The 144179-nt window shown below is 36.7% G+C and overlaps 4 protein-coding genes and 1 long non-coding RNA gene across 16 annotated transcripts; 3 read left to right on the forward strand and 2 right to left on the reverse strand.

The window, feature by feature from the left end:
- The first annotated feature begins 30547 nt into the window (after positions 1-30547).
- Positions 30548-33089, forward strand: LOC101896733 (putative nuclease HARBI1). 4 transcript variants are annotated; one of them, XM_059131737.1, is made up of 6 exons: positions 30549-30785; positions 30868-30925; positions 30988-31110; positions 31651-31866; positions 31919-32302; positions 32993-33089. In XM_059131737.1, exons 3-6 carry the CDS (start codon positions 30999-31001, stop codon positions 32998-33000), a joined length of 720 nt encoding a protein of 239 aa, XP_058987720.1. In that variant the 5' UTR covers positions 30549-30785; positions 30868-30925; positions 30988-30998; the 3' UTR covers positions 33001-33089. The 4 variants fall into 4 exon arrangements, with proteins under 4 accessions (XP_019892244.1, XP_058987720.1, XP_058987719.1 ...); XM_059131736.1 differs by having other exon boundaries at positions 30549-30925; XM_020036685.2 differs by having other exon boundaries at positions 30548-31110; positions 31943-32302.
- Positions 33090-33264: 175 nt separating this feature from the next.
- On the reverse strand, positions 33265-88184 carry LOC101896433 (uncharacterized). Of its 4 annotated transcripts, XM_059131542.1 has the most exons (9): positions 87625-88162; positions 87389-87572; positions 35256-35541; positions 35011-35197; positions 34357-34476; positions 34086-34207; positions 33612-33647; positions 33518-33553; positions 33265-33444 (listed from the first exon to the last, which is right to left on the reverse strand). In XM_059131542.1, the coding sequence occupies exons 3-9, from the start codon at positions 35269-35271 to the stop codon at positions 33359-33361; spliced, it is 603 nt and encodes a 200-aa protein (XP_058987525.1). In that variant the 5' UTR covers positions 35272-35541; positions 87389-87572; positions 87625-88162; the 3' UTR covers positions 33265-33358. The 4 variants fall into 4 exon arrangements, with proteins under 4 accessions (XP_058987525.1, XP_058987526.1, XP_058987523.1 ...); XM_059131540.1 differs by having other exon boundaries at positions 33296-33553; positions 87625-88166; XM_059131543.1 differs by lacking the exon at positions 35256-35541 and having other exon boundaries at positions 33294-33553; positions 87625-88184.
- On the reverse strand, positions 71283-77389 carry LOC131806818 (uncharacterized). 2 transcript variants are annotated; one of them, XM_059131537.1, is made up of 3 exons: positions 75430-77389; positions 71453-75237; positions 71283-71359 (listed from the first exon to the last, which is right to left on the reverse strand). In XM_059131537.1, the coding sequence occupies exons 1-2, from the start codon at positions 77387-77389 to the stop codon at positions 71636-71638; spliced, it is 5562 nt and encodes a 1853-aa protein (XP_058987520.1). In that variant the 3' UTR covers positions 71283-71359; positions 71453-71635. The 2 variants fall into 2 exon arrangements, with proteins under 2 accessions (XP_058987520.1, XP_058987519.1); XM_059131536.1 differs by having other exon boundaries at positions 71453-77389.
- LOC131806819 (uncharacterized) lies at positions 76747-77708 on the forward strand. The gene is made up of 3 exons (XR_009344186.1): positions 76747-76884; positions 77116-77416; positions 77603-77708. It is a non-coding gene; the product is annotated as an uncharacterized LOC131806819 (long non-coding RNA).
- Positions 88185-92378: 4194 nt separating the features above from the next.
- On the forward strand, positions 92379-115562 carry LOC101901223 (uncharacterized). 5 transcript variants are annotated; one of them, XR_009344185.1, is made up of 8 exons: positions 92379-92788; positions 92840-93107; positions 113777-114318; positions 114380-114587; positions 114642-114749; positions 114820-114916; positions 115023-115036; positions 115171-115278. XR_009344185.1 is itself a non-coding variant. In XM_011297657.3 (7 exons), the coding sequence occupies exons 1-7, from the start codon at positions 92550-92552 to the stop codon at positions 115492-115494; spliced, it is 1542 nt and encodes a 513-aa protein (XP_011295959.1). In that variant the 5' UTR covers positions 92379-92549; the 3' UTR covers positions 115495-115562. The 5 variants fall into 5 exon arrangements, 4 of the variants coding, with proteins under 4 accessions (XP_011295959.1, XP_019895256.1, XP_058987521.1 ...); XM_011297657.3 differs by lacking the exons at positions 114820-114916; positions 115023-115036 and adding an exon at positions 115453-115562 and having other exon boundaries at positions 115264-115398; XM_011297656.3 differs by lacking the exons at positions 114820-114916; positions 115023-115036 and adding an exon at positions 115453-115562 and having other exon boundaries at positions 92381-92788; positions 115219-115398.
- The last annotated feature ends 28617 nt before the right edge of the window (positions 115563-144179 follow it).

Genomic DNA, 144179 nt, shown 5'->3' on the forward strand with positions numbered 1-144179 from the left:
ATATATATATATATATATATATATATATATATATATATATATATATATATATATATTACAAAGAGAATGACATACTACATATATAATGACATATATATATATATGTACTTTGTGGGGTGGGTAAAATTTATATTTTGAGGTGTTACAAAGGTAATGACAAACTTAATATACCCTCCATACTATGGTATATAAGTTAAGTATTTTGGGTATTTGTATGGTGTTGTTACACCTTCTTTATTCCAGTTCTCTTATCAAACTAAACTTATTAAGATACTTAAAGCTATGAATAAACTTATAATTATTGTTTTCTACTGCTGACTCTGCGCCTTTTTGTGGAGTATTATATTGCAATACGTTGAATAAATGCTCGTATGTTTGGTGTTGGCTAAGCAATGATGATGAATATAATTGCTGACACTGTGCCTCGTGTGGAGTGTTGCATTGCAATATGTTGAACGAACAATTATTATAGTTCGCCATCGTTTGACCGAAGTATTAGGGTGGAACAATGGAGATTGTGTTAACTCCTCCCCTACTTAAGTAAGGGCCGTCCTCGGGTCTTTTGTACCTATCAATGACGGCTTCAATAACATCGCGTTTATTGTTGTTTATTGTTACGGTTCCTTCTGGGTTTTTTATAGTGGCTCTGTTGTCGTTTATTATCATGACGCCATCATCGACAATCTCCAATGGTTCAAGATGACTTGGTCTTGTGCTGCAGTGTGCTATAGTACCCGAATGAAGCTGTTGAGCACAAGTTGGTTGAGAATATTCTTGACAAAATTATGAAGTTAGCGTTGAGGTACAGTTTCCTATTGCAATTATACGATTTCCCCAATTAGCGACGCTGTTGGTTTCAGCAAGATGTAGTATTGTGCCATTATGTTGGACGGGGTGCATAATTATTTTCGTACATACTAATTTCGGCTTGGGATATTTAATAAGAAAATTCAACATTTCATTATACAGTAGGACGTTAATTAGTGATACTTCTAGCAAGTTTGTTACAGTTGTATTTGTTGAACTTATTTGTAATAATTCATTTACATCATCGGAATCTAATAGCGTAGGATAAATTACATCTGCTTTTACAAGAGTGATTGATAGTATTAATGTTTCGATTTCCGCAATTGTAATTCTGTTTCGAGCAAGTAGTATTTCGTATAAATACCCTGTATTAATTTGTTCAGGTTTAGCATTTCCAATAATTTTGTTGACAATATCTGTTAACTTATTTATCTGATCCTGTGTTTTAGAGTTGATTGAAACCAGTTTGTTAATTGAATTTAAAAATTCCTTCTGTCGGAATTTCTGTTCCTCAAAGTCGTCAAAATCGGGAGTCCCCGCTATTATTTTTAGTGCTGTTCCCAAGATGTTAATACTTCGTGTGTCTGTGGTGAACATACAATGATTGTAGGAGGGGCGTATTCGCTTAATATCACACTCGAGTATTTTCACCATATGCGAGGAGGGGAAATGTTCCATAAGTTTTTCGGTTTCGTCCGCAATTTCCAAATATATTGTCAGATTTGATGTATGTCGTAAGTAGTCAAAGTCCTGCCAAATTATAACATCCCCATCTTCAATCGGTTTGTAGTCGGAGCCAGAATAGTCAATTAATTTTGTGGTAAGGGGTCTGATAAGCAACATCATCGAAGTCCTAAAATTTGTTTAAAAGAGTTGTTAATTATAATTGGATTATACAAATTTTGAATTATCTTATGTTGTCCTTGTGGACCACCCTCCCTCTAATAAGTACCGTAGTTCCTAGATCGGCTTCTATTGTTTCTTCGGAGTATAACGGGGTCAATTTGTTTCCTAGCCTTTTGTTGTTTTTCACTAGTACGGACTCACCAACTTCAAATGTTCTATTTTGCCTGGAGGCATTGTTTCTATTTAGTACGGTCTGTTGAGCTTTTGAAATTTTTTCTTTAATTTCCTCCCTTAATTCGGATGAGGAGAATTGGAAAATATCTATCGGTCGTTTGTTGGTTATTGAGTGAATAGTCCGATTATATTTTATGGTTGCTAGTAAAATAAGGTCAACTGTGCTTACCATTTTCTTTTCTAATTTGAGGCATCTAGCTATTTCAGAAAGTGTGCTATGAAAGCGCTCGACTTGTCCATTTGATGTGCTATGAAGGGGAGCAGCGTTTTCCACTTTAGCATTTACAGGGACATAATAGTCTCAGATTTTAGTGAAGGTTCGTTTTCATAGTAAATATTTTCCGTGTGTGGAAAAAGATTCATTAGTTGTATAATCGGGCCTTTTAAATCTATTATTGTACGAGATGGAATATGTTGAACAACCGCAAACTTTGAAAATTTATCGATGCATGTTAGAAAAAATTTTTTATCCGTTGAAAATACATCGATATGAAGCATTTCGCCTACGTAAGATGGTGTTGGGGTTACCCCAAGCTCATGTTTCGTATTTAGCCCTTGAACAGATTTTACAATTTGCAGCAATTTCATTTGCCAACTTTGGCACTTTTGGAAAATAATAATCAGAAAGTATCTGCTTAACATTTCCCTGAGCTGCCCTATGGGCACGGTTATGTTCGATGGCAATAATTTCCCTCTGTTCATTTTTATAAAAAAATGTCCTGGACAAAATTTTTGCAGTGCCAAAATTTAGTAGGGGGAAAGTATCTAACTAATTCATGCTGAATACAGGCTAAAGTTGGCAGATCGCAGTGTATTGCATTTACGACATTTGGATTGATCACTGATTTTACTTCGTTTAGCAATGTTTCCCTGCTTGTGAAGTCAATCATATGTCGAGTCTTCTCAGTAAAGACAATAAAATTTCTTTTAGGCAGGAAATTTGCCTCCCGGAGGACAATTTGGTTCCTAAAGCAATTGACCGGTTTTTCTGTAGACTCAATGGTATAGGTCAAAGATATTTCGCTGTGTACCGTTGCGACATCTGAGTGATTATCCTCTTCCAAAGTATTCAAAGATTGAGGCTCGAAATGTTTCTCGGTGCGCATAGATTCTACATTCAGAGTATGGATGTTCTGTCGTGAAAGGGCGTCCGCCACATAATTCTCCTTTCCAGGTTTATAAATAATTTTGGCATTATGTTCGTCAACAAATGCTGCCCACCGTTTTATCTTAGCATTCGGGTTTCTATCAGAGACTGAAAATGTAAGTGGTTGGTGGTCTGTGTAAATATTTAAATATCTTACTCCATATAAAAAGTTCCTCAATTTTTGAAGAGCCCAAACAATAGCCAAGAGCTCTCGCTCATTAGTGGCATAGTTTTGCTCTCTATCTTTAAGGGTTCTGGAAATCATGGTGATTGGCCTCCCCCCTTGTGAGAGAACTGATCCCAGACCTAATGAAGAGGCGTCTGTTGTAAGATCAAAAGGTTTTTTGAAGTCAGGATAAAGAAGCATAACTTCTTCAGAAGCAAGGATTTCCTTTAATTTTCTAAAGGTCTGCATTTGCTCTTCATTAAAATCTATTTTCACCCTTTTTGATTGAGAAGCACTAATTTTGCCGTTTTCGCCCTTTAGAATATCTGTTAGCGGCTTGGCGATAGATGCGAAATCTTTAATAAAGCATCTGTAATAACTTGCCAATCCTAGAAACGACCTTACGTTGAAGAGTGTAGAAGGTGTTTCATAATTAAGGATGGCCTTCACTTTTTCCGGGCTCGTTCTGATGCCATTTCTGGACACAAAAAAACCGAGGTAGTCGACACTTTCCCGAAAGAAATGTGATTTTTCCCGAGAAATTCTCATATTGGCCCCGTATAATCTGTCCAGTACCCACTCAATATGTTTCACATGGTCTTCTTCGGTTTCAGAGAAAATAATGACGTCGTCGACGTAAACATAGCATGACTTTCCAATTTGCTGTCTCAGGACATCGTCGATGGCCCTTTGGAAAATGCTGGGGGCATTCTTCAGACCAAAAGGAAGACGGCAAAATTCATATTTTCCATTTCCAACTGAGAATGCAGTTTTTTCACGATCTTGTTCAGATAGTGTTATTTGATGGAAACCTGATTTAAGGTCAAGTGTCGTAAAAAATCTTGCTTTGCCAAGATTTGAGAGAATGACGGGTATTTGGGGTATTGGGTATTTGTCATCGATCGTAATGCTGTTCAGTTTCCTGAAGTCTATAACTAATCGTTTTTTGGAATTACCGTATTCATCCTTGCCCTTTTTATCAACAACCCAAACGGGATTATTGTAGGGTGATCTGGAAGGCCGTATTATGCCGTTATGCAGAAGTTCTTTTACTTCATTGTTAACAAAATCTGCTACACCCATGGGATATGGGTATAGTTTTGTATAAACGGGATCACTAGAATTAGTTCTAATGGTAGCTACAATATTCGTATTATATGGAAGTGATTCTTTGGGGTTTGCAAAAACACCCGAAAATTTTTTTTATTACTTCCTTAAATTTTTCCGCAACGATTTGAGGTATTTTCATGTCCTCAACTTGTGTAAAATTTACATTTACGCATTTTAAAAATTGGATCTTTTCGATCCCAATAGTAATTTTAAGTTCCCTACTTTCAAAATTCAACGTTGCACCTGTCAGTGTTAATAGATCCAGGCCAATTATACCATCAAACGTTGATAGTGATGGTAAGATAAAAAAATTACTATTGGTTTGAAAAATATTTATGGTACATTTTTCCTTAATTGCTGTGAAACCATGAATAGATTTCACTATGAACGGGTTGGCTACGGGAATAATACCTTTTAAACCTTTTATAGGTTTGATATAATTCTTCGAAGCCCCCGTATCAATAAGCAATTTTATGATTTTCCCTGCCACTTTCCTTTCTATAAACGGTAGCAGGGAGTTGTGCCTAAAAAATTAATCTGGTCAAATTCATCCCCAGCATCGATTACAATATCGTCTGCTTCGGTTTCTGCCATTTGATGGTAGTATTGACCACATCCGGTCTCATCTTGAGAAATGTGATTAATTCTCTGATGTTTTAGCCCAGTGTATTTTGCCGTACCACTGTTGGGTCTTTTCACGGCCTGCCAATTTGGTCGATTTTGGAACGGCTGTGGTAGGTTCTGATTTTGATCGTATTGATTCTGAGGTAAGACCTGTGTAGATGGCTTGAATTTAGTTGATTGTCTGAATCGCATAGATTCATCGACCTCCATGGGTTCTATTTGATTATTTTCGTTCTTGTTTGAACGATTTGAATTTCTTTTAAAAAGGTATGGATTTTTACTTTGAACATTTCCGTGTGCGAAATGTGTTTCATACTTATACTTATCTCTGTCCTCGCGTGATTTAGCGAAGTTTGACGCGAATTGGTATCTTTCCCGATTTGACTCAACCTCTTGGGCCAATGCCAATGCTGATGGTAAGTCGGATGGACGAGCGGAAAATAATACATTACTCAAATCTTTTTTGTGCCAGAAATGAAAACGCGTAACGCATCCATTCTGTATTTTTCGTTCATACAATTTGCGACAACACTTTTATATGACATAGTGGTTTTGTTGGTAAGTAATGTCAGTTTCTTTTCTACAATGATGATGAATATAATTGCTGACACTGTGCCTCGTGTGGAGTGTTGCATTGCAATATGTTGAACGAACAATTATTATAGTTCGCCATCGTTTGACCGAAGTATTAGGGTGGAACAATGGAGATTGTGTTAACTCCTCCCCTACTTAAGTAAGGGCCGTCCTCGGGTCTTTTGTACCTATCAATGACGGCTTCAATAACATCGCGTTTATTGTTGTTTATTGTTACGGTTCCTTCTGGGTTTTTTATAGTGGCTCTGTTGTCGTTTATTATCATGACGCCATCATCGACAATCTCCAATGGTTCAAGATGACTTGGTCTTGTGCTGCAGTGTGCTATAGTACCCGAATGAAGCTGTTGAGCACAAGTTGGTTGAGAATATTCTTGACAAAATTATGAAGTTAGCGTTGAGGTACAGTTTCCTATTGCAATTATACGAATTCCACAATTAGCGACGCTGTTGGTTTCAGCAAGATGTAGTATTGTGCCATTATGTTGGACGGGGTGCATAATTATTTTCGTACATACTAATTTCGGCTTGGGATATTTAATAAGAAAATTCAACATTTCATTATACAGTAGGACGTTAATTAGTGATACTTCTAGCAAGTTTGTTACAGTTGTATTTGTTGAACTTATTTGTAATAATTCATTTACATCATCGGAATCTAATAGCGTAGGATAAATTACATCTGCTTTTACAAGAGTGATTGATAGCATTAATGTTTCGATTTCCGCAATTGTAATTCTGTTTCGAGCAAGTAGTATTTCGTATAAATACCCTGTATTAATTTGTTCAGGTTTAGCATTTCCAATAATTTTGTTGACAATATCTGTTAACTTATTTATCTGATCCTGTGTTTTAGAGTTGATTGAAACCAGTTTGTTAATTGAATTTAAAAATTCCTTCTGTCGGAATTTCTGTTCCTCAAAGTCGTCAAAATCGGGAGTCCCCGCTATTATTTTTAGTGCTGTTCCCAAGATGTTAATACTTCGTGTGTCTGTGGTGAACATACAATGATTGTAGGAGGGGCGTATTCGCTTAATATCACACTCGAGTATTTTCACCATATGCGAGGAGGGGAAATGTTCCATAAGTTTTTCGGTTTCGTCCGCAATTTCCAAATATATTGTCAGATTTGATGTATGTCGTAAGTAGTCAAAGTCCTGCCAAATTATAACATCCCCATCTTCAATCGGTATGTAGTCGGAGCCAGAATAGTCAATTAATTTTGTGGTAAGGGGTCTGATAAGCAACATCATCGAAGTCCTAAAATTTGTTTAAAAGAGTTGTTAATTATAATTGGATTATACAAATTTTGAATTATCTTATGTTGTCCTTGTGGACCACCCTCCCTCTAATAAGTACCGTAGTTCCTAGATCGGCTTCTATTGTTTCTTCAGAGTATAACGGGGTCAATTTGTTTCCTAGCCTTTTGTTGTTTTTCATTAGTACGGACTCACCAACTTCAAATGTTCTATTTTGCCTGGAGGCATTGTTTCTATTTAGTACGGTCTGTTGAGCTTTTGAAATTTTTTCTTTAATTTCCTCCCTTAATTCGGATGAGGAGAATTGGAAAATATCTATCGGTCGTTTGTTGGTTATTGAGTGAATAGTCCGATTATATTTTATGGTTGCTAGTAAAATAAGGTCAACTGTGCTTTCCATTTTCTTTTCTAATTTGAGGCATCTAGCTATTTCAGAAAGTGTGCTATGAAAGCGCTCGACTTGTCCATTTGATGTGCTATGAAGGGGAGCAGCGTTTTCCACTTTAGCATTAACAGGGACATAATAGTCTCAGATTTTAGTGAAGGTTCGTTTTCATAGTAAATATTTTCCGTGTGTGGAAAAAGATTCATTAGTTGTATAATCGGGCCTTTTAAATCTATTATTGTACGAGATGGAATATGTTGAACAACCGCAAACTTTGAAAATTTATCGATGCATGTTAGAAAAAATTTTTTATCCGTTGAAAATACATCGATATGAAGCATTTCGCCTACGTAAGATGGTGTTGGGGTTACCCCAAGCTCATGTTTCGTATTTAGCCCTTGAACAGATTTTACAATTTGCAGCAATTTCATTTGCCAACTTTGCCACTTTTGGAAAATAATAATCAGAAAGTATCTGCTTAACATTTCCCTGAGCTGCCCTATGGGCACGGTTATGTTCGATGGCAATAATTTCCCTCTGTTCATTTTTATAAAAAAATGTCCTGGACAAAATTTTTGCAGTGCCAAAATTTAGTAGGGGGAAAGTATCTAACTAATTCATGCTGAATACAGGCTAAAGTTGGCAGATCGCAATGTATTGCATTTACGACATTTGGATTGATCACTGATTTTACTTCGTTTAGCAATGTTTCCCTGCTTGTGAAGTCAATCATATGTCGAGTCTTCTCAGTAAAGACAATAAAATTTCTTTTAGGCAGGAAATTTGCCTCCCGGAGGACAATTTGGTTCCTAAAGCAATTGACCGGTTTTTCTGTAGACTCAATGGTATAGGTCAAAGATATTTCGCTGTGTACCGTTGCGACATCTGAGTGATTATCCTCTTCCAAAGTATTCAAAGATTGAGGCTCGAAATGTTTCTCGGTGCGCATAGATTCTACATTCAGAGTATGGATGTTCTGTCGTGAAAGGGCGTCCGCCACATAATTCTCCTTTCCAGGTTTATAAATAATTTTGGCATTATGTTCGTCAAGAAATGCTGCCCACCGTTTTATCTTAGCATTCGGGTTTCTATCAGAGACTGAAAATGTAAGTGGTTGGGGGTCTGTGTAAATATTTAAATATCTTACTCCATATAAAAAGTTCCTCAATTTTTGAAGAGCCCAAACAATAGCCAAGAGCTCTCGCTCATTAGTGGCATAGTTTTGCTCTCTATCTTTAAGGGTTCTGGAAATCATGGTGATTGGCCTCCCCCCTTGTGAGAGAACTGATCCCAGACCTAATGAAGAGGCGTCTATTGTAAGATCAAAAGGTTTTTTGAAGTCAGGATAAAGAAGCATAACTTCTTCAGAAGCAAGGATTTCCTTTAATTTTCTAATGGTCTGCATTTGCTCTTCATTAAAATCTATTTTCACCCTTTTTGATTGAGAAGCACTAATTTTGCCGTTTTCGCCCTTTAGAATATCTGTTAGCGGCTTGGCGATAGATGCGAAATCTTTAATAAAGCATCTGTAATAACTTGCCAATCCTAGAAACGACCTTACGTTGAAGAGTGTAGAAGGTGTTTCATAATTAAGGATGGCCTTCACTTTTTCCGGGCTCGTTCTGATGCCATTTCTGGACACAAAAAAACCGAGGTAGTCGACACTTTCCCGAAAGAAATGTGATTTTTCCCGAGAAATTCTCATATTGGCCCCGTATAATCTGTCCAGTACCCACTCAATATGTTTCACATGGTCTTCTTCGGTTTCAGAGAAAATAATGACGTCGTCGACGTAAACATAGCATGACTTTCCAATTTGCTGTCTCAGGACATCGTCGATGGCCCTTTGGAAAATGCTGGGGGCATTCTTCAGACCAAAAGGAAGACGGCAAAATTCATATTTTCCATTTCCAACTGAGAATGCAGTTTTTTCACGATCTTGTTCAGATAGTGTTATTTGATGGAAACCTGATTTAAGGTCAAGTGTCGTAAAAAATCTTGCTTTGCCAAGATTTGAGAGAATGACGGGTATTTGGGGTATTGGGTATTTGTCATCGATCGTAATGCTGTTCAGTTTCCTGAAGTCTATAACTAATCGTTTTTTGGAATTACCGTATTCATCCTTGCCCTTTTTATCAACAACCCAAACGGGATTATTGTAGGGTGATCTGGAAGGCCGTATTATGCCGTTATGCAGAAGTTCTTTTACTTCATTGTTAACAAAATCTGCTACACCCATGGGATATGGGTATAGTTTTGTATAAACCGGATCACTAGAATTAGTTCTAATGGTAGCTACAATATTCGTATTATATGGAAGTGATTCTTTGGGGTTTGCAAAAACACCCGAAAATTTTTTTATTACTTCCTTAAATTTTTCCGCAACGATTTGAGGTATTTTCATGTCCTCAACTTGTGTAAAATTTACATTTACGCATTTTAAAAATTGGATCTTTTCGATCCCAATAGTAATTTTAAGTTCCCTACTTTCAAAATTCAACGTTGCACCTGTCAGTGTTAATAGATCCAGGCCAATTATACCATCAAACGTTGATAGTGATGGTAAGATAAAAAAATTACTATTGGTTTGAAAAATATTTATGGTACATTTTTCCTTAATTGCTGTGAAACCATGAATAGATTTCACTATGAACGGGTTGGCTACGGGAATAATACCTTTTAAACCTTTTATAGGTTTGATATAATTCTTCGAAGCCCCCGTATCAATAAGCAATTTTATGATTTTCCCTGCCACTTTCCTTTCTATAAACGGTAGCAGGGAGTTGTGCCTAAAAAATTAATCTGGTCAAATTCATCCCCAGCATCGATTACAATATCGTCTGCTTCGGTTTCTGCCATTTGATGGTAGTCTTGACCACATTCGGTCTCATCTTGAGAAATGTGATTAATTCTCTGATGTTTTAGCCCAGTGTATTTTGCCGTACCACTGTTGGGTCTTTTCACGGCCTGCCAATTTGGTCGATTTTGGAACGGCTGTGGTAGGTTCTGATTTTGATCGTATTGATTCTGAGGTAAGACCTGTGTAGATGGCTTGAATTTAGTTGATTGTCTGAATCGCATAGATTCATCGACCTCCATGGGTTCTAATTGATTATTTTCGTTCTTGTTTGAACGATTTGAATTTCTTTTAAAAAGGTATGGATTTTTACTTTGAACATTTCCGTGTGCGAAATGTGTTTCATACTTATACTTATCTCTGTCCTAGCGTGATTTAGCGAAGTTTGACGCGAATTGGTATCTTTCCCGATTTGACTCAACCTCTTGGGCCAATGCCAATGCTGATGGTAAGTCGGATGGACGAGCGGAAAATAATACATTACTCAAATCTTTTTTTGTGCCAGAAATGAAAACGCGTAACGCATCCATTCTGTATTTTTCGTTCATACAATTTGCGACAACACTTTTATATGACATAGTGGTTTTGTTGGTAAGTAATGTCAGTTTCTTTTCTACTTCATCATGGAATTCTAGTAACTTCATATTACCCTGACGAAGAGTGGACAACTCTTGCTCAATTAGGTAAATTGGACGCTTATCCGAATAAGTAAAGTCCAGTCGGGCAATAATAGCCTTAAAATTTAACACTGTATTGAATGAGGATAACACCATATCGGCTTGACCCTTTATTTTAACACTGTATTGAATGAGGATAACACCATATCGGCTTGACCCTTTATTTTAACACTGTATTGAATGAGGATAACACCATATCGGCTTGACCCTTTATTTTATTTCGAATTATTGCTACTGCCTGATAGTGTTTAGAACTTCCATCGTAAGGCTCGAACAACTTATAAGCTGTATGAGCAGCCTGGCGCCATGAAACGTACGTTTCATGCTTGCCTTCAAAGTCTGGTAAGGATTTTACAACCTCTAAGGACTCATCACACCGGATTTCTTTGTTAATTTCAACATCCTTAAGGCACAACTTCAGGAGTCGATAAAGAGAATTTTTCAAGTTTATTATCAATATCGGAAATTTGTTTTTCAAATTGCTGTCTTTGAACTTTCAAAGCCGCCGAAATGGCAGAGTCAACAAGCACACGTATGCTTTCTGCATACGTAGTTGCCATTATATTATTATTGTAAGATCTTTTGTCTACAGGAATTTGATTGAAGGAAGCTATTATAAATTCTACTTCTTGGTCAAGATCGCGATTATTCATTAATATCAGAAAAAAACGAACAGACTTTTTTTTAAAAATTTCACGAATTTCGAAAAAAAAACAAGCGGAATTAATTTTAAATATTATTGAAACCAATTTTTGCTAGCAGCCACTCACTTCTTATTAAGATCTTTATGATTCACGATATAATATTTATCATACACATTTTTCCAAACACTCGATTTCTGCTATTTAATATTAATTTTAATAATAAATGTATTATTCAATATTTACTATCTTACAATTGTATAAATAGAGACTCCATTTTATGTTGTGGGTGTCCTCTCCGCTGATGATGTTGTCGCCGTTGTTGTCCTCTTGTGTTTCTTATTTCTACGCAGCCCAGACTGATTTCGAAGCCTGGTGACGCACCTTCTTTCCAAGTTTTCACTTAATGTTTTAAGTTTTTTATAAACTTATTTTATATTTATTTTTTAACCCTGTTGGGCGCCAGTTAAGTATTTTGGGTATTTGCATGGTGTTGTTACACCATCTTTATTCCAGTCCTCTAATCAAACTAAACTTATTAAGATACTTAAAGCTATGAATAAACTTATAATTATTGTTTTCTACTGCTGAATCTGCGCCTTTTTGTGGAGTATTATATTGCAATACGTTGAATAAATGCTCGTATGTTTGGTGTTGGCTAAGCAATGATGATGAATATAATTGCTGACACTGTGCCTCGTGTGGAGTGTTGCACTGCAATATGTTGGACGAACAATTATTATAGTTCGCCATCGTTTGACCAAAGTATTAGGGTGGGACAATGGAGATTGTGTTAACTTATATATATATATATATTCTTGATCAGCATAAAATTCTATGTTGATGTCCATCCCTCTGTCCGTCCGTCTGTAAAAATCACTCAAGCTTCCGAATGAAATGAAGTAAGTTGATGAAATTTTACTCAGTGTATATAATGTCTGCAGGACTTTGGAATTGAAAATTGGCCATTTTCGTATGGCCCCATATAACGGTATCTCCCAATATTCGGTATTTGCATGATTTTAGCAACATAATTCACCAGAATTGTTTAGAATTGGCATTTGAAATTCGAAATGGTTACTACTACCTATAAAGAAAATTACTTATAGTATATTTTTTTTAATTTTTGGCAAAAATGGTGGAGGGAATTAAAAGTTCGGCGAGGCCAAACTTATCTGCTGTTTTACTCATTTTTAAATGTTCTTATAACATGATTTTTTCGTAAAAACACTTTAATAGGAACCATACGGAATATCGAAAGAGAGGCAGAACGAAGTACTGAGGAGAATGACAGAAGCTGTTTCTGAACCCATGATTCCAGGGAAAAAAAGTCTGTGTATTTTTCAAAAAGGTATCATGAAGACAAATAATGCTCTATGAATATCTTCATGAAAAATTCAGCGTGAGATATATGTTAACAAACCAATTAAATCAGGATGTCTTTGAGAACTTTTTCGGAGCGCTAAGGAGTAAAGGGGGACTAAACGACCACCCTACTCCCAAGGATTTTAAATACAGAATGAGAAAATATTTGTGTTAATGTACATGTTTAGCAGAATATTAAGTATCACTTACCATTCTTATCTTATTTATCTAGCTAGAAACACGGAATCAATGGATAACACAGGAAATGTAAATAATGATCCTACGCCATGGATACCTTCCTTACATACGCCTATAGCAACTGAAGAATTCCCCTTCGAACAAAATAATGAAAACCAAGTAAACGAATATGTAGAAGAAATATAAAAAAAAGATTTTCCGGATATCGGAACCGTAAAAGATGATGCGCTGGAGTATATAGCGGGATATATGATCCGAAAGCTAAACCTCCCAGAGCACCTATGCGAAGAAAAACCCTTTACTTGGATGGACCAAGTATCAAAAGGTTTTCCTAAAAAGCCCTCCAGTGATTTTTTGCTGAAAATACTTCAACTGGAATCAATTTTTCACAGTTTAAACCAGCCATGGGCAGCCTCGAACGAAAAAGTATAAACAAACCAACACGAACTCGCAATGAGAATAAGAATCAGTCGTCGATGAGACACCGACGAATGAAGACGTGTGTGACTCTACGCATTGCTACCGTTGATGCACTTAGCGAAACAATCGTTTCATTTACATTCTTTCATTTCAGCGTATCTACATGCTAGAATGCTACAACCATATTTTATGGTAAAAAATGCTTTTGGAAATATTCAATGCATTTTATGTGGCAAAACATTTCTGAATAAAAGGTATGACGTATTAAGACGTCATTTTAACAATTTTCATTCCGAAATGAATAAATATGAGGATGAAGAAAAACAGCGCATTTTTGTACAAAAAAAGAATATTTTTTAAATAAGTTAATGGAATGGTTGGATGAGGAAGATGAAAGGAGTCAGGTCGATAAAGCATTAAAGAAACACGTTTCTGAGATAATAAGCCTAGATATTGTACGTCAAGGGAGGCCTTTTTCGGATGGTCCATACATCAAGAATATTATTTATAAAACTATGGTTGAAATTAAGCATGGTATTAGTTTTGCTGAATCTCTGCCCCTATCTCGGCATACTGTTGCCCGGAATTGCGTTCAAATAGGGTCATTAGTTCAAGCGGCTATAATTCAAAGATTAAATAGCTGTGAATTTTTTTCTTTTGCACTAGATGAGAGCACAGACATAAATGACGTCTGTCAGCTAGCTATTTGCATTAGATGCGTAGATGCCGAATATAACATATTTGAAACAATAGTTACCATAGAGCCTATGCATGGCAATGTAAAAGGGAAGGCAGTTTATGATATTGTTGCTGAAAAACTTTTGTCTCTTGTAAACTCTGTTAAATTAGCTGGTATTTGTACAGACCGAGCAAAAGTCATGTGTGGTAAAATTGATGGGTTCATTGGACAACTTTTAAAAAATGAATATGACTTCAATACTTTTCATTGCCTCATTCACCAATTCGCACTTGCTACCAAATTTATATCGGAACACCCCTCAATGAAGCTAGCCGAAAAAATTATAAATAAAATCCGTGGAGGGCATAACTCATTAAACCATAGAAAATTCGTTAGTTTCTTAAAACAAAAGGGAGCCGCACATACAGATCTGAAACTTTTCACAGAAGTGAGATGGCTTAGTCGCGGACAGTGTCTTAACCGTTTATTTGAACTCAGGACATATGTGCAAGAATTTTTAGAACTGGAAAGTCTTGAAGAATGCCTAATATTGAAAGATCAAGGGTTTTTATTGGATCTGGCATTCTTAACAGATATTTCAACCATATTGAATAATTTGAATGTGGAACTTCAGGGCAAAGGAAAGAATGTTTGTCAGTTATGGGAAACCATTGTGGAATTTAAAACAAAATTATTTCTTATAGCAGAGGAGTTGAAGTCCAGTAATTTCTCAAATTTTCCCAAAATAGAAATAATTTATATGGTAGATGATGACAAATTTAAAATATGCGAGTATGTTTTAATGATAGAAGACATTTTGCATAACATGGAACAAAGGTTTCAAGATTTTGTACGTATAAAACCATTACTGGACATCTACCAAAATCCATTTAAATGTGATATCACGCAATATGAATTTGACATACAGTCTGAATTAATCATTCTTCGTAGTGAAATGGAATGTCCGGTAGAAGTGCAACCCACTAGATTTTGGAAAAACATAAAGACATCGGAATACCCTCATATTAAAGAGGTTTCTTATAAATGCCTTTCCTTCTTCGGAACAACATATTTTTGTGAACAAATATTTTCAGATTTAAAATATCTCTGCTCAAAACAACGGAATAGGTTGAGCTCGTCACAACTACGCAGCATTATGCTGATACGAAATTGCAGCAAGAGTATATTAATTGAGGACCTTATAAAATAATGATATGAATTTTTTTCTTTCAAAATTTAGTGGGTTATGATATATTCAGTAATGGTAGTATTTGATAAAAATCCTTCTCATTGATACATAATGCAAAATGTTTTGAATTTATTGTTTATTTTTAAAGAAAATATTACTCAGTATTTATTTACCTACTTTTATGATTTTTGTTTGTTTTAGCCTTTGAGGCATGAATTGTTGACATCGAAGTCTATCTTATGTTTAAACATTGAAGAAAAAATATATAAAAAAAAAGTATGTGCTAACAATTAATTTTTTAAATGTAAATAAAACTACTTTTATATCAATTATTTTTATATTAACCAGTGAATTGATTTTTTTTTACATTTAATTTAATTTTTTATTTATGTTTTTAGTTGAATTAAAATTAAATTTATATATTTGTATTTATACAAAACATTTCCCCCTATAATATGCTAGTACACTGTAATAATAATATCATTATGCATTAGTTGGAGCCAACAACTCATGAAATTTCTTTGAGTGGACGTTCACTCTCTCGCACCAATACACATTCATTTTTTGTTTTGAGCATCCCTGGTTTAAACGGCGACAGAATTGATCACAGAGATAAATTGCACAGCCGAATGTGTGAAATGAGCGAAAATGTGGACATTGATTACAAAGTAAAGCAAATGTCGTATTTATTTTCGCATTAAGCATTTGAATGTGGTGTTAAAAATACAAAAGGCCAAGCAGCGAACTTCGGGACAAAAAAAGCTATTAAAAATTCAAATTTAACTGCAAATATATGTAATTGATTATCTGTTAAATACTCTAGAGAATAGATACTATAACAGTTAATGTTATAATAGACTAAAATTTAATTAACAATGTCAACACGTATGTAATTAGATAAAACGAGTTGGACAGTTATATATCTCTAATTTTTTGTTCTTTGAAATAAATCTAAGAAAAACCAAATGTATGCATAATTTAATATAAATATGGGTGATTATTAGTTTAATGGGTAATAGATACTGATATGTGCCAAATTTGACCCCTTTGTGGGGGAGGTAACAGAAGGAGTGGATCGATATCTGACATCTTCACGCAGGATCCTGTGCTGGTATAAATGTTGGGATATGAGAAAATTCAAGAGAATTGGATGCTTATTTGGTATATTATTAAAATTATAAATATTCAAAATGTTGACCATTTGTTGGGGCCGATATTGCATATTTTCACCCCTGGTATAACATTGACTCTAATATTGCCTCTCCAAAGTAGTTTGACAATAATTTTACGATGTACTAACTTTGGGTCGAAACGGATACTCCCTTCAAGAGTTATCGCGCGCACGAGCCAGACAGACCGACGAGCAGCCTAAATATGGACAGATTCATCTTGAAACAGTCATCTTGATATAACACAAGTGTGCCCTTCTTTTCCACGTATCACATATTTTGTGGTCTTTGAATGCCTGTTAGATCACGTTCTTGGGAAATTTACCAGAATTCGTAAACAAATAATTCAATACGAGTGGGGCTGGTCAAAAACAAAAATTTTCCTTCCTATTAAAAAAAACACAACGCTCTTGAATTTACCATAACGCTTTATTTAACTTCACAAAACAATTAATTTTAAAAATATCGCGTTTTCATGAATGAATATCTTCCGTTAAATATCTTTCATTAAAATATCTTTCATTAAAAATAACAATAACAAAACTAAAAATACTTTTCATAACAAGTTTTGTGTCTATGGCTACTGACGTTTGTCATCGTGTGACATTATTAGCCGTACGTAGAGAGTTGTATTTTCTTTGAATTTTTAACTTTGCCCTACCTCGATATCATTGTACCATGGAAGATAATATGTTTATGATTTATGTGTTTGTTTCTCTATCGAGACGAGCTTAATGATCTGAAATTTGCAGTGTAAAGGAAAGCCAGATAGACACTATCACACACTCACCACTGGTGTGGATGATGGATTACAAGGGCAGTGCTCTGGAAAGTAGTATATATTTCGAACTTATTGCGAATTAGCATATGAGAATTAAACACTAGAAACTCTCCAAGTTCGACTCAAGTTCTATTAGCAAATCTTTTCACAGCAAAGTTTTCACTGCAAATTTCAGATCATTAAGCTCGTCTCGAAAGAGAAACAAACACATAAATTTACTTTCGTTTGAATGTACATACGCCATTCAACATTGTAGTTTTCATTCATAATTTTCAGTCTTCCCAAAATTTTTTTTTAAAATTTCATTAAATTTGGCAATTTCTAAATGTCATAATTTATTTTTTCGATAAATGCTTTCATTTATTAGGGATGGCACACATTCAATCTAAGTTCTGAGAGTGATTTGAATGGAACGAAGAACAAAAATCTCTGTTAGCTCAGCAAATTTTGTATTGGGAATTAAGTAGATATTTCTTAATTAATGGTCGAACAAGGAATAGATAGCGAATAACGTTCCATGTGAACTTAGCATGAGTGAGCTACAGTAACGATGAATGCGCATTGAAGAAGCCCTCCTCATGAAGTCCCATGTAAATAACATTTTTTAATTAAATTTAATTTATCCCTCAGCCATTGATCGGATAAAAATGGTAAGACCAAAAAACAATTTTTTGTAATATTCTTAAATTTAACAAAGCAAACGAAATTGTATAATTGACGAGATTGTACCACTCACAAATTCCAAGGCGCAGAAAATGGTGACGAAGCAGATGGTACAAAAGTCCGTCTCGTGCACTTCAGTGGCGGCAAGAAGAATAGTGAGAAACACTCTAATGGGAAGGAGATAGCCGTTCCTGTCGGCAATGCTTCGCGGAAACTTGTTAGAACAACGAAGCAAGATGATCAATTCGCTCAACGGATGGTACCGGGGGACCTTAAAGTAGCGGTTATTTATCGGCCTATCAGTGAGAACCATTGGCTGCTAATCGAAGGGAAGATCCGGTTTATTTACCTGTCGGATGAGGTCGAAGAGCGGAATAAAGAATCGGTAGATTTCGTAATTTTAGCAGTTAATGGCCGGAAATCCCTTTGTGAAGCCAGCTAGGTTGCCGCCGTGCTGTCTCAAAGATCCGATGCGGAATGGTGGCTTCAGGGTAGCTTGTTGAGTAGCAGAACACTTTTCTAATCTAATAGCTAATCCTCTCGGGGTCTAATTGCCTTGGTCCAGGAGCCCTATCTATTCATCAATAGGGCCTCCAGGATAGATGGCACGAATTATGCGGTTTTCGTCTCCACAAATTGGGACAAAGTAAATATATGCGTAGTTGCGAAAATAAATATAAATCTTATAGTTCTTAATAAAATCCACTACAGATCCTCTCAATCTACCACACAGAGATGTCCTGCAACTGTTAAAGAAAATGGGCAGTACATGCGACTCATCTTTGGATGTGACACAAACGCCCACCATTTTTTACGGGGGAAGCAGCGACGCGAAAGTCAGACGTTTTATTCTCAACAATTATCTTAGAATATGTAATATGGGTAAAGCTCCGAGATTTCAAAATAGTGTATGAAGGGAAGACATTGACATCACCCTCTCCAATATGATCGACTCTCCTATTAGCTATTGGAAGGTTTTTGAAAAGAGCTTCTTCTCACACCGCAAGATGGTATATTTCTAGATGAGAGAGTTTAATTAGAAAAACTGTTGACTTAGGGACATCGGCGGGAGGTGTTCTCTCACTCCTGATTTGGCTTCTGATGATTAACGAAATACTTGTGAGATTCGACAAGCTTCGAATAAAAGTGGTCGCATATGCCCATAACGAACTGGACAATGGTCTGTGGTAACGCAGCAAAGACTGAAGTTGTACTACTAACAAAGAAACGCGACATAGACCACGCCAGTGCTGGACGGGGTTACACTGATCTCTCCTCGTGCGCCAAGTACCCCGATACTATCCAGGAACAAGACTGGGGCCTCTTTGCTCTTTATTAATACAGAACCTCAAAGGAAACAGCTGGGGTCTTAGACCACAAGTCGTCACTGGATGTATGCCACAGAGGTCTGACATATAGGCTCCTCGTTTAATATTAAATCCAGTGCACTCATGTACAAATTAGCGACAGTGAAGAGAGCCTCTCAAAAGCACTCCCCAATCTGCATTGGATGTACCGCTAAACTTCCGACCAATGAATATTTTGACTCAATTCCTAGTTGGGAGCAGTGCGCTGGGACTACGAGAAGCTGGAGGAGAGCATACTTCACGTTTTGGTCATGCACAACTCCTGGACATATTAATTAGAATAAAATAGCACTTGGAAACCGGTTGCAAGTAGAAGAACAAGCTCCCTTCTATCACCTAGTAGGTCTGATCTTACAATCGTGGTGCATTGACCAGTCACAGCATTATCAGATATCTGACCTTAAGATGGAACAACAGTGTTCCTATCTACTGTAGACTATGCGAAGATAAGGAAGAGGTAGAGACGATTGAACATCAACTTTGCATATGTCCCATGTTATCCAAGAAGAGACATAGGCTATTTGGCATATGGGAGACAGAAACGCTAACGTTCTTCTAGGACATGGATCCCATCATCAATTTGCCATGGCCATTCTCTGGATAAGCAGACCACCCTCCTAACTACACTTCTCTCTATAAAAACTTTTGTTCTCCTTCTCATTTCTGTATCTCTCCTATCCCTATTTGGCATATGGGAGATAGAAACTCGAACGTTCTTCTCAGACATGGATCCCATCAGCATTAACAAATTTGCCGTAGCCAATCCACGTCTTACAAATTAATCTGCTGATTCATTGCCAGATATATTGCAATGGCCTGGAACCTGACAAAGCTTTAAGAACGACTTAACCTTTTCCAGTGCATTCTTACAATCTAAAACTGCCATAGATTTAATGGTACACAAGTAGACTATCGACGTATATAACCACAGTTCCGTTCAGATCAATGTTTCTGTTTGCCAATAGATTTATAACTTTTTTGATAGCAACGATAGCAAAATATAGTTTGCAGATATTTACCTACAATCAACAGAGCAACGTCGTCAGCGTAAACCACGACTTTAATTCCGGTTTGTGGTGTACCTTTTCCTTCCTTTCTAGTGATTTTAGTGCAAGGGATTTTCGTTTGTATTTCTTGGCCTCACTATAGCACTTGTTGAAGGCAGCATTATAGGGTGTTAAGTAAAATGTATAATCGTATATAATCGTTTGCTTACTTTCCTAAGATTACTCAAATATTTGGTCCACCAAACTGGTTGGCATTTCTTGCCAGGGAAGGTAAATGGACATGATTCCTTGTACCAGTCAGGTATGACTCTTGCTATGAAATTTACAGGTTTATCTAGGTTTGAGGTGATCTTAGTCTCGATATAACAGACTCTGCAAATTCATTTCAATGAGCCTTCTTGGGTTTCTGTTTTTTTTTTATAAATACCCTGTACAGAGATCTGCAATATTGTTTCCGATATACCGAAAAAGAACACTCGAGGGAGACCTTCCAGTTAAATATGTGCGATTCATCCATGTTAGTAAGGGTGAGATTAATAACTCTGACACTACCATTACTCACAATAACAATTTTTTAGGTAATTTCTGTGGTATTTGTTACCGTTTTTCTTTTAACTTCTAATACTTTTACCACGTTTTGTTTTACCATGTTTTGTTTATTGCAAAAAAATGATGCCCTGTTCAAGAACCTGCCATGATAAGATTAGGAAAATTTCAACTCGTGGAGAAAATGCGCACCTCGGATGAGAGAGAAAACAAAATTTACTTTTTTTTGAGTTTTGCCTTGTTAAGGCGAAGATCATGTTTATGATTTATGTGTTTGTTTCTCCTTCGAGACGAGCTTAATGATCTGAAATTTGCAGTGTAAAGGAAAGCCAGATAGACACTATCACACACTCACCACTGGTGTGGATGATGGCTTACAAGGGCAGTGCTCTGGAAAGTAGTATATATTTCGAACTTATTGCGAATTAGCATATGAGAATTAAACACTAGAAACTCTCCAAGTTCGACTCAAGTTCTATTAGCAAATCTTTTCACAGCAAAGTTTTCACTGCAAATTTCAGATCATTAAGCTCGTCTCGAAAGAGAAACAAACACATAAATTTACTTTCGTTTGAATGTACATACGCCATTCAACATTGTAGTTTTCATTCATAATTTTCAGTCTTCCCAAAATTTTTTTTTAAAATTTCATTAAATTTGGCAATTTCTAAATGTCATAATTTATTTTTTCGATAAATGCTTTCATTTATTAGGGATGGCACACATTCAATCTAAGTTCTGAGAGTGATTTGAATGGAACGAAGAACAAAAATCTCTGTTAGCTCAGCAAATTTTGTATTGGGAATTAAGTAGATATTTCTTAATTAATGGTCGAACAAGGAATAGATAGCGAATAACGTTCCATGTGAACTTAGCATGAGTGAGCTACAGTAACGATGAATGCGCATTGAAGAAGCCCTCCTCATGAAGTCCCATGTAAATAACATTTTTTAATTAAATTTAATTTATCCCTCAGCCATTGATCGGATAAAAATGGTAAGACCAAAAAACAATTTTTTGTAATATTCTTAAATTTAACAAAGCAAACGAAATTGTATAATTGACGAGATTGTACCACTCACAAATTCCAAGGCGCAGAAAATGGTGACGAAGCAGATGGTACAAAAGTCCGTCTCGTGCACTTCAGTGGCGGCAAGAAGAATAGTGAGAAACACTCTAATGGGAAGGAGATAGCCGTTCCTGTCGGCAATGCTTCGCGGAAACTTGTTAGAACAACGAAGCAAGATGATCAATTCGCTCAACGGATGGTACCGGGGGACCTTAAAGTAGCGGTTATTTATCGGCTTATCAGTGAGAACCATTGGCTGCTAATCGAAGGGAAGATCCGGTTTATTTACCTGTCGGATGAGGTCGAAGAGCGGAATAAAGAATCGGTAGATTTCGTAATTTTAGCAGTTAATGGCCGGAAATCCCTTTGTGAAGCCAGCTAGGTTGCCGCCGTGCTGTCTCAAAGATCCGATGCGGAATGGTGGCTTCAGGGTAACTTGTTGAGTAGCAGAACACTTTTCTAATCTAATAGCTAATCCTCTCGGGGTCTAATTGCCTTGGTCCAGGAGCCCTATCTATTCATCAATAGGGCCTCCAGGATAGATGGCACGAATTATGCGGTTTTCGTCTCCACAAATTGGGACAAAGTAAATATATGCGTAGTTGCGAAAATAAATATAAATCTTATAGTTCTTAATAAAATCCACTACAGATCCTCTCAATCTACCACACAGAGATGTCCTGCAACTGTTAAAGAAAATGGGCAGTACATGCGACTCATCTTTGGATGTGACACAAACGCCCACCATTTTTTACGGGGGAAGCAGCGACGCGAAAGTCAGACGTTTTATTCTCAACAATTATCTTAGAATATGTAATATGGGTAAATCTCCGAGATTTCAAAATAGTGTATGAAGGGAAGACATTGACATCACCCTCTCCAATATGATCGACTCTCCTATTAGCTATTGGAAGGTTTTTGAAAAGAGCTTCTTCTCACACCGCAAGATGGTATATTTCTAGATGAGAGAGTTTAATTAGAAAAACTGTTGACTTAGGGACATCGGCGGGAGGTGTTCTCTCACTCCTGATTTGGCTTCTGATGATTAACGAAATACTTGTGAGATTCGACAAGCTTCGAATAAAAGTGGTCGCATATGCCCATAACGAACTGGACAATGGTCTGTGGTAACGCAGCAAAGACTGAAGTTGTACTACTAACAAAGAAACGCGACATAGACCACGCCAGTGCTGGACGGGGTTACACTGATCTCTCCTCGTGCGCCAAGTACCCCGATACTATCCAGGAACAAGACTGGGGCCTCTTTGCTCTTTATTAATACAGAACCTCAAAGGAAACAGCTGGGGTCTTAGACCACAAGTCGTCACTGGATGTATGCCACAGAGGTCTGACATATAGGCTCCTCGTTTAATATTAAATCCAGTGCACTCATGTACAAATTAGCGACAGTGAAGAGAGCCTCTCAAAAGCACTCCCCAATCTGCATTGGATGTACCGCTAAACTTCCGACCAATGAATATTTTGACTCAATTCCTAGTTGGGAGCAGTGCGCTGGGACTACGAGAAGCTGGAGGAGAGCATACTTCACGTTTTGGTCATGCACAACTCCTGGACATATTAATTAGAATAAAATAGCACTTGGAAACCGGTTGCAAGTAGAAGAACAAGCTCCCTTCTATCACCTAGTAGGTCTGATCTTACAATCGTGGTGCATTGACCAGTCACAGCATTATCAGATATCTGACCTTAAGATGGAACAACAGTGTTCCTATCTACTGTAGACTATGCGAAGATAAGGAAGAGGTAGAGACGATTGAACATCAACTTTGCATATGTCCCATGTTATCCAAGAAGAGACATAGGCTATTTGGCATATGGGAGACAGAAACGCTAACGTTCTTCTAGGACATGGATCCCATCATCAATTTGCCATGGCCATTCTCTGGATAAGCAGACCACCCTCCTAACTACACTTCTCTCTATAAAAACTTTTGTTCTCCTTCTCATTTCTGTATCTCTCCTATCCCTATTTGGCATATGGGAGATAGAAACTCGAACGTTCTTCTCAGACATGGATCCCATCAGCATTAACAAATTTGCCGTAGCCAATCCACGTCTTACAAATTAATCTGCTGATTCATTGCCAGATATATTGCAATGGCCTGGAACCTGACAAAGCTTTAAGAACGACTTAACCTTTTCCAGTGCATTCTTACAATCTAAAACTGCCATAGATTTAATGGTACACAAGTAGACTATCGACGTATATAACCACAGTTCCGTTCAGATCAATGTTTCTGTTTGCCAATAGATTTATAACTTTTTTGATAGCAACGATAGCAAAATATAGTTTGCAGATATTTACCTACAATCAACAGAGCAACGTCGTCAGCGTAAACCACGACTTTAATTCCGGTTTGTGGTGTACCTTTTCCTTCCTTTCTAGTGATTTTAGTGCAAGGGATTTTCGTTTGTATTTCTTGGCCTCACTATAGCACTTGTTGAAGGCAGCATTATAGGGTGTTAAGTAAAATGTATAATCGTATATAATCGTTTGCTTACTTTCCTAAGATTACTCAAATATTTGGTCCACCAAACTGGTTGGCATTTCTTGCCAGGGAAGGTAAATGGACATGATTCCTTGTACCAGTCAGGTATGACTCTTGCTATGAAATTTACAGGTTTATCTAGGTTTGAGGTGATCTTAGTCTCGATATAACAGACTCTGCAAATTCATTTCAATGAGCCTTCTTGGGTTTCTGTTTTTTTTTTTATAAATACCCTGTACAGAGATCTGCAATATTGTTTCCGATATACCGAAAAAGAACACTCGAGGGAGACCTTCCAGTTAAATATGTGCGATTCATCCATGTTAGTAAGGGTGAGATTAATAACTCTGACACTACCATTACTCACAATAACAATTTTTTAGGTAATTTCTGTGGTATTTGTTACCGTTTTTCTTTTAACTTCTAATACTTTTACCACGTTTTGTTTTACCATGTTTTGTTTATTGCAAAAAAATGATGCCCTGTTCAAGAACCTGCCATGATAAGATTAGGAAAATTTCAACTCGTGGAGAAAATGCGCACCTCGGATGAGAGAGAAAACAAAATTTACTTTTTTTTGAGTTTTGCCTTGTTAAGGCGAAGATCATGTTTATGATTTATGTGTTTGTTTCTCCTTCGAGACGAGCTTAATGATTTGAAATTTGCAGTGAAAAGGAAAGCCAGATAGACACTATCAAACACTCACCACGATGCGACGCGTTTCGCCGTTGGTTAAGCGGCTCATCAGGCATATTTGGTGTGGATGATGGCTTACAAGGGCCGTTCTCTGGAAAGTAGTACATATTTCGAACTTATTGTGAATTAGCATATGCGAATTAAACACTAGAAACTCTTCAAGTTCGACTCAAGTTCTATTAGCAGATCTTCACAGCAAAGTTTGTTTTGTAGTGATGGATTTTTTGTCCACAACAACTACATTGCTTCCAATGCATACACATGTTTTAGTGCTGCTTTATGAAGACGGGCTAATGGCTCTGAACGTAGAGACGGCAACTTCTAATTGGCTGCACACCGAGGTCCGCGGTTCAAATCCCACAGCCAGGCTCGGCTGAATTTTAATTTTTGAGTTTTGCATTGTTAAGGCGAAGATCATATGTTTATGATTTATGTGTTTGTTTCTCTATCGAGACGAGCTTAATGATCTGAAATTTGCAGTGTAAAGGAAAGCCAGATAGACACTATCACACACTCACCACTGGTGTGGATGATGGCTTACAAGGGCAGTTTTCTGGAAAGTAGTATATATTTCGAACTTTTTGCGAATTAGCATATGCGAATTAAACACTAGAAACTCCCCAAGTTCGACTCAAGCTCTATTAGCAAATCTTTTCACAGCAAAGTTTTCACTGCAAATTTCAGATCATTGAGCTCGTCTCGAAAGAGAAACAAACACATAAATTTACTTTCGTTTGAATGTACATACGCCATTCAACATTGTAGTTTTCATTCATAATTTTCAGTCTTCCCAAAAATTTTTTTAAAATTTCATTAAATTTGGCAATTTTTAAATGTCATAATTTATTTTTTCGATAAATGCTTTTATTTATTAGGGATGGCACACATTCAATCTAAGTTCTAAGAGTGATTTGAATGGAACGAAGAACAAAAATCTTTGTTAGCTCAGCAAATGTTGTATTGGGAATTAAGTAGATATTTCTTAATTAATGGTCGAACAAGGAATAGATAGAATAACGTTCCATGTGAACTTAGCATGAGTGAGCTACAGTAACGATGAATGTGCATTGAAGAAGCCCTCCTCATGAAGTCCCATGTAAATAACATTTTAAATTAAATTTAATGTATCCCCCAGCCATTGATTGGATACAAATGGCAAGACCAAAAAACAATTTTTTGTAATATTCTTAAATTTAACAAAGCAAACGAAATTGTATAATTGACGAGATTGTACCACTCATAAATTCCAAGGCGCAGAAAATGGTGACGAAGCAGATGGTACAAAAGTCCGTCTTGGGCACTTCAGTGGCGGCAAGAAGAATGGTGAGAAACACTCTAATGGGAAGGAGATAGCCGTTCCTGTCGACAATGCTTGTTAGAAAAACGAAGCAAGATGATCAATTCGCTCAACGGATGGTACCGGGGGACCTTAAAGTAGCGGTTATTTATGGGCTCATCAGTGAGGACCATTGGCTGCTAATCGAAGGGAAGATCCGGTTTATTTACCGTTCGGATGAGGTCGTTTTACCGTTCGGATGCATGACAGTCATTACATGCGAAAATAAAGAATCGGTAGATTTCGTAATTTTAGCAGTTAATGGCCGGAAATCCCTTTGTGAAGCCAGCTAGGTTACCGCCGTGCTGTCTCAAAGATCCGATGCGGAATGGTGGCTTCAGGGTAGCTTGTTGAGAAGCAGAATACTGTTCTTATCACAGGAATCACTACAAGGTCGCGGCTGCCAAACTTTAGCTAATCCTCTCGGGGTCTAATTGCCTTGGTCCAGGAGCCCTATCTATTCATCAATGGGGCCTCCAGGATAGACAAATTGGGACAAAGTAGGTATATGCATAGTTGCGAAAATAAATATAAATCTTATAATTCTTAATAAAATCCACTACAGATCCTCTCAATCTACCACACAGAGATGTCCTGCAACTATTAAAGAAAATGGGCAGTACATGCGACTCATCTTTGGATGTGACACAAACGCCCACCATTTTTTACGGGGGAAGCAGCGACGCGAAAGTCAGACGTTTTATTCCCAACAATTATCTTAGAATATGTAATATGGGTAAATCTTCGAGATTTCAAAATAGTGTATGAAGGGAAGTCATTGACATCACCCTCTCCAATATGATCGACTCTCCTATTAGCTATTGGAAGGTTTTTGAAAAGAGCTTCTTCTCACACCGCAAGATGATATATTTCTAGATGAGAGATTTTCATTAGAAAAACTGTTGACTTAGGGACATCGGCGGGAGGTGTTCTCTCACTCCTGATTTGGCTTCTGATGATTAACGAAATACTTGCGAGTTTCGACAAGCTTCGAATAAAAGTGGTCGCATATGCTCATAACGAACTAGACAATGGTCTGTGGTAACGCAGCAAAGACTGAAGTTGTACTACTAACAAAGAAACGCGACATAGACCACGCCAGTGCTGGACGGGGTTACACTGATCTCTCCTCGTGCGCCAAGTACTTCGATACTATCCAGGAACAAGACTGGGGCCTCTTTGCTCTTTATTAATGCAGAACCTCAAAGGAAACAGCTGGGGTCTTAGACCACAAGTCGTACACTGGATGTATGACACAGAGGTCTGACATATAGGATCCTCGTTTGAGATTAAATCCAGTGTACTCATGTACAAATTAGCGACAGTGAAGAGAGCCTCTCAAAAGCACTCCCCAATCTGCATTGGATGTACCGCTAAACTTCCAACCAATGAATATTTTGACTCAATTCCTAGTTGGAAGCAGTGCGCTGGGACTACGAGAAGCTGGAGGGGAGCATACTTCACGTTTTGGTCTTGCACAAATCCTGGACATATTAATTAGAATAAAATAGCACTTGGAAACCGGTTGCAAGTAGAAGAACAAGCTCCCTTCTATCACCTAGTAGGTCTGATCTTACAATCGTGGTGCATTGACCAGTCACAGCATTATCAGATATCTGACCTTAAGATGGGACAAAAGTGTTCCTATCTACTGTAGACTATGCGAAGATAAGGAAGAGGTGGAGACGATTGAACATCAACTTTGCATATGTCCCATGTTATCCAAGAAGAGACATAGGCTACTTGGCATATGGGAGACAGAAACGCTAACGTTCTTCTAGGACATGGATCCCATCATCAATTTGCCATGGCCATTCTCTGGATAAGCAGACCACCCTCTTAACTACACTTCTCTCTATAAAACTTTTGTTCTCCTTCTCATTTCTGTATCTCTCCTATCCCTATTTGGCATATGGGAGATGGAAACTCGAACGTTCTTCTCAGACATGGATCCCATCAGCATTAACAAATTTGCCATAGCCATTCCCTGGCTAGGCTGACCACCCTCCTTACTACACTTCTCTCTATAAAACTGTTGACTTGAAATTCCTAATCTTATCATGGCAGGTTCTTGAACAGGGTATAAGTTTTTTGCAATAAACAGAACATGGTAAAACAAAACGTGGTAAAATTATTAGAAGTTAAAAGAAAAACTATAACAAATACCACAGAAATTACATAAAAAATTGTTATTGTTCGTAATGGTAGTGTCAGAGTTATTGATCTCACCCTTACTAACATGGATGAATCGCACATATTGAACTGGAAGGTCTCCTTCGAGTTTTCTTTTTCGGAATATCGGAAAACAAAATTGCAGATATCTGTACTGGGTATTTATAAAAAAAAAACAGAAACCCAAGGAAGGCTCATTGAAATGAATTTGCAGAGTCTATTATATCGAGACTAAGATCACCTCAAACCTAGATAAACCTGTAAATTTCATAGAAAGAGACATACTTGACTGATACAAGGAATCATGTCCGTTTACCTTCCCTGGCAAGAAATGCCAACCAGTTTGGTGGACCAAATATTTGAGTAATCTTAGGAAAGTAAGCAAACGATTATACGATTATACATTTTACTTAACACCCTATAATGCTGCCTTCAACAAGTACTATAGTGAGGTCAAGAAATACAAACGAAAATCCCTTGCACTAAAATCACTAGAAAGGAAGGAAAAGGTACACCACAAACCGGAATTAAAGTCGTGGTTTACGATGACGACGTTGCTCTGTTGATTCTAGGTAAATATCTGCAAACTATATTTTGCTATCGTTGCTATCAAAAAAGTTATACATCTTTTGGCCATCAGAAACATTGAACTGAACGAAACGGAACGGTGGTTATATACGTCGATAGTCTACTTGTGTACCATTAAATCTATGGCAGTTTTAGATTGTAAGAATGCACTGGAAAAGGTTAAGTCGTTCTTAAAGCTTTGTCAGATTCCAGGCCATTGCAATATATCTGGCAATGAATCAGCAGATTAATTTGTAAGACGTGGATTCGAGTCAATCGACCTGGAGATCGAGCCATCGTTTTTCCATATCTTCCGAATAATAGAAGGTCCTCTTATAGGACTATTTTAAGTATTTTGCAGTGTTCCTGCAAAATACTTAATACTATGGTGGTTTTTGTTCGGGTTGGTTTAAGCTACATGCGCAACTACACGAATTCAATATTTCACTCGGAGACTTTTGGCCAATTTTGTTCATTCTAGAAAGAAGTGAACCTTTTGGGATAGGAGAGATACAGAACCGGAAGGAGACCAACAGTTTTATAGAGAGAAGTGTAGTAAGGAGGGTGGTCAGCCTAGCCAGGGAATGGCTACGGCAAATTTGTTAATGCTGATGGGATCCATGTCTGAGAAGAACGTTCGAGTTTCTATCTCCCATATGCCAAATAGGGATAGGAGAGATACAGAAATGAGAAGGAGAACAAAAGTTTTATAGAGAGAAGTGTAGTTAGGTGGGTGGTGTGCTTATCCAGAGAATGGCCATGGCAAATTGATGATGGGATCCATGTCCTAGAAGAACGTTAGCGTTTCTGTCTCCCATATGCCAAGTAGCCTATGTCTCTTCTTGGATAACATGGGACATATGCAAAGTTGATGTTCAATCGTCTCTACCTCTTCCTTATCTTCGCATAGTCTACAGTAGATAGGAACACTGTTGTCCCATCTTAAGGTCAGATATCTGATAATGCTGTGACTGGTCAATGCACCACGATTGTAAGATCAGACCTACTAGGTGATAGAAGGGAGCTTGTTCTTCTACTTGCAACCGGTTTCCAAGTGCTATTTTATTCTAATTAATATGTCCAGGATTTGTGCAAGACCAAAACGTGAAGTATGCTCCCCTCCAGCTTCTCGTAGTCCCAGCGCACTGCTTCCAACTAGGAATTGAGTCAAAATATTCATTGGTTGGAAGTTTAGCGGTACATCCAATGCAGATTGGGGAGTGCTTTTGAGAGGCTCTCTTCACTGTCGCTAATTTGTACATGAGTACACTTAATCTCAGATCTCGTCACCATTTTCTGCGCCTTGGAATTTATGAGTGGTACAATCTCGTCAATTATACAATTTCGTTTGCTTTGTTAAATTTAAGAATATTACAAAAAATTGGTTTTTGGTCTTGCCATTTTTATCCGATCAGTGGCTGAGGGGTACATTAAATTTAATTTAAAAATGTTATTTACATGGGACTTCATGTAGCTCACTCATGCTAAGTTCACATGGAACGTTATTCGCTATCTATTCCTTGTTCGACCATTAATTAAGAAATATCTACTTAATTCCCAATACAACATTTGCTGAGCTAACAAAAGTTGTGTTCCAGAACCAACAAATTAGTACTAATTAGTGCTAATTCTGCTACAACGCGTTCCCGTACTCCAAAAACTAGCAAAACTTGCAGCTCTTTCGAGAACAAAATGGCGCTGAGAGGTGCACATTTCTGCTTGTTTTAGCTACATGAATTTGGCCGAGCAGAAATGTGCAACTTGTAAATTTGACATTTAATTGGCAGGGCTAACAAGGTTGAAAAATGTATTTATACATTTCAATGTTCGCGCTTCACAACAAATGTAAAGAAAAACGATCATTTAAAAACTAAAGGAAAAACTAATATCTGTCGTGCAAATAACAGAAAGAGAAAACATGGAGCAACTGATGTATTCACTTTTGGATGATTCCAGCAGTGAAGAGGACTGGCTGAATGAGGAATCAGGCGAAGAAAACGTATTGGAAAACATTGCAAAATTAGTGAAAGGTAAATTGAAAAATTAAGCTTAAAACCGAAAGTAGGATTGTTTTCAGCAGTTCTCCTGCTGGCCCCAAGATTCTATTGAGACGATTGAGTTATGTTGTTCCCAACTGTTGGCCACTTATGGGGCGTGTTCCGAAGGAGTGCGCAAATATTGTTCAATTCGTGTCACAACGAGCCTATATAGAGTATTTTGTGGTTTGCGGGTCATGAAGCCTGTAGCTATAGAGATCTTTCCGATAGATTTAATGTAACCATATCTTCTGTAAGTCGTATTATAAAGCGAGTGACTTACTTTTTAAGTACACTAAGTCCACAGGTGATAAAGTGGCCTTCAGCAGAAGAACGACAAGTTTCGAGTGAATACTTTAAACTGAAATGTGGATTTTCCGGAGCTATTGGTAAGTGAAAATTGAGCTCTTTTTTTGTTCCAAACAAAGAGTAGATTAAGTAAAGATTGCTGCGATTTTATAGATTTGTACAATTGACAAATACCAATATAATCTAAATTTAAGAAAATTTTTAACAATTTTTATTATTTTCTAGGTTGCATTGATGGGACCCATGTTATCATTGATCCGCCAAAGGATGGACGAAATGATTATGTCGACCGCAAAGGACATTTTTCATTAAAAGTCCAAGGAGTGTGCAATGAAAAACGTAAATTTATTAATGTGTTTATCGGATACCCGGGGTCTGCACATGATAGTTGGGTTTACCAAAATTCGCCATTATCTCAAAATTTAGATAGCAAATGTGGAGGTAAGAATTTGTGTGTTATTTGCCTCAATCAGTCAGTAATATATTTTGTTAGACTACTTTCTTCTTGGTGACTCAGCATATCCATGTAGCAGGTATCTTGTCACACCCTACAGGGATAATGGCCATCTGACTGCCCCGAAAAAACTTTTCAACAAAAAGTTAAGCTCAGGACGGGTAAAAATAGAGCACACTTTCGGTATGGTAAAGCAAAGATTTCGGCAGCTGTACTATTGCAAGCTTAGAGGTGTGAAAAAGCTCTGCCATTTTATAAGGGCGTGTTGCGTTCTGCACAACCTTGCAAATGAGAACGATTTCGATTTTGATGAAATTAGTGAAGAAGAACCTGAAGTAGATGTATCTTCTGGTCATCAAGACATGTCAGCCAACAATGCACGCCGAGATATTTTGTGCCTTGAAATTCGAAAAAATATAACAGGTGTGTATTATGAACAAGTTAAAAAGTATCCATCGGTTTGCCGACAGATTGATACCCCCGCCTTTATCCGTTTGTTAAAATATATTTCGACATGCAATATTGTCCATTTCGCTTATGGCGATATGTTCACGCTTTTTTAAGGAGGTAGCAGAAAGTGTGGACCGATATATCCTATTTTCACACTAGATGTTGGCTTGATAGAAATATTGGAATGTAAGAAGTTTAAAAATAATTTACTTCTCACTTTATGAACGTTTTGGTTATTCAAAATTTTGACCCTTTGTGTGGGAGGTACCAGAAGGTGTGAACATTAAATATATTCCAAATTTGGGCACTTTTTGGGGTAGGTACTAGAAGGAGTCCGATCTGGTCCATATTCGTTCCCGGCCTTGTGGTTTGGAATACCAACTTTGGATCAACCACACTCTTCCAACAAGCAGAATTTTCTTCAAAAATTGTGTATCTCAATACTCCAATCGACAATAGATCTAATGTATTTACACGTCATCCAAACCTATCAAATCAGACATAGATTATAAGCGAAGTGGACAATATTGTCCTATCCTTTAGACAGTTCCGATATAAAGGCACAAAATTTTGAATAATAATAAAGTATGTCTAAATGTCGGCTAAACCGACAGATACTTTGAAGCTTGTTATTGGATAAATCTCTTATTTTTCTCTTTTCAGACCTATAGACACACCCACTTCAAATAATTTCATAATTACATTATGTTATATATATATATGTTATATATATATATATATATATATATATATATATATATATATATTTATACATATATATATATATATATATATATATATATATATATATATATATATATATATATATATATATATATATATACAACAAACCACTTCCTATTTTATCCATCAAAATATACAAAAAGTTGAACAATGACTTATGTGTACAATTTTAAAATAATAAATATTTGTTTATTGTATTAATATAATTAGTTCCTTTTGGAAATGGAGTTATTAGTGGTGTAGGATATCATGAAATTTATTAACAGGTATAGATATACCACACAATTAATCTCTTGTGTTGCAGATATGTGCAGCAATTTTTTCCAATAAATCCAATAGTTTAATAGTTCGTTGCTTTGGATTTGCATTTTCTGCATATGAAATGAAAATAGTTTAACACAATTTGCCTATGATAACGTTGTTTTAATATTTCGTTTATGATACCTTTTTTTAAACTGGGCTTGGTACATAAGGGAACATCTAAAATATAAAAAAACTTATATTTGCAATTGCTATTTCCACTTTTGGTTTTTAATACCTTTTTCCAAAGCCGCATTTGAACACGAAGGAATGTCTGAAATAAAAAAGGTGGAAATTTAGATTATGATAATGTAATTTTGTATCATTCTAGAGGATAAGGTTTGTGGTTGTAGGAGGTGTAATACTTGAATTTTATAATTGGTTACGAGATATAATGTTCATGGGAAACTGCAACATTGTTTACATTTTTTTATCGATCTAAAGTCTTTAAAGTAGTAGGGATATTTTCTACGATTATCAAACTAAATATGATGGAAAATGTTCCTTATTACCGAAAGCTTAATGGCAAATAGTACTTTCGAAGGCGGATTTCAGATAAGGTGTTTATGTAGGAGTTTTTAAAAAAATTAAGCAACATTTGTGGTCATCTAATGTGTGTCAATAAATAAGTATGTTGGTTAAATAATCAAATCAGCAATGTATGTGGAGGAAGGAGACACAAATCATCCAAAGTAAAATTGTTACTTCTCACCAATATCACCAGAATCTTCATTTATGTTGAGGTTATTGCAATCCTTTCCATCAGCATTCTCGCTATCAAGGACATAATCTGGGTTTAGCGATTTCCTTTCACTCAATATACTTTCTAATTCTCTATATCAAAATGTATAAGAACACAAAATTCGAAAGCCTCAATTTTAAACCTATGCCACAACATGCATTGTAGTGGATAGTTCCTTATACTACGTAGTGATAACAATTCATAAAAAATTGGGAAAAAATCTCAAAAACTAAATACTTACAGCTCAAAAGGGCATGTTACTTTATTCCTGCCTGTTAAAGAGATGTTGAGCTTCATTTTTTTAAACCGCCTTTCCAACGATCGAAATTTTGTGTGGACTTGATCAGGTGTAAAACAGTATCTAAAATTGGATAAGAAATGAGTAGAAGTAATACCATTATGGAGTTCTTGGCGATACAAATATGGACCGCCTAAAAAAGTGAAAAAGTAAATAAATGCATTCACAAGAGTATCAAAAACATTTGGGAACTTTGGGAATACTTTACTTTAGTAAAAACTCTTCGATATTTTCAAAATGATCTCTAGAGCTAGATTCCGATAAAGTGTGTTTTTCTTGGAGAACGGACGCGGTACTCTCCGTTTTAATTCCAAAATGCTACAATATGTACTTTTATCTTTCCTGGGTCCAGGGGTCCTTGAACCTGCACCATTTGGCCACTTGTTGGATAGGTATTTTCATAGGATTTCCAATGTTGTCTATGTCGGGTTTATGGATTAGGAACTAAACCGGAAGTTGGTCCTGGACTTTTAGGTCAGAAATCCGGGGTACCGGGTGCGCTCCAAGAAAATCGTTCTTTACCGGAATCAGTATAAAAATCTCTATCTCTGGAAAAAATTGTCCTTATTTTACGATTGAAAACATATGTCTACTTACCCAGTCTGGTTAAGATGTTCGCTTATTACTGCGAACATTTTCTTTTTATTTTTTAGGTTGGCTGTCTTCCCAACTTGTGGCATTAAGTCTTCTAGAAGACTTAACATTAATTTTACCGGCGCCTCCAACCATGTTAGCTTCTCTGGGGTTTGAGAAAACTCCACCTCTAAATACTCTTCAACGCATTCTGAAAACAAAGCTTTCTAGATAAACAGCATTCAAAAATAATTATAATTTTAACTTACCGTCTTCAATACTCATTTTTTTAAAATTTGGCGTCCTTTTCAATAAGGTTTCACAAGTCCGATTTAGACTGCTTTCATTTTGAATTTTGAATGTTGACACTTTATCCCATTTCTGCTAATTTTCCGTTCCCTTATTTTTTGAGCACATCTAAATGAGAATGACATTTCGCACTGTTCTCTCTTCTGCTAGTTTTACTACTAAAAAAGTACTGGAACACAACTAAAGATTTTTGTTCTTCGTTCCATTCAAATCACTCTCAGAACTTAGATTGAATGTGTGCCATCCCTAATAAATGAAAGCATTTATCGAAAAAATAAATTATGACATTTAAAAATTGACAAATTTAATGAAATTTTAAAAAAAAATTGGGAAGACTGAAAATTATGAATGAAAACTGCAATGTTGAATGGTGTATGTACATTCAAACGAAAGTAAATTTATGTGTTTGTTTCTCTTTCGAGACGAGCTTAATGATCTGAAATTTGCAGTGAAAACTTTGCTGTGAAAAGATTTGCTAATAGAGCTTGAGTCGAACTTGGGGAGTTTCTAGTGTTTAATTCGCATATGCTAATTCGCAATAAGTTCGAAATATATACTACATTCCAGAGAACGGCCCTTGTAAGCCATCATCCACACCAAATATGCCTGATGAGCAGCTTAACCAACGGCGAAACGCGTCACATAGTGGTGAATGTGTGATAGTGTCTATCTGGCTTTCCTTTTCACTGCAAATTTAAAATCATTAAGCTCGTCTCGAAAGAGAAACAAACACATAAATCATAAACATATGATCTTCGCCTTAACAAGGCGAAACTCAAAAAAAAAGTAAATTTTGTTTTCTCTTTCATCCGAGGTGCGCATTTTCTCCACGAGTTGAAATTTCCACAGAAAACAGTAAACAAAAGATGCAATATTTTCAAAATGTTTGTATCGGCAGAAAAAAATGTTTGACAAGTGTCTCTCCAGCAGAATTTAAAAATAGAAAAATACTAAAATATGTCCAAAATGTGAACATTTACACAAGAAGTTGAAAACATGAATGAAAATTGTAAAATTAATGACATAATAAATCTTTGGGAGAAAAACATCAATTTCTTCTTTTCATATTAATGAGAATTTCATGTATTTTCGTATAAATTCCCATTAAAATCAACAAACAAAATTTTTGAAAAAAGGAATTATTTAACTATGAATTTAGAATCGTGCCGTGAACGGATTGATTCGATTGATGAAAACATAGCATCACGATTCATAAGCTAACGATTACAGCTGAGAAAACAATAGTTCTTATCAATCAATATTTTGGTTTAAATGTTTGTTGCTCTTAAATTCGATGTTATGATATGATGCATGAGAAAGTTGTTACCTGTACAAAGGCACATCCCTCTTTTTACTCTTCAAGACCAAAAACATTTTGCAATAAAAATATCAGAGCGCATGTTGAAGTATCTGCTAGTTATCTGAATATTCAATGTTGCAGTTAGTTATACTTCAGTCGACTTTCAAATAATCGATTAATATTCTTTAAGTGTTGAAAAGTGTAAACACAACTGGTGATACAATCATTATTTAAATTCGAGCTTTTTGAAGAGAAATTATTCAAATTAGTTAAAATTGTGAAAATAGACATATTATAACATTTAAATGGAAAATATTAAAAAAGCATTTTTTTTGCAGATTTTTTTCGATTTTTGGCATCACAATCTTTATGCATCTGCCTACATTTTTTTTGCCATGGGCGAACTCAACACCTGCCTATTTCAAAACTCACCAAGTCGATTTAGAGGTCACATATATTTGACAGTTCTTGCATTTTTATAGAATGCGAATAACATGCCCCAATTAACGTGCTTTTAGTTTTGATTTTGTAATAACTTTCACCTAAAAATCACACAACTGATCTTATAATTTGCTGAAATCGACATTCTAAACAAATCCCTGCACTAAGCTGCTATCAGACGATAATGGTGTTACATGTGTGCTTTTACTTGTATTATCCGTGTGTATGTTACATGTGTGCTGTCACTTTTATTGTCCATGTGTATTTCCGTGTGTATGTTACTATGGCCAAGGGAACATCATAAACCCCACTTGGCTCATCAGCCTTCAACAGTCGACTGACCACGAACAACATGTTTCAAGTTTATGATTTCATCTATCTCTAAACATAGTCATTCAATAACTTATTATCTAACACTAGTTCTCAAGTGTATGGCTTAAATTTACTTAGTATAATTCTTATTTTTCTAAGTTTATCTAATTAATACAACAAGGGGGTCACATAGTTAATGTTACCTAACATTAATTCAATAAAACAATAAACTTATATGTAAAGTAAATTTACATTTATAAATTCCCCTAAAAAAGATGAATAAAAAAAGGACTCTAAAATTTTTTTATACTTTTGTTTCTTACATACTATATTAAAACTAAACTTAAACCTATTTATACTACTTAAACTAATTTACATACTACTATTTACAATACATACAGAAAACGGGCGTTACACCAGTTACTGGGCTGTTTGGTAGACAGTGTCGTCAATGTCTAGCGAGCTGAACCTGCGATGATAGAAGAGTGTGTCCTCTCTATATAGAAGACCTTCTTCATCTAGTGTAACTAAGCTACTCGGCGGCCTATAATTGGCCCGAGTTAGCCTTTGCACATCAGTGTCGTGCAACAGGCTTTCCCTAACTATACTATTATCTAACGTAGCTGCCCGGTCTAGGAATTTGAGGGCGCTAGTCATTAGAAACTTATCTATGCGGGTGAAGTCCGTGGAACTATATATTACCCTGTTGAGCGGTAAAACTAAACTTAAACCTATTTATACTACTTAAACTAATTTACATACTACTATTTACAATATATACAGGAAAAGGGCGTTACACCAGTTACTGGGCTGTTTGGTAGACAGTGTTGTCAATGTCTAGCGAGCGAACCTGCGATGATAGAAGAGTGTGTCCTCTCTATATAGAAGACCTTCTTCATCTAGTGTAACTAAGCTACTCGGCGGCCTATAATTGGCCCGAGTTAGCCTTTGCACATTAGTGTCGTGCAACAGGCTTTCCCTAACTAGACTATTATCTAACGTAGCTGCCCGGTCTAGGAATTGGGGGCGCTAGTCATTAGAAACTTATCTATGCGGGTGAAGTCTGTGGTACTATATACTACCCTGTTGGGCGGTAATCGCCATATCCCATCTTCACCCTTCGTTGGCCTTAAGTCCAAGCAGGACCTAAGAATCCGTCTTTCCCATATGCGAAGCCTTTAAATTTGGTGGGAAGAGATCCCAAACTAAATAGGAAAGGCGTATGCATTTAGTGGTCTAATAGTCTGTTAATTGATAATTAACCTAACTTCTACAGTCAGTCCTTCTCTTCTGCCGATGGCACTTTGAAAATATGAATTTGACTTTGACTTGGTCTGAATTTCTAATAGCTTCCCCTCCAATTGCAAGTTAAGGTTCGTACTGTCTGGCGCTACGGTACAGGTATTTCTTCTTGTCTTTGAAGGTTATAGCCTCATACTTGTCGACATTTAAATACATTTTCCAACTTTGGAAGTATTCAGAGAGTTGCTCTAAACATGCATTCAGTCTGTTATTAGTATTCCCAGCGTAGGTTCCTGTACCAGTGACTAATATATCATCCACATATATCAGGCGTAAATGCCCATCAGGCGCTAAATATGTTGAAGAGAACGGGTCCAAGGAGTGAACCTTGTGGTACCCCGGCAGTCACTGCTCTTTCTTACGAAAGGTCATCCTGAACTTTAACTTTATAACTTCTTTTTGCTAAGAAGCTAGTTACCATCCTACATATATTAAACCCGAAGCCTAGTCTTCGCATTTTTATATTATGGCATTTTGCCATACGTTGTCGAACGCTCTGGCAAAATCTAAACTAACAGCAATAGATATGTGTCTGTTATTTAGAGCTTAATCACATAGTCCCCTAAGGCCATCAGGGCATGTAAAGTTGAATGACCCTGCCTGAAGTCAAATTGACTATTCGATAGGATTGCTCCTTCTTCTAACTTTTCTCTTATATCAGAGAGTAAAAATTGCTCAAAAAGCTTCCCGAACGTTGAGAGTAAGCTAAATGGCCTATAACTACTGCATAATGTCGGATCCTTGCCAGGTTTCAGGATGGGTATTGTAATTGCCCTTTTTCATGAAACCGGGAAATAGCCCAGATTTATACAGTGATTGAAGATAATCGCTATGTGTTTCCAGGCAGCGTCATCGGTCCTCCTTAACACGATGTCAGGGACTCCATCTGGTCCTGCGGATTTGCGATTAGGTCTTCTTTTCAACCTTGCTCCGATATTGGGAGCTTTTAGGAATTTATTACTACGCCATGTATTTTGTTCACTTATTATGGAACCATCTGCAGTTAAATTATCTGCAAATGTCACCAGTGGTGAGTTATCATTATAAATTGATACATCACTTCTAAAAGCATTGCTGAAAGAAGCGGTGTTGTCGGCATCAGGTTGTCCTTGAACAACATCCGCTAACATGTTAGCCTTTTGGCTAGACATGACTGCCGTGGTCCCATCACTGCCGATGAGTTTTGGCATGGCAGCTAATACCCGCTGAAGCCTAAACTTTATCGTACATACGCTCATTCACCTGGATTCCGTTGAGGAATTGAACCCACTGAACTGTATGGTATTCCGCAATTGCTCCTTGGATAATTATATCCGCATTGCGAATTTCCGCCTTGATAGTTATGTACCTCTCAGGGTTTAGTGTACGGGGTCCTCTATTCCTAGAATATGTACTAGGAATGGTGAACTACATGGCATTTCGAAAACCCCGCTCGTGGCATCGATGCAAGCATCGATTTTCGAATGAGTGACATTCCGATCTATAGGAAGTTGCCAGTTGGGAAGCTCTCATGCCAATATACTGTTGAATTGTCGTTTGTCCATTCTTCTTTAGTTGAAGAAAGTCCGTCTAGGTTTACGTTCCAGTTCGTCCCCGTAAACCGTCATTTTTAGCGCTCTATGGTCGGAATTACAGCCTACTGTTGTAGAAAATTGTAGAACCTGCATGGCAGATGTCAAGAAATCTTTACCAAAGATTTCATTACAGAGTTCGTCAAAAAGCGTGAGGCCACTGACTACTATGTCAGGATGGGTATTGTAATTGCCCTTTTCCATGAAACCGGGAAATAGCCCAGATTTATACAGTGATTGAAGATAATCGCTATGTGTTTCCAGGCAGCGTCATCGGTCCTCCTTAACACGATGTCAGGGACTCCATCTGGTCCTGCGGATTTGCGATTAGGTCTTCTTTTCAACCTTGCTCCGATATTGGGAGCTTTTAGGAATTTATTACTACGCCATGTATTTTGTTCACTTATTATGGAACCATCTGCAGTTAAATTATCTGCAAATGTCACCAGTGGTGAGTTATCATTATAAATTGATACATCACTTCTAAAAGCATTGCTGAAAGAAGCGGTGTTGTCGGCATCAGGTTGTCCTTGAACAACATCCGCTAACATGTTAGCCTTTTGGCTAGACATGACTGCCGTGGTCCCATCACTGCCGATGAGTTTTGGCATGGCAGCTAATACCCGCTGAAGCCTAAACTTTATCGTACATACGCTCATTCACCTGGATTCCATTGAGGAATTGAACCCACTGAACTGTATGGTATTCCGCAATTGCTCCTTGGATAATTATATCCGCATTGCGAATTTCCGCCTTGATAGTTATGTACCTCTCAGGGTTTAGTGTACGGGGTCCTCTATTCCCAGAATATGTACTAGGAATGGTGAACTACATGGCATTTCGAAAACCCCGCTCGTGGCATCGATGCAAGCATCGATTTTCGAATGAGTGACATTCCGATCTATAGGAAGTTGCCAGTTGGGAAGCTCTCATGCCAATATACTGTTGAATTGTCGTTTGTCCATTCTTCTTTAGTTGAAGAAAGTCCGTCTAGGTTTACGTTCCAGTTCGTCCCCGTAAACCGTCATTTTTAGCGCTCTATGGTCGGAATTACAGCCTACTGTTGTAGAAAATTGTAGAACCTGCATGACAGATGTCAAGAAATCTTTACCAAAGATTTCATTACAGAGTTCGTCAAAAAGCGTGAGGCCACTGACTACTATGTCAGGATGGGTATTGTAATTGCCCTTTTCCATGAAACCGGGAAATAGCCCAGATTTATACAGTGATTGAAGATAATCGCTATGTGTTTCCAGGCAGCGTCATCGGTCCTCCTTAACACGATGTCAGGGACTCCATCTGGTCCTGCGGATTTGCGATTAGGTCTTCTTTTCAACCTTGCTCCGATATTGGGAGCTTTTAGGAATTTATTACTACGCCATGTATTTTGTTCACTTATTATGGAACCATCTGCAGTTAAATTATCTGCAAATGTCACCAGTGGTGAGTTATCATTATAAATTGATACATCACTTCTAAAAGCATTGCTGAAAGAAGCGGTGTTGTCGGCATCAGGTTGTCCTTGAACAACATCCGCTAACATGTTAGCCTTTTGGCTAGACATGACTGCCGTGGTCCCATCACTGCCGATGAGTTTTGGCATGGCAGCTAATACCCGCTGAAGCCTAAACTTTATCGTACATACGCTCATTCACCTGGATTCCATTGAGGAATTGAACCCACTGAACTGTATGGTATTCCGCAATTGCTCCTTGGATAATTATATCCGCATTGCGAATTTCCGCCTTGATAGTTATGTACCTCTCAGGGTTTAGTGTACGGGGTCCTCTATTCCCAGAATATGTACTAGGAATGGTGAACTACATGGCATTTCGAAAACCCCGCTCGTGGCATCGATGCAAGCATCGATTTTCGAATGAGTGACATTCCGATCTATAGGAAGTTGCCAGTTGGGAAGCTCTCATGCCAATATACTGTTGAATTGTCGTTTGTCCATTCTTCATTTCATTCATTTTTAGCGATCTATGGTCGGAATTACAGCCTACTGTTGTAGAAAATTGTAGAACCTGCATGACAGATGTCAAGAAATCTTTACCAAAGATTTCATTACAGAGTTCGTCAAAAAGCGTGAGGCCACTGACTACTATGTCTAGCGATTGCTCGCCCAGAGCCATGTTGGCTTTGGGTAGACCCAAAGTTGTGTTAGCTTTGGGTTGGGTTGTAACCACATTGGCTTTTGGCTGCTGGCGCAAAGTCAGATTAGCATTAGGACCAGTCTTAGCCGATGTAGCAGAAGCAAATGATACTTTAGACTGTATCATGCCAATGTCTTTAGGGAAACTGGGCTTGGGCACAGCCTCCACTACCTTAGCAACCTTGCCTTCAGCAAATTTTGCCAAAAGCTTCAGGCGCGTTGGACAGTCGCGAGCGTTCGCAGCGTGTCCAGTGGGTTGCAGTTTACGAATTTGAATACGTAATCTGGCCGCATTGTTACCTTAACTGTAACTGGGTCAGTTACAGATATCATTGTAGACTTATTACGGACTTGGGGATTTTGCACTTACTAGGACCATGGTCTCATGCGCACTTAACGCAGCAATAAGGCATACCACAATTAGTTGACACATGGAAATGCCGTTGGCAGTTATGGCACAGTGTTTACCCCTTCTTTTTGTCTTTACGAACGACAATGCCGTTCGTGAAAAGACGTTTTACTTTATAGAGTCCGTTGATGTCCGAATCCTTGTCCAGGTGTACTAACCACTTGCTACCACTACACGTTTAACTACACGTTTTTCCTCAAAGTGTATAGGTATAGCTTTAAGTCCTGCTTCTACGTCCTTTACGTCGTAAGAGTCAGGCAACTTTTCAATGACAACCGAATACATCGATTGTCTTTTTGGTGTAATGGTATAAAAGTTTATACCTTGTTCCACCAATAGTTCGCGGACGAACTGATGTTCTACCAATGTCAGGACTATGAAGTTGGAAAATTTTCTGTTTACTAATGAAATAGTGAACTTTTCATGACCTAGTTTGGAAATTACTAGGTCATTTAGTGCCTTAAAATTGGCGTTGTAAACCGAATTATGTGGCGGAAGTTTCGACTTACCTGCCCCTTTAGGTGTAACGCCCTTTTGTTGACAGGAACCAGGATTATTTGCTACTTTGCTGACTTTTCCATTAGCAGTTGCTGCTGGTTTTGTAGGAACTGCGGCAAACTCCTTCCTTCCTCCAGGTAGTATGGTCTTCTTGCCTATCTGTGATGGCGCACGGCATGCTACCATCGATACATGTGCCACTGGCGGTGTGGTGACGGACTGCTCTACTAGCAGCGTAGAAGCAGTATCCACCTCCATGCCAAATTGGCATCACTGATTTTTAAGGAGTTTTTCCTCTCCAATGGTGCAACTTCTCGTTTATAAGAAGTTTCACGCATTAGCATCGCATGAAATTCTCGTGAATTGTCTTCCTGTCTGTATTTAAAGGCATTAAATTTAGTCGACAGGGCCGTATATTTCTTCTCTACGTTGGATAAAGCCTTTTGGAGTTCCGCATTTGCAGCTTCCAATTTAATAATTTCGTATACGGAGTCCTCTTGGCCGCATTTACACTTTCGCTTTTTCCCTTTTTTTTTCTTGTACGATATTGACATCACTACTTGGCCATAGGAATTGTTGCCAAATCCATTGCCTGCCCTGAAGGTGTTGGTCGTTTGTCACCATCCAACAACAACTCTACGGCACCTCCTTTTATACTCTGCCGTGTCTTACGCAGCCGCATGTTTTTTTTTATTGTCCGTGTAATTTAGTTCGACTATCCGCCGCTAGGTGCATTCGCACGAAATTTGTATGCAGTGATGTTACTAACAACTACGGGGTGACCATTCCGTTAAATTCAAGGTTTGTATCCAGAAACAAATGTAACGACTTTTGGTCATTAAAATGTCGTTCTGACAATGGCGTTTGCGATTCTGCTTCATTCATTCTGCTATAAACCTACTGTTTTAATTTTATGGATAGTCAACATATTTTGAATATTGAAATTTTTACGAACTTCTTTAAAAAAATTGTCATTTACATAAAATTGCCATTTTACAAATGACTCATTATTCTTGGTATCACACACTTGCATATTTTTTTTATTTCCTTTAGTTACATTGTGAAATATCGTCCATGTGTCACACGATGAGTGCAACTTCTACATATAGAACATTTGACACTACGTAAGTAAAAAATATATTTTTGATAATGCATTTATTATACATCTCCACAGCAATATAATTTTCGTTCAACATGTTTCGTCTAGACCATGGTCCAATTATAAGGTCGACAAGTAAGACCAGCTGATACCTACATTTTCTGTCAACATAATTTAAAATCGCCTGACAACTTTAAAAAGTGTCAATAAAACTAGTCCGTTTTTTGTCAAGCAATTTTAATTTGAAACAAAAAAAGAACAATAGGGAATAAGTGCTTTTTGTTTTTACTTCATAAAAAGCTGAATATCGCAGTTACAAAAAGCAAAAAATCTAAACACAACGTTATTTTAATTAACGATTTCAATATTTGTATAGGCAGAAAACCACCATTTGATGTATGTTCTGAAGACACGAATGAATCTAACACCAAAGGATTCAAGGGAAAAGTGCAAAGCCCCCCATACCTCCCAAGTTTACAAACTTCTAGTGGTCACATGTGGGGCACATTTCTAGAGCTCTAAGATGGCTATATGCTCGATTAAAAATACCACACTTTTTTTTGGGATGTGAATCTGAAAAAACGACTACCGCTAACTCAGGACAAACGAAAACTCCCAAAGCGTAAAACAATGTGTCCCTGTAACAATTGAAGGTTTTAATTTTCATTAGAATCTTTGCAATTTAAAAAGAAAGATAAGCTTGGTTGTGTTTTTTTCAATTGCAATTCAATTCGCTGCCAAAATTGACAAAGCGGAAATTCGCTGCACTGTTATTTTGTCGGGGCGAAATACTTTCTTTTTCGCTGTAATTACACATTTTGACAATATATGAAGGTGAAGAGCTGCATTTAATTGGGAATTCGCTTTCTGGTCGACCTTATAATAGAACCATGGTCTGGACGTTGATTTTACATATGAATATTAGTAAGTTAATTTAACATTAAAATAATGGCGACAGAATTTGTTATTTTTTATGTATATATAGAGTCTTAAGTTTTATTTTGCATTAAACACCTCTATTGTTTTGGATGACATTAAGAAGGAACTAATTTCTTGCATGGTTGAAGTAGGGAGGCGAGTTCGGTGAATGTTCTATTTCACGTTGGGGACCAGCCAATTAGCCGCTTGGATCCTGAAATTTAACGCCTTCACACTATTTTTAAGGAGATATTAAAGCTCATGTATGTCCGGTTTAATTGACGCATTAGAAGACAACATTGAAACATTTATTCCAATTTAACCAAAAATAGCCCATTTGAACTGCATTCAAATTAGTTTCAATTTCTTTTTTACCGTTAAGTAATATAAAAAATATTTAATATCGAGATATTTTATTTATATTTAGAACCAATTATGACCCACAAATACCAATTTTTAGACATATTCGTGGGAAAATGTGGCAAAAATCATCAAACTACCGAATATAGGGAGGTACCGTTATATAGGGATATACAAAAACGTGGACCTATACATACAATGTTTCGCCAACATAGCTAGAACCTATTATGACCAACTAATTCCAATTTTTAGACAAGTCCGTGAAAAAATGTGACAAAAAACATCAAAATACCGAATATCGGGAGATACCGTTATATGGGGCTATACCAAAGCGTGGACCTATACATACAATGTCTCACCACACGAACTAGGACCCATTATGACCGACAAATACCAATTTTTAGAGAAATCCGTGAAAAAAAAATGTGGCAAAAATCGTCAAAATAACGAATATCGGGAGGTACCGTTATATGGGGACAATACCAAAACGTGGACCTATACATGCAATGTTTCGCAATCGGAGATAGAACCCATTATGACCAAAAAATACAAAATTTTTGAAAAATCCATGAAAAAATGGGGCGAAAATCATCAAAATACCGAATATCGGGAGGTACCGTTATATGGGGCTATACCAAAGCGTGGACCTATACATACAATGCTTCGCCACACGAACTAGTACAAATACCAATTTTCAGACAAATCCGTGAAAAAGTGTGGCAAAAATCATCAAAATACCGAATATCGGGAGGTACCGTTATGTGGGACTATACCAAAACGTGAACCGATATATCTCATTTTCAATACCAAACATCCTAGACACAATACAAATTATTCTACTAAATTTCTACGTCAAATAATATGGCATGTATCGTGATTTCAACAGACAGACGGACATCGTTAAATCGACGAATATTTAGTCATGTTACAAGCGGAACGACAAAGTTATATAATAATAAGAAATAATATTAGTACACTAGATATTAACAATCAATAAAAAATCTTCTTTAACTATATATTAGAAATAATTAGTTGACTTAATGTTAAACCTACTAAAAATACAAAAGTTTGGTATATTTCTTTGGACAAAATTAAAAGTTTCATTTGATTTGCAAAATGTTCCATTTCGTTTGCAAAGGTTCAATTTCAAATGTAAAAGGTTTCATTTAATTTGAAAATACTTTAAAATATTTTCATGTTAAATATTCTTAAGAATTACCATTAATATACGAAATTGAAGCAAATTATGACCATGGTAAAATGAAGAAGGTAAAATCATTTTAAATAAGCATTCCCATAAACAATCATGGCTTAATAAGAAAGGTGGCTGAACTTCAAAGAAACTAGAAAAATGCAATTATGTAAGTAGCCAATAGTGTCAAATAGACATTTAAATATGCAACAGTTGGTTTTGTTAATTTTTAATTTTTTAACAAATTATTTTTACATTGGAAAAAACCCGCGAAATTGGAATGGAATTTTGGGGTCAATCCACAAGATTGAATATAAAATAGTAGGCCAACACAGTTTTGTCTCAAAATTGTACAATGTTTCCCAATAACGTCGAAAGTATGCATATGTTGTATTTTTTATTCAAAACAATACACACATACACAAAATGTGTATGTGTTTTGACAGAATAAGGGCACCAAAAGAAAAAAATTGTATTTAGGGGGTAGCTTTGTTCAACCTTCTGTAATTATGCTATGGTTGATATAATATTAAAACTACCAAAAATAAACATTTTTGTATGTTCCTTTCTATAAATCTATAAGTTGCATTTGAATTGCAAAAGTTTTATTTCGGTTGACAGAATAAGGGCACCAAAAGAAAAAAATGTATTTAGGGGGTAGCTTTGTTCAATCTTCTGTAATTATGCCATGGTTGATATAATATTAAAACTACCAAATACATTTTTGTATGTTCCTTTCTATAAATTTATCAGTTGCATTTGAATTGCAAAAGTTTCATTTCGATTGCAAAAGATTTCATTTCAAATGCAAAAGGTTTCATTTCAATTGCAAAAGGTTTCATTTCTGCTGCAAAGGGTTTCATTTCCACTGCAAAAGGACAAAAAATATACACAATTTGTATATGTATGCATGGCACAATTACACAAGGTAGAACAATTCCAAATACATAGTTTTGGTGCCTATATTCTGTCTAAACATAAAAAATAAAATCATTTAAAATTATTTCAAAAAAATTCCAGCAGAAGTGAAAATTTTCTACGTTAATGGGCAACAATTTGCACAATTCCAAAATTGTATTGTATTAATATCTTAGATTCAATTTTGTGGTTTCTTGAAGTTGAGCAACCTTTCTGGTTGAGACATGTATGCATGTATATTTTGTATTAAAGGGCAATAGATTTGGGGTTAAAATAATGTTGTCAATAACACTGAATATGTTACCGCGTATATGTTAAAATTGCCATTTTACATGTGACTCATAATTCTTGCTATCACACACTATTATACGTATAAATTGTATTTTCTATAAAATTATAATACTTCATTGATGACATTTTACGGCATGTTTAATTTTTTTCTATAAATCTACTAGCTGCCCCGGTCCGCGTTGCCGGCCCGTAATTTTAGTCTTTAATGCTTATTATATCCTCCACCTTGGAAAGGAGGGTATACAAACTTCTTCATTCCATTTGTAACATCCATAAATGTTCGCCATAGACCGCATAGAATATACATATGTATATTCATAATCAGCACAAAATTCTAAGTCGATTTGTCCGTCTATATGTCTGCTTGTTTAAATTACGATACAGCCTACATTATTTGACGTAGAGCATCAAAATTTAGCAGAACAATTTTTATTGTGTATAGGATGGTTAGTATTGAAAATGATCTATCGGTCCACGTTTTGGTATAGTTCCCATATAACGGTATCTCTCGATAACGATATTGGGTATGTTGATAATCCTAGTCATATTTACGCACATAATTGTTTCAAATTTGGTATCTTAGAAGGTTTGATAGATGACAATCCTTGAAGTATAAAACTATCCAGAGGTTCCCCTTTTGGAATGGCCCCATATAACGGCCTCATTCATTTTATGGTTTTTTGATAAGATAACTTTGACTAAGTTAAACAAACCATCTTTCTGGTATATGAAGTTAAAAGTGAAACACGCTTGAATTCAGATCTATATATAAAAATCAATTGTTGTTCGTTGGTAATGGAATCAGTTGAAAACGGCTGGACCGATTTGCATATTTTTTTTTGTAGATACGTTCATCATACCCCGATTTAGGTTTTTAACGAAAAAAATATTGACCGCGCCTACTTTTACGCCCACAATCTTGATTTATCTAAAATCTTTATATTCGCCAGATAATAAAGATATCGGTTTGAAAATTATTAAACGAGATACTGTTGACTTTCCCTCCAACCCTAGGGATTTATTTGGGGGCTAAGGAACTGACCACGCAAACTTCTAATCTATCTATATATATCAAATAAAGTTGTGTTAATTGCTACGCTTATAACTCAAGAACCGCTGATCTGATTTTAACGATTCACATAAAATCGGAATTGTCTCTTGGAAGAAATAGATAAAATCCCAAAAATCGCGTAAAAATGTGAAATTTTAAAATTTTAATTTTGACTTTTGTGGTGTATAATAGTAATGTTTTATTTTGCATGTTTTTTCCCATTTTGACTTACTATTTTGGAATGTACATTTGTGGTTTTTTTTTTAAATTGAATTCGACGACGACAAATATGGAGTGGTGGACCTAAAAAGATGATGTCAAAATAATTTAACGTGGTCAAACCAAAGTTAAAGGATAAGTACTTTTTTCAAAATTGCTATAAAATCAAAAAAAGAGCCTATAGCATTGCAAAAACTCTAAAATCGGGAAAAAATAGAGAACATTTTTTCAATGGAATCAAATTTCAAAATAATAGTAAGGACCAAACTTCGTAAGGACCTTTAAACATTCGCTGTAAAAAACCTGCAAACAAGTTGAAGATTTTTTTTCAATTTGTTTATTAGTTACTATGCTTATAACTTAAGAACGTTTTGACGGATTTTCACAATTCATACAACTTCGGAATGAAATCTTGGGAAAACATGCCAATAAAAATATAAAAGAAAAAATCTTTTTGGCGTGAAATTTTTTCAATTTAAAAACTATATAGAAGTGTACATTTTTTATTATTTTGAATTCTGAATGAATAATATAAAAAATGAAGTAGTACCCAATACGATGTTAAATAGCGATCTTTCATGTCTGAAATTGGAATTTAGCTTTTAACTCCAGGATCTACATCGTGCTTCAGCTCGAAGATGCGAACACATTTAAAAAAAAAAAAAGGCAGAACGTTATGGGGCTCATTTCACAACGGGGACCTACCTACTTCTTTCACATGACAATAATCCGTCCAATCAGAACTCAATATGCAAAATTCATTGGGACTGAAATCAGTGAAATACCGAATATAAATGGCGAAAAAAGAAGAGGGAAAAGGATTTCTATTCTTTCAGAAATTCTTCCTAAACTTTCACGATACATTAAATAGCTTTTGCAGTTCATGATATTGGTCATAACCCCCGTTTAAGGATACAATCCGATTTCAAGTATATCATACATTTTAACCATATTTTCATACTAATTTCGGCAAATGTTGATAATTTGGGAAGAAACTATCCTTGCAAAAAATGATCACGTTTTGTATAACCATCATATGATTTAAGGAACCGCACATTTGTTTAATCGTCTTTGAATTATACTATGATAAAAGATATGGACATTATGGGGTCTCCAACGCGCAATTTCAATGACAAGTACTACTTATTACTTTAAAAACAAGTAAAAAAATAAGTTCGACCGGGCAGAACTATTATTATCATCCACCTTAGGATAAATTAAACATTTTTATATAAAAGTATCTAAATTCAAGCGTGTTTCACTTTAAACTTCATATACCAGAAAGATGGTTTGGTTAACTTAATCAAAGTTATCTTATCAAAAAAACATAAAGTGAATGAGGACGTTATATGGGGCCATACCAAAAGGTTCCCCTTTTGACAGTTTTATACTTCATGGATTGTCATATATCAAACCTTCTAAGATAGCAAATTTGAAACAATTATGTGCGTAAACGTGACTAGGATTATCAACATACCCAATATCGGTAGGTATCGTTATATGTGTTAGACAAATCCGAGGAGAAATGTGGCAAAAATCATCAATATACCGAATTTCGAGAGATACCGTTATATGGGGACTATACCAAAACGTGGACCGATAGATCATTTTCAATACCAACCATCCTATACACAATACAAATTGTTCTGCTAAATTTTGATGCTCTACGTCAAATAATGTAGGCTGCATCGTAATTTAAACAAACAGACATACAGACGGACAAATCGACTTAGAATTATGTGCTGATTATGAATATACATATGTATATTCTATGGGGTCTATGGCGAACATTTATGGATGTTACAAAAGGAATGAAAAATTTATATACCCTCCTCTCCAAGGTGGAGGATAAAATAAGCATTAAAGACTAAAATTACGGGCCGGCAACGCGGACCGGGCTAGCTAGTACTTTTATATAAAAATGTTTAATTTATCCTAAGGTGGATGATGATAATAGTTCTGCCCGGTCGAACTTAATTTTTTTACTTGTTTTTAAAGTAATAAGTAGTATTTGTCATTGAAATTGCGCGTTGGAGACCCCATAATGTCCATATCTTTTATCATTGTATAATTCAAAGACGATTAAACAAATGTCCGGTTCCTTAAATCATATGATGGTTATACAAAACATGACCATTTTTTGCAAGGATATTTTCTTCCCAAATTACCAACAATTGCCGAAATTAGTATGAAAATATGGTTAAAATGTATGATATACTTGAAATCAGATCGTATCCTTAAACGGGGGTTATGACCAATATCATGAACTGCAAAAGCTATTTAATGTATCGTGAAAGTTTAGGAAGAATTTCTGAAAGAATAAAAATCCTTTTCCCTCTATTTTTTGCGCCCTTTATATTAGGTATTTCACTGATTTCAGTCCCAATGAATTTTGCATATTGAGTTCTCATTGGACGGATTATTGTCATGTGAAAGAAGTAGGTAGGTCCCCGTTTTTTTCATATTGAGTTCTCATTGGACGGATTATTGTCATGTGAAAGAAGTAGGTAGGTCCCCGTTGTGAAATGAGCCCCATAACGTTCTGCCTTTTTTTTTTTTTAAATGTGTTCGCATCTTCGAGCTGAAGCACGATGTAGATCCTGGAGTTGAAAGCTAAATTCCAATTTCAGACATGAAAGATCGTTATTTAACATCGTATTGAGTACTATTTCATTTTTTATATTATTCATTCAGAATTCAAAACAATAAAAAATGTACACTTCTATATAGTTTTTAAAATGAAAAAATTTAACGCCAAAAAAAATTTTTTCTTTTATATTTTTATTGGCATGTTTTCCCAAGATTTCATTCCGAAGTTGTATGAATTGTGAAAATCCGTCAAAACGTTCTTGAGTTATAAGCATAGTAACTAATAAACAAATTGAAAAAAAATCTTCAACTTGTTCGCAGTTTTTTTACAGCGAATGTTTAAAGGTCCTTACGAAGTTTGGTCCTTACTATTATTTTGAAATTTGATTCCATTGAAAAAATGTTCTCTATTTTTCCCGATTTTAGAGTTTTTGCAATGCTATAGGCTCTTTTTTTTGATTTTTTAGCAATTTTGAAAAAAGTAATTATCCTTTAACTTTGGTTTGACCACGTTAAATTATTTTGACATCATATATTTAGGTCCACCACTCCATATTTGTCGTCGCTTTATACTACCCAAAAAGACTACACATCATATTAGAATTCAATTCAAAAAAAAAAAAAAAAACACTACAAATGTACATTCAAAAATAGTAAGTCAAAATGGAGAAAATCATGCAAAATAAATCATTACTATTGTACACCACAAAAGTCAAAATGAAAATTTCACATTTTTACGCGATTTTTTGGGATTTTATCTATTTCTTCCAAGAGACAATTCCGATTTTGTGTGAATCGTTAAATTCAGATCAGCGGTTCTTGGGTTATAAGCGTAGCAATTAACACAACTTTATTTGATATATATAGATAGATTAGAAGTTTGCGTGGTCAGTTCCTTAGCCCCCAAATAAATCCCTAGGGTTGGAGGGAAAGTCAACAGTAGCTCGTGTAATAATTTTCAAACCGATATCTTCATTATCTGGCTAATATAAAGATTTTAGATAAATCATGATTGTGGGCGTAAAAGTAGGCGCGGTCAATATTTTTTTTCTTTAAAAACCTAACTCGGGGTATGATGAGCGTTTGTACAAAAAAATATGCAAATCGGTCCAGCCGTTTTCAACTGATTCCATTACCAACGAACAACAATTGATTTTTATATATATAGATAGATAAGTTGCATTTGAATTGCAAAAGTTTCATTTCGGTTGCAAAAAATTTCATTTCAAATGCAAAAGGTTTCATTTCAATTGCAAAAGGTTTCATTTCTGCTGCAAAAGATTTCATTTCCACTGCAAAAGGACCGTACCATGGTACAAGAAAACAAGTAAAAAAACATTAAGTTCGGCCGGGCCAAAATTTTAATACCCTCCACCTTAGGGTAAAGGAAACGTTAGAGCCCATTTGTCCCACATATACCAACTTTTAGTCATATTAATGGGAACATTTTCCCAAAATCATCAAAATACCGAATATCGGGAAATACGGCTATATGGGGCTATACAAAACGTGGACCTTTACATACAGTGTTTCGCCAAAAGAGCTAGAACCCATTAATACTAACAAATACGAATTTCTAGACAAATCCGCGAAGAAATGAGCAAAACCCATTAAAATGCCGAAAATAGGGAGGTACCGTTATATGGGGGTTATACCAAATCGTGGACTTATACTTGCAATGTTACGCCAAAGGAGCTAGAACCTTTTATGACCTACAAATACCAATTTTCAGAAAAATCTATGAAAAATGTTGTAAATATCATCAAAATACGAATATCGGGAGGTACCGTTATATGGGGGCTATACGAAAACGTGGACCCCCATATGCAATGTTTCGCCACCGGAGCTGGAACCCATTATGACCAACAAATACCAATTTTTAGAGACTGTTCCATTGGAAAATGTGGCTAAAATCATCAAAATACCGGATATTGGGGGGTAACGTTATATGGTGGATATACGATATCGTGGACCGATATAGCCCATCTTCGAACTTGACCGGCCTGCAGACAAAAGAGGGATCTGGGCACTTTGTTGATTTTGCCGACATTATTCACCGAAAATGTTTCAAATTTGGTATTTGAAGTTCCTAATGAATACTACAGCCTACGTGGACCGATATATCACATTTTCAATACCAACCATCCTAGACACAATACAAATTGCTCTGCTAAATTTTGGCGCTCTACGTCAAATAATATGGATTGTATCGTGATTTCCACAGACAGACAGACAGACAGACGGACATCGTTAAATCGACTTAGAATTTTATGCTGATTATGAATATATATACTTTATGGGGTCTACGACGAATATTTAAGGATGTTACAAACGGAATGACAAAGTTAATATACCCTCCTTTCCAAGGAGGTGGGTATAACAAGTAAAAAAGCAGTAAGTTCGGAATACCCTCCACCATTTGGAACGAATTAGGATATTTAAAAAAATAAAATCTATTAAATATGCTGTTCAAATCTTTGAAATACCTAATATCGGAAGGTGCCGATATATGGATGGATATACGATTTTGTGGACCTATATAGACCTATGTCTAGGGGTAAAGTATTATCAAGGAACTCCTTGTGTGGATTTTCAGATAATTCCATTGGAAAATGTGGACAAAATCGTCAAAATACCGAATATCGGGGGGTACCGTTATATGGGGGCTATACAATATCTCGGAGTTATATAGACAATTGTCTTTCAGGGGATAAAGTACGCCCAAGGAGCTCCTTGTGTGGATTTTAGATAATCCCATTGGAAAATGAGGCTAAAATCATCAAAATACCGAATATCGGGAAATACGGCTATATGGGGCTATACCAAAACGTGGACCCATACATGCAATGTTTCGCCACCGGAGCTGGAACCCATTATGTCCAACAAATACCAATTTTTAGAGAAACCCGTGAAAAAATGTGGTAAAAATAATCAAAATACTGAATATTGGGAGGTACCTTTATATGGAGGCTATACCAAAGCGTGGACCTATACATGCTTTATTTTTCCACACGAACTGGGACCTGTTATGATCTACAAATACCAATTTTCAGACAAATCCGTGAAAAAATGTGGCAAAAATTATCAAAATAGCGAATATCGGGAGGTACCATTATATGGGGACTATACCAAAACGTGGACCGATATATCTCATTTTCAATACCAACCATCCTAGACACAATAAAAATTGCTCTGCTAAGTTTTGGCGCTCTAAGTCAAATAATGTGGACTGTATCGTGATTTCAACAGACAAACAGACGGACAGAGGGACATCCTTAAATCGACTTAGAATTTTATGCTGATTATGAATATATATACTTTATGGGGTCAACGACGAATATTTAAGGATGTTACAAACGGAATGAGAAAGTTAATGTACCCTCCTTTCCAAGGTGGAGGGTATAAAAATGGTAGGACAAAGTTACCTCCTAAACACAATTGTTTTTTTTTTTTGTGGTGCCCCTATTCTGTCAAAAAATAAAATTTGTATATGTATGCATGGCACAATTACAGAAGGTAGAACAATCCCAAATACATTTTTTTGGTGCCTATATTCCGTCTAAACATAAAAAATAAAATTATTTTAAAAAAATTCCAACAAAAGTGAATATTTTCTACGTTAATAGGCAAACATTTGTACAATTCCAAAATTGTATTGTATTAATATCTTAGATTCAATTTTGTGGTTTGTTGAAGTTGAGAAACCTTTCTGTTTGAGCCATGTATGCATGTGTATTAAAGGGCAATAGATTTGGGGTTTAAATAATGTTGTCAATAACACTTTTAGATTAAATTTTGTGTATTTCCGCGTATATGTTAAAATTGCCATTTTACATGTGACTCATAATTCTTGCTATCACACACAAGTTGTGTTCCAGTACTTTTTTAGTAGTAAAACTAGCAGAAGAGAGAACAGTTCGAAATGTCATTCTCATTTAGGTTTGCTCAAAAAATAAGGGAACGGAAAATTAGCAGAAATGCGATAAAATGTCAAAATTCCGAAAGTAAACAGCCTAAATCGGACTGGTGAAACCTTACTGAAAAGGGCGCCAACATTTAAAAAATGAGTATTGAAGACGATAAGATAAAATTAATAATTTATAATAATAATTAATAATCTGATTCCTCATTCAGCCAGTCCTCTTCACTGCTGGAATCATCCAAAAGTGAATACATCAGTTGCTCCATATTTTCTCTTTTTGTTTTTTGCACGACAAATATTAGTTTTTCCTTTAGTTTTCAAGTTGATCATTTTCTTTATTGAAATGTATCAATACATTTTTCAACCTTATTAGCCCTACCAATTAAATGTCAAATTTACAATATGCACATTTCTGCTCGGCTAAATTCATGTAGCTAAAACAAGCAGAAATGTGCACCACTCACCGCCATTTTTTTCTCGAGAGAGCTGCAAGTTTTGCTAGTTTTTGGAGTACGGGAACGCGTCGTAGCAGAATTAGTGCTAATTAGTACTAATTTGCAGGTTGTGGAACACAACTACTATTATACGTATAAATTGTATTTTCTATAAAATCATAATACTTTATTGATGACATTTTACGGCATGTTTAATTTTTTATATTTTCATATTTGATTACATTTTATTTTTCAGAGGAAAATAGGGCTCACTGTGATCAAAAAAGTACATAAGTACTGTGCTCATGTATTTGACAACTGAAATGTCGTCCAAGTATCACACGATGTGTGCAAATTCTACATATTGAAAATTTGACACTACATATGTATCGTCTGAATGATCGGTACTGAAAATACAATATTTTTGAACTAGTAGGTGACAACATTGTTGTATTCACGTTTCGTGCAGCCAACAATGGAAACGGTGTTGCATGGTAGAAGAATATAGGTAGACGCATCGACACAGCTGCTGGGAAATGGTGAATAAAAAATTATTCAAATTTGTAAAAATTGTTGAAAAACGCGATTTATAATAACCTCCGAATGATGTTGTATAAGATAACGTATAAAATCTACTTATACTTGAAAGAACATTCCAAATTTTTTGACATCAATGTTCCCAAGCGTCGATGCATCTACCTGTATTCTTCTACCATGCGGTGTTGTATATGCCGAAGACACGATTTAAGCTTTAATCTGTTTTATAGTACATTTATACTAATCTTGACTATCGTACTGTATTTCGCTTAGCTACAGATTATGACATTAAATATATTTGATCAAAATTTTATCGTTTAAAAGAAGAAGAAACGAAGCTATAAAAACATTTTTAATATAATATTGTAAAGTAGAATAGAGTCCAATCTCCCTCTTCGATTGTCAACTCTATTCTTTATTCGGATCCTTCTCGGAGGATCAATGTTTAAATCAGAAAAGAAAACCAACCCAATGCACAGTGGTCGCTGCCATTGGCCAAAATTCAAAAAATGAAAATCAGATATTCATTGTCAAATGTGTACACCTGAACTCTTAAGGGGTTAAGCTTTTTAGAAAACATAATTATCTTGACTTCATTCTAACGGCCCACTTCGAGAATAGCATCAAAAAAGAGAAAATGTAGTTAGTTGCTTTTTTCAGTGGGATCAGTGAAAAAGTGGAGTAAAAATAGAACTGTATTACAAAATTAAATACATTTTAAAACGACAAATCTTGGCATTATTATTGAAAAGCAAGGTATTGACTTTTAGTGCAGTAATTTGTGTGTTTAGTAGTTGTGTATAATATAGAAGATGTGAGTGATCTGAGTTGCCTTTAAGATTAATTTTGAAAATAAAATTGGATTTCAGGTAAAGTTTTAATTGTTTTCCCCCCTGAATCCTCCAATGTGATTTTTTTCATGCCAATAGTAATGGCCCTAAGATTCTAAAAGTGCTAATTTAGCTTTCAGATTTTGTCAGATTTGTATGTTATGCCCAATATACTGAAGTGACTTCGCTGCAATTTTGTCAGTTCTATGGTGCTAGTGACATAGAATATGTTTTTGTTGTTTGGGATTGATAAGGATGTAACTGAGGGGTTTTCAATAATGTTGCAAGCATTGTCTTCTGATTAATGCCGAAAAGTTTAAGGCCTTTGCACTGGAAACTCCTAAGGAGTTAACTAATAGATATCCATGGCACTATCTTCCACCCTCAGTTCATAAAATTTTAATACATGCACCCGACTTTAGAAATTTGTCATTGTATAGATTAGATAATTATAGGAGGAGGCCGTGGAGTCTAGAAACAAAGATATAAAAAAGTTTCGACTAAATCATACCCGAAAAAGTCTTGTGTTTCAACAAACACAGATCTTATTAACCGTCTTCTTCTGAGCTCTGACCCTTTTATAACGGGACAGCGAACGTTACCAAACAATAACCAGTAAAGTTTGCATATTTCGTAGAGCCTCACATAACAAATAAAGGTTTTAATGGGGAATTTGTGAGAATTAAATCATACCAACTATGATTACAGTAATAATAAAAAGTCCAATGAATCTAATATATGGGAGGAATATCCTCCTCCGAATCGATTTCTACTAAATTTGTCGAGACATTTGCGCCATTTCAATTCGGGCTTTTATTATCCATTTGGTACAGAATTATCTTATAATCGGATAGGTATATATAAGAGCTATATCTAAATTTGAACCGAACTCGATAAAATTTGACAAGGGTATTTCAGAGCTGTATTTGATATATTGCCCCGAATATTTGGGCTGATACAAGTTTGGTGCACAATATAAGGCAAATTGGATGAAAATATATATGGGAGCTATGGGAGCAATTTCAATTGGGCCTTGGGTCAAACAAATTATTTGTGCAAAATTTAAATTTGATTTAATTTTATATTGAATTGTTATTTTATTTTACAAAAAATCAAATTTGGAATTGATTTATATAAAAAATACTTCTATTTTTGGAGGTATCATTACTGGGGGGACCCGCAGGTAGAGGCAGGCCGTTCCAATAATTTTCAGTAAGATTATTTTTTAACTCCTTAGAACGTAAAATGTCAAATCACATTATAATCTGGTGTAGAAATGTGACAAGAATTGGGCAAATAACCCTTATTCGGGAGGTACGTTGTAAGGGGACCATGCCAAAACATGCATCGACCATATCCATTTTGTCACATTTTTTATTTTTATCCCATCAAGGTACCATAACCAAAGATTCATATTGATATGTGCACTGAAAGTATTTTTGGCCGCTGTTCCCATACGACCTCGACCACTGTGCAATGGTTTGCTTATTGATTCAATTCTGATTTTATTTCAAAAATATGTTTCTTAAGTGCTACAAAAACTAATCTAACTTTACCTAATCGCAGCCACAAAATTATTCGTATCTATTCTAATATTGAATGGAGAACATTGTAGGGCTGCTTGACATTTTATTCAAGTGGTCTTGTGCATCTACTGAGCGCATCGATACGTGTGCGTGTGGGTCATAACCTTTATTATCTCACACATTATCGTTTCCGTCAGCGCACAAGATCACCGAATTGTTCACATGTAGTATTTTATGGCGGCTGGGAAATATGTAATTATAGAATATTTATTGTTTAATGCTAGATTTTCCCAGCGCCTCAACCGCACTCAAAAGTATGTACAAAGTATTTTGTACATTCTCCCGGGCGGCTTAAATGTGTATGTTATTAGTGGACTGTATTTTAAAAAATTGAAAAATGGATAATAAGAGTAATCTATGTATAACTAAATATGGAAATAATATAATATTAATTTAGGAAACCGCTTCCAGGAAACAACTCCACTGCTTTGTCCAGTCTCTTTTTCCGATATCACCATCTTTATCTGCCGGCTTCATTTTCCATGCTGCCGAATTAGTAGTCCATCGCTGCAGACCGTCATCACCCACGTAGCAAATGATTGCCATTGGTTTTATGGTATGCTCCGGTTCGGCAACTTCCATTCTCACGGCCATTGTTGGATTGCTCTTGATGCCTCTCTGGTAATACACTTTCATAACCAGAGAAATTTCTTCGGCTTTTCTTACTTCTTCGATGAATTCTTTCCCTCTAGAAACGTGGTCGTACTCATCTTCCCCGTATCCGCCGAACAAGTTAGGACCTTTTGTGCGCGAATCTAGTCGTTCTTCATTGGTCAAGGCGGATTCGACCTCGGAATTTCCTCCTTCATATCTTTCCTCAAATTGAGGACTTGCCGGCGGGAAACAACTCAGAATGTTTACTTCTAAGCAGGGAATCAACTTCGACGACTTGCCTTTTCTCTTGTTCCTTGCCCCCTTTTTATACCCTCCACCATACATAGTATGGAGGGTATATTAAGTTCGTCATTCCGTTTGTAACACATCGAAATAATCATTTTAGACCCAACAAAGTATATATATTCTTGATCAGCGTAAAATTCTAAGACGATTTAGCCCTGTCCATCCGTCTGCTGTAATCACGCTACATTCTAAACGAATTAAGATAGGAAGCTAAAATTTTGCACAGATCCCTTTTTTGTCTGAAGGCAGGTCAGGTAACGGTACCCCCCAATATCCGGTATTTTGATGATTTTAGCCACATTTTCCAATGGAATAGTCTGAAATTCTACACGAGGAGTTCGTTGTGAGCACTTTACTCCCTGAAAGAGAATTGTCCATATAGGTCCACGATATCGTATAGCCCTCATATCACAGTACCCCCAATATTCGGTATTTTGATGATTTTAGTCACATTTTCCAATGGAATAGTCCGAAAATCCACACGAGGAGTTCTTTATGTCCACTTTCTCTCTAAAAGAGAATTGTCTATATAGCTCTACGATATCGTATAGCCCCCATATACAGTACCCCCGATATTCGGTATTTTGATGATTTTAGCCACATTTTCCAATGGAATAGTCTGAAATTCTACACAAGGAATTCTTTGTGAGCACTTTAGCCTTTGAAAGGGAATTGTCTATATAGGTCCGCAATATCGTATATCCCCCATATAACGGAACCTCCCGATATTCGGGATTTTGATGATTTTAGCCACATTTTCCAATGGGATTATCTAAAATCCACACAAGGAGCTCCTTGGGCGTACTTTATCCCCTGAAAGACAATTGTCTATATAACTCCGAGATATTGTATAGCCCCCATATAACGGTACCCCCCGATATTCGGTATTTTGACGATTTTAGCCACCTTTTCCAATGGAATTATCTGAAAATCCACACAAAGAGTTCCTTGTTAGTACTTTACCCCTAGACATAGATTTGTCTATATAGGTCCACAAAATCGTATATCCCCCCATATATCGGCACCTTCCGATATTAGGTATTTTAAAGATTTGAACAGCATTTTTAATAGATTTTATTTTTTTAAATGTCCTAATTCGTTCCAAATAGTGGAGGGTATTCCGAATTTACTGCTTTTTTACTTGTTATACCCACCTCCTTGGAAAGGAGGGTATATTAACTTTGTCATTCCGTTTGTAACATCCTTAAATATTCGTCGTAGACCCCATAAAGTATATATATTCATAATCAGCATAAAATTCTAAGTCGAATTAACGATGTCCGTCTGTCTGTCTGTCTGTCTGTTGAAATCACTATACAGTCCATATTATTTGACGTAGAGCGCCAAAATTTAGCATAGCAATTTGTATTGTGTCTAGGATGGTTGGTATTGAAAATGAGATATATCGGTCCACGTTTTGGTATAATCCCCATATAATGGTACCTCCCGATATTCGCTAATTTGATTAGTTTTGCCACTTTTTTTCACGGATTTCTCTAAAAATTGGTATTTGTTGGTCATAATGGGTTCCAGCTCCGGTGGCGAAACATTGCATGTATAAGTCCACGATTTGGTATAGCCCCCATATAACGGTACCTCCCAATATTCATATAATAATTATAATACATATATTTTTTGCCCTTTGGGTCTTTTTGGTAATATGTATATATTTTTTACTATGGCTTTTTCGTTTAATTTTGTCCCTTCGACTATCTTTTAAAATGCCCTATGGTCTTACATTTAAAATGTCTCGGCTGACTTCTTTTGGTAGCAGTTCTCCTCTTTTTTAAAGAATAGCTACTTTTTTAAAGAATAGCTACTTCTGCTTGTAGTGAGTCTCTTACCACTGATGCGAGAAAACTCCTACTATTTTCGTTTTGTGGTCGCTAATTCGTTTCACTTTGACAAAAGTGAAGGCTCGATTGACCATATATAAGTGAGAAAAGAAAACCAATCGAATGGTTTGGTTATTGATTCAATTCTGATTTTATTTCAAAAATATGTTTCTTAAGTGCTACAAAAACTAATCTATCTTAACCTAATCGCAGCCACAAAATTACTCTTATCTATTCTAATATTGAATGGAGAACATTGCAGGGTTGCTTGACATTTCATTCAAGTGATCGATATATGTGCGTGTGGGTCATAACCTTTATTATCTCACACATTATCGTTTGCGTCAGCGCACAATATCACGGAATTGTTCACATGTGGTATTTTATGGCGGCTGGGAAATATGTAATTATAGAAAATGTATTGTTTATTGCTAGATTTCCCCAGCGCCTCAACCGTACTCAAAAGTATGTACAAAGTACTTTGTACAATATAATATTATATCTATATTCTATATATGTATATATATATATATATATATATATATATATATATATATATATATATATATATATATATATATATATATATATATATATATATATATATATATATATAAATCAATTGTTGTTCGTTGGTAATGGAATCAGTTGAAAACGGCTGGACCGATTTGCATAATTTTTTGTACAAACGTTCATCATATCCCGAATTAGGTTTTTAACGAAAAAAATATTGACCGCGCCTACTTTTACGCCCACAAGCATGATTTATCTAAAATCTATATATTAGCCAGATAATGAAGATATCGGTTTGAAAATTATTACACGAGATACTGTTGACTTTCCCTCCAACCCTAGGGATTTATTTGGGGGCTAAGGAACTGACCACGCAAACTTCTAATCTATCTATATTTATCAAATAAAGTTGTGTTAATTGCTACGCTTATAACTCAAGAACAGCTGATCCGATTTTAACGATTCACACAAATTCGGAATTGTCTCTTGGAAGAAATAGATAAAATCCAAAAAAATCGCGTAAAAATGTGAAATTTGAGAATTTTCATTTTGACTTTTGTGGTGTACAATAGTAATGATTTATTTTGCATGATTTTTTCCATTTTGACATACTATTTTTGAATGTACATTTGTAGTGTTTTTTTTTTTTTTTTTTTTTTTTGAATTGAATTCTAATATTATGTGTAGTCTTTTTGGGTAGTATAATGTGACGACAAATATGGAGTGATGGACCTAAATAGATGATGTCAAAATAATTTAACGTGGTCAAACCAAGGTTAAAGGATAATTACTTTTTTCAAAATTGCTAAAAAATAAAAAGAGCCTATAGCATTGCAAAAACTCTAAAATCGGGAGAAAAAAATGAGAACATTTTTTCAATGGAATCAAATTTCAAAATAATAGTAAGGACCAAACTTCGTAAGGACCTTTAAACATTCGCTGTAAAAAAACTGCGAACAAGTTGAAGATTTTTTTTCAATTTGTTTATTTGTTACTATGCTTATAACTCAAGAACGTTTTGACGGATTTTCACAATTCATACAACTTCGGAATGAAATCTTGGGAAAACATGCCAATAAAAATATAAAAGAAAAAATCTTTTTGGTGTTAAATTTTTTCATTTTAAAAAAACTATATAGAAGTGTACATTTTTTATTGTTTTGAATTCTGAATGAATAATATAAAAAATGAAATAGTACCCAATACGATGTTAAATAACGATCTTTCATGTCTGAAATTGGAATTTAGCTTTCAACTCCAGGATCTACATCCTGCTTCAGCTCAAAGATGCGAACACATTTAAAAACAAAAAAAAAACGGCAGAACGTTATGGGGCTCAAAACGGGGACCTACCTACTTCTTTCACATGACAATAATCCGTCCAATGAGAACTCAATATGAAAAAAACGGGGACCTACCTACTTCTTTCACATGACAATAATCCGTCCAATGAGAACTCAATATGCAAAATTCATTGGGACTGAAATCAGTGAAATACCGAATATAAAAAACTTTCTAAGATAGCAAATTTGAAACAATTATGTGCGTAAATTATCAACATACCCAATATCGGTAGGTATCGTTATATGTGTTAGACAAATCCGAGGAGAAATGTGGCAAAAATCATCAAAATATCGAATTTCGAGAGATACCTTTATATGGGGACTATACCGATGATGGACCGATAGATCATTTTCAATACCAACCATCCTATACACAATACAAATTGTTCTGCTAAATTTTGATGCTCTACGTCAAATAATGTAGGCTGTATCATAATTTAAACAAACAGACATACAGACGGACAAATCGACTTAGAATTTTGTGCTGATTATGAATATACATATGTATATTCTATGGGGTCTATGGCGAACATTTATGGATGTTACAAATGGAATGAAGAAGTTTATATACCCTCCTTTCCAAGGTGGACAATATAATAAGCATTAAAGACTAAAATTACGGGCCGGCAACGCGGACCGGGCCAGCTAGTCTATATATAAAAATCAATTGTTGTTCGTTGGTAATGGAATCAGTTGAAAACGGCTGCACCGATTTGCATAATTTTTGTAGAAACGTTCATCTCGGGGTATGATTTTTTAGGTTTTTAAAGTATATTAAATTGAACGCGCCTACTTTCCACCCACAATCTTTTTTATCTAAAATCTTTATATTCGCCAGGTAATTAAGATATCGATTTCCTTCAACTTTGGTGTGACCGCGTTAAATTATTTCGACATCATATATATTTCGACATCATATATGTTTCGCCACCACATAATCCGGTACTACGCTTCAATGTCAAAATACATGTCAAAATATTGTTTTTTTTTGTTTTTTTGTATCTGAAATGATACCCAATAAATACATACAATCCATAAATAACAGTTTTGTCCGTTGTCGCTTTATACTCCCCATTACGATTGTACATTTCAAAAGTCAAAATTAAAATTTTCAAATTTCATAGTTTTACGCGATTTTTTGGATTGTATTCTTTTCCGCCAATCGGTTATTAATTATTATTGTTATGTTAATTGCTACGCATATAACTCAAGAACCGCTGATCTGTATTTAACGATTCACATAAAGTCGGAATTGTCTCTTGGAAGAAATAGATAAAAACCAAAAAAAAAAATCGCGTAAAAATGTGAAATTTGAAAACTTTCATTTTGACTTTTGTGGTGTGCAATAGTAATGTTTTATTTTGCATGATTTTTTCCATTTTGACTTGCTATTTTGGAATGTACATTTGTAGTGTTTTTTTTTTTTTTTTTTTTTGTGAATTGAATTCTAATATTATGTGTAGTCTTTCTGGGTAGTATAAAGCGACGACAATAGTGGCGGACATAAATAGATGATGTCTAAATAATTTAACGTGGTCAAACCAAAGTAAAAGGATAATTACTTTTTTCAAAATTGCTAAAAAATCCAAAAAAAAGATTTTTTTCAATTTGTTTATTAGTTACTATGCTTATAAATCAAGAACGTTTTGACGGATCTTCACAGTTCATACAACTTCGGAATGAAATCTTGGGAAAACATGCCAATAAAAATATAAAAGAAATAATCCTTTTGGTGGGAAATTTTTTCAATTTAAAAACTATATAGAAGTGTACATTTTTTATTGTTTTGAATTCTGAATGAATAATATCAAAAATGAAATAGTACCCAATACGATGTTAAATAGCGATCTTTCATGTCTGAAATTGGAATTTAGCTTTCAACTCCAGGATCTATATCGTGCTTCAGCTCGAAGATGCGAACACATTTAAAAACACATTTATTTCAAAACGGGAACTTACCTACTTCTTTCACATGACAATAATCCGTCCAATGAGAACTTAATATGCAAAATTCATTGGGACTGAAATCAGTGAAATATCGAATATAAAGGGCGCAAAAAGAAGAGGGAAAAGGATTTCTATTTTTTCAGAAATTCTTCCTAAACTTTCACGATACCTTAAATCGCATTTGCAGTTCATTATATTGGTCATAACCCCCGGATAAGGATACAATCCGATTTCAAGTATATCATACATTTTAACAATATTTTCATATTAATTTCGGAAAATATTGGTAATTTGGGAAGAAACTATCCTTGCAAAAAATGATCAGGTTTTGTATAACCATCATATGATTTAAGGAACCGCACATTTGTTTAATCGTCTTTGAATTATACTATGATAAAAGATATGGATATTATGGGGTCTCCAACGCGCAATTTCAATGACAAATACTACTTATTACTTTAAAAACAAGTAAAAAAATTAAGTTCGACCGGGCAGAACTATTATTATCATCCACCTTAGGATAAATTAAACATTTTTATATAAAAGTATCTGAATTCAAGCGTGTTTCACTTTAAACTTCATATACCAGAAAGATGGTTTGGTTAACTTAGTCAAAGTTAACTTACCAAAAAACCATAAAGTGAATGAGGCCGTTTTATGGGGCCATACCAAAAGGGGATTCTCTCTGTTGATAGTTTTATACTTCAAGGATTGTCATCTATCAAACTTTCTAAGATAGCAAATTTGAAACAATTATGTGCGTAAATGTGACTAGGATTATCAACATACCCAATATCGGTAGGTATCGTTATATGTGTTAGACAAATCCGAGGAGAAATGTGGCAAAAATCATCAAAATACCGAATTTCGAGAGATACCTTTATATGGGGACTATACCGATGATGGACCGATAGATCATTTTCAATACCAACCATTCTATACACAATACAAATTGTTCTGCTAAATTTTGATGCTCTACGTCAAATAATGTAGGCTGTATCATAATTTAAACAAACAGACATACAGACGGACAAATCGACTTAGAATTTTGTGCTGATTATGAATATACATATGTATATTCTATGGGGTCTATGGCGAACATTTATGGATGTTACAAATGGAATGAAGAAGTTTATATACCCTCCTTTCCAAGGTGGACAATATAATAAGCATTAAAGACTAAAATTACGGGCCGGCAACGCGGACCGGGCCAGCTAGTCTATATATAAAAATCAATTGTTGTTCTTTGGTAATGGAATCAGTTGAAAACGGCTGGACCGATTTGCATAATTTTTGTAGAAACGTTCATCATACCCCGAGTTAGGTTTTTAAAGTATATTAAATTGACCGCGCCTACTTTTACACCCACAATCTTGATTTATCTAAAATCTTTATATTCGCCAGGTAATTAAGATATCGATTTCCTTCAACTTTGGTGTGACCGCGTTAAATTATTTCGACATCATATATATTTCGACATCATATATGTTTCGCCACCACATAATCCGGTACTACGCTTCAATGTCAAAATACATGTCAAAATATTGTTTTTTTTTTGTTTTTTGTATATGAATGATACCCAATAAATACATACAATCCATAAATAACAGTTTTGTCCGTTGTCGCTTTATACTCCCCAAAAATAATTAAAAAAACACTACAAATGTACATTCGAAAATAGTAGGTCAAAATGGAATGGATTGCAAAATCATGCAATATAAACCATTACGATTGTACATTTCAAAAGTCAAAATTAAAATTTTCAAATTTCATAGTTTTACGCGATTTTTTGGATTGTATTCTTTTCCGCCAATCGGTTATTAACTATTATTGTTATGTTAATTGCTACGCTTATAACTCAAGAACCGCTGATCTGTATTTAACGATTCACATAAAGTCGGAATTGTCTCTTGGAAGAAATAGATAAAAACCAAAAAAATCGCGTAAAAATGTGAAATTTGACAACTTTCATTTTGACTTTTGTGGTGTACAATAGTAATGTTTTATTTTGCATGATTTTTTTCCATTTTGACTTGCTATTTTGGAATGTACATTTGTAGTGTTTTTTTTTTTTTTTTTTTTTGTGAATTGAATTCTAATATTATGTGTAGTCTTTCTGGGTAGTATAAAGCGACGACAATAGTAGCGGACCTAAATATATGATGTCTAAATAATTTAACGTGGTCAAACCAAAGTAAAAGGATAATTACTTTTTTCAAAATTTCTAAAAAATCAAAAAAAAAAGATTTTTTTCAATTTGTTTATTAGTTACTATGCTTATAAATCAAGAACGTTTTGACGGATCTTCACAATTCATACAACTTCGGAATGAAATCTTGGGAAAACATGTCAATAAAAATATAAAAGAAATAATCCTTTTGGTGGGAATTTTTTTCAATTTAAAAACTATATAGAAGTGTACATTTTTTATTGTTTTGAATTCTGAATGAATAATATCAAAAATGAAATAGTACCCAATACGATGTTAAATAGCGATCTTTCATGTCTGAAATTGGAATTTAGCTTTCTACTCCAGGATCAAGATCGTGCTTCAGCTCGAAGATGCGAACACATTTAAACAAAAAAAAAAAAAACGGCAGAGCGTTATGGGGCTCATTTCAAAACGGGAACTTACCTACTTCTTTCACATAACAATAATCCGTCCAATGAGAACTTAATATGCAAAATTCATTGGGACTGAAATCAGTGAAATATCGAATATAAAGGGCGCAAAAAGAAGAGGGAAAAGGATTTCTATTTTTTCAGACATTCTTCCTAAACTTTCACGATACCTTAAATCGCATTTGCAGTTCATGTTATTGGTCATAACCCCCGGATAAGGATACAATCCGATTTCAAGTATATCATACATTTTAACAATATTTTCATACTAATTTCGGAAAATATTGGTAATTTGGGAAAAAACTATCCTTGCAAAAAATGATCAGGTTTTGTATAACCATCATATGATTTAAGGAACCGGACATTTGTTTAATCGTCTTTGAATTATACTATGATAAAAGATATGGACATTATGGGGTCTCCAACGCGCAATTTCAATGACAAATACTACTTATTATTTTAAAAACAAGTAAAAAAATTAAGTTCGACCGGGCAGAACTATTATTGTCATCCACCTTAGGATAAATTAAACATTTTTATATAAAAGTATCTGAATTCAAGCGTGTTTCACTTTAAACTTCATATACCAGAAAGATGGTTTGGTTAACTTAGTCAAAGTTAACTTATCAAAAAACCATAAAGTGAATGAGGCCGTTTTATGGGGCCATACCAAAAGGGGAACCTCTGTTGACAGTTTTATACTTCAAGGATTGTCATCTATCAAACCTTCTAAGATACGGTAGGTATCGTTATATGTGTTAGACAAGGAGAAATGTGGCAAAAATCATCAAAATACCGAATTTCGAGAGATACCGTTATATGGCGACTATACCAAAACATGGACCGATAGAACATTTTAAATACCAACCATCCTATACATAATACAAATTGTTCTGCTAAATTTTGATGCTCTACGTCAAATAATGTAGGCTGTATCGTAATTATAACAAACAGACATACAGACGGACAAATCGACTTAGAATTTTGTGCTGATTATGAATATACATATGTATATTCTGTGGGGTCTATGACGAACATTTATGGATGTTACAAATGGAATGAAAAAGTTTATATACCCTCCTTTCCAAGGTGGAGGATATAATAAGCATTAAAGCAATAATTTATCGTTTAAAAGAAGTAGAAACGAAGCTATAAAGCGAAGCATTTTAGCGAATTTTATATCGATGTGAATTACTTTAGTCTGGAAAAAGAACAAATATCAATAATGGACAAGTAAAAAATCTGTAAGTTCGGCCGGGCCGAACTTTGAATACCCTCCACCATTTGTAACGAGCTTAGCAATTCTCAAAAACAATAAAATCCGTTAAAAATTCTGTTAAAATCTTAAAAATACAAAATGTAACTGTTATATTAGGGTCTATATGACGACATGGACTGCATAGGTAACTTTTGTCATAAGCCATTACTATATTCAAATGCGAAACTTAAAAAAAGATAAGTGAATAATCGTGAATAATCGAACTTCAAATACCAAATTTGAAACAATTCCGGTGAATAATGTCGGTAAAATCATCAAAATATCGAATATAGGGAGGTACCGTTATATGGGGGCTATACGAAGACGTGGACCTGCACAGACAATTTTCTGTCTTAGGCTGTACTGTCCATTTCGAACTTCAAATGCCAAATTTGAAACAATTCCGGTGAATAATGTCGATAAAATCATCAAAATACCGAATATCGGGAGGTACCTTTATATGGGGACTCTACGAAGACGTGGACCTGCCAAGACAATTTTCTGTCTTAGGCTGTAGTGTCCATTTCGAACTTCAAATACCAAATTTGATACAATTCCGGTGAATAATGTCGATAAAATCATCAAAATACCGAATATCAGGAGTTACCGTTATATGGGGGCTATACCAAAACCTATATTTTCAATACCAAAAGTCCTGCACACATAATATACATTTGGGTAATATTATATTCAATCTACTTTATTTCGGTTGGAAGCTAGAGTAATTTCCATAGACGGACGGACATCGCTAAATCGACATAGAATTGTATGCTGATCAAGAATATGAGGTCTGAAATGTATATTTCGAGGTGTTACAAATGGACTGTCAAACTTAATATACCCTCTAGACTATGGTGGAGGGTATAAAAGGTGGTTAAACAAATAACACAATTTTTGTTGTTTAAAAATGTTTTACTCCTTCGTGATTTTTATATATGAGCTTCTTTTTATACCCTTCACCATACTATGGAGGGTATATTAACTTTGTCATTCCGTTTGTAACTCCTCGAAATAATCATGTCAGACCCAACAAAGTATATATATTCTTGATCAGCGTAAAATTCTAATTCGATTTAGCGATGTCCGTCTGTCTGTCTGTCCGTCTGTCTCTCTGTAGTAATCACGCTATCTTTCGAACGAATTGAGATAGAAGGCTAAAATTTTGCACACATGTTTAGTTTTCCAGTGGTTACCAGGTTAAGTTCGTAAATGGGCCATGTAGGTCCACGTTTTCATATAGCCCCCATATAACGGTACCTCCCGATATTCGGTATTTTGATGATTTTAGTGATACTATTCAACGAAACTGTTTCAAATTTGTATTTGAAGTTCGAAACGGATACTAGAGTCTAAGACAGAAAATTGTCTGTGCAGGTCCACGTCATTGTCTAGCCCCCATATAACGGTACCGCCCGATATTCGGTACTTTGATGATTTTAGCTTGATAATTCACCTATCTTTTTTATACCCTCCACCATACTATGGAGGGTATATTAACTTTGTCATTCCGTTTGTAACTCGTCGAAATACTCATGTCAGACCGAACAAAGTATATATATTCTTGATGTCCTTTTTTGTTATTTTCCAGGAATAAACCTAAACTCGGCTGGCTCCCAAATGACAAGACTGGCAGGATTTCGGCAAAATAAAAAGCTGCGTTTATTTGGTTTGTTTGTTTACAAATAGTGAGTTTAGTTGTCGTTGTTTATTCTCTGTAAGAATTTTAAAAATTTAACAAAAATTAAGTTTACAAAAAAAAAATAAAAATATTTAATTTAAAAACAATAAAAATTAACACGACTTACTTATTTTTGGGTTCTAACAAAAAAGGGAATAAACAATGGCCATAAAGGCCTATTTATATAAAAAGTGACATTAAGCAAAACAACAAAAATAAACAAAATGAAGATGTTGGCTTAAATTTAGTTTCGTCTCCCTCTTCGCTTGGGATATTTCGGCCATTTATAACAGTGGTATTTCAAATTTGGCTACACTTTTTTAGCTTTGGTAATTGCAGGGTTACCATCTCCAACATCCCCACCCCCGTGAACTGACCCAGAGGGGGAGGCTTCACCAACTCCGTCTCCAGCCGCTTCCACGTCCAAAATGGCAAGTTTGGACACAGGTCTGTGGTATACACCGGCACTCGTTCTCACCTTGGCTGATCGTGCCACTCCGTCTTTGCCCCTGAATACTTCGATGACTCGTCCACGTCTCCATTGACTCCGAGCCATCTCTGGATCACAAACAAACACAAGGCAACCAACATCCAACGACCGAGAAGGAAGACACCATTTTGTTCTTCGAGTTAATTCTGGAAGATATTCCCGAAGCCACTGATGCCACATGCCATTCTTCAAATTTTGGGTGACGCGCCACTGCTTCCTTAAACACATCAGTCTAGGCTCAAACGGTGCTGGAGTCTGGGTTGAATTGGTACATCCAAGCAGAAAGTGGTTTGGAGTCAATGGATCTGGGTCCTCTGGAGTAACTGGCAAATGTGTAAGTGGCCTGCTGTTGACCATATTCTCCGCTTCAATCAGGAACGCTTGTAGAGTCTCCAGTTTTGGGGCTTGCTCCTTTAGCATGATGTAAAGAGCCTTCTTAACAGATTGGACAAGACGCTCCCATACTCCGCCTTCGCTGGGATTCACTGGCGTATTGTAGACCCATTTTATTCCAAGAGCTGTCAGACCAGAAGAAACAGAATTAGTGTCTAAAAAATTGGTTATACCTTGCAGCTCCTTTGCTATGCCAACGAAATTCGTCCCATTGTCGCTTCTTATCATCTCTGGGACGCCTCTTCGATTGATGATGTTCCGAATACACATTAGGCAGGAATCACTCGACAGGTCTGTTGCAATTTCCAAGTGGACAGCGCGAACTGTAATGCATGTAAACAGTGCCACCCACCTCTTTTCTCGTTGTCTCCGGATTGACACTGTTACAGGACCAAAATAGTCAAGTCCTGTGTAGGTAAAGGCTCTGACATAAGGTGTGACACGTTCCAAGGGTAACGGGGCCATTTGTGGTTGAATTGGTTTGGCCTTACGAATCTTGCAGACAAGACATCGGGACTGAACGCTTCTTAGAAGTTGACGAAGTGACGGAATCCAAAATCGCAGACGAATTTCGCTCATTGTAGTGGCAACATTTATGTGACAAAAACGAGAATGGTAAAATTCCACCAGCAAAAGTGTAAAACGATGACCTTTGTGTAGAATTATTGGTCGTCTGGTATCCAGGGACAAAAAAACAGCATTTTCTATTCTTCCAGATACCCGAAGCAAACCATCACTTCCAATTTGTGGATTTAAAGACTTTAGGGAGCTGTTGGCAGACACTGATCCAGTTCTCTGTATGTCAAGAATTTCATCCCCATATACTTCTTGCTGTACGCAGCGACAGAGATACATTTCTGCCCGTGCTTCTTCTTCCACCGTCAAATCACCCGACACCACTGATTTCCTCTTCATATTTTCAACGAATCGGAATGTCCACGCCATTGCCCGTTTCAGCCTACGATATTTTGAAAATCTATTAATATCTGGAATACAAAAACATACCTGGCAAGCCACCAAAACTTTGTATTTGTTTCTTAGCTCTGTTTTGCTGTGATCCACACATGTTCCAATTTGTTCCTCGTCCGGCCAATACTTCTCTTCTTTTCTCAGGAATTCTGGCCCATTTTTCCAACGTCCTTCTGGCTGGTACTTCTTGGGTCCTTTAGCACGGGTCCCTTCGTCAGCTGGGTTTTCCGCTCCTGGACACCACCGCCACTGCTCCATACGGCTGCTTTCCAGAATCTCCGACACTCTATTTGCCACATATTGTTTGTATGTACGGTGTTCTGAACGGATCCAACTTATCACTGTTGAGGAATCTGACCAAAAATAAATGTTATTAATATTCTTCAAATGATTTTCCAAAATTTTTTCCTTCATTCGCACTCCAATTACTGCTGCTTGCAACTCAAGCTTAGGTATAGTATGGTATCTTGTTGGGGCACAGCTCGTCTTGCCCATAACGAACACAACACTTACACCACAATTTGTTACTATACGCCAGTATGCCACAGCAGCCATTGCATCTTCACTGGCATCCACAAACACATGCAAATCTACTATACCATTAAAAAATCCATTACTGTAACACCTCGGAACTTTGAAATCCTTTAATTTAGGCAATTCCTCCAGCCAGGTCTTCCAGCGGCTATAAATCGCGGACGGCAACTCCTCGTCCCACTTTATACCACTTTTCCACACATTTTGCATAATTATCTTCGACGTCACCATAAAATCACCAAGAAACCCGAATGGATCGAATACGGACATATTTAAAGACAACATTTCGCGTTTCGTTGGCACTTTTTGCAATTTCAATATCTTTTCATCCACTTTGTGTAATTTTAATTCAAAACAAAAAACATCTGATTTTGGCAGCCAATGAATACCGAGTACCCGTTCCATTCCATCATCAAAAATTGAGTTGCCATCACTTTCATCAGAAATAGGTTTGCCAAACATACGTTGTAAAACAAGGGAATTAGACTTGATGTTGCGGAGATTAAATCCACCCTCTTTGTGAATTTTTATGACATAACGTACCACTTCAACTGCCTCACCTTCAGTCTGGAAACAGTCGACGTAATCGTCTACGTAATGACGATCGATGATTCCTTGTACTGCTCTTGGCGACTCATTTATAAACCTTCGGGCATTTAGGTTTTTTACATATTGGGCTATGGTGGGCGAACAAGTGGCTCCAAAAATCATCCGTTCCATTACATAAGTTTCTAAGGGTTGACTGGGATCCCCAATTCTCCATAGAAATCGCTGACTGTCCTGATCTTCTTTGGCGATTACAATTTGGTGGAACATCTCTTGTATATCTCCGCACACGGCTACAGGAAATTCCCTGAATTTAAAAAGAATAGAGATTAAAGAGTTATTTATGTCAGGTCCAGGTAATAAGGCTTTATTTAATGAAAATTGTTGAACTTCAGCAGCAGCATCGAAGACGATACGAATTCCATCTTTGTTGGGATTTTTAACGCCAAAATGTGGCAAATAAAACGTTCGGTCGCTCCTTCTTTCTCGTTCTGCTACTGAAAGTTTACGGCAATATCCTTTTTCCTCGTAGTCTCTTATCTTTTTGCAATATTGAGCTGCATATACACTGTCCTTTGCCATTTTTCGTTCCACACACTGCAATCGGTTGTACGACAAATTGTACGATTCTGGAATTGGAGAAAAATGTTCTTTCCACAAAAGCGGACACTGATATCGCCCATCGATTCTTTTCGCGTTTTCTCTCAATATTTTTAACGCTCGTTCATCATCTATGGACAGAATTGGTGTCACATTTACCTTGGTACCCAATGTCTCCACGTCGAAATATTGCCGCATCATGGTATGCATTTCCTTAAGCAAGTCACAATTTTCTTCCTCGAAACATTTCCTAACGTGTAAAGCCCGCTTAAGATTGGAACTCTTCTCGCCTGGGATCGGTCCATAAATTACGGCGCCTAATCTCGTTAGGGTAATGATTGGTCCAACATCGGTCATCATACGAGGAGCTTCCAAGGGAACTGTTAAAAATGAATGTTGCAAGCTTAATATTAGTTTAGGTTGAATATTCGAATAATCCCGGAATGGGATTTCGGCGATTTGGTCGATTTCACGGGATTTAATTAAATGAGCCAGATGGCAACTCTGTATTGGCAATGACAGATTGGACGAAATGTAAACATTGGTTATCGGGTACTTGTTGTTGTACTCACCGACACCACTAATTGTCAAATTAATTTTTTCTGTTTTTTCGTTTATCTGTTGGTTATTAAGCCACTGAATTTTTAAAATCTCCGGTTTCCCGTGTACTCCGAGTTCGCGAGCAACGTCCTCGTCCAGCATGGACACATTGGCGCCGTCGTCAATGAACGCGTACGTCGTTATTTGTTTGTGTGTTCCGTATAGCGTCACGGGCAAAATCTGGAACAGTACGTTTTCGGTGTAGTGGGCGGCATGACAATTTATTCGTTGTGTTTGAGACGGCGGTGCGTCGGGAAGAGATGGGGTGTTCGTTCGTGGCTCCAAATCGTGTGTGGGTAATGTTCGGTTCGGTTCCTGGGATGGCGTCGCGAGTGTTTTGTGCAACAATTGGTGGTGTGATTTTTGGCAATCATTTATGCCACAACGACGCTTATAGTGGCAATTTTTAAGTTGGTGGCCTCTCTTTAAGCAACAAAAACAAGTTTTAATTTGTTTAATTTTATTCCATCGGTCATCGATGGTCATTTTTAAAAAGTGTGGACAGATTTTTATATTGTTGCACTCTCCCTGACAAATTGGACAGCTCGAACTGACAGCGACATATGCGTATTTTTTTTGTTGTGTTTGTGTGTGTCGGCGATTGGACGAGGTTGCTGAAATTGGCTGTGTGTCGTGGACCATATGTGCGAGACGGCGTAATATTCCCAACCAATCGCTGAAATCAACTATAGTGGCGGGGTGCTGGAGTTGCAGACATTTTTCGGCCCATTGCATTTGGCGGTTTATCGGCAGTTTGGACACTAGCTCACTCAGCAACGATGGATTGGATAGATGGTGTTCACCCTTGGCGTTTTTTAGGAAAGTGGCCATATTGGAGAGTTTGTTGGCAAAGTTGACAAGTGCATCCAAATTATCATCTGCCAGCGGTGGAATGGCTCGGACTTTTTCTACTTGGCTTCGGATAAGTTGCTCTGGTCGACCAAATGTTTCCTGCAGAATTTCCAAAATGGCGCTGACGTTGGCAGAACTCCCCAACATGGATTCCACTGTTTCCCTTGCTCGGCCCTTCAATGCGTCTCTCAAACGCATGATGTTATGGAGATTGGAGTAACCAAATTCGGTTGTGGTGCTCTCGTAGGCTTCGAAAAATGCCTGCCACTCCTCTGGAAGACCTGAAAAAATAGGCAAGGGATAAATTTTTTTATGTGCATTTCCGTTGGAGTTATTTGAAAGTGAATTTGGAAAAGACTCATCTGTGTTGATAGACAATGGCGGCAGTTGATGCACTTGAGTCTGCAACTGTTGACTTGTTGTTGGCGGTACTGTTTGTGGTGGCAAAACTACTGAATGTAATGGCAGATTCAATGGCGGCTGTGGCGGCAGACTCAATGGCGGCTGTGGTGGCAGATTCAATGGCGGCTGTGGTGGCAGATTCCTTTGTGGCTGTTGCGGCGTATTCAATGGCGGTTGTTGTGTCGTTTGATTTGAGAAAATTGGTGGTTGTGACGTCAGTGTAGGCAATGCTTGCTGCGACATTGTGTTTTGCAAAGAAGCAAACTGCTGTGACGTATTTAATAGTTGTGCTTGCATTTTTGCTTGTGCTGCTAAAAATTCGTCTTGCATTGCTTTCATCTGACGTTGCATCTGTTCCATTTCAAATTTCATAAGTTTTCTCATCTCGGCTAATTCATTTGCAGGATTTGGTGTTTTGGCTGGTGTATTTGAAGGCGGTTTTTGGAGCTGTAACTGAGAAGAAGAAGAAGAAGATTTAGAAGTATTGGCGGGCGGTGTATTGACGGCTGCGGCTGCAGCTGGCATTTGTTGCTGTTTTTGGTGGCTGCTGGTAGGCGTATCTCCTGTTGGTGAGCGAACGACAGACATATCGTAAGTGTCAGGGTTATATCGGGCTGGCGGAATTCCTTGAGTGCTGCGTCCACTGGTTCTTCTGGTTAGATCTTGGTTTTGTGGCATAAAACCGGCAGAATTTCTTGAATACAGGTAAGAATTATTTTTTTTTTGTGACTTAAAGTGGTGACAGCTGTTTTTAAAAAATGTCCGTCCGTTTTAATGAACAGCAACAATAAACACGAATTCAACAAGACAATTGACGACAGAAATTAAATTGACATAAAACAAATAAACAAAAAATAAAGAATAAAGTTGTCCTTTTTTGTTATTTTCCAGGAATAAACCTAAACTCGGCTGGCTCCCAAATGACAAGACTGGCAGGATTTCGGCAAAATAAAAAGCTGCGTTTATTTGGTTTGTTTGTTTACAAATAGTGAGTTTAGTTGTCGTTGTTTATTCTCTGTAAGAATTTTAAAAATTTAACAAAAATTAAGTTTACAAAAAAAAAATAAAAATATTTAATTTAAAAACAATAAAAATTAACACGACTTACTTATTTTTGGGTTCTAACAAAAAAGGGAATAAACAATGGCCATAAAGGCCTATTTATATAAAAAGTGACATTAAGCAAAACAACAAAAATAAACAAAATGAAGATGTTGGCTTAAATTTAGTTTCGTCTCCCTCTTCGCTTGGGATATTTCGGCCATTTATAACAGTGGTATTTCAAATTTGGCTACACTTTTTTAGCTTTGGTAATTGCAGGGTTACCATCTCCAACACTTGATCAGCGTAAAATTTTAAGTCGATTTAGCCATGTCCGTCTGTCTGTCTATCCGTCTGTCTCTCTGTAGTAATCACGCTATCTTTCGAACGAATTGAGATAGAAGGCTAAAATTTTGCACACATGTTTAGTTTTCCAGTGGTTACCAAGTTAAGTTCGTAAATGGGCCATGTAGGTCCACGTTTTCATATAGCCCCCATATAACGGTACCTCCCGATATTCGGTATTTTGATGATTTTAGTGATACTATTCAACGAAACTGTTTCAAATTTGTATTTGAAGTTCGAAACGGATTCTAGAGTCTAAGACAGAAAATTGTCTGTGCAGGTCCACGTCTTCGTATAGCCGCCATATAACGGTACCTCCCTATATTTGATATTTTGATGATTTTTCCGACATTATTCACCGGAATTTTTCAAATTTGGTATTTGAAGTTCGTAATGGATACTACAGCCTATGACAGAAAATTGTCTGTGCAGGTCCACGTCTCCATATAGCCACAATATAACGGTACCTCCCAATATTCGGTATTTTGATGATTTTAGCGTCATTATTCACCAGAATTGTTTCAAATTACGTATTTAGAGTTCATAATGGGAACTTCAGTCTGTGACAGAAAATTGTCTATACAGGCCCAGGTCTTCGTATAGGCCCCATATATCAGTAGCTCCCTATATTCGATTTTAGGTACAATACTCACCGAAATTGTTTGAGATGTCGAATTTGAAGTGCGTAATGTATGCTACAGCCTGTGACAGAAAATTGTCTATGTTGGTTCAGGTCTTCTCACAGCTCCGATATAACGGTACCTCCCTATATACGATATTTTGATGATTTTTGCTACATTATTGACCGTTTAATTCAAGTTTCGAATTTGAATATTGTAATGGCTTATGACAAACAATGCATATGTAGGTCCACGTAGTATACACTCCAATATAACTACTATCATCGGTATTTTTAAAATTGTAACAGAATTTTTTAAGGATTTTATTTTTTTTTTAATTTTCTAAATTCGTTCCAAATGGTGGAGGGTATTCAAAGTTCCGCCCGGCCGAACTTACTGTTGTTTAACTTGTTTTTAACTAACTTGATTTTTTAATATTATATATGCCTATAATATTAATATATGCCAATAAAAATGTCCTTGTTTGTCCATTTTTTTCTTTTGGTGCCCCACATTTTGTCAAAACATATATACATTTTATATATATGAGTGTATTGTTCTGGATAAAAAAAGACAATAATTTGAAATTTTTTTCAAATTTAGATGCAACAGAAATGCATATATTCCAAATTAACGGGCAAGAAAATGTATAAATTGGGGATAAAATAATATTGTCTCCCTGTGGCCGGTTATTATGTCTTACCGATACATAACAAAATGATATTGTTGGACGCATAATTAGTTTTTCGTTATTACAAGTTTCATTCAAGTATCAGCTGTCCGATAAGCAAAAGGTCAAACCATCTTCTCTTTATCTTTTAAAGTTTACTGAATTCGTGTGCCCTAAATTTCCTTCCATGTTTTGTGGGATTTCCTCAATATAGTAATTTTGTGAAAAAAATTTAAAATAAAGTAAAAAATCTCTGTAAAAAAATTCATTTATTTTATCGAATAGATGTAATAAAAACCCGATAATGTGAACTTTACCTTTACTTTTACTAAAGTAGGGTATAACAAAAATAGACTATAAAGAAAAGTTGTAAGAACGGGCCTATCTTGAATTTAATTTTAGGAAGAAATCCAGGGTAGGAAAATACAGATAACAGCAAGTGTTGTTGTACAACAGTCGTAACAACAACCACATACAAATTTGTTTTTGTACGTAATACAAGTGTCAGAGTTATATGTCCAAAAATGTAAACAAAATAATTTATTGAAAAATTGTTAAGTTTCAATAAATTAATTTAATTTCAAAAATATACATTTTTGTAATTTGGATTATTAAATTTAAAATGAAGAAGAATAGTTCCTCAATTATTTAGTTTGAATGCTTTCATACCATTCCCCTGAATGTACAGTTTAGCTGTATGTCCTAATCTCTCAACACTTCTAGCAATCGCTAGAAAATCGAGGAAAAAGCAACATCCCTTTCAAATTGAAAGCAAACTGCAAACACACATAAAGTATTCCATATTGCAATTTCAGGAAACATAAAATATACGACTATGTTGCGTAATGGGGTGTTACTTCTTTTTAACCGCGAAAATCTTTTGGCACCATTGCAGTTGGCTATTTATTGAGTACAACGGCGATTTTTTCTATTATTATAAGCCAAAAAATGCTCACATTGCCCACCAGAGAAATTTTGCATTTAAAAATGGTATACCTATTGTATTTCAAGAAATGGAAGAAATCCAAAATTTCCATTCAAGTTTCGTGGGTTTTCCCCAATATAGTAATTTTGTGAAAAAAAAATGTAAAATAAACAAAACCAATTGACTCCGAAGCAGAGTTAAATTTTATTGGTTTCTTTGATGTTGAGAAACCTTTCTTTTCTTAATTTAGAAAAGATAATGATTTCTGCATAAGTACATGATAAATTCATTTTAGAACATTGAATTCCAATTTCATTTCATCTTTTTTAAACTCCTTATTTGGTTATCAAAAATAAATCAAGTTGGACTAATAAATGTACATATTATTTTTAAGAGGAGACTAAATTAGATAGCATTAATGAAGTCATTTAAAAAAAATGTGAATTAAATTTACGTAGGAATTAAATTTACTCATACAATTGAAAATCCTTGTATATTGCCTTTAATTAATCATTCTACAAATTATTTCTATGTCTACTTCATTTCTATGTCTACTTCATTTCGGTTGGAAGCTAGAGTGATTTCCATAGACGGACGGACATCGCTAAATCGACATAGAATTGTATGCTGATCAAGAATATGAGGTCTAAAAGGTATATTTCGAGGTGTTACAAATGGACTGTCAAACTTAATATACCCTCCAGACTATGGTGGAGGGTATAAAAAGGTGGTTAACAAATAACACAATTTTTGTTGTTTAAAAATGTTTTACTCCTTCGTGATTTTTATATATGAGCTTCTATTTATACCCTTCACCATACTATGGAGGGTATATTAACTTTATCATTCCGTTTGTAACTCCTCGAAATAATCATGTCAGACCCAACAAAGTATATATATTCTTAATCAGCGTAAAATTTTAATTCGATTTAGCGATGTCCGTCTGTCTGTCTCTCTGTAGTAATCGCGCTATCTTTCGAACGAATTGAGATAGAAGGCTAAAATTTTGCACACATGTTTAGTTTTCCAGTGGTTACCAGGTTAAGTTCGTAAATGGGCCATGTAGGTCCACGTTTTCATATAGCCCCCATATAACGGTACCTCCTGATATTCGGTATTTTGATAATTTTAGCGATACTATTCAACGAAACTATTTCAAATTTGTATTTGAAGTTCGAAACGGATACTAGAGTCTAAGACAGAAAATTGTCTTTGCAGGTCCACGTCTCCATATAGCCACCATATAACGGTACCTCTCAATATTCGGTATTTTGATGATTTTAGCGTCATTATTCACCAGAATTGTTTCAAATTACGTATTTAGAGTTCATAATGGGAACTTCAGTCTGTGACAGAAAATTGTCTATACAGGCCCAGGTCTTCGTATAGGCCCCATATATCAGTAGCTCCATATATTCGGTATTTTGACGATTTTAGGTACAATACTCACCGAAATTGTTTGAGATGTCGTATTTGAAGTGCGTAATGGATGCTACAGCCTGTGACAGAAAATTGTCTAGGTTGGTTCAGGTCTTCTCACAGCTCCGATATATCGGTACCTCCCTATATACGATATTTTGATGATTTTAGCTACATTATTGACCGTTTAATTCAAGTTTCGAATTTGAATATTGTAATGGCTTATGACAAACAATGCATATGTAGGTCCACATAGTATACACTCCAATATAACTACTATCTTCGGTATTTTTAAAATTGTAACAGAATTTTTTAAGGATTTTATTTTTTTAAAATTTTCTAAATTTAAAGTTTACTGAATTCGTGTTGCCCTAAATTTCCTTCCATGTTTTGTGGGATTTCCTCAATATAGTAATTTTGTGAAAAAAAATTAAAATAAAGTAAAAAATCTCTGTAAAAAATTCATTTATCTTGAATTAATTTTGAATTTAATTTTAGCAAGAAATCCAGGGTAGGAAAATACAGATAACAGCAAGTGTTGTTGTACAACAGTCGTAACAACAACCACATACAAATTTGTTTTTGTACGTAATACAAGTGTCAGAGTTATATGTCCAAAAATGTAAACAAAATAATTTATTGAAAAATTATTAAGTTTCAATAAATTATTTTAATTTCAAAAATATACATTTTTGGAATTTAAATTATTAAATTTAAAATGCAGAAGAATAGTTCCTCAATTATTTAGTTTGAATGCTTTCATATCATTCCCCTGAATGTACAGTTTAGCTGTATGTCCTAATCTCTCAACACTTCTAGCAATCGCTAGAAAATCGTGGAAAAACAACATCCCTTTCAAATTGAAAGCAAACTGCAAACACACATAAAGTATTCCACATTTTGCAATTTCAGGAAACATAAAATATACGACTATGTTGCTTAATGGGGTGTTACTTCTTTTTAACCGCGAAAATCTTTTGGCACCATTGCAGTTGGCTATTTATTGAGTACAACGGCGATTTTTTCTATTATTATAAGCCAAAAAATGCTCACATTGCCCTCCAGAGAAATTTTGCATTTAAAAATGGTATACCTATTGTATTTCAAGAAATGGAAGAAATCCAAAATTTCCATTCAAGTTTCGTGGGTTTTCCCCAATATAGTAATTTTGTGAAAAAAAATGTAAAATAAACAAAACCAATTGACTCCGAAGCAGAGTTCAATTTTATTGGTTTCTTTGATGTTGAGAAACCTTTCTTTTCTTAATTTAGAAAAGATAATGATTTCTGCATAAGTACATGATAAATTCATTTTAGAACATTGAATTCCAATTTCATTTCATCTTTTTTCAACTCCTTTTTTGGTTATCAAAAATAAATCAAGTTGGACTAATAAATGTACATATTATTTTTAAGAGATAAGATAGCATTAATGAAGTCATTTAAAAAAAATGTGAATTAAATTTACGTAGGAATTAAATTTACTCATACAATTGAAAATCCTTGTAAATTGCCTTTAATTAATCATTCTACAAATTATTTCTATGTAATGACTATAACCTGAAAAAGAAAGATGTTGCGATTTTTTTTTTTTTTTTGGAATAGAAAAACTGCCCTTACATGATGACATCAAACATTTCTCAATTAAACAATTTTGAATATTGAAATTTCAGTTAATTTTTTTTTCCAAGTCGAGTGAAATTTTTTAGCAACTGATATTGAAAAATTTTTGACTATATTTTCATTTGTCCATGCTTTCACTTGAGTTTTGGTCACTATTGTATACTATATTATACACACCCATAGTAAAATTAAGAAGGTAAAGTCATTACAAAAAAGACTATCCATCTCTGCATTTTCTGTAAATTACCTTGTCAAATTTTACTGAATAAAAATACAGGTTCCCATTTCAGGTTTCTCTGTATACATTGGATTTATAAATATAAATTTTGACAATAAGATGTTGTCAAATAAAAAAAATTGAAAAAATTTTATTTAAACACATAACGGTTGTCAGTTACATATCATAAATAAATATAAATTAAAAAACATACAATTTGAATTTAATAACATGAGAACGTGTTATCTTTGAAAAAGCGACGCTGCCGGCAAAAAGATCCATATATTTTTAATGGTTCCCAAATACGTGGAATAATGTAAAAGATGATCTCACTTTTATGGGAAGGAATTCCCTTGTGAAGGGGAGTCACAGGAAGAATAATCTGAAATTGAAAACGAATTTGCTGGAAAATATTGCGACATTACTTTGAAAATAGTAATAATATTGAAAAATGTGTGGGAAGAAGAAGAGAAGTACCGTCAGCACTGCATGTAAACAAGAAAAATTGTCGCATTTGGGGCACAGAAAACCTGCATACATTGAAAAGCCGATGCACCCAAAAGGAGTCTCTGTTTGGGGCGGATTTTTGTCCAGAGGTATAATTGGACCATCTTTCTTCGGAAATGAGCAAGAAGTAGCCGTTACATTATCAGATCGTGTTGAACGATTACGCCGATAAGCCAGAGACAACTGAAACTTAATGATAATATTCGTAAAGCCATTGGTGAAATATACCTGGATACAATCGATAAAGTGTTTAAAAATTGGGCCGATCGTGAATGCTACTGCATGGTCAACTTAGGCAGCCATTTGAATGAAATTATTTTACATTATTAACATAAAATATTGTGTTTTCAAATAAACATTTTATTTTGAAGACCCTGCAGTCAATCTGAAATTCGGTCCCTTGCTTGGAAGGTAGCTGAAAGTGTTGGCAGATAAATTTCATATGATGCTAAGAATATGATACACAATATTTAAAGAAAAGCGTGGACTCAGTTCAAATGTTATCAGATTTATAATAATTAAAAATGTTGACCCTTTGTGGGGAAGTATGAAAGGAAGTGAACCTTTATATCTCCACACTAGATCTAAATACGGGGATCTGCGAAATTTGAAGACAATAGGTGTGTCTGGTTACCCTAACATTTGTAACAATTGTTCCAAATTGTTACTGGAAGTCGTCTGTTAACCCGAAAGTTCTGCAAAAGAGAGCGGTTGGAGAGAGAAATTTTGACAGTTCTTTCAGTGAGAGTTTGCAAATTCTTGCTGGATAAATATCTTCTTGCAATCACTTGCAACTCTTCTCTTCTCATTCATCGACATTCAATCAGATGTTTTCTATTGTTTGTTTATTTATTTTTGTGCTTTCAATTTGAAAATATTTGTTTAGAATTAGCAAGACTAATAGTTTTTGGAGAAGAACTTTACAAAATGTGAAAAACGTAAATGTTAATATGTAATAAGAAAATAAAAGACTATCTCCAACATTTTTATTTAAAAAACTTGTAAAATTAGTATTGCTTCCTTTGTTTTAATTCTCCTTATGGGGGACAAATTGGTTTGTTTTGACAAATCAGCTGAGTCTGATCTGTTTACTTTTCACATTTTCCTTGCAAAAGAGTATAAAACTACCTTTTCTCTCAGAAGGAAGTTGCTGGACAATTCCTGCAGGAAAAGTAACCAGACACACCTAATAGGACTCTTACTTCACTTTTTATAAGAAATTGATTACTCAAAATTGTAACCATGTAACCAATTGTGAGGAAGGTAATAGAAGGAGGGTGCTGATATTACCCACCCCGGACTCGATCTAAGATTGATAATATTACGATGTACCAAGTTTAGACGAAATCAAATTCACCCTTCGTCAGTTATCTTGCGCTCTTGCCACGCAAACAGGCAGAAAGACGTTAAATCATCTTAGATTTCGTGTGCGGGGCCGACCATGTGATACCCTACAACACTACAACACGTTAGAAGCCCTCTTATGTCCTAATCCATTTTGGAAGATTTCGCGTTTGAAACTATGTCACGGAGCACTACGCAGATATTACCCTTAGCATTTTGAACAGGGACATTATCCCAATATTTACGAACTATGTCGTGTTGTTAGTTGTTGTGCAAAAATGCTAAAATTCTTCCCTGTCCTTATCGCTCTTCCCAGGCATGTCGAATGGCTCCAATTGTGTATCAGGATTTTTTTTTCATTTTTTGGTTCATTTGAACCATCTCCAAATCAAGAGGCCCCTCTGAATCTCCAAATTTGGACTCATCTATATGATTTGTCTACGTTATTTGGCTATCGTCGGATATCGCCTGTAAGTAATGCTGGTATTTTTTATACAAAGTAGTGGTCCATTCTACCCAGAGTTCTAACTCTAACTTCATGCGAGATTTTGTATCCTTTGGTTTCTATTTGTATTATAACGGCTGCAAAATCAGGAACATTTTTGTTAGTCAATTTCAACCCCTAAATATATTGCGGACATCTTTGAAAACAATAGGCCTTGCCATTCTGAGTCTAACCCTACCCTTTTCGTGAGGATCGGACGATAATTGCAATATATATACAATATCCCCAACCTGTGTTATAAGTTGAAAAACTATTACAAAATATACACTTTAATATTATAAGTCACATTGAAAAAATCGCATGCGATAAAAAATATGAAAAATGTGAAATGAATGTCACAAAATACTAAAAAAATCTATATTAACATCATTATAGGCGCCTTTTTATGCGTTTTTTTAGATTTTGTCCTTTTATGCCATGAGCGCATTCTGCATTGACAAAATTTGTCAAAATCGGTCCAGCCATTCTTGAGGTAAAAGCATTTTAACTAACATCCCCTTCCTTTGTACATATACATTGTATATATTTCGCTATATACATCCAAAATATTTACTATCGGCATCTACGTAACGCTCAGGATTGACCTGTTCGTCTGTTTGTGATTTCGCCGGGATTAAAACTATTCGCGGTTTAATGGAAAATTTGATTTTATTTAACTCAAATGACATAACCTTTTTCACCCACTAAATATTACCCGATGACCATCAAAATTGGAAAGCTTCTGCCCAGCCCTAAGCTCTAGCCCCATGCTAACTTTCGCGTTGATGGGTCTATAATTGCGACCTGTAGAGCAACTGCAAAATCAGGATTTTTTTCAGTTTTTGGTCCATTTAAACCCCTAAATATTATGCGATCATCTCCAAAAGAAATAGGGTTCTATTCTGACCCTATCCCCACCTTCATTCTAAATTTCGTGAAGATCGGATCATAATTGCGACCTGTAGAGTGATTACAAATTAACATGGACAGACGGACGGACGGACATACATAGCTAAATCGACTCAGCTCGGCGATATAGGAAGATCCATATATACTTTCCTATGTGGGAAACCAATATTTCGAGGTGTTACATAATTTTTGGCCCAATCAAACTTATAATACCCCCAACACATAGTGTGGTAGGGTATAAATATTATTCAAATATTATTTGTAAGACATTTATTTTTTCATCTTGTCACACAATATGTGTTATTATTTTATAAAATGAAATACTCTTTCTACGTAGCCAGTCTTCGAGAGAGCTTTAATTTTTTTTCTTTGGCGTGTGTCCATCGCCACTACGCGAACCCAAATTTTTCTTATATTTGTTCAGACTGCCTGCACTCGGTCCTTAAGATTCAGCAATAGTCAACCCTTAGGAATAAAAAAAGTTATTTGGGAATTTCCGGAACCCCATGTCTCAGGAAGTACGGGTTTCTCTAAGAAAATATTCTGTTGTTTTAATCAGGATAAAAAGACTTACATTCGATGAAAATTCCTCATTCAAAAACATAATTGAATCCCTCGTGGAAAACACCATGAACATTTGGTAAAAATGGCAGGATGTTCACTTTGCATTAAATCTGATACACTCTTGCAGAGTTATGGTGCCCACCACACAGATCAAAAAGATGAATTGAGGACAGGATAGATGGATTAAAAATGAACTGAAACATTTATTTCTATTAGGACATTTTGGGCGAATGCATTTATATATACCCTTCGAAGTCGTAAGGCTAAGGACATTTGCCATTTATTTCCTTCGTAACAATAAAATGGCATTGACACAATTTTAATTCTTGAAAACTTGGCCACACAGCATGCAGGTCTCCAATTTCAGTTGAATCAAAATTGATTCATTTAATTTATTTCACACAATTCAATATCAATAAGCCAACATAGCCAAAATCGTATGCAAGCCACACACGTTACAACTGGTTGTGCAACTGGGAGAGGTTGTATTCAAGATTGTATCGTTTCTGGCCCTTTTGTACGAAGTTGTGTCTCGGTTGTATGAAAAATCAAATTTTTTTGATATTTGGCATGTTGTACCAACCGATTGTAACGTTTGTGGGCATGTCGCATACAATTTCATTTTGTTTTTATTTTTAAAGAGGCAACATCATTGTTTCGCACATCCAAACAATACGAAATCCAATCAAATGTGTGATTTTAATGTATATATAAAATGGAATTACAAAAATTAATTATAAATAAAAGCTATTGAGTCAATTATAGAGAATGCATTTTTTCCGGTGTCATCTTAACTCAAATAAGCTCTACGAAAAGTGAAGTTGTACAAAGAAATTGTACACTAAGTTGTTGCTAGGAACACAATTGGAGCGAACGACGAATTTTTTCGCGGCGTATGTTCGTCGTCAAAAATAAAACACATATGTGTATATGGAAGTGCACACCAAGGTAGATGTACTAGGTAATCGCATCAGCCCAGCTGACGGCACCATTAAATGTCAAAACAAATTGTTGTAATGATGAATTCGCCCTAAATAAATGCAACAACAAATTTGTTTATGTTTTCTTCCCTAAATAATTTAATAATTAATTTAAGAGCAAGTTTAGAGTGAAACCAGTAAAAAAATTAAAAGAAAATGAAAAAGTGCTCGATTTGCAATAAGAAATATTGTGATGGAAATTTAACACTATTTAATGTCCCTAAAGACGAAGGAAGGAGGTTAGAATGGAGTGCAGCTTGAGGAATTAAGTTAGCCCCAACATCTAAGATTTGTATGGACCATTTTAATCCAAAGCACATCACGGGAAGTAGTGCAAGAATTCGACTCCAATGAATTCTATCTAATTTTTTGCGATTCTGTTCCTGGATATTATGTTGTTGGCTATTGGCCAAATTATTGATATTTTGATATTCATATCCTGCTGTTGCTGCTATTGAATATGTGGTGAATGTATGGCCATATGCTTCGGAGTGTTGGTACCCTGATTTTGCATAGAACGATAGTGGTGCTGTTTTTTTTTTTTTTTCTTTAAAACCATTGAATATAAATTGCGACATTCGTTTATGACGAGAGGCACACAAAATAAAATGTAAACAAACACCTCGTTTCCGATTGGTTGAAACAAATTTGCCGCAACCTTTAAATGTCATGGCGAATCTATGTTTTTCGCCTTAGATGCCAATTTTGACATTTGAGGGGACCACAAAAGTTACTTTGTTGTAGCAATTCGCCGATGCGGTTACCTGTTAGATCTACCTTGGTGCACACAATCACGGCACCGGCGAAAATTTCGTCGGTCGCCGCGAACTCAATTAGCTTTATGTCTATTTCATACGCCGGCGACCGGCGAACAAAACAGTACAAGGTGGCCATACTTGTACGAATTTTATGTGTTTTAGTAAATAAAGTTACTTTTTACTTTAAAATTTGTTATGGTCACTCTACTATCTGTTACTCGTATAAAAAAAACATAATTAATTTGTTTATTTATTTGTGTACTTGCGCCTGAGTGAAGATGGATATCAGTGAATTTATAATAGAGAAGATGGACATAAGTGAAATTACAATAGAGAACGTAAAGAATTATGTGTTCTTGTATAATTCATTGTAGTCAACAAATGAGCAAAAAGTAAACAACTTCATCAGCTGTTTTATAATTTCGTCGGTATTGTGTTCCATACGACGAATTTTCGCGGCTCATTTTGTCGCCGCGTAGGGCGAAATTCGTCGTTCGCTCCAATTGTGTTCCTAGCATGTATCGTTTGTGACAGAAACACACAATTTGACTACTCTCCAAGTTGTACAACCAGTTGTATCGTGTGTGGCTTGCATGAATACAACATCGGGTAGATCATATTTAAATGCAACTTGTAATAACGAAGAACGATTTATTTGTCCGACAACATCATTTTTTATCTATCTGAAAGGTGTAATAAATCGTTTTTCATTATTACAAGTTTCATTGGAGTATGAACTGGCCGATAAGCAAAAGGTCAGACCATCTTCCTTTTATCTTTTAACGTAAAGTTTACTGTATTCTTAGTTGTGTTCCAGAACCTACAAATTAGTACTAATTAGTGCTAATTCTGCTAAAACGCGTTCCCGTACTCCAAAAACTAGCAAAACTTGCAGCTCTCTCGATAAAAAAAATGGCGCTGAGTGGTGCACATTTCTGCTTGTTTTAGCTACATGAATTTGGCAGAGCAGAAATGTGCAAATTGTAAATTTGACATTTAATTGGCAGGGCTAACAAGGTTGAAAAATGTTTCAACCTGATTAAGGAATCAGACGATGAAAACGTATTGGAAAACAGTGCAAAATTAGTGAAAGGTTAATTGAAAAATTAAGCTTAAAATCAATGATGTTCGCTTATTACTGAACATGTTCTTTTTATTTTTTAGGTTGGCTGTCTTCCCAACTTGTGGCATTTAGTCTTCTAGCAGACTTAACATTAATTAAACCGGCGGCTCCAACCATGTCAGCTTCTCCGGGGTTGGGATTTGAGAAAACTCCGCCTCTAAATATTCTTCAACGCATTCTGAAACAAAACTTTCTAAATAAACAGCATTCAAAAATAATTATTAATTTCAACTTATTTTCAATACTCATTTTTTTAAATTTTGGCGTCCATTTCAGTAAGGGTTCACCAGTCCGATTTAGACTGTTTCCTTTTGAAATTTTGAATGTTGACATTTTATCGCATTTCTGCTAATTTTCCGTTCCCTTATTTTTTGAGCACACCTAAATGAGAATGGCATTTTGTACTGTTCTCTCTTCTGCTACCTTTCGCTTATCGGAAAGTTCATACATAAATGAAACTTGTAATAACGAAAAACGATTAATATGTCCGACAACATCACTTTTTTTTCTATAGGCAAGATGTAATAACCGGCTTATGAGTCATATATAAAATGTAAATTATCACATACACACGGAAATACAGATGAATAATAAGAGTGACACACACATATGTGAATCCCATTTCGTCTGATAATTGGTCTGTTCCAGAACTGCAAGAATGTAAAAGTTTTTACTACGACAACCGATTTTCTCTTTATGTTATCGGAGAAAATTGCGAAACTAGTAGATTCTTGCAGATTCTGGAACAAACCAATTGTCTTAAGGTTAATTGATTATAATAAGGTTAATGATTATAATAATTGATAATGTTAAGGCACACAAGGTTAATCCTCTTGGGCCTGTTTCTATATCTTTCCTTTATAGTCCACTTTTGTTATCCCTTACTTTAGGAAAAGTGAAGTATAAAGTTCACATTATCGTGTTCTCATCATTACATCCATGGTACAATGAATTCAAGGTAGGGCAGAACTACCATATGATTTTAATTTTTTTATTTTTCTGGCTTAATATGTCAACTTCGTTTGTTTATGTGTGTGTATTCTTTTCAATAATAAAAAATTGTTCAGAAAATATTCAAATTCCGGTGTTTTCAAAATGCTTATTGCGACGTATGCATCGACAAAATCTACAGTTTTTGTCGCGAAATAAACCATGAGAGATATATAAAACATGATTTTGCAAAGAAATTTTGACTTTTCATTCAGTTTTCGCGGTTTTAAATTATGTACTCAAAATCAATGCAACAAGTTGTTTGCTTTTTTATTGTTTTGATAGTAATTCTGACATTACAAGCCAAACAGGTAGACCTCTATACTTGCAAATTTTTCAAAGTTGACCTACCTTCTCTTCATTGTAGCATGATTACATCTATCCTTTAAAATATATGATTTTTTTACAGAGATATGGCAAGCTTTTTTAAAAGTAACTGATATTCACTGCATTTTTTCACAATGAGGTCTTCATTTTAGTTTAAAAATAATAAACGAAATGCGGATTTGTAATCAATTTCGTGAAATAAATTTATAAATCAGTTCTGCAATATAAAATAAACGATTTGCGTTATCCATTTTTTCATTTAAGTGAATTTTGCTGTTGTTGCCACATTATCAATAAAAAATATGGCAACATGAATTCAATAAACTTTATGTTAAAAGGTAAAGGGAAGATTGTCTGACCTTTTGCTTATCGGACAGTTCATACTTAAATGAAACTTGTAATAACGAAAACGATTTATCGGCAAGATGTAATAACCGACCTTGATCTATGATTTATAGTATAAATGTTCTAGGAGCTTTCGCTGTTAGGTAACTCTGCTTTTTACTATGCCATGGTACGTGTCATGGCAGAAGAATACAGGTAGATGCATCAACGCTTGGGAGCATTGATATGTCAAAAATTTTTAAATGTTTTTTCAAATATAAGTAGATTTTTTTATGTTTTCTTATACTACGTCATTCGGAGGCTATTATAATTCGCGTTTTTCAACAATTTTTACAAATTTAAATAATTTTTCATTCGACATTTTCAATTCCAAAATTGGTTTGACAGTTCATTGTCCCAGCAGCTACCTATATTCTTCTACCATGGTACGTGTAAATTGACACATAAATGTATAGAATATCTAATGCATAAAAACGGATTTATAAAACCCTTGCTTAGTATTTTCAAGTGGCTGTATGTATTTATTTTTTGCACCAAAACACTGGATTAAGTATTATTGTTCAAATTATTTCATAAATATTACTCGTATGCGTTAAGCAACTCTGCTATATAAGTAATTTTACATATAACTTCCGCAAGAATTCGAACATGGATTTATATGAAGAGAAGGAAGAAATTATTAGCAGCGACGAATACAGCGAGGATGACGACGACGATGGCCTGATGAATGATGCTATTAGAGCACAGGGTTATAAAATTCCTGCACCCCATCATGATGACAAAAATGAAAGCCCAAAATGGCAAAATGACAAAAAACAGAAACAGCTTAGTTCGCTCATAAGGAGAAATAAAATATCAGTAATATATAAGAACAAATCTATTAAATGGTGGGTATCTATAAAATGGAATGTTTTCATAATTACAAGTTTAATTCTTAGGTTAAATAACAAAAAAAACCGGGAAAGATATAAATGCCACATTGCTAAAAATTGTATTGAAAACAAAAAAATTGATGCGGATGACATTGTATGCTTAGGAGGAGATGGTGAAATTTTTGGAAATCTTGCGAAAAATATTTCCATGGAAAATAAAATGCCAAAGCATACTCAGTTGGACACCAAAAATTTATCAGAAAAAAGCGCTGTCAATATAGATGTGTCCAATGAAGTTTCGGAAACAAAACATACTAATACTCAATCAAGCCAGGTAATTTCAATATATTTATACATCAATCACATATGCCATTAAAATGGCTCCGCGGAAATTATATATTTTCTGTATACGTAATTCTCGGATTTATATATTCATCATCAATAAATTTCATCTTACGCCGGGGACCCACCTGGTATTTCATTCGAAAGATTGGATAAAATAAACGGGTATTTCGCTGCCGAGATAAGATTTATCAATAGAAAAAATAACCTGAGAATTACAGGTTGGCTTACTCCCCTTTTGATAATCAGCCCATTATGTGTCACCATAGTCAATTAATTCCAAGTTTTCATTTTGAATGTTACTTAAGTTTAATTTTATGCCTTCGGTGTGCACCAAGTGCTTTACTATCCAATCTTCTTCTGACAGATTTTAAACTTTTTGTGACTGCAACAAAAATTATCAATGTTGAAAATGTTCAACCTTGAGATTTTGTACGTCCAACGTACTTGGGTAACTCTCGTTTAAATTGTGTGGTGAAAAACGTCGAATTTTAGGTAACGCTGTAATATGTATCCGGAATAAAGACAGACGTCACTTACAATGTTTCATTCAATAAGTTAGTCCATTATATTGAAGCTTCCGCTAAACTATATATGGTCATGTTTAACAAACAACAATTTTTCTAATTTCCATCTTCAAAAATTTTGGTTTTACAATATTCCAATATTCCAGAAATTCCATTTTTGCATCTATATGCTAAACAACCAAATTTTGCTTTGCAGTGTCTTAATTTTGAAACCCCGTTAACTGCGTTTCGCTTTCCTTCTTTTTGACAGTTGCATTGTATTAAGCATTTAGTCTCTATCATAACTCTTTCATGGCTTTTCGTATGTTTTCGGTTATGGATCGTAATTTGTCAATTAAATTTCATCTATGATTCGTTAGCATCTATACCCTTAGTTTATCTCTTGAAGTCGCGTAATTTTTGACCCTTCTCATCCTCACCCTCCTCCTGAATATGCGCATAACGGATTGCTTCTTGATTTTCCTGTTGTTGACAGACCTCTTTGCATGACTCTCATCACTGTTTGTAACAGAATCTGAAAGTTCCTCACAATCTGTAATGTACCTTGTTTCAAATTGTTTCTAATGTGAGACCACTGGTCGATCTCATGGCAACCTTTTTTTTGGAATCATCCAAGAAAAACAATCTCATTATTTTGGCGATTCATTCTGGGACATGTCAACAGCATACTACATCCAGAACCGAGTGTCAACTCGGAAACTTTGATAAATTAGCGTCTATAATCTACCCATTTCCACGAGTGCGACTTTTCCTTTTAGCATCAACATTTTTCTGTAGAGAGTAAAGTGTGGTAAGTTAAAGTTTAATACTTTTCGATTTTTCTATATATTCACCACATTTACCTTAAGGTTTCTGCCAAAAAGTGTATTGCAAAACTTGCCTTCCACTTCAGATTCACTTCAGCAATCGGATCACTCTAAAACTGAAGAAGTCGTCTATAAAAAGTAGTCATTTTTTCCAATCCCTCAAAGAGGTGGATGATCGCCGAGAATGGTATTCACTCTGCATTCTGCTCATAACACCCAATCAGGTATTACATTGACTGCATTTTCCTCAGGTAGATTATCAACGGGAGTCATAAGGAAGCACCCTGTTGCGGTTCTTGTTGTTGTTGTTCTGGCAGGATTGAATGTTTTTCCATTGAGTAACCCTTACATTGGCGGACCACACCGGAGTCGCACAGACCGGTTCATCGTGTTAAAAGAGGTCAACAAGGTCCCTTTATCAGATCCCCAAGTGCTGCTCAATGTCCTCAAACAGTGTGACGAGATTAACAATATCAAAAGCTTTTGACACATTTAGCGGAACCCTAACTGTTCTGTCGCCTGTTCTGGCTGAGTCCGCAGCTAATATCCGGAATCCGCGTTGATGGTCAACTAGAATTCGTAACCCCTGTCACTGTCGTGGGTAATTGTCTGTTAGAAATAACTCCCGCGTCTCCGGATATGTCACTTCGTTAAATAATCATCCTATTTGATCGGGATCGAGAGCGACTTAACCGTCAAGTTACTTGATCTGGTTCTGATGTTGCAATGCTTCAGATTTCTATCCACTTTTTACGATAATGCTCGCAAATTAACCTTGTTACCTCCAGCATTAGTTCCCCGACTCTTGGACTATTAGGGTTAGTGCGACGAAGCCTATCTAGCTCATTTGCTTCTGCTGAGAAATTTGGTCTTCTTTCAGTTATTCGACAAGCAGCTGCAGCTTTGATGATATCCCGGAAACACCTATCTGCTCTCTGCTATCAGATGGATTGGTCAGTTCCCTGAAGCGGCGATTGGTATATTCAATGAATTCTTACCAAATGGCTTTCTAATGATTAAGGAAAGTATCATGGAAAGAGTCATGCAGTCGGGCGGTCTGTTTATGGCGACAATAATAGTGAGGCGGTCTAAGCCCGAATAAACACTTCACAGGTTTTTGTAAAATTGTCACTCACTTATCTGCGCAGGACCTCTTAAAAGACAGGAGCTACTTTCAAGTGTTAATCTGTAGATAAGCGACCTTCAGGGAGTCTTTCACAAATGGAGGATCTACAAAAAGTATCCATACAGATGGAGGGCCTTCGAAAGGTATTCTTCTTTCGAGAGGCCTTTTAGATACAGGACTTCCAAGGGCCCTTTAAAAGGAAACCACCTCTGTATATATAGGAATATGCCCGGGGAAATCAGTTTGCTTGGCTAGCACCAAGTCCCTCTGGTCATTTCCTAGGACGGAATGCTATAATTCATGTAATTTCCTATCAGAAGTCAAATGAGGTTGCGCATATAATGCTGGACCCAACTATTTAATGGTAGCATCTTCATACAATCCGTGTATTGGATACTAGAGTTAGGCTCAGGGAGATAGGTCTGTACTGGACAGCGTTTTATAATAGGAACGCTCACCCTCCACCTCTGGTGCGATCCTTCCTCAATACGTTATATCCACACTGGTTGGGGGCGTGCAGAGAACTACCCTCCGTTGGATAATCAACTATATTTGTGGACGCCAGTCGTACGTGGAATTCCCAAACAAGAAGTCAAAAGCCCGTAGAGTGAAACTGGAAGTTCTCAAAGGTGGGGTGATGTCTCCGGAACTGTTTAACCTCTACCTTTCCGGAATTCCTCACCCTCCTGACGGCATAGAGATCGTAACGTATGCTGATGATTGTACGATTATGGCGTGGGGTCCAGTGGTAGATGACATATGTGAAAGGTTGTTGTCGTCGTCTCAAAATTAAGTCAAGGCGACAATAACGGTATGAGTGTTGTATTTTTTTTGTCGATACCCATGAATGATTGCTATTATCATTGTCAACAACAACAACAGTCGATGTGAAGTCGATTTTTGAATATATCTGTCGCCGTACAAAATTGTGATGACAAAACTTTTAATCGACCTTGATATTGAGCCCATTTTGTATTTGATATTTCACTATGAAAATAACAACAGCAAAACAATTAGAGTACCCATGTTTTTTTTATTTAATGATTTCGTCTCTGATTTCATTGCTTGTATCCATTTGAATCTCTCAGCACTTTAAACAGCTGGAGGTTCTGTTTGGTTAACGGAATTCATGTGACATCATTACAAACTCATCGCTGATGTAATTAATTATTATAACTGTTTCTTAACCGTTTTGTATTGTTATTACAGTAAACGTTTGACTTACCCCGCGTTGCGCAATAATTTTCTTCACTTCTACATTGTTAGATTCACCTCCATTACAACTGAGCAATTTTTTAACGGTGTGTTCTTGGCATCTGGAATGTGCAAGCATCTCACGTGGCCACCACGGAATGTTGAGTAATCATCTATGTACCGGATTGACTCGGAGGTACAAATCTTCGACTAGGGGCCGCCAACCCAGCAAATACATGTCCGTGTTCGTCCATTTTTCTGATGTGGGAGCAACATTACCACGAATGTTTACTCCTCATTCTCTTGGTCCGAGCCAGGATCGAGACCAACCCCGGACCATGGTTCTACTCCGTTTGTCGTAATCGCATCCACCACAGATCGGTGAGATGCAAAGGATGCATGGATTGGGTGCATTTAAAATCGGATACAGGACTACAATGCTTCCTGCTGCGTCAATGTAGACCCCAGTGAGTCTTCATCTTCGGCATCCTCATCGTCGTCGCAGTATGAGACTCCCCCGTAATCTCCTCAACAGCAATTTATGCAGCAGATGACGCCACACATTGCTATTCAATTTCCGGAAAATGCGTCACTTCTCCAGTTCAATTGTGATGGTCTCCGAGGTAAGATTAACAAAATCGTAAGCTTCATGAGTCGGAAGAACATCAAGGTCGCAGCGATCCAGGAAACGAAGCTGAGTACCACCTGCAGGCTTCATAGTTGTGATGGATACAACGTACTGAGGAAGGATCGCTCCAGGGATGGAGGATTTGCGTTCCTATTGCATTACTCTGTCCAGTACAGACCTATCTCGCATGAGCTTGACTTCAGTGACCCGTACATGGAATGTATGGGGGTAGCGGTCAAGTGTGAAACCACCGAGGTAGAGTTGCTCAACAACATATCAACATATCATTTCACTTCTGGTAGGCAATAATCGTCTGGTGCTAGGGGTTTTCTATGCCCATCATGAATTATGGCATTCCGTCCTAGGTAATGACCAGAGAGGCATGGCACTGGCTGAGCAAATTGATAGCTCTACATTTTGCACAGTGGCCGATATCACTCCTCCTCCATATTTCTTTCTAATATTCGGAGATATCACTCCTCCCCAGCATAAGAGAGTGTTTCCCAGTAGCTGATCATCAACATGGATTCCGAAAATTGCATAGCACAACAACAGCTTTAAATGCCATTTCCACACATGTCAGCCGAGGTTTCAACCAGAACAGGCCAATCCCACGGCAGCGGGTTCTACGACACCGGATTGACCCGAAACAACAACACTCCAGTTTCGGCCAGCGGCTGCCAACCCAGTGTATACATGTTCGTGTTTGTTTATTTTTCTGTATTGGGACCAGCACATCCCGGAATGCTTGCTCCGGATTCTTTTGGTACGTGCCGGTCTTGAGGAAAACCCCGGACCATGGTTCTGTACGGTTTGCCAAAACACCATCCACCATAGATCAGTCTCGGAGCGATGTAATGGATGCAGAGGATGGGCGCATTTCAGGAATTGTTCCGGTTTAACCCGGTTGCGAGACTATAGCGATAGGGACTATGATGCATCGTGCTGTACCAACGTAGTCCCCAGTGAGTCCTCGACCTCGTCGTCAACTTCCGAGTCGTCGTCGGAGTATAGAACTCCCCCTCAGTCTCCAGAACAACAACCTTTACCGCAGCACCTACCGCCACATGTTGCTGTTCCAATTCTTGCAATTCAATTGCAACGGACTCCGAGGTAAAATTGATGAGATAGTGGATTTTATAAGCAACGGTGCAGGAAACCAAGCTCAATGAAAATTGTAGCTTATAACGTTGCAATGGTTACAACGTATTGAGGAAAGATCGCACCAGAAGTGGAGGTGGATTAGCGTTCCTGTTCCACCATTCTGTTCAATACAGACCTATCTCGCTTGAGCTAGTCTCTAGTGACCCATACATGGAATGTATGGTGGTAGCAGTCAAGTGTGGAACTGCCGAGGTAGAGGTGCATAATGTGTATATCCCGCCGGTTAATAGCTGTGAACCGCGTTACTTGCCTAATATAAGTCCACTTTTGGAAGGCAATAATCATCATCAAAGCTACAGCCGCTCGCTATATACCTGCTGGTCGAATACCCGAAGTAAGACCAAATTTCCCAGCAGAGGCAGCGGGATTAGCGAATGAGCGTGATGAGCTCCGACGTACCAACCCTACTGATCCCAGAGTCAGTGAACTGACAGTGGAAGTCAACACGTTGGTACAGGAGCATAAGCGGAAAAAGTGGCTAGACCATCTGAAGTGCTGCAACTTTTTTTCGAACCCTGGGAAAAAGGATGATAGGACAGCAGTCACATTTAATGACGTAACTGTGACTGATCCGCCAATTTGTCGAGCACCCCGAGAGTGATAGGACGAGGCGAAGAGTACTACGTCGTATAAGAGGATGTTCCTCCACAGTTTACGATGGTTGCGAATGTCATCCGAAACGCTAAGTCATCTAAAGCGTTGGGCACGGACGGAATATCAATGGTAATGTTGAAGCAATTGGATACACCGGGAGTTGAGTATCTAACCAAAGTCCTTAACTTGTCGTTAGCCACCCACAAAGTTCTTGAAGCCTGGAAAATGCGCAGGGTGGTCCCGCTACTGAAGCCTGGCAAGGATGCCAGCTAAGCCGAATCATACAAGCCAATTTCGCTTTTGTCGCCAGTAGCAAAGACTATCGAGGCCTTACTCCTCCCCATTATCAGATTCAGTTGCTAATCATTAACACGGTTTCCGTCCACTACATAGCACTACAACAGCATTGCAAACCATATCCACACATATCAATCGAGGACTCAACCAGAACAGGCCGTGTCATAGAACAGTAGTGGTGGCTCTCGACCTATCAAAGAGGTCGTAGAGTGAAACAGGGAGTTACCCAAGGTGGGGTGATATCTCCGGAACTGTTTAACCTCTACCTTTCCGGAATTCCGCGCCCTCCAGACGGCATCGAGATCGTAACTTATGCGGATGACTGTACGATTATGGCGTCGGGTCCTGTAGTTTATGACATTTGGTCAGGGTGAATAACTATCTCGCGGAGCTTGCCGCCTTCTTCCATGCGAAGAATATGAAAATACCCGTCACTAAATCGACGGCCACACTATTTACCACATGGACTGCGGAGATGAGAACACAGCTGAATGTGCAGGTCGAGGGGCCCAAAATCCTTGGGGTCCCATTCGATAGCGTGTTCAAGTCTTCCGAAAGTCTTCTGCCAAAACAATTTGCGATAAAATGAAAAGTGGGAACGAACTAGGTCCTCAAGGCGCTAGCCGGCAGCACTTGGGTTGCAGATAAGGAAACGTTGTTGACCTCTTATAAAGCGATAGGTCGGTCTGTGGTTAGCTATGCGGCTCCAGTGTGGTCGGAGAATACGAGTGCAACGCAGTGGAAAAGTATTCAGACCTGCCAGAATGCCGCCTTGAGAACTGCAGCAGGGCGCCTCCTCATGACTCCTGTGGACCATTTACATGAGGAGACGAAGGTTCTTCCCTTACGTCAGCATAATCATATGCTTTCGTTGCAGTACCTGCTTGGGTGTTATCGTGGGAGTCACCCTAACCACCATATTGTGGATAGAACTCCTCCACCCAGGCGTGTCAGGAAGGACCTGCATGATCTAGAGAGAGAGGTCCAACGATATAAGAGAGAGTCCTAGATCATGAAGCCTATCAAGCGGGTCTGAATAACATTCATACTGATGCAGTCGCAGAGTTAGTTAATAATTACAGTACGAATGACATACTCGGAGTACACCCCCCCCCCCATCCATTGCAGCTGAAGAACGTCGGGTGCCTAGGCAAACCATGGTAGTTTTGGCCAACTACGTTCAGGATGGTGCAGCCGTCGCAATTCGTATTGGGCACGAATTGACGAAGATGTGCGGAACGCCTGCCCAGCGTGCGATACAGGCCCGCACAATACGCTGCACCTGTTTAATTGTCCAGCCAAACCTACCCAACTCCGTCCAGAGGATCTTTGGCTACAGCCCATAATGGTAGCAGAATTCCTAAACCTGGACATTGAGGATGAACCGGATTAGTTAGAAAACAAACAACGGAGCATGTTAAAACTGCTACAACAATAGAAAAGTTATGGTGGCACTTGATTTATCAAAAGCCTTTGATGCAGTCAATCATGCCACACTGTTCGAGGACATTGAGCGCACCCTCCCTCCGGCCAAGTTTGAAACGTGGGATAGTAAACTACATGTGTGGGCGCCAGCCGTACTTGGAATTCTCAAACAAGAAGTCAAAAGCCCGTAGAGTGAAACTGGAAGTTCTCAAAGGGTGGGTGATGTCTCCGGAACTGTTTAACCTCTACCTTTTCGGAGTTCCTCGCCCTTCTGAAGGCATAGAGATCGTAACGTATGCTGATGATTGTACGCTTGTGGCGTCCGGACCCATGACATTTGCGATCGGTTGTTAATCGGCTTACCTTGTTGAATTTACCGCCTTTTTCACTGCGAGTAATATGAAGATATCCGCCACTAAATCGACGGCCATCCTTGAATGTACAGGTCGATGTTGCTATAATTCTGACCACAAACTACCTCAAGGTATTAGGGGTCACATTCATTTGTACCATCAGATTTCTTGAAATTTCTTTCAAATAAACTGAGGTGCATAAGAAGTTTTATATGAATATATCTTCATCTCGTGTTAGCATCATCATCATGTAATATCTTGCATATTAACAGCAATTCTGGTAGTTCTTTTTCACCATTTATTACCAAACCATAGGCTTTTGAGATTGGATATATTTGTAGAAACGTTCTACTATCCATTCAAAAAAAAAAAAAAAATAGTTGCTTCAAATTGCTAATATTATAGGCAGATTCTTTATCCATTACTTTCATGAAAATGTAATTCGTGATAGTGTTTGTGATCAGACACCTTGATCTTCCGCTTCCAAATTCGCCAGTGTGACTCGCCACATAACGGCTTTTTGTTTTTTACAGAATTCCATGGTTAATTCTATTTTATATCCTTTTTATAGCGGAATGAATATTCTATTTCTTTTAACTCTTATTAACTTTATTTTGGCTTAAGGTCAATTGAAAACATCAGTGTTTTATTTTTATAATTTTGATTTTCATTTTCCGATATTTCGACTGTCTTCGACAGCCATCTTCAGGGAAAAAACTACAAAGTTACAAAACAATTAATAAATAGGATAACAATAGTAACGCACAATTTAATTTTTACTGAACTAATTGTTTGTTTACGCATTGAAGTATTACAATAATTACGTTTTTTTAAATTTTTGAGTTTGTTGTATTATTTTTTAAGCCAAAAAAATTGTAAATCATATAAAAGCGAAAGGAGTAGCGAAGCTCGCCGGGTTCAGCTATGTGGTATATTGTAGATATTAATTTGTTATACACACATTTCAACAATAAAGTCCAAAGACCAGCATCTCCAACAATCAAAGGTGCACACTCCAGTCCCACTGCACACCCATAACATACCTTTTATTACCAAAGCAGCGTTGATTTCAATCCATTGGCTTTTGAGCTTTGATATATTTGCAGAAACGTTCTGCTATTCATTCAATAGAAAATAGTTTCGTGCACAGTTTGAATAGATCCCTATGGCTGAGTAGAAGTGTTTTTTTTATCGCAGCTGATCTTTTTGTTTATTTGCTGTTTACTTGCCTTAACTACGTATATAAACAAACGTTGGATATAATATAGCTGAAATATAATTGCATTGAATGGATGTCTCGTGTTGAATTATAAAATTTTTGGAAAATTTTACAATTTTTGTGTGTTGCATAATCCTGCTGTGTTGCTATTGTTGCTGCCATTTGTGGTTCTTTCGGACATATTCTTTTTTGTTGCTGTTTGCTATGAACCTCAGTTATGCCAGCTGCCAAATGTAAAATTTGTAATTATAATGTTACGAAGACACAGCCTAGTGTTCTTTGTAAAGCTTGCAACTGCTGGATCCATACTGTTTGTGCAAACATTGATGAGAAGTACTTGAATGTTTTGAAATCGGTAAAATCGTTTGTTTACATTTGCCCTTCATGTGAGCCAAATTTATGCAACAACCCTACTTCTGATGGTGTCGTTGACAAAATTAATAGTCTGACTGCTAAATTAGATAACTTTATTGCTAGTTACCAGACGCAGCAAAATAGTCTTAAAGTTGTTTTGGATGACATAAAGAAGGAAGTGAGCTCATGCATTGCTGAAATGAGGACTGACATTAAGCAATGTAATGACAATGTGCAGCGGATTGAATCTTCTACTGCTACGAAGTTTGTTGCGCTTGAACGGGAAGACAATGTAATGCATAAACGGATTAATCGGTCTGACATCCGCATAGGAGGGTTGCCTGAAGGTTTGGATGATTTGAAGTTGCCTGGGATCATTCTATAACATACCTATAACCAGCCAGGACATCAATCATGTATGTTATATTAATCGTAAAAAACAGATTCTTGTTAAATTTAACAAAGTTGCGTTGCGTGATAGCATCATGAGAGAATATTTTAAAACTTGCAAAATCTGTGATCTACTTGGTGTCCAAGCTGTTGCTTTAAATAACAGAGGGTACCTTAATGATCATTTTTCGCCTGCTGCATCGCATTTAAACTTTGTTTGCGAAAAACTGCGTCGCCTTAAAGTAGTCAAGAAATTTAAGATATTGAATTCTGATCTTGTAAAGGCATGGCTGGTTTTTTCTGATGGTAGAGAGGATACTTACAACGTTAGTCAATGTGAGTCATTGCTTGCGGATGCGGAAAGCGGTGGGAATTAAATTTGCAAATCAATATTTTTTTTTTTCTAATTAAAATTTCTATTGATTTTTTTTCTGAATTGTTTTAATTTTTGATTAATTTAATTGCTTTCGATTCCATTCATTTTCTTATCCTGCTTTTGTGCTGGATTATTTGATTTATTTTTTTTTTAATTCATTTTATAGTATTTATTTTTCATTATGAATTTATTGAAATTATATTTTATTAGTGTAATTTTGTTGAATTCTTATAATTGTTTCCCCGCCACAACTACGTCTTATGTATTTTAGTACTAATTGTCTTTTAGTACTAATTTGGGGCCGGTGATCAGCAACAATGATTATATTAAATACGTTTTGGTTTCTTGCACCACTCTAGAGGTGGTGGTGTTGGTATATATATTTCTAGTGATATTACTCATAAAGTTGTTTTCAGATCATCTGTGATAGGTAAATGTGAATCGCTTTTTATTGATGTTATGTCTGGCGATGAAAATGCTCTGTTTTGTGTTGTGTATCATCCTCCTTCAGGTGATATTAATGTTTTTGAAGATATTCATAGTAATTTATTTTTAGAGTATTCAAAAATTGTTATGGTGGGTGACTTTAATACTAATAAGTTTGATCCGCATAAATCTATGTCTGTCCGTTCAGTCTGCTTCCGGTTAAACTTGACAGTTTTTCATAATTCCAAACCTACTCACTATGATGTTACACATCGTGCGTCTTCTCTGCTTGATCAGGCAATATATCCATCGATATCTGACCATTCACTCATTTTTGCATCGTTAAATATTGGTGTTAATACATTTTGTGATTTTGTTGAGTATCGAGATTACTTTTGTGTTGACTTGCCGGTTTTTTTTTTCTTATCTATCAGCCTTTAATATTGATATGCTGAATGTTGTGGATGTTGACGCTAAATGTTCTCAAATATCAAATCTTTTGTTGGGGTTGTGTGATTATGTTCCTTTGGTGCATAGAAAAATGCGATCTGATGATAATTGGATTAGTTCAAATCCATTACACGCGCTCGATCACTTCGTGATTTGGCTTTTAAGGCTAACCTTGATAATAAAAGCAATGATAATTGGAAAATTTTTTGTTGTTATCGTAATAGAGCGAAGTTAGTTATTCGTCGTGAGCGTAGAAAGTATTACTCTAAGAAATTTAATACGTTGGGTTCAACTGCTATTTGGCGTTTTTTTAGGGCTTCGGGTTGTATTGGTGATGATGATGTGTCTCTTGACATTGATGTTGATGATCTGAACAATTTTTTTCAATATAGGAACTCACATATGCCTAATATTGATTTGCAATTGTCTAACGCACGCAGTGATAGATTTTCTTTTAGTTGCGTTCGTATGGAAGAAATTATTAATGCACTAAACAGAATAAAGTCTAAATCAGTCGGAGTTGATGGAATACCTGCGGATTTTTTGAAAATAATCTTTCCATATGTGAGTGATATTATTTTAGATTTGGTCAATTCTGTTTTGATGTCGTCTGTGTTTCCTTGTTTGTGGAAGCAAGCTCGTGTCGTTCCAATTCCAAAGGTGAATGTTGTTCATGGCCCTGATGATCTCAGGCCTATATCAATTCTCCCTGTGATGGCTAAAGTGTATGAGCATGTTATGAAGCACCAAATGCTTGCTCATATTGCAGGCAAGTTATATAATGGTCAATTTGCTTTCCGTAGGAATCATAATACCACCAGTTTGCTTCTTTACTTAACTGAGTTAGTGAGATCTAACACGAACCTTAAAAAGAATACTGTAATTGTTTCTCTAATTGATTCTCTTTCTCATCAAATATTACTCAGTAAACTGATGTATGAGTTCGATTTTTCTGAGACAGCTTGTTATCTTATTTTATCATATTTGTCTGGTAGATCCCAATTCGTTTATAACAATGGCAGATCCTCAAGTGTGGCATTGCTTTCGTGTGGTGTTCCGCAGGGCTCCGTAATAGGTCCTTTGTTTTTCATTTTATATGTCAATAACCTCTCTGAATGTTGTAATGTTGTTGTTGTAGCAGTTTTACACGTTCTGTTGTTTTTTTCGACTAATCTGGTTCTTCCTCAATGTCCAGGTTTAGGAATTCTGCTACCTTTATGGGCTGTAGCCATAGATCCTCTGGACGGAGTTGGGTAGGTTTGGCAGGACAATTAAACAAGTGCAGCGTGTTGTGCGGGCCTGTATCGCACGCTGGGCAGGCGTTCCGCACATCCTCATCAATTCGTGCCCAATACGAATTGAGACGGCTGTACCATCCTGAACATAGTTGGGCCAAAACTATCCTGGTTTGCCTAGGCAGCCGACGTTCTTCAGCTGCAATGGATGGGGGGTGGACTCCGAGTATGGCATTCATACTGTAATTATTAACTACCTGTGACTGCATCAGTATGAATGCTATTCAGACCCGCTTGATAGGCTTCATGATCTAGAGGCTCTCTCTTATATCGCTGGACCTCTCTCTCTAGATCGTGCAGGTCCTTCCTGACACGCCTGGGTGGGGGAGTTCTATCCACCATATGGTGGTTAGGGTGACTCCCGCGATAACACCCAAGCAGGTACTGCAACGAAAGCATATGATTATGCTGACGTAAGGGAAGAACCTTCGTCTCCTCATGTAAGTGGTCCACAGGCGTCATGAGGAGGCACCCTGTTGCAGTTCTCAGGGCGGCATTCTGGCAGGTCTGAATACATTTCCACTGCGTTGCACTTGTATTCGCCGACCACACTGGAGCCGCATAGCTAACCACAGACCGACCTATCGCTTTATAAGAGGTCAACAAGGTTTCCTTATCCGCACCCCAAGTGCTGCCGGCTAGCGCCTTGAGGACCTTGTTCCAACTTTTCATTTTATCGCAAATAGCTGTGGCTTGCGCGGAAGACTTGAACACGCTATCGAATGTGACCCCAAGGATTTTGGGGTAGTTGGTGGTCGGAATTATATGCCCCTCGACCTGCACATTCAGCTGTGTTCTCATCTCCGCAGTCCATGTGGTAAATAGTGTTGCCGTCGATTTAGTGGCGGATATTTTCATATTCCTCGAGTGGAAGAAGGCCGCAAGCTCCGCGAGATAGTTAATCACCCTGACACATATGTCATCAACTACAGGACCCGACGCCATAATCGTACAATCATCCGCATAAGTTACGATCTCGATGCCGTCTGGAGGGCGCGGAATTCCGGAAAGGTAGAGGTTAAACAGTTCCGGAGATATCACCCCACCTTGGGGAACTCCCTGTTTCACTCTGCGAGGCTTGGACTTCTTATTCCGGAATTCCACGTACGACTGGCGTCCACACATATAGTTAGTAGTAGTGTTCTCAACGTCCTCGAACAGCGTGGCACGGTTGACGGTATCAAAGGCCTTTGATAGGTCGAGAGCCACCACTACTGTTCTGTGGCACGGCCTGTTCTGGTTGAGTCCTCGACTGATATGTGTGGATATGGCGTGCAATGCTGTTGTAGTGCTATGTAGTGGACGGAAACCGTGTTGATGGTTAGCAACTGAATAGCTTCCTCTGATACTGGGGAGGAGTAAGGCCTCGAGAGTCTTTGCTACTGGCGACAAAATCGAGCGGCTGCAGCTTTGATGATGTCCCGGAAAATCCTTTCAGCTACCCGAACATCAGAAGATTGGGCAGTTCTCTGAAGCGAAGGTTGGTGAACTCTCTGAACTCGGGCCAGTGGGCTTTCCCATGGTTAAGGAAAGTGCGGCGTTCAGAGGTTATGAAATCGGGCGATCTGCTGATGGAGACGATTATCGGGAGATGGTCTCAGCCAAGAGAAATGACGGGTTGCCAAGTCACGTCATTTATCAGACCGGGTGACACGATGGTTAAATCTGGCGAACTGTGACACTCTCCTCTTATTCGGGTGGGGGCATCCTCGTTTACCGTGCAAAATGTGGAGCAGTCAATCTGCTCTGCCAACGCTGATCCCCTCTGGTCATTACCTAGGACGGAATGCCACAACTCATGGTGGGCATTGAAATCCCCTAGTACCAGGCGGTTATTGCCTTCCAAAAGTGGGCTTATATTAGGCAAGTAACGCAGTTCACAGCTATTAACCGGCGGGATATACACATTAAGCACCTCTACCTCGGCAGTACCACACTTGACTGCTACCCCCATACACTCCATGTACGGGTCACTAGAGACTAGCTCAAGCGAGATAGGTCTGTATTGAACAGAATGGTGTATCAGGAACGCTAATCCCCCTCCTCCACTTCTGGTGCGATCTTTCCTCAATACGTTGTAACCATTGTAACGTTGTAAGCTACAATTTTCATTGAGCTTTGTTTCCTGCACCGCTGCGATCTTAATATTCCTCCGATTCATAAAATCCACTATCTCATCAATTTTACCTCGGAGTCCGTTGCAATTGAACTGCAAGAACGATGCATTGTCCGGAATTGGAACAGCAACATGTGGCGTTAAGTGCTGCGGTAAAGGTTGCTGTTCTGGAGACTGCGGGGGAGTTCCATACTCCGACGACGACAGTTACGTCGTTAACTGTGACTGCTGTCCTATCATCCTTTTTTCCGGGGTTCGAGAGTGACTTTACCGTTACCCACAGTTTACTCAAATCGGTTCCAATGTTGCAACACTTCAGATGGTCTAGCCACTTTTTCCGCTTATGCTCCTGTACCAACCGGTTGACTTCCACTGTCAGTTCACTGACTCTGGGATCAGTAGGGTTGGTACGTCGGAGCTCATCACGCTCATTCGCTAATCCCGCTGCCTCTGCTGGGAAATTTGGTCTTACTTCGGGTATTCGACCAGCAGGTATATAGCGAGCGGCTGCAGCTTTGATGATGTCCCGGAAAATCCTTTCAGCTACCCGAACATCAGAAGATTGGGCAGTTCTCTGAAGCGAAGGTTGGTGAACTCTCTGAACTCGGGCCAGTGGGCTTTCCCATGGTTAAGGAAAGTGCGGCGTTCAGAGGTTATGAAATCGGGCGATCTGCTGATGGAGACGATTATCGGGAGATGGTCTCAGCCAAGAGAAATGACGGGTTGCCAAGTCACGTCATTTATCAGACCGGGTGACACGATGGTTAAATCTGGCGAACTGTGACACTCTCCTCTTATTCGGGTGGGGGCATCCTCGTTTACCGTGCAAAATGTGGAGCAGTCAATCTGCTCTGCCAACGCTGATCCCCTCTGGTCATTACCTAGGACGGAATGCCACAACTCATGGTGGGCATTGAAATCCCCTAGTACCAGGCGGTTATTGCCTTCCAAAAGTGGGCTTATATTAGGCAAGTAACGCAGTTCACAGCTATTAACCGGCGGGATATACACATTAAGCACCTCTACCTCGGCAGTACCACACTTGACTGCTACCCCCATACACTCCATGTACGGGTCACTAGAGACTAGCTCAAGCGAGATAGGTCTGTATTGAACAGAATGGTGTATCAGGAACGCTAATCCCCCTCCTCCACTTCTGGTGCGATCTTTCCTCAATACGTTGTAACCATTGTAACGTTGTAAGCTACAATTTTCATTGAGCTTTGTTTCCTGCACCGCTGCGATCTTAATATTCCTCCGATTCATAAAATCCACTATCTCATCAATTTTACCTCGGAGTCCGTTGCAATTGAACTGCAAGAACGATGCATTGTCCGGAATTGGAACAGCAACATGTGGCGTTAAGTGCTGCGGTAAAGGTTGCTGTTCTGGAGACTGCGGGGGAGTTCCATACTCCGACGACGACTCGGAAGTTGACGACGAGGTCGTGGACTCACTGGGGACTACGTTGGTACAGCACGAAGCAACATAGTCCCTATCGCTGTAGTCTCGCAACCGGGTTAAACCGGAACAATTTCTAAAATGCACCCATCCTCTGCATCCATTACATCGCACCGAGACTGATCTATGGTGGATGGTATTTTGGCAAACCGTACAGAACCATGGTCCGGGGTTTTCCTCAAGCCCGGCACGGACCAAAAAAATCCGGAGCAAGCATTCCGGGATGTGCTGCTCCCAAAACAGAAAAATAAACAAACACGAACATGTATACACTGGGTTGGGAGCCGCTGGCCGAAACTGGAGTGTTGTTGTTTCGGGTCAATCCGGTGTCGTAGAACCCGCTGCCGTGGGATTGTGAATGTTGTAATGGTGTAAATTGCATTCCTCTCTTATATGCGGATGATGTGTTTCTCGTTTTTACCAATTCTAATATTAATCCTATAGCTTTTGAAAGTGAAATTAATAATTGTCTTGTTCATGTTGGAGAGTGGTGTTTTGAACATTCTCTAGTATTGAATCCAATCAGAGGTGGTGTTCCTAGGTTTCTGCCTAACATGTTCAGTTTTTCCAGGTCAACGAGGAGTACTCAGATATTAATACCCAGAATAAATAACCTAACATTTGAAAAGTCTTTTATTGTACGTATTGCACGTTTGTGGAATTATCTACTTATTGAGCTTAGAATTTTTTCCCATTCTAATAATGCCTTTCGTTTGAAAGTGTTGAATCATGTCCTGTATCCTGGTATTTATCCCAATTAGTTTTATTTTCGTTGTTTTGAGCTTTTATTTTCTTCATTTTCCTCTTAATAATAATTTTTAAATTATTTTTATCGTCGCCTTTTTTTTAGTTTTGGCTGGGGAGCCTTATATAACTTGTTTTTTAATGATGTAATAGTTAATTATAAGTTATTTTGAATTTTTCTACTTGGTATTGAGTACTTTATTAATACAATTAATTGGCCTTGGAGGCTTTAGTATTAAGTATGAATTAAATAAAGAAAGAAAGAATAATTGATTTTTGGAAGTTACTTAAGATTGCTAATGCAGAGCTTGCCAAATATCATAGGCAGACTCTTTATCCATTACTTTCATGAAAATTTCATCTGTGACAGTATTTGCGATCAGACTCCTTGGTCATCTGCTTCCAAATTGGCCAGTCTGACTCACCACATAACGGCTTTATGTTTTCACAGAATTCCATGGTAAATTCATTTGATAAATCAACGTAGTTTCAACAAGTATTAAGATAAAAACAATTCTCCTAAATTAATTTAACAGGAAAATTACACAATTTCCCGACGAAAACGCATAACCAAAGTGGGGTTGGCGGTAGAGAAACTGCATAGAAAATGCTGAATTGCACAAAAACTATGATAGATGCGTTATTAAGCGGAGCTGAAATGAAAGGTCTCGATGAGTACATATATATGCCTTATATTCCAAATGATTTCATATAATAAACTGCGAGGCGTTTTACAGTGGTCGAAAATACTTTTAGTGCAGATATCAATATGAATCTTTGGTTATGGTACCTTGATGGGATAAAAATAAAAAATGGGACAAAATGGATATGGTCGATGCATGTTTTGGTATGGTCCCCTTACAACGTAGCTCCCTAATAAGGGTTGTTTGCCCAATTCTTGTCACATTTCTACACCGAATTGTAATGTAATTTGACATTTCAGGTAGAGTCCCCCTGAAAAGGTACCTCCAAAAATAGAAGCATTTTTTATACAAATCAAGTCCAAATTTGATTATTTTTTGTAAACAAAATAAAATAACAATTTAATGTAAAGTTAAATCAAAGTTAAATTTTGCACAAATAATTTGTTTGACTTAAGGCCCTATTGAAATTGGAGATAATCGGTCAAAATTTAGGTATACCTCCCATATATATTCATCCAATTTGCCTTATATAGTGCATCAAACTTGTAATATCAGCCCAAATAGTATGGAATATACGTACGACCAGATTGGATCTGAAAATAAGTATGCCAAATTTGATCGAAATCCGTTCAGATATAGATATAGCTCCCCTATATATTGTTCATCCGATTTGTTATTTTTGTCCTCCGCAGCCGTAATATGCACTCTGTAACAACGATATTTGGGGAAATATATCAAATATAATTTAGTTCCTCTGGACTTTTAATTATTACTATAATCATAGTTGGTATGATTTAATTCTCACAAATTGACTCCCCAGAAGTTATTTTAAAAACAAGTAAGCAAAGGCTACAGTCGAGCGGGGCCGACCGTTGAATACCCTACAACACTATAATAAACCATATATAGGCGAGATACTCGAAAGAACTCCACAAGATATTGTGACAAATAATAAAAGAAAACCATCATGTTTCGTTCTCTAATTTTCGGATAATAGCAACTTAAACGAATTTGCTCATTTCCAATTTATTGGTAGATGTCGCTGGAATGGACATTTTCGTATTTAGTCTACAAAAGTTGGCAAACTATTTCACACATTGAATATTTTTGGATGGCCATCCGAAACTGCTTGGCTTTTGCAATGTGTGGTAACCCCCATTCAAATGTGCGTGAGGATTGGGCGATAATTACGACCTGCTGACAATTTGCAGTTTTTTTGGTCCATTTCAACCCCTAAATATATAGCGATCATCTCCAAAAAGAGTAGGCATCTATTCTGACCCTCATCTTATCCCCAATGCAAAATTTCGTAAGGATCGGGCTATAAATGCGATCTGTATATGATATCCTGATATCCTAACTACTTAGTTTTGTAAGCTGTAGAAATATTACCAAATGTTTAATTCAAAATGAAAATATGCCAAAAATATGACAAAATTGAAAAATATGAGAAAATTTTACAAAACCAATATTTTCATCTTCAGAGAAATATTTTTATGCGATTTTTTTAGACGTTTTTTCTTTCCTGCCTTTCCGGCCATTCTGAATTAATGAGAACTGTCGAAATCAGTTCAGCCGTTCTCGACATATAAGAGATCTTTCAAGCATATCTTCTTTTTACCCGCTAAATATTATCCGATGACCACCCAAATTGGTAGGCTTCTTCCCCGCCCTAAACTCTAGCTACATGCGTCGATTGGTCTATAATTGCGACCTGTATAGCTACTGCAAAATCCGACATTTTTTCAGTATTTGGTCCATTTCAACAACTAAACATTTGGCGATCATCTCCAAAAGAAATAGGCATCTATTCTGACCCTAACCCCACCTTCGTGCAAAATTTCGTAAGGATCGGGCCATAATTGCGACCTGTAGAGTGATTACAAATTAACATGGTCAGACGGACGGACGGACATACATAGCTAGATCGACTCAGCTCGGCGAGCTAGGAAGATCCATATATACTTTCCTATATGGGAAACCAATATTTCGAGGTGTTACATAAATTCTGGCCCAATCAAACTTATAATACCCCCAACACATAGTGTTGTAGGGTATAATAACTTCTATGACTAAAAACATTTTTTTACCCAAGTGACGAGATCGTAAGCTCAATTTAATTCTTTGGTTCATCTTCTATTGAGCTTACGATCTCGTCACTTGGGTAAAAAAATGTTTTTTGTCATAGAAGTTATTTTTAAAATAACTTCTGGGTAGAATGTCCCAGACAAAAGACAAGGGAACTGATGAGGATTGGTGGCTCTTTCCGAAACCTAGGTATTCCCTGCCTTACCCCCTGGTAAACATTACCATCGTTCTCCACTAATAAACAAAAGTTGTTTTTATAAAAACAACAATAAAGGGATAAAGCCTGACCATTTTGCAACAACAAAATCTGATTTTCATTTTTTGAATATTGATCAATGGCTGCGACCACTGTGCGTTGGTTACGCAGCTCATATTTGGTGTGGGTGATGGCTTATAGGGAATGTTCTTTGGAAAGATGTATTTTTTCGAATTTATTGCGATTAAGCATAAGCGAATTGAACATCAAAAACCCACTATGTTCGACTCAAGTTCTACTTGCAAATCGTTTTCACAACAAAGCTTATTTTTGCATAATAGCTATATTGCTTCCAATTCATATACCTGTTATAGTGCTGCTGTAGAAAGACGTTAATGGATCTGAGCGTTGAGATGGCTAGCTCACTGTACACCGAGGACCGCAGTTCAAATCCCACAGCCAAGCTCTGCTGAATTTAAAATTTTAGAGTTTTGCCTTGTTAAAGCGTGGCGAGCTTAATAATCTAAGATTTGCAGTGAAAGGAAAGTCAGATAGACACCATCACACACCACTATGCTACGCGTTTCGGCGTTGGTTAAGCGGCTCATCAGCAGTTTTGTTTGGTGTGTTTAAATGTAAATCGCAAATTTGGATATTTTCTTGATATGTGATGCATTAAATTTGACCTGGAATTACCTAAAATCTTTAAAACAAAATCAAACAGTATATACTTTTTTAATGTAATATTAAGGTCTAAAGATCTCTTCTTCATAACTATATTTTTTCAGACTGAATTCGTTGAAAAAAGAGCAAGATCCAGCAGTCCTAATGAGAATGAATATGTAGGAGAATATCGAACACACGAAAAGCGATATAAAACAGATGACTCGCAATTTTATAAACATATCAATGAAACTTTTCCTACATATAACGAAATAGCAAAACGCCATATTGAACATCTAGTTAATAACAATATTACATCTATTGATAATAAGATGAAAAGCATTTCCCAGGAAATTAAAACACTAAATGAAATTCTTTACACGAAAGAGACGGAGTGGAATCGAATATTACATTTGAAAATTGTCAAAGAGGAGTTGTATTCCCGTCTGTCAAGAAAGAAACACTCCATTGATATGAAAGAGACTTTGTCAAAATCTCGACGTCAAAATTCAGTATTAGAATTAAAGGAACTGGAATCATATTTATCAGACAAGGATCCAACACCCAATTCGAGGAATACCTCCATACAACAAATAATAGAAAATAGAGCAAATATGAAGTCAGAAGATTTGAAACGCGAAAGAAGCAGCACTAGCAGACTTCACAGGTAATAATGTTTAAGAAAAGTTGATATAATGTATTTATAGACATTGTTTTAATTTTTTTAGTTTATTAGTATCGCGTAACATGTTACCAGACGCAAATACTACGGAAGCAAGGGCTTACGGCAACGGCAATGTACACGAAATGGCAAATTTTGAAACATATGAACACTTGCCGAGTGGAAATGCTATATATAGGGAACGCGGTGAATTAAAAGATGTTAAAAGTATAATAAATGATTTTAAACAAAAGAAATCAGAAATAATTTCCCAGGTATGTAACCAAAATTAGACTAAGTAAAACAATGATTGTTCCTTTATTTCTCAGGATAAGAAAAAACAACAACATCTACAGATCATTGAAGCAAGTAAGTCGGATAATTATCATTCGAGAGAATTCTTGGAAGACGCGGCATTATTTACATCAATAGGAAAAGTAAGAAAATAGATAAAATCTCCCAAACTTTCTTTATTTCATACATTGAAAAATTATTAATTACATGAAGTGGTGCGACTAGCTACTGCTTATTTGAGGTTTCTGACGACATTATCAACTTGTCAAATATTCAGTACAGGGAGGGTGGTTAAATTCGAATGAGTTGTGTGAGTTAGAATATTCATTCAAAATATCGAAAAGATCATTCGATATTCTATCTGATCAGGTTGCAAAATATCAATACTAATGTTTTTTTTATTAATTTTCCGATAGGAACTCGACAATGGTTAATGCGATTGGGAATAGTCCAATTAATATTAGACCAAGGGCAGATAGTATTTCAGTCAAATTATCTGTTATTTCATTCTGTAATGTCATTCTGTATGTCAAATTTGTCAAGCCCAAATAATCAGTAGTTTGAAAACTAAACAATTTAAGTTACATTCATTTATTCGCCTACTTCTTCCAGCACAATCACTACAATTCATATTTTGATGACAGTTCTCACTTTAAGGAACATGACAAAGGAAATAATGTGAGTTTGCCCAAAAATAATCAATACCCATATTGCCAAGAATGTAAAATCCATGAGTCTCGTTTCGTATGTGCAGGCTGTGGCAACCAGTGGTATTGCAGTAAAAAATGCCAGGTATAAAAAATGGAATAGCGACAAAATCACAATGTCATTTTATTTATTTTACAGATATCTGCGTGGGATAAACATTCTGAAATATGTACAGACTAAATCAAATAACATCTTGATTCTGTTTTTTAATAAAATGCCAGGAAATAAATATTAATTTTTTAAACAAACATCATTATTACTTTTCGGGCATTTCTTAGTAATAATAAGTATAATTTTTTTTTCTAGTTTAACCTTACTCTTATAATTGTCTAAAAATGCAGCTCTGGCGTGTGAATGTTTACCACAACTGCTTCCACAGTGCTTATTTGTATGGCCTTGTAAAATGCAATCCCTCGGTCGTGGGTTAAATCTACTACATCGAGTTCAATCCCACGGCAGCGGGTTCTACGGATTAACTCGAAACAACAACATCCCAGTCTCGGTCCCAGTTTCGGTCTGTTTGTGTTTGTTTATTTTTCTGCATTGGAAGCAGCATATTCCGGAATGCTTGATCCGGATTTTATTGGTTCGTGCCGGGATTGAGGAAAACCCCGGACTTTGGTTGGAAAGCTCACTGGCCAGAGTTCAGAGAATTCACCAACCGCCGCTTCAGAGAACTGCCCAACCCTTCTGACGTTCGGGTAGCAGAATGGATTTTCCGAAACATCATCAAAGCTGAAGCCGCTTGCTATATACGTGCTGCTCGAATAACCGAGATAAGACCGAACTTCCCAGCAGAGGCAGCGGGATTAGCAAACGAGCGTGATGATCTCCATCGTACCAACCCCACTAATCATAGAATCAGTGATTTGACGGTGGAAGTCAACCGGTTGATATAGGAGCATAAGAGGAAAAAGTGGCTATATCAGCTGAAGTGTTGCAACATTGGAACCGATATGAGTAAGCTGTGGGTAACGTTTAAGACGCTCTCGAACCCTGGAAAAAGGATGATAGGACCTCTGTCACTTTTAACGACATAAAGGTGACTAATCCGAAGAGGTGCGAGGAGTATTTTAACCGAACATATGTCGAGCATCCCGAGAGCGACAGGGCGAAGCGAGGAGTACTGCATCGTATTAGATCTCTTCCCGCCGAGGAGGAACCACCACAGTGATATTGCAAATATTATCCAAAGCATTGTGCCCAGACGGAATCTCACTGGTAATGCTGGATACGACGGGAGTCGAGTACCTAACGAAAGTTCTCTACCTGTCGCTAGCAACCCACATAGAGCCCGAAGCCTGGAAAATGGGTCGAGTGGTCCCGCTACTGAAGCCAGGCAAGGATGCCAGTAAAGGCGAATCGTACAGGCTAATTTCGCTCTTGTCGCGAGTAGATAAGGCTCTTGAGACTTTACTCCTCCCCAGCATTAGAGCAAGCTCGCCGCATACTTCCACGCGAGGAATATGAAAATATCCGCCCCAAAATTAACGGCAACACTTTTTACCACATGGTCTGCGGAGATGAGAACACAGCTAAATGTGCAGGTCGAGGGGAATTTAATACCTATCACGAACATTCCACAGCATGTTTAAGTCATCCGCGCAAGCCACAGATATCTGCTACAAGATGAAAAGTAGGAACAATGTCCTCAATGCGCTAGCCGGCAGCGCTTGGGTGCGGGCTAGGAAACCTTGTTGACTTCTTATAACGCGATAGGTCGGTCTGTGGTCAGCTATGCGGCTTCAGTGTGGTCTGCGAATACTAGTGCTATGCAGTGGAAGCACATCCAGACCTACCAGAATGCTGCCCTCAGAACTACGACGGGATGCCTTCTCATGACACCTTACGTCAGCATAATCATATGCAAGTAAGGTCCATTAAGATAAATGCCGTATTTATCTAGCGGACACGTCATTCCGTTAACATAGCATTAACAGAGGAATATTAAACTTCACAGAACATATAGAAAATTATTTTTTTAAATTTTTATTTTCTAATGTTTGGTCATTTTAATTATAAAATTTATAAAAAACTGTCTTGCTACGGCTACCCACTAATGTGTAGTTGCATAATATGTGACAGGACATTGACATTAGATAAACTATGTTTTAAAACAATTTTTCCAATACAAAATGCATATCAATGGAAAGCTAATGAAGAGTGCTATTCATTGGTAAAATAAAATGTGTAGGAAGATTGGACAGATTCCGAATCTGTACTATCCATTGGAATAAGAAATTGTGGGTCAATCGGACAGATTCCGAGCTATTTGGCCACTTCTGGGGAAATCCTTTGAACAGGATAACTCCATTGGTCAGTATACCTTCCAGGACAATTCTTCCAATCCAATATGCACATCAATGGAAAGCTTATGAAGAGTACTATTGGGAGAATTGTTTTATAACATAGTTTATCTAATTCCAATGTCCTGTCACACAACTACAAGTTAGTGGGTACCCGTAGCAAGACAACTTTTCATAAATTTTATAATTAAAGTTATAGTTATTGTTTATCATAAAAAATAAATTCTTTGATGACTAAACATTAGAAAATATAAATTAAAAAAAATCATTTTCTATATGTTCTGTTAAGTTTAACATTGCTCTGTTAACAGAATCGTTCGTGTCTATGCTAGATAAATGCGGTATTTATCTTAATGGAGCTATACAAGTACCTGCTTGGGTGTTATTGTGAGAGTCATCCCAACCATTATATAATGGATACAACTCCTCCACCCAGGCTTTTCAGGAAGGACATACACGATTTAGGGAGGGAGGTACAACGCTATAAGAGAGAATCAAGTAGCCTATCAGGCATATCTGAGTGGATGCTATCATTTCCATCCATAGCAGCTACAGAACGCCAGCTGCCTAGAAAACCAGGGTAGCTTTGGCGCAATTACGTTCAGGATGGTGTAGTCGTCTCAATTCGTATTTGGCACGAATTGATGAAGATGTGCGTGACGTCTGCCCGGCGTGTGATACAGTCCCGCACAATACGCTGCACCTCATTTATTGCACAGCCAATCATACTTAACTCATTCCAGAAAATCTCTGGCTACAGCCCATTTAATAAGCCGAATTTTTAAATCTGGAGCTTGAACCAGATTAACAGAACGCAAACCCTTTCATGTACTACTGCTACAACAACTACACCGAGTTAATCTGAAATCACGTATTTCGACAGAAGTTTCCAACTTTTGTCCGAATTTATATGGGCCAAGTTTACTTGTGGAACCATGGCTCAATCATGGTACAATTAAGAAGGTAAAGTCTTTTTAAATAAGCATTGCCATTTTTGCATTTTCTGTAATTTACTATGTCAAATTTCACTGCATAGAAAGCAGGTTCCCCTCTCTAATTTGTGTATGTACAATGGATTTATAAATATACATTTTGACAATGGGATGTCGTCAAATGAATCATTTTGAAAAAATGTAAACATATGATTGCATGGCTTTACCTTCTTAATTCTACTATGGGCTCAATAAAAAAGTTGTATAACTTAAAAGCAACTAGGAAAATTCAACTCTGCACTGGAGATTTATTGTGCCAAATAGACAATTATACATTCAACAACTGGTTTTGTTTATTTTATATTTTTTTCATATAATTCTTATAACACGAATAGAATATTGGGGTTATTCCACAAAATTCAGTACAAAATAGGGGGACAATATTGTTTTATCCCAAATTGTACAGTCTGTTGTCCATAATAATCGAAAATATGCATTTCTGTTGCATAATGATTTGAAATTCTTTTTTTTTTTTGTTATTCAAAACAATACACACACAAAAGAAGAAATTTCTGGGGGTGCTGTAATTTTGTCTTATTGACCATAACTACTTCAAATACAAAGAGAAGTATTACATTCTAGCTGTGCCAATGGTGCAATAAGGAGGTAGAACAGCTTCTTAATACTAGAGAAATACAGCCCTGAGGCTATGCCCGCTTCCTGTCAGTATTACTCAAAATTATATGCAACAAGTTGTTTTAATTTATTTTGTATTATTTGTTTATTTTTAAAATGAGTCAAGTAGCACGAAAGATGAATGAAATGCCTGGATGTCCTCTAAAAAATATGATCCTAAGGGATCAATCTTTCAATTCGACAGTAAATCTGCTTCTTATTATTATTGCTCGCCCTCAATTTAAGTTTCTTCCAATCATTGATTTTGAAAATATTTTGTTTTTATTTTTTTAAAACAATAAATACATATGCTAAATTGGCAGAAGTCGGGCACACTTAAAAAAATTGTAATCACCTGGTAGCTTTACCTTACTTTTTACTTTACCATGGCTGTGCCCAAGAACTTTATACCATAAGTATAAATTGGCTTTATTAAAGTCGTATAGGATTGGCCTTTCTATTTTAATTTGCGCGATTTTTGCGTCGATGTGTTGATTCCATGTAAGTTTTCGTCCAGGTGTATTCCGAGATATTTTACGGTATCTTTCTTTGGAACTTGTATATTGAAGATTTTTAAAGTTCACGCCTTAAAGCAAAATTAAAGTGTGTACACTTGTTTGCATTTACCGATATTCTCCATTTTGTCAGGCAATTTTCGAGGAGATCTACATGGGTTTGTAGTTTTCCCGACGCTGTCATAGGATCCTTGTGTATACTAATGAAAGCAGTATAATCAGCAAAAGCTGAGGTAAGAGTTTCATTGGTTGTGGGCGTATCGGCAGTAAACCCACGGCAGCGGGTTCTACGACACCGGATTGACCCGAAACAACAACACTCCAGTTTCGGCCAGCGGCTGCCAACCCAGTGTATACATGTTCGTGTTTGTTTATTTTTCTGTTTTGGGAGCAGCACATCCCGGAATGCTTGCTCCAGATTCTTTTGGTCCGTGCCGGGCTTGAGGAAGACCCCGGACCATGGTTCTGTACGGTTTGCCAAAACACCATCCACCATAGATCAGTCTCGGTGCGATGTAATGGATGCAGAGGATGCGTGCATTTTAGAAATTGTTCCGGTTTAACCCGGTTGCGAGACTATAGCGATAGGGACTATGTTGCTTCGTGCTGCACCAACACAGTCCCCAGTGAGTCCACGACCTCGTCGTCAACTTCCGAGTCGTCGTCGGAGTATGGAACTCCCCCGCAGTCTCCAGAACAGCAACCACTACCGCAGCACTTAACGCCACATGTTGCTGTTCCAATTCCGGACAATGCATCGTTCTTGCAATTGCAACGGACTCCGAGGTAAAATTGATGAGATAGCGGATTTTATGAATCGGAGGAATATTAAGATCGCAGCGGTGCAGGAAACCAAGCTCAATGAAAATTGTAGCTTACAACGTTGCAATGGTTACAACGTATTGAGGAAAGATCGCACCAGAAGTGGAGGTGGGGGATTAGCGTTCCTGATACACCATTCTGTTCAATACAGACCTATCTCGCTTGAGCTAGTCTCTAGTGACCCGTACATGGAGTGTATGGGGGTAGCAGTCAAGTGTGGTACTGCCGAGGTAGAGGTGCTTAATGTGTATATCCCGCCGGTTAATAGCTGTGAACCGCGTTACTTGTCTAATATAAGCCCACTTTTGGAAGGCAATAACCGCCTGGTACTAGGGGACTTCAATGCCCACCATGAGTTGTGGCATTCCGTCCTAGGTAATGACCAGAGGGGATCAGCGTTGGCAGAGCAGATTGACTGCTCCACATTTTGCACGGTAAACGAGGATGCCCCCACCCGAATAAGAGGAGAGTGTCACAGTTCGCCAGATTTAACCATCGTGTCACCCGGTCTGATAAATGACGTGACTTGGCAACCCGTCATTTCTCTTGGCTCAGACCATCTCCCGATAATCGTCTCCATCAGCAGATCGCCCGATTTCATAACCTCTGAACGCCGCACTTTCCTTAACCATGGGAAAGCCCACTGGCCCGAGTTCAGAGAGTTCACCAACCTTCGCTTCAGAGAACTGCCCAATCCTTCTGATGTTCGGGTAGCTGAAAGGATTTTCCGGGACATCATCAAAGCTGCAGCCGCTCGCTATATACCTGCTGGTCGAATACCCGAAGTAAGACCAAATTTCCCAGCAGAGGCAGCGGGATTAGCGAATGAGCGTGATGAGCTCCGACGTACCAACCCTACTGATCCCAGAGTCAGTGAACTGACAGTGGAAGTCAACCGGTTGGTACAGGAGCATAAGCGGAAAAAGTGGCTAGACCATCTGAAGTGTTGCAACATTGGAACCGATTTGAGTAAACTGTGGGTAACGGTAAAGTCACTCTCGAACCCTGGAAAAAAGGATGATAGGACAGCAGTTACATTTAACGACGTAAATGTGTCTGATCCGAAGAGGTGCGCTGGCTGTTTTAACCGCCAATTTGTCGAGCACCCCGAGAGTGATAGGGCGAGGCGAAGAGTACTACGTCGTATAAGAGCTCTTCCCGCCGAGGATGTACCTCCACAGTTTACGATGGGTGATGTTGCGAATGTCATCCGAAACGCTAAGTCATCTAAAGCGTTGGGCCCGGACGGAATATCAATGGTAATGTTGAAGCAACTGGATACGCCGGGAGTTGAGTATTTAACCAAAGTCCTTAACTTGTCGTTAGCCACCCACATAGTTCCCGAAGCCTGGAAAATGGGCAGGGTGGTCCCGCTACTGAAGCCTGGCAAGGATGCCAGCAAAGGCGAATCATACAGGCCAATTTCGCTTTTGTCGCCAGTAGCAAAGACTCTCGAGGCCTTACTCCTCCCCAGTATTAGAGGAAGCTATTCAGTTGCTAACCATCAACACGGTTTCCGTCCACTACATAGCACTACAACAGCATTGCACGCCATATCCACACATATCAGTCGAGGACTCAACCAGAACAGGCCGTTCCACAGAACAGTAGTGGTGGCTCTTGACCTATCAAAGGCCTTTGATACGGTCAACCATGCCACGCTGTTCGAGGACGTTGAGAACACTACCCTCCGGCCAAGTTTGAAACGTTGGATAGTCAACTATATGTGTGGACGCCAGTCGTACGTGGAATTCCGGAATAAGAAGTCCAAGCCTCGTAGAGTGAAACAGGGAGTTCCCCAAGGTGGGGTGATATCTCCGGAACTGTTTAACCTCTACCTTTCCGGAATTCCGCGCCCTCCAGACGGCATCGAGATCGTAACTTATGCGGATGATTGTACGATCATGGCGTCGGGTCCTGTAGTTGATGACATATGTGTCAGGGTGAATAACTATCTCGCGGAGCTTGCCGCCTTCTTCCACGCGAGGAATATGAAAATATCCGCCACTAAATCGACGGCCACACTATTTACCACATGGACGGCGGAGATGAGAACACAGCTGAATGTGCAGGTCGAGGGGCATATAATTCCGACCACCAACTACCCCAAAATCCTTGGGGTCACATTCGATAGCATGTTCAAGTCTTCCGCGCAAGCCACAGCTATTTGCGATAAAATGAAAAGTAGGAACAAGGTCCTCAAGGCGCTAGCCGGCAGCACCTGGGGTGCGGATAAGGAAACCTTGTTGACCTCTTATAAAGCGATAGGTCGGTCTGTGGTTAGCTATGCGGCTCCAGTGTGGTCGGCGAATACAAGTGCAACGCAGTGGAAATGTATTCAGACCTGCCAGAATGCCGCCCTGAGAACTGCAACAGGGTGCCTCCTCATGACACCTGTGGACCACTTACATGAGGAGACGAAGGTTCTTCCCTTACGTCAGCATAATCATATGCTTTCGTTGCAGTACCTGCTTGGGTGTTATCGCGGGAGTCACCCTAACCACCATATGGTGGATAGAACTCCTCCACCCAGGCGTGTCAGGAAGGACCTGCACGATCTAGAGAGAGAGGTCCAGCGATATAAGAGAGAGCCTCTAGATCATGAAGCCTATCAAGCGGGTCTGAATAGCATTCATACTGATGCAGTCACAGAGGTAGTTAATAATTACAGTATGAATGCCATACTCGGAGTCCACCCCCCATCCATTGCAGCTGAAGAACGTCGGCTGCCTAGGCAAACCAGGGTAGTTTTGTCCCAACTACGTTCAGGATGGTGCAGCCGTCTCAATTCGTATTGGGCACGAATTGATGAGGATGTGCGGAACGCCTGCCCAGCGTGCGATACAGGCCCGCACAACACGCTGCACTTGTTTAATTGTCCTGCCAAACCTACCCAACTCCGTCCAGAGGATCTATGGCTACAGCCCATAAAGGTAGCAGAATTCCTAAACCTGGACATTGAGGAATAACCAGATTAGTCGAAAAAAACAACATAACGTGTAAAACTGCTACAACAACAACGTACATAATTGGACCTGAGATACTACCCTGTGGGACTCCAGCCAAAATACGTATCTCGATTTAACAACGATACGACTTGACTAATAGCTCCAAAAAACGCATAAGTGTTTTTTGGGTAGAATTTCGCAAATTTTGTATAGAATTCTAAGATGCCAAACTCTGTCAAAAGCTTGGGAAATGTCTATGAAAAATGCGGAACAATATTCATTTCTTTCGAATGCTACCCTACTGTTTGTGACAATACGGTGCTTGGTTCCTACTAATATCGCTAGATGTAATATGGGAAGCTAACTTTCTTGGTAATGTTGTTCCGAACAACTTTGAGAGTATAGATAGAAGACTGTAGATTTGCAGGTTTCGGAATCATTACTATTTCAGATTCTTTCTATGCAGACTTGAAGTACCCTACTCGAAAAATGCTCAAGGAATATACATAACAATTGTTCAACGTCCGTAGTTGGTAATTTCTTAGGTATGTTTGGGATAATTCGATATTTAGTTTCGTTGAGGCTATAGAGCTTTCCATTTCTTTTAGAAAAAATCGTTCGGAACAATTTCCCCAATAAGATGAAATACAGATTCAAGGTGCTTGGCAAATGTATTTACTTTTTCTTCTGTAGTTTTTGCCCAAGTCCCATTTTCTAGGCGAATTGGAGTCTAGTGAGCGATAGATCCTCTCATTTTTTTTTTTCTGGCTTTCCATAAGTTGTAGTCAGGTGTCTCTGTGGGTAATGGGTTATTTAGAAATATTTTTATGTTTCGGTCTTCCTTTAATCTGAGTGCTAGTCTTATTAGTTTTTCACATTATTTTAGGACAATATATTGCAGATATAACTGTATTCGTTGAAAATAGTTCAACTGTTGTAGCTTATAGGTGGCCATTTAGATTCTGGTATGGGGTAATGTAGAATTTTATTAGAAATTATTACCGCGGTACCACCGCAAGCTTTTTCACTAGGGTGTTTAGTTTCATATGTACTGTAACCGCGTATTCCAAACATAGTTTCTAAAAGTTAAATGAGTTTCAGATACCAGTAAAATGTGTATGTTGAGTGTTCGAATACATTTTTCGACCTAATGTTTATGTTGGCCTGAGCCGTTTGCGTTCAAAGAGATTCGAATTTTGTCTATTTTTGTTTTAAAATGATTTGCATTAGCATATATTGATTTCTCTCTCATCAGTTCTTGCATCATGCTTTGCATGCTTGTCATGAAAGAATTATTGCTGTCGATAAGTTTTTCAATAGTTGTGTGAGTCATTTCTTAAAGTATCAGAATATAAGTATTTCATATTCTGAGAAGGGAGATTATAGTTGGGATCGGTGGTTTCTTTCCTCTAATTTTGCTTAGGTAAATCATCTGTTTTAATAATAAATTATGGGATTTCACGTAATCGGCAGTTTGAAAGCTTTCTTGTGGATAAGCAAGAATTGTTTATGTGGATATGTACAGGGCGTCCTCTGTAGTATGCAGTATGGATTCCACTGCAATTGCTGCATTTCTTGATGTTTGAATCAATTTTTGGATGTGGACATTCCGAAGATTTGTGGTTATCGCCGCGAGTAACAAATACCGATAGCAGTTTGCAATACGTTTTGGTATGCCCGTACTCTTGACAGTTTGTAAATTGAGGTTGGCCTTCCCTTGTTTGAGGCTCTGCTATTTTCACTCTGCGATTACAGACAAGTCTAAGGTTATAAAGTGATGAATTTGTCCCTTTTGCTTTAGTTGCGAAGATTCATATGTTAGTTCTACTTTAAACATAGGTTGCGGAATTTTATCTATATTAAAAATGTTGATGGACTTCGTTTAGAATCTCTCTGCTGTGATAGCATCTTTTATGCTCTCTATTGGTGCAAAACTATGATCTCTTTAGTTACGACGACTTTTAGCTCTTGAGCTGATAGGTGTAGTAATTATACTTTTCAGAATCAAGAGCACGAACTAGGCCCTTATAATGCGACTCCGTGTAAATTTGTTTTTTTTTTGTCTCTTGGGGATTTCCTTTCTTAATAGATACCACATGAAAATTAGATTTAACCAGCATTTGGGAGAGTTTGTTCACGAGATTTTTTGTAGTTTCTTCGTGAAGATGTAGTGGGGGTAGTTTTTGGTATCTAAAAAGTTATTAGAGTCGAGAATTGAGAATATATTTTTGCGGTCATTATTTGTAGAATTTTGGGGTTTTTGGTTCCTTGGATGGAGTTCTAGAACTAGCCTTCGCTTTGTTACTAAGATAATTCGGTCCATACCTGGGGAAGCTTTGTTTTGCTTGGTGTTTTTTAAGAGACGCATGCTTACTTGAAGCGATACTTTATTGATGTGCAATTGCATCGTGTGATGGCACCTTTATAGTATTTATTTTGTGCGTGTTTACATGAAATTTCTCTCGTTTCGTTCGGAGCAAGGTAGATCTAATTGCTACAACAAAGCAACTTTTGTGGTCCCCTCAAATGTCAAAATTGGCATCTAAGGCGAAAAACATAGATTCGCCATGACATTTAAAGGTTGTGGCAAATTTGTTTCAACCAATCAGAAACGAGGTGTTTGTTTACATTTTATTTTGTGTGCCTCTCGTCGTAAACGAACGTCGCAATAAAAGTTTTTATTGTAAAACAAATAAGATTAAAATAAGTATTAATTGTAGTATTGCGATATTTTTTAAACCAAGAAACTTATAATGACTATATTTTACTGGTTTAAACCGAAAGTTCTCCGGAACTGCAAATGGCAAGAGTCGAATTCTTGCACTACCTCCCGTGATGTGCTTTGGGAATCTTAGATGTTGAGGCTAACTTAATTCTTAAAGCTGCACTCCATTCTAACCTCCTTCCCTCATTTTCTTTTAATTTTTTTACTGGTTTCACTCTAAACTTGCTCTTAAATTATTTGAAATATTATAAAAAGGTACTTTTAGGGAAGACAACATAAACAAATTTGTTGTTGCATTCATTTAGGGCGAATTCTTCATTACAACAAATTGTTTTGACATTTAATGGTGCCGTCAGCTGGGCTGATGCGATTACCTAGTACATCTACCTTGGTTGTAACTTTATTTCAAATGTCTAATATTTACAGAGTTGTATGATAAGGTAGTAATGAAGAGTTGTAAAGTGTATGTTAATATTACATATTGCAATTTAGAATTGCATGAATATTTTATTTAGATATACAGGCATGTCACAAGAATGAATTCGTTACGAAAGTCGTATCGGAATTTTTTTTTTTTTCGATTTGAAACCACTTTTGTTTTTGCAAGTGAAATTATATTTTTATGGAAACTTGTGACTTTTAAACACTCTTAAAATATTTTTAGGTAATAAAAATGTTGTCTTAATGACAAATACACAATTACATTTAAATTTTTAATCTTTTTTCAAAATAATTAGCAAATTTTAATGGTTTCTCAATTGACGAAGGCAATTGTTAACTAAGTGTTATAAATAAATAACGAATAGTTAACTGAGGCAAAGCGAAACAAACAACACAAAAAATGTATTGTGGAATGCTGTTTAATCAATTAATTATTATTATAGGGGCAGGCACAGGAATTCGGTCTGAAGCATCTCTTCAATTCCTCCGGCGTATTTTTCAGTAATGTGTTTATTACTTTGCGCCTCAATTACAGAAACAATCGAAACTCCCGGTATTGCGTAAAAATATTGAAATTAACTTTCTCTTTGCTCAACCAACTCTCACTAACAGAACATTTTTCACAAGTTACATTTCTACAATGTTTTCTAATCATGCGTTTTGTTTTGACTCGTCATTCGTTCGTTCTTTCATTCACTTAATGTTACAATATTCAATATAAAATGTTCCCATATTTACACTGTATTCGTAGTTCACTAAAATGTACGAAATCTGTAGAAGCTAAAACAAAAACGATTTTGAAGTTCAAACCATTTCGTTTACTATGTTATAGTCAGGATTGATAAGTGGAATGTTGTGTTTTTTCATTTGATTAATATGTCGCCTGAAGTTGCCTTCTTCCCATTACCGCACTTTCTTGTCTATACTGGATCATTGATATGAAATTTTCATTTGCATTGCCATGGTCAACTGTTTTACGACATCGAATCTAGAATTGATAAGCCATGAACGTTATTGCCCCGGTGAGCTATCATTGGTTTATGTCCAATTAGGTGTTTATGTCAGTTAGCAAAATTAAATTTTAACCATACAAAACTTGATGAAATCGTTTGACCCGGAAAGCTATTGCCAAACTTTATTTTTTAATTTTACTGTAATTTTCCTGATGTCTGTCTAATGTTTTTGAAGCAAATGCAATAGGTCTTTGTGATCCATCTGGGTAAATATGAGAAATAACAGATCCTATACGAAGCATTGGTTACCAAAACAATAGTAAATTATTTTGAACATGCGCGATCTGTGTAGCATTCACTATGTGAGCTTTTATTTCGTCAGTTTTAGCTCAGTTTTAGCATTACAAATTATTTTGAACATGCGCGATCTGTGTAGCATTCACTATGTGAGCTTTTATTTCGTCAGTTTTAGCCCATATGAATTTAACATTCCGCATTACATTGATTGGTGCTGCAAATTTTCCAAAAATTTTGTGCAAAATGAAGGCAGTAATTTATCTTGCCCATAAATGCCTCTAGTTACTTTATATTTTTAAGAAGTTTTAAATGTTAAACGGCTTAATTCATCTTCCAATATACTATTGGTAATAAATATGTTATCTTACTTTTCGAAATATTGCATTCCTCCTTCTTACAATATACACCATTGGCTAATACATTTTTGAATACCTTTTCAAGACACTGGATATGTTGTTCTATAATTGGTGCTGATATGATAATAACATCCAAATAGTTTGCACAACCTTCTACGCCGTGAAGTAGTTGTTCAATGTTTTTTGAAAAATAGCTGGTGTACTGGCGATTTCGTATGGTAAGAGTCCAAGTGGTGTATTAATTATCATAATATCGTTCGTCCAACTCAATCTGAAGTGTGAAATAAACTTTCCCGTGTAGGTAGAGGATGCTGTTCATTGACAATTTGCGAATTTACAGCATTTTTGAAAACACCACAATCGCGAATTGAGTTGTTTGGCTTTTTGGCTAGCACTATTGGGGATGCCCAATCACTAATTTTTAAAACTCTCTTCTTTTCTATTTCGTTTATTATTCATTTACTTATTCTCATTCACTGCCTTTGACATACAAACTGGTCCTATGTCCCCTTTTCTCCCGCACTTATGACAAATTGCACTCCTAAAATTACACTTTTTCACGAAAATTAAAACAATCCGAAAATTAATTGTATTTGTTGTTATTTTTTCGAACGAACTTCTATTTTTTTCATAACATTTACTTCAATTGGTTTTTTGTTGGGTGTTTCTTTTATTGCGGCCACTGTTCTTGTTGTTGTTTCAAAGAATTCTGCAACTAGCAAAACATCATGACGGTTTGGTTTTTGTTTATGGAACGCGGCTAAGCGAACTAAGTCGTGTGGTGTGTTCACAATGTGAATCATGTAGTCGATTTAATTGTTCAACCAAGCGTCGGAGTTACAAACAAACCACCATGATCTGCGAAGTTCGGCAATACCTTTTTCGTATGATGCTAGGAACACAATTGGAGCGAACGACGAATTTCGCCCTACGCGGCGACAAAATGAGCCGCGAAAATTCGTCGTATGGAACACAATACCGACGAAATTATAAAACAGCTGATGAAGTTGTTTACTTTTTGCTCATTTGTTGACTACAATGAATTATACAAGAACACATAATTCTTTACGTTCTCTATTATAATTTCACTTATGTCCATCTTCTCTATTATAAATTCACTGATATCCATCTTCACTCAGGCGCAAGTACACAAATAAATAAACAAATTAATTATGTTTTTTTATACGAGTAACAGATAGTAGAGTGACCATAACAAATTTTAAAGTAAAAAGTAACTTTATTTACTAAAACACATAAAATTCGTACAAGTATGGCCACCTTGTACTGTTTTGTTCGCCGGTCGCCGGCGTATGAAATAGAAATAAAGCTAATTGAGTTCGCGGCGACCGACGAAATTTTCGCCGGTGCCGTGATTGTGTGCACTTCCATATACACATATGTGTTTTATTTTTGACGACGAACATACGCCGCGAAAAAATTCGTCGTTCGCTCCAATTGTGTTCCTAGCATGACTGTGTGCTTTTTTTTGATTTTTGAAAAATATTTAACGCGCTGGCTAACTGTAAAATGTTGCGTTAACTTCTCTGTCAAACCTATAGAAAAAATTATTTGTGTTTGTCTCTTGATGCTACTAAATATGCGACGAAATGCTGTTCCAAATGCTTGTTGTAAATATGAGTCCCATTTTTGTTGTTCTTTATTATATTTATGGAAAGCTGGTAACATTAAATTGTCTGCGAGCTATTGTCGCAGATGGAATTCTATACTTTTTAATTCATCTGGCATTTTGATGAATGTTTAAATAACACAAAACGAACCAGTAAAGAAAGCCCTAAGATCGGGCGGGGGCGGCTCTATGATCCCCTACACCATTTTGCTAATTTAGTAGAGCTCCGCATAACAATTAAAAGCTTTTATGGGAGAATTCAATCATGCACGCTATGGTTATAATTATAATCTAAAGTTCAGAGGACTATATATGTCGAAGCATTTGTATTTTTTAAATTCGGACTTATATTGTCCATTTGGTGCAAAATTAATTTGAAATCAGATAAATATATATATGAGAGCTATATCCAAATCTGAACCGATCTCGATCAAATTTGGCAAAGATATATCTGATCTGTATTTGATATATTTCCCAGAATATCGTTGTTACGGAGTGCATATTACGGCTGTGGGTAACAAATACAACAAATGGGATGAACAATATATATGGGAGCTATAGCTATATCTGAACCGATTTCGATCAAATTTGGCATACTTATTTTCAGGCCTAATTTGGTTGTATGTGCAAAATTTCATACTATTCGGGCTGATATTACACGTTTGGTGCACAATAAAATGAAAATCGGATAAAAATATATATGGAAGCCATATCCAAATCTAAAACGATCTCGATAAAATTTAGCAAAGGTATTTCTGAGCTGCATTTGATATATTTCCCCAAATATTGTTGTTACAGAGTGCATATTACGGCTGCGGAGGACAATAATACCAAATCGGATGAACAATATATATGGGAGCTATAGCTATATCTGAACCGATTTCGACCAAATTTGGCATACTTATTTTTAGGCTAAAAATTCCATGCGCAAAATTCCATACTATTCGGACTGATATTACACGTTTGGTGCACAATAAAAGGCAAATCGGATGGGAGCTATATCTACATTTTGACCGATTATCTCCAATTTCAATAGGGTTCGTCCTTGGACCAAACAAATGATTTGTGCAAAATTTCATCTGGATCGGGCAATAAATGCGAAGTGTACTTTATTTACAAAAATACATGGACAGACGGACGGACGGACGGACATGCATAAATCGACTCAGAATGTGATTCTATGCAGATCATCAAAAGGAACTATGGGTCTATCTCGTTTCCTTTTGCCTGTTACAAACAAATGCACAAAGACATAATATTCTGACCACCTTGTGGTTTAGGGTATAAAAACGATGATCGTGAAATTCATGTTTTGTTGCTTACGTTGCTATAAGTTTTCTCCACAAAGCTCATCCAAGGTACCGTTCTCAATTTTTAACCGAAAATCAAGGGTATTTCAAGTACTGAAAACACTAACATAAAAAGTGAACTATGCAGAGGTGTATTAGCATCTCATGGATAAACGAATTTAGCCCTCTACTAGTTCCATTTTATCGCAAAATAATTTTGTAGACAAGTTTGTTGTCTTGCGTCTCAATGGGCTTGGTGCGCATCAAAGAAGTTTATTCAGCGTCTTGCGTCGTTTTTGATCTTTATGTTAGAAATGGCATCCCGGCAAGAATTAAATCTACAATGTCCAATCGGAGTGTAGACGTGGAGATGATGGCTAACAATCCAGAACTGCTGTCGCCAGGAGTTGATGTTGTTACCACCTCCCTCCTATATCCCACCATGTATCCAGAAATTGTCCTGTAAAAATATGCTCTGTTCCAAAACATTCAAGAATATACTGGCTTTGCATTTTTTTCGATGTCATAAAGAGAAAATCGGTTATCATATTGAAAACGTTCACATTCTTCCAGTTCTGAACATAGAAAATGAAAAGTTAGTTTTGTCTTTTTATTTAGATGACTCTCAGCACGCTTTTGCATTACAAGTAGATCTTATTATGGAATAGTTTTAACTGTCCTGTCTAACTATCCTGCTGTTGTTGTTATTTTTAACATTTTAAAATTGGGTGACTTCAATTTTTTCACTCATATCTCTGAGACGATATAGACAACATCTGGGGATCCGAATTTTTTCGAAGATAAACGGTGAGAGCATTTCTTCTTTTATATGTTCATTAGTCTATGTTCTGTAACAAACCAATAAGATGTTCATTTAATAACCCACAACCCATACAAATACAAATTTTACATTTGAATTTAATTGAATAAAAATACAATGAAATCTCTCAAACACGAACTGAAATTATCAATGAAATCAACTTACATTTTGTTGATATCAAAGTGGGATTTATAATTGGTAGATTTGAAGCTAAAAAACTTTAGTTTCAGTGACATATGTCCAACCTTTCAGATGTTGGGGTAGCAGAAAGGATTTTCGAGACATCATCAAAGCTGCAGCCATCAGCTATTGACCTGCTGATGGAATATCTAATAAATGAATTCGCAGCAGAAACAGTGAGCTTAATCAGATCGGCGTTCCAATCTTACTGATTCCAGAGTCACAAGCGAAAAAATGGCTAAACCATCTGAAGTGTTGCACTATTGAAACCGACTTAAGTCAATTTCGGTCCATAATTTATACTTGTTCACCCTCAGCTCCTTTGTTGTTTTATAAAGAAGCCAGCCGATGAGTTAAGCCTGTCAAAAAAGTGTACTCTCACTGTTAAGGTATATAAGGAATACATAAAACGCTTAAATCATCGGCTGCCTTCTTGTTAAAAGAACAAAGGAGCGTAGAGCCAAAGTCGAGCTAAGTCAACATAAAACTTCGTTGTTCCTCTACGAAGCCTGTCAATGACTTAAGCCAGTCCAAAAAACTTTTATATACTCTAACCTTGAGTAAAATATTGTAATCAACTGGTAGCTCTACCTTACCTTTTTATTGTATCATCAATTTAAGTATGAATGAATACTACCACTTTAAAAAATTAAAAAATAATACATTGTTCCAAATATTAAAAATGAAAACAAATAATTTTCTATTAGAAGTTTGAAACAGTAAAATACTATGGCTCGAGGACTAATATGTTATGTATAGATTATTAGATGGTTATAGATCAAGTAATTTGTGAGACTTTGTCAATCGGGTGTGAGAAAAAAGACAATCGGGTGAAATCCTGAGAGTAATTCTAAATAGGAAACTTAAATGGAAGATCCCAATCAAGCAGGCTCATACATATTCGTCAACAAATAGGATGTTTAAATCGTTATGTAAAACACTGGATATTCAAGTGCGTAATGATCTAGTGAACTACTATGGATAAATAGTGCTATGTTAAAGTCTTCTATATCTATAAAAGTGGAAAATGTTTGTACGTTTGGTTGTTTGTTTGTAATTTATAAACTCAAAACCCGGTAAACAGATTTTCTTGAGAATTTTGGAGTTATCTTATAACATTGCCTGTATAAATTTTTCAAATTCCGTTTCGAACTAGATGTATAGCATCAGAATTGGAGGTGCCTAGGTGGCAGGTGCTAGATTTTGTAGGCGCATATATATTGATCGGTTTCTGGGGGTGTTTGTCGAATAGAGGCGGATGGATGATCCCACTATTTTGCTCGAACTAGGGCGTCCAGTTGCGGAACAGTGTGATCACCCGTCCCAGGGAATCTCAGGATCCCCGCGGACAATAAACTGACTACGGGGGTGTTCTCCTTAAGCAAAAAAAAAAATGGAAGAAGAAAATATAGCGAAAAAAGTAAAAAAGCGTAATACTCTTCATTTGTACCAAATTTGGCAATTTTCAAAAAAATAAAATCCTTTCAAAATTTTGTTAAAATCATTAAAATATCGAATGTAGTATCCATTACGAACTTCAAATGCGAAATTTGAAAAAATTCTGGTAAATAATGTCGCTAAAATCATCAAAATACCGAATATCGGTATGTACCGTTATATGGGGGCTATACGAAGACGTGGACCTATACACATTTGAGTAAATTTTTATCAATTTACTTCATTTCATTCGGAAGCTAGAGTGATTTCCACAGACGAACGGACATTGTTAAATCGACATAGAATTTTATGCTGATCAAGAATATATATACTTTGTGGGGGCTAAAATGTATATTTCGAGGTGTTACAAACCGAATGACAAACTTAATGTACCCCCCATGCTATGGTGGAGGGTATAAAAAGTTACGGTGCAGGGCCTAAATAACCCAGTACCGGCGGATGTTTGTGATCTAGCCACGAATCACACCCTAGCGTCATCCAACGATCGTGAGCAAAACTCTGCCGCAGATGTGGGTACCTTGGCATCTGTGGTCGAAGGTATTGCTACAAGCACACAGCCCTCGGACAACAAGATAGACAGAGAGTCTGAGGAACTCAGGGGAATCGTACACTCGATCCAGCCTTCAACGACAAGTCAAATTCCGAGTCCGACAGCAGCAGCAACAATACTACCGTCTTGCGAGTCCAAATTAAGAAGACGATAGAAGAAGTGAGTGACAGTTTGGCTCTGTTGAACTGAAATCCGACGACGTCACCTTTTGCACTCAATTCTAATGTAGCAAAAACGGTAGGATATTTGTCAGTTAAAATTTGTTCTATATTAGAAAAAATGTGAAAAGTACTTGATTACATCCAAAAATCGGAAAAATCAAGTGAAATTCTTGAAAAACGATAAAATGTGCTTTCGAAGTCGATTGGGTCGACAGCATGGTAGAAGAATATAGGTAGTTGCATCGACACAGCTGCTGAGACAATCAACTTTCAAACCAATTCTGAATGAAAATTTATTCAAATTCGTTAAAGCTGTTGTAAAATGTTATCATAACAAACTCTGATTGACGTCGTATAAGGAAACATATAAAAATATACTTATTTTTGAAGAATTTAAAAAAAAAATTGGCATATCAATGTTCCCAAGCTAATGCATCTACCTGTATTCTTCTACCATGGTCTACAGCGTTAAACTGACTATGCAAAACAAGCTGAGAGCCACTTGAATAAAAAGACAAATTAACTTTTTTTGCCTATTTTTATACACTCCACCATACATAGTATGGAGGGTACATTAAACTCGTCATTCCGTTTGTAACTCATCAAAATAATAATTTTAGACCTAACAAAGTATATATATTCTGTCCGCAAGACTGTCCGTCTGTTGTAAGCTAAAGTCAAAACGAATTAAAATAGGAAGCTAAAATTTTGCACAGGTCTGTCTTGTGTCTGCAGACAGGTCAACTTCGAAGATGGGTTATATCGGTCCATAATATCGATTTAGCCATGTCCTTCTGTCTGTCTGTCACTCTATTGTAATCACGCTATCTTTCGAACGAATTGAGTTAGAAGGCTAACATTTTGCACACATGTTTATTTTGCCAGTAGGCAGGTTAAGTTCGTAAATGGTCCATGTAAGTCCACGTTTTCATATTTTCCGGAATTGTTTCAAATTTGGCATTTGAAGTTCGAAATGCACACTACAGCCTAAGACAGAAAATTGTCTGTGCATGTCCACGTCTTCGTATAGCCCCCATATAGCGGTACCTCTCTATATTCGGTATTTTGATGATTTTAGCGGCATTATTCACCGGAATTGTTTCAAATTTGGTATTTAAAGTTCGTAACGGATACTACAGCCTAAGACAGAAAATTGTTTTTGCAGGTCCACGTCTTCGTATAGCCCCCATAAAACGGTACCTCCCGATATTCGGTATTTTGATGATTTTAGCGACATTATTCACCGAAATTCTTTTAAATTTGGTATTTGATGTTTGTAATGGATGCTACAGCCTATGACAGGAGATTGTCTGTGCATGTCCACGTCTTCGTATGGCCCCCCCTACAACTGTACCCCCCAATATTCGGCAATTTGATGATTTTAGCGTCATTATTCACCGGTGTAGTTTCAAATTACGTATTTAGAGTACGTAATGGGAACTACAGTTTGTGACAGAAAATTGTCTATGCAGTCCAGGTTTTCGCATAGCTCCGATATAACGGTACCTCTCTATGTACGGTATTTTGATGAATTTAGCTACATTATTCACCGTTTATTTCAAGTTTGGAATTTGAATATAGTAATGGCTTTTGACAAACAATGCCTACGTAGGTGCACGTCGTACAGACCCTAATAAAACGGATATATTCGGTATTTTTAAGATGTTGGCAGAATTTTTGGCGAATGTTATCTTTTTCGAAAGTTTTCAAATTCGTTCTAAATGGTGGAGGGTATTCAAAGTTCGGCCCGGCCGAATGTACTGTTTTTTATTTGTTAAACCTGGAGCTTGAACCAGATTAACAGAACGCAAACGAAGGAACGAAAATATGCATTTCTGTTGCATTTTAATTTGATTTTTTTTTTGTTATTTAAAACAATACACACACAAATACAAATAGTGTGCATGTTTTGACAGAAGATTTGTTCTACCTTCTGTAATTGTGCCATGGATGGTACTAAAGGAAAAATTTGAGTTGGGTTGGAGTTATGTTGGATAGAGTTGAAATCGTATTTACTAATATACCTAAACAGGGCAGATGGGAAATATTATTCTGGGGGTGCTGTAATTTTGTCTTATTGATCATAACTACTTTAAATACGAGAAGTTTTACGCTCATACCTACGGAATGTCAATGGGAAATCCATTGTCTCCTACGATCGATATCGTATTTGTTCGTTTGCTAGAAGATTTGCTAGCTGAATTTAAAATAAACAACTCGAAATAAATCTAATTACAAAATATTTTTCAAACATATTTATTTATTGAATATTACGTATATTTTGATTAAAATAACTATAAGTTTTCATATCTTAAATACTACTATATTTTATAGGGAGGTAAGAAGGTAGAATAGCTTCGTAAAACTAGAGAAATACTAAAAATTATATGCAACAAGTTGTTTTCATTTATATTGTATTTTTGTTCATTTTTTAAAATGAGTCAAATAGCGCAAAAGATGAATGAATGGATGTCCTCTAAAAAAAATGATCCTAAGTAATCAATCAATCCATGGTAAATCTGCTTAATATTATTAATGCGCGCTCCGCAATTTAAGTTTCTTCCAATCATTGATTTTGAAAACATTTTGTTTTTATTTTTCAAAACAATAAATACTAATATTGGCTTTATTAAAGTCTTATATAATGGGACTCTGTATTCTAATTTAATAAAAACAGACCTACGAATTGGACCTAAGATACTACCCTGTGGGACTCCAGCCAAAATACGTATTTCGATTTAACAACGATGCGACTTAACTAATAGCTCCAAAAAACTTATAAGTGTTTTTGGGTAGAATTTCCCAAATTTTGTATAGAATTCCAAGATGCCAAACTCTGTCAGAATCTTGGGAAATGTCTATGAAAAATGCGGAGCAATACTCTTTCCTTTCGAATGCTACCCTAATGTTTGTGACTATGCGGAACTGTTTAACCTCTACCTTTCCGGAATTCCGCGCCCTCCAGACGGCATCGAGATCGTAACTTATGCGGATGATTGTACGATCATGGCGTCGGGTCCTGTAGTTGATGACATATGTGTCAGGGTGTCGCGGAGCTTGCCGCCTTCTTCCACGCGAGGAATATGAATATATCCGCCACTAAATCGACGGCCACACTATTTACCACATGGACTGCGGAGATGAGAACACAGCTGAATGTGCAGGTCGAGGGGCATATAATTCCGACCACCAACTACCCCAAAATTCTTGGGGTCACATTCGATAGCATGTTCAAGTCTTCCGCGCAAGCCACAGCTATTTGCGATAAAATGAAAAGTAGGAACAAGGTCCTCAAGGCGCTAGCCGGCAGCACTTGGGGTGCGGATAAGGAAACCTTGTTGACCTCTTATAAAGCGATAGGTCGGTCTGTGGTTAGCTATGCGGCTCCAGTGTGGTCGGCGAATACAAGTGCAACGCAGTGGAAATGTATTCAGACCTGCCAGAATGCCGCCCTGAGAACTGCAACAGGGTGCCTCCTCATGACGCCTGTGGACCACTTACATGAGGAGACGAAGGTTCTTCCCTTACGTCAGCATAATCATATGCTTTCGTTGCAGTACCTGCTTGGGTGTTATCGCGGGAGTCACCCTAACCACCATATGGTGGATAGAACTCCCCCACCCAGGCGTGTCAGGAAGGACCTGCACGATCTAGAGAGAGAGGTCCAGCGATATAAGAGAGAGCCTCTAGATCATGAAGCCTATCAAGCAGGTCTGAATAGCATTCATACTGATGCAGTCGCAGAGGTAGTCAATAATTACAGTATGAATGCATTACTCGGAGTCCACCCCCCATCCATTGCAGCTGAAGAACGTCGGCTGCCTAGGCAAACCAGGGTAGTTTTGGCCCAACTACGTTCAGGATGGTGCAGCCGTCTCAATTCGTATTGGGCACGAATTGATGAGGATGTGCGGAACGCCTGCCCAGCGTGCGATACAGGCCCGCACAACACGCTGCATTTGTTTAATTGTTCTGCCAAGCCTACCCAACTCCGTCCAGAGGATCTATGGCTACAGCCCATAAAGGTAGCAGAATTCCTAAACCTGGACATTGAGGAAGAACCAGATTAGTCGAAAAAAAAGACAACAGAACGTGTAAAACTGCTACAACAACAACAACTATGCGGTGCTTGGTTCCTACTAATATTGCTATATGTAATATGGGAAGTTAACTTTCTTGGTAATGTTGTTTCGAACAACTATTTCAGATTCTTTCTATGCAGACTTGAAGTACCCTACTCGAAAAATGCTGGAAGAATATAAATAACAATAGTTCAACGGCCGTACATGGTAATTTCTTAGGTATATTTGAAGTAATTCGATCTTTACCTGGTTTTTTTAGTTTCTTCGAGGCTATAAAACTTACCATTTCTTTTTGAAAAATCGTGTTGGGTCCGAAACAATTTCGTCAGTAAGAGGTTGATTAACTGTCGATGTTCTGGGTTATTGTGTAAATACAGATTCAAGGTGCTTGGCAAATTGAGTTTACTTTTTCTTCTGTAGTATTTGCCTAGGTCCCATTTTCTAGGCGAATTGGAGATTCGTGGTCGATAGGTCCTCTCAAGTTTTTTGTGGTTTTCCATAAGCTGTAATCTCTGTGGGTTCTAGGTTATTTAGAAATATTTTTATGTTTCGGTCTTCCTTTAATATGAGTGCTTGTTTTAGTAGTTTTTCATATTGTTTTAGTTTGTCCCGAAGACTAGGGGAACGATGTTGTGCCATTCTCTTCTGGCCTTTGTTTTTTTTCAGCCACGTGTTTTCGAATGGTCGATGGATTGTAGGAATTATTCTCTGGTTTAGGAAAGTTAGTGGGAGTGGCAACATTAACAGCGGTGTTGACTACCGAAATAGTTCTCCGGACTGGAAAGGGTTAAGATTTACATGTGTGCTGACATATTTTTTGTACTTCATGCAGTTTGTTTGTTTATTTGGCAGATAATAGGGGGAAGTTAAGAGTTGAATATCCTTTAATGTTAATATCGTTGTGGAATGGTATGACGACAAGTCAAACGAGGATACCATGCACATATTATTCCCTCTAAATATATTCTTTGTTATCGCAAAGTTAATTAAGTCAGGACGTTTTTGCAGCTCTGAAGGCCAGTAAGTAGACTGGCCGGTGGATATCATATCCAGTTTAGCGGACGAAATGGAGTTTAAGAGTTGTCAATCTTCCAGCTGCAATGAATCTACTACCAAGATATAAGTATAATTGTGTGAGTTCATCTTTGTTATACAATGTCTTGGAGGACAATATATTGCAGACATAATTGTATTCGTTGAAGATAATTCAACTGTTGTAGCTTATAGATGGCCACTTGCATTGGGTAATGAAGAAGATTATTATTAGAAATTATCACCGCGGTACCACCGCAAGCTTTTTCACTAGGGTGTTTAGTTTCATATGTACTGTAACCGCGTATTCCAAACATAGTTTCTAAAAGTTAAATGAGTTTCAGATACCAGTAAAATGTGTATGTTGAGTGTTCGAATACATTTTTCGACCTAATGTTTATGTTGGCCTGAGCCGTTTGCGTTCAAAGAGATTCGAATTTTGTCTATTTTTGTTTTAAAATGATTTGCATTAGCATATATTGATTTCTCTCTCATCAGTTCTTGCATCATGCTTTGCATGCTTGTCATGAAAGAATTATTGCTGTCGATAAGTTTTTCAATAGTTGTGTGAGTCATTTCTTAAAGTATCAGAATATAAGTATTTCATATTCTGAGAAGGGAGATTATAATTGGGATCGGTGGTTTCTTTCCTCTAATTTAGCTTAGGTAAATCATCTGTTTTAATAGTAAATTGTGGGATTTCACGTAATCGGCAGTTTGAAAGCTTTCTTGTGGATAAGCAAGAATTGTACAGGGCATTCTCTGTAGTATGCAGTATGGTTTCCACTGCAATCGCTGCATTTCTTGATGTTTGAATCAATTTTTGGATGTGGACATTCCGAAGATTTGTGGTTATCGCCGCAAGTAACAAATACCGATAGAGGTTTGCAATACGTTTTGGTATGCCCGTACTCTTGGCAGTTTGTAATTTGAGGTTGGCCTTCCCTTGTTTGAGGCTCTTCTATTTTCAATCTGCGATTACAAACAAGTCTAAGTTTATAAAGTGATGAATTTGTCCCTTTTGCTCTAGTTGCGAAGATTCATACGTTAGTTCTACTTTAAACATAGGTTGCGGAATTATATCTATATTAAAAATGTTGATGATGGACTTCGTTTCGAATCTCTCTGTTGCGATAGCATCTTTTATGCCCTCTATTGGTGTAAAACTATGATCCCTTTAGTTACGACGACTTTTAGCTCTTGAGCTGATAGGTGTGGTAATTATACTTTTCAGAATCAAGAGCACGAACTAGGCCCTTATAATGCGACTCCGTGTAAGTTTGTTTTTTCTTGTCTCTTGGGGATTTCCTTTCTTAATAGATACCATATCAAAATTAGATTTAACCAACATTTGAGAGTTTGTTCACGAGATTATTTGTAGTTTCTTCGTGAAGATGTAGTGGGGGAAGTTTTTGGTATCTAAAAGGTTATTAGAGCCGAGAATTGAGAATCTCTTGTTGCGGTCATTATTTGTAGACCATACCTGGGGAAGCTTTGTTTTGATTGGTATTTTTTCAAGAGACGCATGCTTACTTGAAGCGATATTTTTTATATATATATTGTACTTTCTTGACCCACTTTCTATAAATATAGAAGGTTTAGTGTCATGTATCCGTGTGTAGTAATGTTAAAAGTTAATAAAATTGTTCAGTGATGTCAATGTTTATAGTTCAATTTCAGATTCCTTAAGGAATTTAGCTACAAGCCTTGTAAATTTACGAAGTCTTCAACAGTGAAGAAATGGCATAGTGTTTGGAAACATCTCCATTTGGTATTATACTTACTGCATTCAGAGATAATGTGGGAAGCTTATCTACCCCGCAATCATTGCATAAGTTGGATGGGACAACATTCATTTTGGCTAAAGTGTTATTGCAAAAACAATGACCGCTAAATGCGTGGTTTATCTGTTTTTGAGGAAAAGAATGAAATGTACAATTTTTAAGCCATGGTGTTCTGGATAGTGAGGGAAAAATTTTATAAATTTGAGAGTTACCATTTTGAGCTATTTCTTGATATCCACGGCTCCATTCATTCCAAAGGGTGTTAGACATTTGGTTAATGGCATCCGCCAAGGGCCATGGAATTTCTAGAATTGTACCATTCAGGGTTGCATTTTTTGCTGCGGTATCAAAGATTTCATTAATATGGACATCAGCGGCAAAGGTATTTACCTTGTTTATGAAAGTGTCAATCAAGTAATTTTTGTGATTTTGATTGTTGATGGCTTGTATTCCACTTAGGCTATCGGTGAGGATTGCAAATTGTTTAATTTCATTGTTTTCTGCATACTTAGCTACCTTAAGAAAGGCTAAGACTTCGGCTGACATTGAAGGGAATTTTTTGGAAATACATAAGGAATTTATAGTGTTTGAGTTGAGATGATAGAGTGCAGCCCCAGTAATATTGTTGTTGACAGAACAGTAGAGAAAATATCATAACCGGCGTTCCTGATTTTATTAATTTTTTTCAGTGGCAATTGCAGTGATTATATCTTGGTTGGCCTCAGCTTTTTAAAATTAGTTCCCTTAATAAAGAATGTATTAATATTGATTATCATAGAATTTGAACCCCGAACTTTAGTACGAGCAATGTTTGATAAAATATTTTCAAATTTGGTCCATACCTTGGCATAGCTGGTGTTTATATGTTGATTGCTTTTAATGATTTTAATGTCAAGAAAGTTACATGCAACGCATTTGGCTAGTTCCTTGACCGGTAGCTAGGTAGAAGTTCAGATGATAAATTATAGATAATAGGTATGGGGGTTGATCTATAAGCCCATGTGCAACCGCTCAGGATTTTTAAAAATTTGCAGCTGGACTTGATGGCAGTTGATGATTCATTTACATGTACCTTAGCGGAACCGCTGGTGGTAATGGTTACGCCGAGATATTTGATTGCATCCGTTTGATTTAATCTGGTATTATTAATAATGATACCAAGTTGTTGAACCGCTGGTTAAACCGCTGCCTTGAGGAAGGACATTGCAACTGAAATAGATTTACTACCAAGTAAAAGGGTTCTTTGTGACATGCCGTATTAAATCCATTTTATGATGTGAGTATTGAGTCCCGATTTAAAAAGAATTAAGGTCAATTTGCCAACGTCAGTGTTGTCAAATGCTTTCTCGATGTCAATGCAAGCACCATCAACTGCATTTTTATTTTTCTTGTGAATTTTAATGGTGTTGACTACATCGTTTATACAATTTGTGGTGGACTTCCAATGAAAAAGCGAAAGAGCTTTTTGGGACAATATTTTCTATCTCCATATGTTCTACAATCAATGTTTTGAGAGCAGCCTCAAGTATTTTTTGAGGGGACACATGAGTGCAATTGGTCTGTAGTTTTTTACGTCGGAGGTCTGAGATAGGTTTCGTACAGATACGTAATAAAGTAGTGATATGTTCAAGAAATTTTTCATTCTGTTCGTCGCTATAGACATTATTTGGAGGTTTTATCTTTTGGTATTTTTTGACGTTTTGCATTTTGGCCCATACCCCTTTAATAGGGGCATTTCCGGAGATGTCACTCTGTAAATTGTTAAAGTTTTTCTTTTTTTACATTTTTTGCTAAGTTACAAGCATAAACAAATGAATTAGTTCTTTGATAAATTTCTCTTAATACAGTTTTTTCATTGTATAGACCATTTACTTGGGAGTTCCACCAAAGGTTATGTAAATATTTATTTAAGTGAATCTACCACAATGGTGTTACGAGATATGGCTTGGTTTATCTTGTTATTAGTTTGTTGTAAATTATCCTCAACAATGATACTGCTGACATCTCTCAATAAGTTTGTTTTTGTAGGGTATTTTGTTATTTTTGATGATCTTTATTACAAGTTTCAATGACGATGAGAAGGGTGTTACTGTTGGTGATTTTGTTGGATCTGACTGACCAGGAAAAGTTGAAAAACGTGCTGTTGGAGAATGCGATGTCAATGGCTGAGTGAATGTTATTTAAAACGAAGGTAGGTTCCTCAGCATTGAGACAGGGAAAGTTGTTGATATCAGTAAATCTAGCAAGTACATCACCTGACGGATCAGTATGGGTATTACCCAATAGTTAGATTTTGCATTAAAATCACCAACAAGTAAGGTGGGATGTTTGAGACTATTTTCTGAAAAATATCTGTAATTATATCTACGTAGTTAGATCGATTAGTGTTGGGGGGATATAAACAACAACAATATTAAAGGGGTTTTTGATATTAATGATAGAGATGCCAATTACCTCATGTTCATTATCGAAATTAATTAGTGAGAATTTAAGATATCGCTTAATGTATATGCCCACAATTACAAAGATTAATACTTGTTTCGTCTCTAACCCAGGTTTCAGTTAAGAGAGCTGCGTCGATTTGTTCATTTTCAAGGAAGAGTTCTAAAAGTTTTTTGTTTTACTTTGTATGTTGTACTGCAATATTTTCAATGTCATGATAGATTATTAGTGGTTGGAGGAGATAATCTCCTGGATAATGCCAACATTTTCTTTTCTTTGGGTTTCCTATTAGGATTTATCAGAAGAATATCTATGTTAAGTATATCATTTAATAAATCTAAATTTAAATAGTCTTTAAATTTAAATAGTCTTTAATAGTCTTTGATATTTCTAAGTGTTGCTGTTTGTGCTTGGTTTAACTTACCAATTTTTTCGGAGGTTAATTCATTGATGTTATCTAGCACCGTATC

Source organism: Musca domestica, unplaced genomic scaffold (genome assembly GCF_030504385.1).
Source record: "Musca domestica strain aabys unplaced genomic scaffold, Musca_domestica.polishedcontigs.V.1.1 9, whole genome shotgun sequence".
In the NCBI taxonomy this organism is placed as follows: domain Eukaryota; kingdom Metazoa; phylum Arthropoda; class Insecta; order Diptera; family Muscidae; genus Musca; species Musca domestica.

What these genes read in the sequence shown, in the direction of transcription:
- LOC101896733 (XM_059131735.1), top strand. Translation starts at nt 30,999, where the DNA reads ATGGAGCAACTGATGTATTCACTTTTGGATGATTCCAGCAGTGAAGAG. An exon ending in CATTGCAAAATTAGTGAAAG is followed by an intron (nt 31,111 to 31,650) that starts GTAAATTGAAAA and finishes ATTATTTTCTAG; the next exon opens with GTTGCATTGATGGGACCCAT. An exon ending in TTTAGATAGCAAATGTGGAG is followed by an intron (nt 31,867 to 31,918) that starts GTAAGAATTTGT and finishes ATATTTTGTTAG; the next exon opens with ACTACTTTCTTCTTGGTGAC.
- LOC101896433 (XM_059131540.1), bottom strand. An exon ending in GAACATCTTAACCAGACTGG is followed by an intron (nt 34,477 to 35,010) that starts GTAAGTAGACAT and finishes ATCCAATTTTAG; the next exon opens with ATACTGTTTTACACCTGATC. An exon ending in GTAACATGCCCTTTTGAGCT is followed by an intron (nt 34,208 to 34,356) that starts GTAAGTATTTAG and finishes ATTTTGATATAG; the next exon opens with AGAATTAGAAAGTATATTGA.
- LOC131806818 (XM_059131536.1), bottom strand. Translation starts at nt 77,389, where the DNA reads ATGCCACAAAACCAAGATCTAACCAGAAGAACCAGTGGACGCAGCACT.
- LOC101901223 (XM_011297656.3), top strand. Translation starts at nt 92,550, where the DNA reads ATGGATTTATATGAAGAGAAGGAAGAAATTATTAGCAGCGACGAATAC. An exon ending in AAGAACAAATCTATTAAATG is followed by an intron (nt 92,789 to 92,839) that starts GTGGGTATCTAT and finishes TTTAATTCTTAG; the next exon opens with GTTAAATAACAAAAAAAACC. An exon ending in CTAATACTCAATCAAGCCAG is followed by an intron (nt 93,108 to 113,776) that starts GTAATTTCAATA and finishes ATATTTTTTCAG; the next exon opens with ACTGAATTCGTTGAAAAAAG.